The sequence below is a fragment of the Ailuropoda melanoleuca genome, chromosome 14 (genome assembly GCF_002007445.2).
Source record: "Ailuropoda melanoleuca isolate Jingjing chromosome 14, ASM200744v2, whole genome shotgun sequence".
Taxonomy (NCBI): Eukaryota; Metazoa; Chordata; class Mammalia; order Carnivora; family Ursidae; genus Ailuropoda; species Ailuropoda melanoleuca.
Window position 1 is genome coordinate 45,291,942 of NC_048231.1, and position 137,970 is coordinate 45,429,911.

Sequence of the window (137,970 nt, forward strand, 5' to 3'; positions counted from 1 at the left end):
CATTACCAAAGCCCCTCTCACCCCTTGCAATTTCTTTTGAATGTCAGGGGCAGCTTGCCTTATGAAGGTGTCATTTACCATTTGTAGATTCTCTGGAGCTTCCGGGTCTATATCCACATACTGCCGATAAGCCTTACACATCCTTTCCAAGTAGTCAGAGGGGTCCTCGTCAGGCTTCTGTCTAACCTGCAGAATTTTATTTAGGCTTCTTTGCTTTGGGACTCCATTCTTGAGCCCTTTAAGGATGCAGCTCCGGTAATGCTCCAGTTTGTTTCTATCCCTCAAGTCATTAGGGCTCCATCTAGGGTCGGTTGTGGGTATGGCCAGGTCTCCGATAGCTCTCACCGGATTGTAAGGCGCTTCCACGTGCATTTTATCAGCTTCAGCACGAGCCTGTTCTAAGATCAGGCTACGTTCCTCGGATGTGAGGAAGAAATTTAGGAGGGTTTGAATATCTGCCCAAGTTGGATTATGTGTAGCAAAAATAGAGGCAAAAAAATTCTCCATTCTGATAGGGTCATCTCGGTAAGGAGGCATGCTGATTTTCCAATTCAACAGGTCGGAGGTGGAAAACAGGGACCGCACAAAGATCAAACCGTGTGGCTGCCCGTTCCCGTGAAGTCCGCCGAACAGCCACTGACTAAAGGGCACTCTCCCTGCCTGAATGTGGGTGGCCCCCTGCTCCAACGGGGTATCCTGGCAGGTAGGAGAGGGAGAGACCACCAGCGGTCCTGCTGGATCTGGAGGGGAAGGGGATGAGGTCGGGGCCTGAGGTGCCGAATGTCGTGGGACAATGGCCCCGGCATCTCCAAGCGGACGTGGAGTGGCAGTATTTAACCGAACGGGTGATGGATCATCTATCTTAACACGAGAATCAGGTGAAATTACCTCCTTCTGGGGACTCTCCTTTGGCGCCCAAATCATACATTTTCTCTGAATTTTCTTATTCTGGTATAATAACATAAAAGATTTTACATATTGGATCTCAAACCATTTTTCTTCCCTTTTGCAAAATAAATCCAATTGCAAAATAGTATTATAATTTAACGAACCATTCTCAGGCCATCGTTCTCCCGAATCCAGGGAATATTGCGGCCAGACAGTATTACAGAAAGATATCATCTTTTTCTTCGTCATCAACTCATTGGCAAACACTTCCCAGTTCCGAAGGATGCAGCCCAAAGGGGTACACTTGGGGACTGAATTCTTATTTCCCATTTTCTCTTAGTATTTGCAGTAATTCTCAGCAGGTCACACCAAGCCGCTCTTACACAGACAAGTTTTCCAAGAAATCCAAATAGGCAAGAGAGCCTCTGTGAGTGTAACCCCTGTCTTCCTTTCTACCGAAGGGAAAATTCCTTACCCAAGGCCTCTCGGCTGAGGTCGAACACAAAGAAAAGTGTCAGCAGTCAGTCATCTGTACCGAGATTACTCACCCAAAGGATGTCTTCCGAACCCAAGACACGTTTCTCTGCCCCAAGGTAAAACTAGAAAGCACCGAAGGTTGATTCGGCAGGGCAGAGCGAGTTTGGAACCCCGTCCCCCAAACGGGGCAAACGAGACACCGGCAAAGGTACCCAGTCGGATTTAGAGTCCCTTTGCGGTTGCCAAATTTGTTGCCGAGCTGAAAAGTTTACTTGCTCGCGTGCAACGGAAAGCCAACACCCTAGCCCCAGGCTTCTGCAGAGAAAATGGTTTGTTGCAAAGCGCCCAAGCAAGAACACAGGAAACTGGCTCAAAAATGGGTCTCCCCGCCTGATTTTAGAACACGTTTCTATAATCACGGGGGTTGGAATTACATATTGATGACAGGGCGGGGAAATTGTGACTATTCATGAGGCAGGACGGAGCATGCGCAATGAGCAAACGTAGGTTTGCAGAAGCCGGTCTTCAGAAAAGAAGCTTTACATTTTCTGCTAGTCTCAGGGAAGCCTGGCAGGCGACCCTTGATCTCGGGGTTGTGAGTTCCAAGCCCACGTTGGATGTGGAGGCTACTAACAATAAAATAAAACTGAAATGTTCTATTTTCTTGCTAATGGGCATTTAGAACATTTAAAAATATTTCTTATCTATATCTATACCACATCTTCCTTATCCACTCATCAGTCGATGGACACCTGGGCTCTTTCCATAGTTTGGCTATTGTTGATAATGCTGCTATAAACATTGGGGTGCAGGTACCCCTTTGAATCTGTATTTTTGTATCCTTTGGATAAACACCTAGTACTGCAATTGCTGGGTCATAGGGTAGTTCTATTTATAACTTTTTGAGGAATCTTCATACTGTTCTCCAGAGTGGCTGCACCCCCTTGCATTCCCACCAACAGCGCAAGAGGGTTTCCCTTTCTCCGCATTCTTGTCAACATTTGTTGTTTCCTGTGTTGTTGATTTTAGCCATCCTGACAGGTGTGAGGCGGTATCTCATTGTGGTTTTGATCTGTATTCCCCTGATGCTGATGTTGAGCATCTGGTGTCTGTTAGACATCTGGATGTCTTCTTTGGGGAAATGTCTATTTATGTCTTCTGCCCATTTCCTAACTGGATTATTTGGGTTTTGGGTTTGATAAGTTCTTTATATATTTTAGATACCAACCCTTTATCAGATACGCCATCTGCAAATAACTTCTCCTGTTCTGTAGGCTGCCTTTTAGTTTTGTTTTGTTTTTAAAGATTTTATTTATTTGACAGAGAGAGAGTACACAAGCAGGGGGAGTGGGAGAGGGAGAAGCAGGCTTCCTGCGGAACCGGGAGCCCAGTGGGGGACTCGATGCGGGACTCATCCGGGAACCCTGGGATCACGACCTGAGCCCAAGGCAGACGCTTTACTGACCGAGCCATCCAGGTGCCCTCTACTGAAAGTTTTTCACATGTTGGTATTTAATTCACTTGGATTAAATTTTTTTTAAAGATTTTATTTATTTGTTTGTTTGTTTGTTTATTTATTTGAGAGAGAAAAAGAGAGCACGCTAGCACACAAGCAGGCAGAGGGAGAGGGAGAAGCAGGCTGCCCGCTGAGCAGGGAGCCTGATGCGGGGACTCGTTCCAGGACCCTGGGATCATGACCTGAGCGGAAGGTGGACGCTTAACCGACTGAGCCACCCAGGCGCCCCCGTAAAGGAAGTATCTTATTCGTAATGTTATAAACATGTCAATATTGTTGCCACTGCTCAAAATGCATTTTATTTGTTAAAGGTTTTTATTTATATAGGTAATCTCTACACCCCACATGGGGCTTGACCCTGAAATCAAGAGTTGCATGCTCTTCTGACTGAGCCAGCCAGGAGCCCCTCAAAATACATTTTAGAATAGTTCTTAATCTGGGGTGCCTGGGTGGCTCAGTCGTTAAGCGTCTGCCTACGGCTCAGGGCGTGATCCCAGCGTTCCGGGATCGAGGCCCACATCAGGCTCCTCTGCTGTGGGCCTGCTTCTTCCTCTCCTACTCCCCCTGCTTCTGTTCCCTCTCTCGCTGGCTGACTCTCTCTCTGTCAAATAAATAAATAAAATCTTAAAAAAAAAAAAAAAGAATAGTTCTTAATCTAATTAGTTCCACAGTGGGCATTGCGTTACTCTGAATATGCTCAGTTATAGGAAATCTTCACCCTCTGAACACACTTGAGTTTTGGGAAAAGCCACTGGATCTCAGACCTTGATTCTAAGGTCATATTGCTCTGTACCTGAAGTACATCCTTTAGAGGTTATCCAGGCAGGGTCTGTGGGAAGTAAACTTAGCTGTTTCTCTGAAAATGTTTTCCTTTATCTTGCTCCGTTCTTTTTTTTTTTTTTTTTTTAAAGATTTTATTTATTTATTCGACAGAGAGAGAGCCAGCGAGAGAGGGAACACAAGCAGGGGGAGTGGGAGAGGAAGAAGCAGGCTCACAGCGGAGGAGCCTGATGTGGGGCTCGATCCCATAACGCCGGGATCACGCCCTGAGCCGAAGGCAGAAGCTTAACCGCTGTGCCACCCAGGTGCCCCTATCTTGCTCCGTTCTTAAGAGATTCTGCTGTTCCAGGTTGACAATTGCTTTCCTGCAGCATTTTAAGGATTTTATTATTTTTATTTTTAAAAGATTTTATTTATTGATCTGAGAGAGGGAGAGAGAGAGTACACAGCAGGGGTGGAGAGAGAGGAAGAGGGAGAACCAGACTCCCTGCTGAGCAGGGAGCCCAACACGGGGCTTGATCCCAGGACCCTGGGATCATGACCTGAGCCGAAGGCAGACACTTAACTGACGGAGACACCCAGGCGCCCCTATTTTTTTTAATCTTTAAATTTATTTTATTTGAGAGAGAGAGTGCGCACCTGGACGAGTGGGGGGAGGGGCCGAGGCAGAGAATCTTAGCGGACTCCACACTGAGTACAGAGCCGGATGTGGGGACTGAATCACCACCCAAGCAGAAACCAAAAGTCAGACGCTTAACCAGCTGCACCACCCAGGCTTCTCTTAAGGATTTTATTTTTAAACTATCTCTACACCCAACCTGGGGCTCAAACTTGCAACCCCAAGGTCTAGTAGCTTGCTCTACCAACGGAGCCCGCTAGGGGTCCCTCTTGCAGCATTTTAGATAGGTTCCACCGTCTTCTGGATTCCTGTGGTGCTTTTGAAAAGCTGCAGTTTGTTTTCCCTGTTGTCAGCGTTTTCTCCCTCCCTCTCTCTCCCTCTCTCTCAGTCTTCTTTTTGTTTTTGGTATCCTACAGTTTCGTTTCGTTTCTTTTCTTTTCTTTTCTTTTCTTTTCTTTTCTTTTCTTTTCTTTTCTTTTCAAGATTTTATTTATTTATTTGACAGAGAGAGACACAGCCAGCGAGAGAGAGAACACAAGCAGGAGGAGTGGGAGAGGAAGAAGCAGGCTCCCAGCGGAGGAGCCTGATGTGGGCCTCGATCACAGGACGCCGGGATCACGCCCTGAGCCGAAGGCAGTCGCTTAATGTCTGAGCCACCCAGGCGCCCCTATCCTAGTTTCAATACAATATGTCTAGATGTTGATTTATTCATTTTGATCCTACTTGAGATTTGTGTGTTATGGGTTGAATTGTGTCCCCCAAAAAGATAAGTTAAAGTACCTCTGAATGTACTTTTTAACTCCCAGTACCTCTGAATGTGATTTTATTTGGAAGTAGAATCATCACAGATGTAATTTATGTGGGAAACGAAGGCGGAAGAAAAATTATTAAATTTTCTTTCTACCTACACCCACTGACAAGTCCTTGAAACAGGCAGAGTGACATTCCTCTCAGGACTCAACTGCCTCAATGTTAATACTTTGCTAAGGGCAAAAAACAATCCTAGCCCACTGCCCCCACCCCCCCCCCAACCAGGATCCTGTAAGTCCACTTTAACATATAAAAATTCCTTTAGAAATTTCCTTTATCTCTAACCCCCCCCAAGACACGTGTTGAAAGTCACCCCCCCCAAGCATATGGCCCACCGATATACATCTGAAGGGTCTCATGGCTAAGGTTTTATTAGACAGTAATAAATGAACTTTTCCCAACAATAGGTAGCCCCTCAAGGTCCTGGAAACCTTGCTTCCAAAATTCCTTAGAGATTATGCTCTCCCTAACCCCCTGCCAATTTAAGTCTATAATGGGCCACTCCTCATGACCCCAGTGCAGCTCTTTTTGCCCATGGGTCCTGTCCCTGTGCTTTAATAAAACTACCTTTTTGCCCCAAAGATGTCTCAAGAATTCTTTCTTGGCTGTTGGCTTGGAACCCTGATGTCTTTCCTACATCAGTAATTAAGATGTGGTCATACTGGAGTAGGGTGGGTTTAAACCCAAAGTAACTGGGGTCCTTACGAGAACAGAAGAGGGAGAAAGAATGAGGTGAAGACACATAGAGAGAACACCCGGTGATGACTGAGACAGAGATTGGAGTAGCAAATCCACAAGATAAGGAATGCCAAGGCATGCTGGCAGTGCCAGAAGCTGGGAGAAAGGCACGGAAAAGATTCTCCCCTGCAACCCTTCAGAAAGAGCGCTGCCCTGCCAACACATGGATCTGGAACTTCTAGCTTCTAGGATTCTAAGAGAATAAATTTCTGGGGCTCCTGGTGGCTCAGTCAGTTAAGTGCCTGCCTTGGGCTCAGGTCATGATCCCAGGGTCCTGGGATAGAGCCCCGGGTCAGGCCTGCTGCTCAGTGGGGGGTCTGCTTCTCCCTCTCCCTCTGGCCCTCCCCCTGCTCTGCTCTTGCTGGCTCAGGCTTGCTCTCTCAAATGAATAAATTAAAAATCTTAAAAAAAAAAAGTAAATTTCTGTGAATTAAGCCACATAGTCTGTTTGTACTTTGCTGCACAGGCCCTAGGAATCTAATACATTGTGTTTCCTAAATTTGAGGGTTCATGTCTTTCATTAATTTGCAAAATTCTCGGCCTCCATATCTTCAATATTACCTCTCCTCTTTCCCCCTCCTCTCTCATTCTGGAACTTCAATTGGGCCTATGTTGGACCTCATTCCATAAGCCTGTCTTTTAACTTCTCTTTCATAACCCCCCCCCCTTTTTTTTTCCTGTGTGCTACTTTCTGAATAACTTCTTAGGTCTATCTGTTAGTTCCTTAATTCTCTCTTCAGCTATTTTTATGTTCATTTACCATGTTGTTTTTTTTAATTTCTAGAAGTTCTAATTTTTTTAAAAGATATTATTTTTTAGGGGCGCCTGGGTGGCACAGTGGTTAAGCGTCTGCCTTCGGCTCAGGGCGTGATCCCGGCGTTATGGGATCGAGCCCCACATCAGGCTCCTCCACTATGAGCCTGCTTCTTCCTCTCCCACTCCCCCTGCTTGTGTTCCCCCTCTCGCTGGCTGTCTCTGTCTCTGTTGAATAAATAAATAAAATCTTTAAAAAAAAAAGATATTATTTTTTAATCTTTATTTTTTAAAGATTTTATTTATTTATTTGAGAGAGAGAGAGCACAAGCAGGGGAGCAGGAGAGGGAGAAGCAGGCTTCCCACTGAGCAGGGAGCCTGAGATGGGGCTTGATCCCAAGACTCTGGGATCATGGCCTGAGCAGAAGGCAGATGCTTAACTGACAGCACCACCCAGGTGCCCCTAAAATTTATTTATTTATTTATTTTTTAAAGATTTTATTTATTTATTCGACAGAGATAGAGACAGCCAGCGAGAGAGGGAACACAAGCAGGGGGAGTGGGAGAGGAAGAAGCAGGCTCACAGTGGAGGAGCCTGATGTGGGGCTCGATCCCGTAACGCCGGGATCACGCCCTGAGCCGAAGGCAGACGCTCAACCGCTGTGCCACCCAGGCGCCCCTAAAATTTATTTTTTTTTTAAGATTTTATTTATTTATTTGATGGAAAGAGAGACAGCCTGCGGGAGAGGGAACACAGGCAGGGGGAGTGGGAGAGGAAGAAGCAGGCTCCCAGCGGAGGAGCCTGATGCGGGGCTCGATCCCAGGACTCTGGGATCACACCCTGAGCCAAAGGCAGACGCTTAATGACTGAGCCACCCAGGCGCCCCTCCTTAAAGTTATTTTTAAGTAATCTCTACATGGGCCTTGAATGCACAACCCTGAGATCAAGAGTCACACACTCCACCAACAGAGCTGGCTGGGCTCCCCTAGAATCCCTATTTTGTTCTTTTTCAAGTCTGCCATGTCGTTTCAATAGTCTTTTATTCCTTGCTCTTGTTTTAAAGTTTATTTATTTATGGGGCGCCTGGGTGTCTCAGTCAGTTAAGTGTCTGACTGTTGATTTCAGCTCAGGCCATGATCTCAGGATTGTGAGATGGAGCCCTATCTTAAAATTCTCTCTCTCCTTCTGCCTCCTCCACCCCTGTCCCACTCCGTCTCTCAAAAAAAAATTTTTTTTTAGAAGTCTTGACTTCATTCCCCCCTCCCCCCGAGGAAAAGGTGATTTAATACCCACAAAACCCTTCCACCCTCAAGTAATTGCATTCTGGGATTTCAGCTTTTCTTCCAATTCTGAATCCTTCTGTTTTTTTCCTCTTGTGGGAGGAAAGTTAAGTAGACTTAAGGCCATCAAGAACGAAAAGAGTTGGGCAACGGCTCATCACTTGTTCGTCTTATATTTTTTACTGCCACGAAACTGCCCGTATTCTGTGTGTCCTCCAATCCAGACCCACGTTCACCGCCACTTGAAAGTGGAGGCTGTAAAGGAGACTGCATTAACTTCGGCGAGCAGGTTTCATGTCGTGCCTCCTGTTTTAGCGCTTTAAGTTCAGCACGTTTTCTTGACTTCTGACGTTCCACTTTCCTGGATTATAGGAAAGATCCGTTTACATAGTTTAAGAACGTGCCCATGCCTATACCTTAACAAGATTTTTATTTTTTTATTTTTTAAATATTTAATTTATTTATTCGACAGAGATAGAAACAGCCAGCGAGAGAGGGAACACAAGCAGGGGGAGTGGGAGAGGGAGAAGCAGGCTCTTAGCGGAGGAGCCTGATGTGGGGCTCGATCCCATAACACCGGGATCACGCCCTGAGCCGAAGGCAGACGCCCAACCGCTGTGCCACCCAGGCACCCCAACAAGATTTTTGAAAATAAAACTGTATAAAGCCTCTAGCTTATTGGTCTCTGGGGTATCTGATGTAATTCTAGAACACTGCAGCTGAGCTGCCAATCTTGGCGCTTCCTCAGCGCGACCTGGTTCCTTCATGACGCTGCTGAGGGGTCACGGTTTCGGCAGAGGTTCAAGGGAAAGGCCTTTTGAGAAATGTGCGCGTCCCTTTCATGTATCTACGAAAGCCGGACTCACCCTGTTACCTTTCTCATCCTTCACAATGTTTATCTTCGGAAGATTAGCGGTAACTGGTTTTGCTTTGTTTGTAGACTTAGCGGTTTTAGCTGGGTGTATGAAATACATTTCTGGACTTGTCCTCTTAGCTTGTTCGCGGCCGTTGGCTTCAGGACCCTTGAGTAGCGGCTCAGGCCCCGGGTGATGCCATCTACACACACAGGATCTTCAGGCTTTTTTTTTTTTTTTTTTAAGATTTATTTATTTATTTGAGAGAGAGAGAGAGTGCGTGCTGGGAGAGGGTCAGAGGGAGAGAGAACCCTCAAGCCGACTCCCCGATGAGTGCTGCGCCAGAGGCTGGGCTCCATCCCAGGACCCTGAGAGCATGACCTGAGCTGAAATCAAGAGTTGGTGGCTTAAGCCACCGAGCCAGCCAGGCGCCCCTCCTTGCTTTTGTTTTAAACCCCATCTTCTATTTTGTTAACTCTTTCAGCACACTTACTGTGTATTCTATATTTTATAATTCCAATACCTGAAGGCATTGGGGGTCCATTTCTACCTTTTGTCTTACCGTGTCTCTTTCTCAGGCTGGCTTGTTTCTCCTGGGGTCCATGACTTGGAAATGAGGTATAGAAGCATCTGGATTTTATGGGTGAGGGTCCCATGAAGCCTGGTTGGGGAATGGGGGATGCCCTCTAAAAGGATTTATCCTGGCTTCAGAAAACTGCCTTGAAAGTGCTGTCTGTCTGGGACCATGTGAAGTTAACTTGTCAGTTTTGGGTTTTCTGGCTTGTTCAAGTAGTACATTAGGAAACCCCAAACCCATGAGGGCGGCCTTGGGCTACAGGTTCTCAGGAGAGATTTGTTTGCTTCTATCAAAAGTCTAGGCCAAGACAGACAGTTTCCCCGTTGTCTGCCTCCGCCAGCGGGCAGGTTCCTGAGGCCCGGGCTCTCTGTGGGCTCCCAGTCCTGCATCCCCACAGTGCAGGCCCTACGCTCCTAGGGTACGAGAAGGACAGGGAGCCTCAGCACACTTGTAGTTTCAGTTCCCAGCCCGACCACACTGATTTTCAGCCCTCTCTTAATTCTCATCCCTGGATGGCTGCCTCATTTTTTATGAGCTCAGCTGTGTGTTTAAAAGGACGTCTTTTCTGGAATATTATTCAGCCATAAGAAAGAATGAAATCTTGCCATTTACAATGACATGGATGGAACTAGAGTGTATCACGCTAAAGGAAATAAGTCAGTCAGAGAAGGACAATTACCTCCCGATTTCACTCATATGTGGACTTCAAAAACAAAACAAATGAGCAAAAGGAAAAAGAAAAGAGAGAGAGAGAGAGGCAAACCAAGAAACAGACTCTTAACTAAAGAGAACAAACTGATGGCTACCAGAGGGGAGGTGGGTGGGTGGGGGATGGGTGAAACAGGTGATGGGGATTAAGGGGTATGATGACGACTGGGTGATGTGTGGAAGTGCTGAATCACTCTGTTGCACACCTGAAGCTGATACAGCACTGTGTTGACCAGCCAGAATTAAAATAAAAACTTTATTTTGGGGCACCTGGGTGGCTTAGGCCGTTAAGCATCTGCCTTTGGCGTGGGTCATGATCTCAGGGTCCTGGGATCGAGCCCCACGGGGCTCTCTGCTCAGCGGGGAGTCTGCTTCTCCCTCTCCCTCTGCCTCTCTCCTCTGCTCATGCTCTGTTTCTCTCTCTCAAATAAATAAAATTTTTATTAAAAAAACCCCAAAACTTAATTTATTTCATTTTTTCAAAGATTTTATTTATTTATTTGACAGAGAGAGAAAGAGCACAAGTAGGCAGAGTGGCAGGCAGAGGGAGAGGGAGAAGCAGGCTCTCCGCCTAGCAGGGAGCCCCACATGGGGCTTGATCCCAGGACCCTGAGATCATGACCTGAGCCAAAGGCCGCCACTTAACCGACTGAGCCACCCAGTCGCTCCTTATTTTATTTTTTAAAAAAGATTTTATTTACTTATTTGAGAGAGGGAGATTGTGAGAGAGAGATCATGAGCAGGGGTGAGGAGTTGAGGGAGAAGCAGGCTCCCCGCTGAGCAGGGAGCCCCCCGATGTGGGGCTCGATCCCAGGACCCTGGGACCATGACCTGAGCCGAAGGCAAATGCTTAACTGGTGGAGCCACCCAGGTGCCCTAAAATAAAAAGTTTAAAAAAATTTCTAAAAGGATGTCTGTTCTATCACATTGAATGTTTTGAGGTCATTTATAGCAGCAGGACTTTGCAGGCTCCCCTCTACCTCAGTACTGCTGTGTATTTTTTAAAGACTGTTTTGTTGGGTCACACTAGATTCTGCCTGGCTTTCCTGACCAGCTCTAAGATTCTAAGATTCTTGGCTAAAATGACGTTTTGATGCACTGCGTGCTCAGGGTCCCTGCCCTGGTCAGCACGCTGAGTTTCTGATTCTTCCTGCTAAGACTCTGGTGGGGGAGGCATGCACCTTCCTGGGCAGAAATTAGTAAAAACATGGGGCGCCTGGGTGGCTCAGTTGGTTAGGAGGCTGCCTCCGGCTCAGGTCATGATCCCAGGGTCATGGGATCGAGTCCCACATCAGGCTCCTTGCTCTGCGGGGAGCCTGCTTCTCCGTCTGTCTGCTGCTCCCCCTGCCTGTGCTCTCTCTCTGACAAATAAATAAATAAAATCTTAAAAAAAAAAGATATTAGTAAAAACATTAAAAAAATTTTTTTAAAGATTTTATTCATATATATGACAGAGAGAGAGCACAAGTGGTGTGGGGTGGGGGTGAGACAGAGGCAGAGGGAGAAGCAGATTTCCCGCTGAGCAGGAAGCCCAGTGGGGCTCCATCTCAGGACCCCAGGACCTGAGCTGAGAGCAGACGCTTAACTGACTGAGCCACCCAGGTGCCCCTGCTTATGCTTTCAAAACAGGTCCAGGAGCCAAGCATCTGGTCTCATCAGGAAGGGAAAAGTTTTCGTGCACAGTTCTCCGAAAGAGAGAGGCAGGAGTGGGGTTCTCAAGAGCAACCTGACTCGTTGAAAGAAGTGAAAGCATTTGTTCAAGAAAAGGAAGAAGGAAGGAGCAGGGTTTGGTACCCTCTCCGTGCCGGGGTGGCCAGGGAATCATCCCTGGTGTGGAGCGGCAACTGGGCTGCTGCTGGTTGTGAGAGGTAATGTTAGCTGTGGAAGCGGACGATGAGCCATCTAACCCCCCCCCCCCCCCCCNCCCCCCCCCGCATTAGCCACTCTGGATAGAGTAAAGGGGAAGCAAAATCCAGCCTGGGTGATGCCACTAGTTTTTGTTCTCTTCTCCAGGTGGGAGTGAGACAAGACTGAAGGACTCCATCAAAATCTGCTCGTTGCTGCTTCTATTCTTGCTAGGACCTGTATCCCGACCACGCTTTACATGGGCCTTGCAAATAGTGTCCATCCTCCTTGCATGGGACCAGGAGTTAATGGTTCTCTAGGATAAATAACACCGAAAGAGGGACCTGATGACAATGACTGGAGGAAGCTGTCCTTTGGGCATTCCAGACCACCTGAGCTAGACACCAATGCCAAGACCTTTCTGCTCCAAGGAATGACACCTAGGCCCTTGTCTTTGTTCTGAGTGGTTCCTGGATGCCTGAGAGGAGGTGGGCACCAGATCACCATCCCCAATAAAAACCCCAGACTCTGAACATAGGAGAGACTCCCTCCTTTCGGAGTTTCCTGGACACTCTCTCTGTTACTTGCTCTCTATCTTCAGTAAACTCTGCTCTCACCTCCTGCTGGCTCACATTTAATTTCCATCCTGTGTGAAGCCAAGGATCTTCTTGGCTGGTTCTGCAGGACCCCCACCGGGTCCTCAGACCTGCCTGCTGGCATCAGGAATAGAAAGCGCCCCCTCCCCCATATTCTCAAAGGTAAGCTTTGGAAGGGCCAAAGAAGTTGGAAGTTTGCACTGCTGTTCCTCCAAATAAGAAGGGGGAGAAAAGGGTTAATTGGTTCACAGGGCTGATGCAAAATTTTCCATTAGCCAGAGGAGGAAAACAACAACAACAACAACATTCCAATTCCAGCCTTCTTCATCCCAGCTGCAGTTCTCTTGGATTCCAGCCTGGACCTTCCCTAGAGCCTATAATGTTAAACCAGTAAATGATGGATTTGCCACCAAGGGTGTAAGCATATTTGCAATGAGGAAAACAAAAGTGGGGGGCTTTAAAAAATGGCTTTGTATTTTGTGGCTATTTGACTTTGTTAAACAACCAAAATGCAACTGAATAATGTAAAAGATCAGACTGGGCCTGGTAAATGATTCTTGGGTCTGGCAGCATCCCATTTAGCACACAGAAAGGAGCTCCGTGGAGCTGTAGTAAAGGAAAGGTTTTTTCAAGGTAGAGAGGGAGCAGAAAAGGCAATTATTACCAGAGAATCCATTGGTTTAGGCAAGATCACTCTTCTTAGGGGAATGGAATGGATTACCAGTCTTCTAGTGTGGACCAGCAAACTCCACGTTAATCGGTTAAAGGTTACCGTCCTGGGGTGCTGGGACTGCACTTAAGTTAGGTATTAAGTCTTGGTTTGCTCACACGGGGCCCCTAACATAAGTGACTCCATTCTGGGCCTGTGGTTTTCTTTCTAACAATCTAGATCTCTGGTAGAATTGATATAAAATGTTATATACTTTAATTTCATAAATGCTAGAGGGATCATCCCAGCCAGGGAAAGCTGGGGAAAACAAGGATTATGGGGCACAACTTCCTTGCTTTTTGCCGGTGGGCCAGTTAACATTTCCATTCTTTTGAGTATTTGAAAAAAATAATAAATCTCCATAGCTGCTGTCTTTTGTCTTTTGGAGCCTACGGAAAAAAGGATGATGGAGAGAACCATGGCAATCTCCACATGGAGATACACTTTTGGAGCTTTCAAAAAGTGTTCGGTTTGCTCAAGAGCTCTTGTAAAATCAGGTGTATGATCCTTTGAGGCTGGTGACTTTCCAGTCTGGTGGACGTATCTTTTTTTGGCGAGGGTGGGGGATTAATTCAGACTCGAAGTTGGACAAAGTAAATAGGGCTCAGGGAAACCTTACTTGCCATTTGGATTCGGAACCCACCCCCGCTCTCTGGAAGGAAAGCCATCAGCAGCTTTTTGGGAATCCTGAGTCACAGATCCAACCTGAATTGCCCAGAGTTGACTCTAAGTGAAATCCGATACATTCGGCTGTGACCTGATGTAGCTGGAGCTGGAGCTGTGCCCAGCTTATGCAGCCAAACCACAGAGAATTTGTTCTTCAGCCCAATGTGCCAGAGCCAAAAACCGACACTGAGCTTTTGGGTGAAAAAGATGAGCTATTCATTGGTGTGGCATCACCTAGGATTGGGAGCACGTATTTAAAAGTCCCAAACTCCCTGATGGCTTATAAGTGAGGGTTTTTAAGGGCAAAAAAATCAAGGGTTAAGAGCGTCAGGGCTGTGGGTTTCTCAGGCATTGGGTCCATTTCAAGACCGAAGAACTTGTTTGTGTTCTGGGTCCTGGTCGTTTCCTTCCCTGGTCTGGGTCAGCGAAACATTTCAGCAACATGTGTCAGAGATGCGGTCTTTGTTAACAGAGACTACCTATCTTGTCCCCTACGCTGCATTTTCATTATCTTTTTTCTTTTCTTCTTTTTAAAGATTTATTTATTTATTTGAGAGAGAGAGAGAGTACGAGCTGGGGGAGGGGCAGGGACAGAGGGAGAGGGAGAAGCTGAGCTGGGAGCCAGACAGGAGGCTCAATCCCAGGACCTGGAGATCATGACCTGAGCCGAAATCAAGAGTTGGACGTTTAACCCGCTGAACCACCCAGGTGCCTCTCAACTGAGGACATTTAAAGATCAAATTGGCTTTATTCAACAATTCATGGCGTCAATTCATGAAGCAGATAACATCCCTTCTAGCAAGTAGAAAGGAGCTCCGGCTCTCTAAAGAAAAGGAAAGGTGTTTTTTGTTGTTTTTTCGATTTTATTTATTTATTTGAGAGAGACAGAGAGCGTGAACAAGGGGAAGGGCAGAAGGAGAGAGAGAAGCAGATTCCCCGCTGAGCAGGGAGCCTGGCAAGGGGCTTGATCCCAGGACCCCGGGGTCACGACCTGCTGAGCTACCCAGGCACCCCTAGAAAGGAAACGTTTTTAAATGTGAAAAGGTGGTGGGAAAAGGAAATTTTGCCAAAAATGCATTGTTTCCAGCAAACTCACCTTCTAAAGAGGACAGAACAGGTCCATCACTCAGATTATCTTACCAGTGCTAACCATGTAGTTCCAGGTTGACTGGTTAATGGTTACATTCCTGCAGGGGTTGGAAGCTGCAATTAGGTTAGATATTAAGTCTTGGTTTGCTGATGTGAGGTTTAGCCAAGTGGTTCCATTTTGGGTCTGCTGTCTCCTTTTTTTTTTTTTTTTTAAAGATTTTATTTATTTGACAGAGAGAGACAGCCTGCGAGAGAAGGAACACAAGCAGGGGGAGTGGGAGAGGAAGAAGCAGGCTCTCAGCAGAGGAGCCTGATGTGGGGCTCGATCCCATAACGCCGGGATCACGCCCTGAGCCGAAGGCAGATGCTTCACCGAGAGCCACCCAGGCGCCCCCTGCTGTCTCCTTCTTAACAACCGTGGAAAACATCGTGGATGCACACAAAAGGGCTTATTTTCTGTTTGGACCATGTGCTGTTCTGCTGTGTATTTCAGATACAGAGATTGTGCTCCTAGCGTGTGAATCCCCCAAAAGCTGGGAGTCGGGAGAAAGCACATCACAGGGACTGCGATCCCTCTGCCCAGATGGGACTCCCGACCCCGCTCTCCCGCTATCTCACTATTGTGGCAGATGGCTTTCCCGAGGAGGGGCAGTAGGCATCAATAAGCCAATCATCTGACTCTCCGTCCCTCCCCTTGCCCCTGGTACACGCACCGTAGGAAGGCAGCTGACTTAAAAGCAGCTGTTGTCAGAAAAAGATTAATCTTTTCCAGGCTCCTCACTGGTTAAATCATCAGGACAAAAGGGGTGGGAGGTTATGTAAACCCATTTGAAATTGTCAAAACTCCAGGATTTTGTCCTCATCATTTTCTGAACGTGATGTATCTTTCTGGTTAAGTTACAAAAATGTCTTTTGTGAAAATGCTTTTGTCCCTCTTGCAAACAGTCTTTGTAGACGTGGGTCTGGATGAGAGTGGGAGATATAAAGTTTTGATTAGTAAATGGGACACCACAGTTTTGTTTTTTTATTTTATTTATTTGTTTATTTATTTGAGAAACAGCACAAGCAGGGGGAGCAGAAGAAGCAGACTCCCCGCTGAGTGGGGAGCCCGTTGTTGTGGGACTTGATCCCAGGACCCTAGGATCATGACCCGAGCTGAACGCAGACATTTAATGGATTGAGCCACCCAGGCACCCGGGACACCACAGTTTTACAAGGGAAAACATCAAAACACAGGCACCTGAGAAAGTGTGAGGGAGTTAGGGAAAGGGGGGAGGGCATTCATGATCCTTGTTCCTGGAAGCCTTCTCCTTTTCCTGAAGGAAAACTCTCCAAGCTGCTGTGGGTCCTTCAAATTCAGATGTGAGCCTATGGTCCTACAAGTAATGGACAAGTAATGACTGTGGAAGTTGGGGGTGGTCCCAGCTCCTGCACGTGCCACACAGAACACCTGCAGATGTGGCTGACACTTAGGATGGATGAATTAGTGTCACCGACAAGCAAAACGGCTAGGAACTGACCACCCTAGGCTGTCCCTTGGAAACCAGGGGCTGGACTGAATCGCGCAGACTCAGAACCCCACAGTGGGAGGCTATGTGTGGGGCTGACTGCCTAAATGCATGACCTGCTTGGGGTGCCCTAATACTAAGCTGTTTGTTTCCAGGGGGACCGTGGGCGCCCTCTGGGACTGTGCTTTTGCTCGCGTGTGTGTGTGTGTGTGTGTGTGTGTGCCCTGAGTTTAATGACAGCCCTGGAAGGCATTCAGATTCGCTTCAGTTTATGAGCCAGAGCTGTGCTGTGTTTCCATCGATCCCTTGGACTGGATAAAAAAGGCTTATACAGAAACCACCCGGCTTGCTAAGATGGTCTTGATGGTTAATGAGCTTTCTCGTGACTGGCTAAGTCCAGGACCCCAAAAAGGCATTACTGAGATCAGTACTGCATACTGGTCTCATCCAGTCGTGTGGGGTTCCACTGATAATAATTTTGCTGTGAAGACACCACAGCTAAGGACGGAGGGGTAGACTGCACAGAGAAGGTACCATAATAGTCCTGGTTGCTATTCTTGGAAAGGCCTGCTTTCAAGGTTGGCTCTCCATAGGTGTGTATTTTGAGAGGCTTCCCATAATTAACTTCAGACCATCAGGAGTGACTCACTGTGCCTAAACTATTGGCACAACCAATATGGTTTATTCTTTCCTCTTGGGAGTCTGGCATTTGGACATGTGCCAGATAGGGGATCATCCCCCAAGAAAAATCCTGGGCATGGAGCCTCCAGTCGGCAACATCTCACACGTGTTGCCACAGGTTGCTGTTGGGGCTAATTGAGCATGCCCTGTGCGATTTCAACGGGAAGGGATTCTAGAGGCTTCTACCAGCTTTGCCTCATGGGGATCTTCAACACAGAAGCTGAAAATGACCCTGCTTGCAGGCGCATCTCATCCAAAGCCTGGGAGTTTGCTTCCTTCAGACTGACTGCTGTCATGGTGTCGGAAGTTTAGAGGTAGAAGGAGGACAGGAAGTGGGAGGAGGTGCCAGTCAGGTGAAGGGTGTCACATGCAAAGGTAGAGAGATTGACACATGTCCTTATCTGCGGAGTCAAATTTAGCGCCATAGCAAATATCACTGTATCAGGCCCATATATCAAACACACACACACACACATACAACACACATACACACACACACGTATACACACACACACACGCACACACACACGTATACACATACACACATACACACACGTATACATACACACACGCACACACACGTATACACACACACTCACACGTATACATACATACACATACATACACACACGTGCACACACACGTATACACATACACACATACACACACTTGATGGAACATTGTCTGGCTGTTCAAAGTACACGTAGATGGACTCTGCGGCAATATGAAAATAAGTGCACGAAATGGCGATAAAAAGACCAGGTACAAAGATGCAAAGAAGGAAGCTAGCATCTAACTGAGGCACAGGGCTCAGTGATTTTATACAGATATTTTGAAAATTATGTCTTACAACAGACCTGAGTCTGAGTGCAGGAATGATCCCATTTGACAACAAGGGACACCAGGACTCAAAGAAGTTCATGACATGCTCCAGGTCACATAGTTAATGAGTGACAGAGTCACGATTTAAACTCAAGTTTTTTGTACTGTGCCCTCCATGCTCCCAGCATGAGTGTGTGTGTGTGTGCACACGTGCACACCCCCCGCCCACACACATGCATGTGCACGCACCACACTCCCACCCACAAATACACCCCCCAACGCCACCATATACCCTCTCAGTGCTCCCACTTTCTCCCACACCACACCCCACACATTTGAAGCCCACAGGAGCCCAGGTGTTCATGGATCAAACTTATCAGCGACCTCCAGGACAGAGGCAAGTTGTGCTTTCCTGACAGCGAGTCTCCTAATTTTGGGGATCCCTGCAATCTGGACAGGCTGAGGATTCCTCCAAACTATCAAGTTCAAGTTCAGCTTTTGCTTGACAGTTCTGCCCTCAATTAATCTCTCTGCTCACATGTTATACTGAGAGGAGGAAGAAGAAACCAGGCCACACACCTTGAACACTTTGCTTGGAAATCTCAAGTAAATATCCAAGTTCATGGTTTATAAACTCTGCCTTCCACACACCTGCAGGCCATAATTCAGTTAAGTTTCTGCCACTGTGCCCCTGGACCCCCTGGAAATCCTTGCAGACTGCCAGAATTCTTTTCCTTAGAAGGGACAGAAACTCAGTGCCAAATGGTTTAGGCAAAAGGAGGGATTTCCTGGAAAACTCAGTTGTCAGAAGGGGAGAGGTACGGCTTGCCCACAGGGGGAGCTGGGATCAGGAGCTGCTTTTCTCTCCAACTTTCCTTTTCTGTGACTAACTTACTTCCTGTCAGGCCAGCCTGCCTAGTGAGTTGCAGTTGTGACCAACGCACCGGTGGCCCCAGCTCATGGACGTAGGAAAGATGTTAGGGTTCAAAGCTGATGGCCAAGAAAGAATTCTTGAGACGTCCTTGGTGCAAAAAAGTGATTTTATTAAAGCACGGGGACAGGACCCATAGGCAGAAAGGGCTGCACTGGGGTCATGAGGAATGGCCCATTATAGACTTTCAAGTTGGCAGGGGGTTAGGGAGAGNTAATACTAAGCTGTTTGTTTCCAGGGGGACCGTGGGCGCCCTCTGGGACTGTGCTTTTGCTCGCGTGTGTGTGTGTGTGTGTGTGTGTGTGCCCTGAGTTTAATGACAGCCCTGGAAGGCATTCAGATTCGCTTCAGTTTATGAGCCAGAGCTGTGCTGTGTTTCCATCGATCCCTTGGACTGGATAAAAAAGGCTTATACAGAAACCACCCGGCTTGCTAAGATGGTCTTGATGGTTAATGAGCTTTCTCGTGACTGGCTAAGTCCAGGACCCCAAAAAGGCATTACTGAGATCAGTACTGCATACTGGTCTCATCCAGTCGTGTGGGGTTCCACTGATAATAATTTTGCTGTGAAGACACCACAGCTAAGGACGGAGGGGTAGACTGCACAGAGAAGGTACCATAATAGTCCTGGTTGCTATTCTTGGAAAGGCCTGCTTTCAAGGTTGGCTCTCCATAGGTGTGTATTTTGAGAGGCTTCCCATAATTAACTTCAGACCATCAGGAGTGACTCACTGTGCCTAAACTATTGGCACAACCAATATGGTTTATTCTTTCCTCTTGGGAGTCTGGCATTTGGACATGTGCCAGATAGGGGATCATCCCCCAAGAAAAATCCTGGGCATGGAGCCTCCAGTCGGCAACATCTCACACGTGTTGCCACAGGTTGCTGTTGGGGCTAATTGAGCATGCCCTGTGCGATTTCAACGGGAAGGGATTCTAGAGGCTTCTACCAGCTTTGCCTCATGGGGATCTTCAACACAGAAGCTGAAAATGACCCTGCTTGCAGGCGCATCTCATCCAAAGCCTGGGAGTTTGCTTCCTTCAGACTGACTGCTGTCATGGTGTCGGAAGTTTAGAGGTAGAAGGAGGACAGGAAGTGGGAGGAGGTGCCAGTCAGGTGAAGGGTGTCACATGCAAAGGTAGAGAGATTGACACATGTCCTTATCTGCGGAGTCAAATTTAGCGCCATAGCAAATATCACTGTATCAGGCCCATATATCAAACACACACACACACACATACAACACACACACACACACACACACACGTATACATACACACACGCACACACACGTATACACACACACTCACACGTATACATACATACACATACATACACACACGTGCACACACACGTATACACATACACACATACACACATACACACGTATACATACACACGCGCACACACACATATACACACACATACACACACATACACACACGTATACATACACACACGCACACACACGTATACACACATACACACACACACGTATACACACATACACACACACACACACACACACACTTGATGGAACATTGTCTGGCTGTTCAAAGTACACGTAGATGGACTCTGCGGCAATATGAAAATAAGTGCACGAAATGGCGATAAAAAGACCAGGTACAAAGATGCAAAGAAGGAAGCTAGCATCTAACTGAGGCACAGGGCTCAGTGATTTTATACAGATATTTTGAAAATTATGTCTTACAACAGACCTGAGTCTGAGTGCAGGAATGATCCCATTTGACAACAAGGGACACCAGGACTCAAAGAAGTTCATGACATGCTCCAGATCACATAGTTAATGAGTGACAGAGTCACGATTTAAACTCAAGTTTTTTGTACTGTGCCCTCCATGCTCCCAGCATGAGTGTGTGTGTGTGTGCACACGTGCACACCCCCCGCCCACACACATGCATGTGCACGCACCACACTCCCACCCACAAATACACCCCCCAACGCCACCATATACCCTCTCAGTGCTCCCACTTTCTCCCACACCACACCCCACACATTTGAAGCCCACAGGAGCCCAGGTGTTCATGGATCAAACTTATCAGCGACCTCCAGGACAGAGGCAAGTTGTGCTTTCCTGACAGCGAGTCTCCTAATTTTGGGGATCCCTGCAATCTGGACAGGCTGAGGATTCCTCCAAACTATCAAGTTCAAGTTCAGCTTTTGCTTGACAGTTCTGCCCTCAATTAATCTCTCTGCTCACATGTTATACTGAGAGGAGGAAGAAGAAACCAGGCCACACACCTTGAACACTTTGCTTGGAAATCTCAAGTAAATATCCAAGTTCATGGTTTATAAACTCTGCCTTCCACACACCTGCAGGCCATAATTCAGTTAAGTTTCTGCCACTGTGCCCCTGGACCCCCTGGAAATCCTTGCAGACTGCCAGAATTCTTTTCCTTAGAAGGGACAGAAACTCAGTGCCAAATGGTTTAGGCAAAAGGAGGGATTTCCTGGAAAACTCAGTTGTCAGAAGGGGAGAGGTACGGCTTGCCCACAGGGGGAGCTGGGATCAGGAGCTGCTTTTCTCTCCAACTTTCCTTTTCTGTGACTAACTTACTTCCTGTCAGGCCAGCCTGCCTAGTGAGTTGCAGTTGTGACCAACGCACCGGTGGCCCCAGCTCATGGACGTAGGAAAGATGTTAGGGTTCAAAGCTGATGGCCAAGAAAGAATTCTTGAGACGTCCTTGGTGCAAAAAAGTGATTTTATTAAAGCACGGGGACAGGACCCATAGGCAGAAAGGGCTGCACTGGGGTCATGAGGAATGGCCCATTATAGACTTTCAAGTTGGCAGGGGGTTAGGGAGAGCGTAAGTCTCTGAGGAATTTTGGAAGCAAGGTTTCCAGGACCTTGAGGGGGCTAGCTACTGTTGGGAAAAGGTCATGTACTGCTGTCTAATAAGACCTTAGTCGTGAGACCCTTCAGATGTATATTGGTGGGCCATATGCTTGGGGGGTGATTGTCAGCACGTATCATGGGGGGGTATAAAGATAAAGGAAGTTTCCAAAATAATTTTTATATGTTACAGTAGGCTTGCAGAATCCTGGAGGTCGGGCTAAGGTTGCCTTTTGCCCTCAGCAAAGTATTAACACCGAGGCAGTTAAGTCCCTAGAGGAATGTCACTCTGCCTATTTCAAGGACTTGTCAGTGGGCTGTAAGGGAATTAAATAATTTTTCTTCTGCCTTTGTTTCCCACATCACTCATGATGCCCACGTTTACCTCCTCTCTCCTGAATTCCAGCTTCATATATCCCAGGGAAGCCTTCTGAGCCACCTGCTCGGCCGGGTCAGAGGGATGGGTCACTCTCAAAGCCTGGGCTAGAGCTGGGTGGCCAGCCCTAGATCCTCAGAGCTGCGCCTGGGATCACATCCAGGGTAGGGTGAGGAGTGAGAAGAAGAAAGGAGAAAGGGATGTTTTGGCTTTTGGCTGTTGTCTCCCTGACCCATGATCTGGGCATTTTCCCTTCGCACACCCTCATCGACCTGCAGCTCACACTTTCTCACACCAGCTGCTCTGTTGGTGGGTAGCTCCGACTGCAGAAAGTTCTTTCCTAAATCTGATCTCCCAGCCTAGGTTCTCACCAACCTGGGACACACCTGCAAATATGCTATCTCACCGGGCGACCTCTAAGGTTCCTTCCACCTACGGGACGGAGACCGGACGGAGCATCCCAGTCATCCTCTACCCTTCCTTTTGTCCAGGAACAAAACTCTGATGTCCATTGGTTGTGGGTTTTCCAGGTCCGGGAGCCCTGCCGTTTCCAAGCCAGGGTGAAGCCCAGGACCCGCCAAGATCTCTGGCACAGGCGACCGGAAAAGCAGGCAGGCAGGTGGGCAAGGTACCAGCTTGCCCAAAGCCTTCCTCCGCGCCCCATCTCCGCTGGGATCCCCATCTTGAGACCCTTCCTCCCTGATCTCCCTCTCCGAGCGCCCCTCTCCCTAGGCTGCGCCCCCTCCCCCTCAGTCACCCCTGAAGATCTTTCCTCCCAGATCTCTCCGCGGTGCGCCCCCTCCTCCCCGCGCTCTCTGTCTCAGCAGTCCCGCCCCCCTCCCACCGTGCGCCGCCTTCCTTGCGGTCTGTCCCTTCCCACCAGCGCGCCCTCCACGCAATGCACCGGGAACTGGTGGGATATGTGGGCGGGCAGGCAGGCCACCCAGCCCCCAAATATTACCTCTGTGTGCACGAATCTCCTGATCAAAGCCTGGGATCGGCGCCGGGCGAGCCCCGCCGGGAAGGACAAAGTCTAGCGCCCGGGCAGGGTCCCCGCTGGAGCCCGGGGAGGGCGGGCTGGGATAGGCAACTATCTGGGCAGTGAGCTAATGCGCACTGGTGGAGGCCCCACGGGGGCGGAGCGCAAGATTCTATATCTCGGAGGGCCCTAGTCCTGCCACAGCTGCTGTCCTGAACCCGCTGTCCGTCCCGTTCCCGCTGCCGCCACGATGCGCCTGGAGCTCTACCTGGACCTGCTGTCCCAGCCTTGCCGCGCCGTCTACATATTCGCCAAGAAGAACGACATCCCCTTCAAGCTGTGCACCACGGAGGTGTTCAAAGGTGGGGTGGGGCCGGCTCTGCAGGTGTCCACAGCCCCCGCCTGAGCCTCAGGCTCCTGGCCCCCGCAGCTCCCTCTTCTTCCAAACAATTTCCGTCGCCCTCTTAGCCCCAGGATGAGAACGAAGGCAAAAGAAATATAGATAAAAATTAGGTTTCCATACAACCTGTAGCCCATTGACAAGCGCTTGGGGCCGGCAGAATATGACAGGTCTCAAAGAACTCACTGTCTTTTTCTTTTTTTCTTCTTTAAAGATGTATTTATTTATTTTAGAGAGAGAGTGTATAGGTGGGAGGGGGAGAGGGAGAGAGAGCCTCAGGCAGACTCCACACTCAGCATAGAACCCTCATGGGGCTCCGTCCCTGACCCTGAGATCAGGACCTGAGCCGAATCCAAGAGTCGGGTGCTCCCTAGACATCCCCACAGATGAGTTCTTTAAACTTTTTTTTTTTATGTTCAGTTAGCCGCCATACAGTATATCATTAGTTTCAGATGTGGAGTTCAGTCATTCATCAGTTGCATTTAACACCCAGTGCTCATCACATCAGGTGTCCCCCTTCATGCCCATCACCCAGGGACCCCCTCCACCCTCCCCTCCAGGAACCTTCTGTTTCTTTTCCATAGTTAAGAGTCTCTCATGGTTTGTCTCCCTCTCTGATTTCTTCCCCTTCAGTTTTCCCTCCCTTCCTTTATGATCCTCTGCACCGTTTCTTATATTCCACATACGAGTGAAACCATATGGTAATTTCTTTCTCTGCTTTACTTATTTCACTTAGCATAATCCCCTCCAGTTCCATCCACGTCGATGCAAATGGTAGGTATTCGTCCTTTCTGCTGAGTAATATTCCATTGTATATATGAACCACATCTTCTTTTTTTAAAGATTTTATTTATTTTGGGGCTCCTGGGTGGCACAGCGGTTGAGTGTCTGCCGCCCTGAGCCGAAGGCAGACGCTTAACCGCTGTGCCACCCAGGCGCCCCTGAACTGCATCTTCTTTATCCAGTCATCTGTTGAAGGGCATCTTGGCTCCTTCCACAGTTTAGCTATTGTGGACAATGCTGCTATGAACATTGGGGTGCATATGGCCCTTCTTTTCACTACAACTGTATCTTTGGGGTAAATACCCAGTAGTGCAATTGCTGGATCATAGTGTAGCTCTATTTTTAACTTTCTGAGGGACCTCCACACTGTTTTCCAAAGTGGCTGGACCAACTTGCATTCCCACCGACAGTGAAGAGTATTCCCCTTTCTCCACATCCTCTCCAACATTTATTGTTTCCTGCGTTGTTAATTTTTGCCATTCTTGCTGGTGTAAGGTGGTATCTCATTGTGGTTTTGATTTGAATTTCTGTAATGGCTGATGGTGTTGAACATTTTTCCATGTGTCTGTTAGCTGTAAGTCTTCTTTGGAGAAGTGTCTGTTCATGTCTTCTGCCCATTTTTTTTTTTTTTAGGATTTTATTTATTTATTTGACAGAGAGAGCCAGCCAGCGAGAGAGGGAACACAAGCAGGGGGAGTGGGAGAGGAAGAAGCAGGCTCCCAGCGGAGGAGCCCGATGTGGGGCTTGATCCCAGAATGCCGGAATCAGGCCCTGAGCCCAAGGCAGACGCTTAACAACAGAGCCACCCAGGTGCCCCATTCTGCCCATTTTTGACTGGATTATTTGGTTTTTTTGGGTGTTGAGTTTGAGAAGTTCTTTATAGATCTTGGATACCAGTCCTTTATCTGTAATGTCATTTGCAAATATCTTCTCCTGTTCTGTGGGCTGCCTCTTAGTTTTGTTGACTGTTTCCTTAGCTGTGCAGAAGCTTTTTATCTTAATGAAGTCCCCAACATTCATTTTTGCTTTTGTTTCCCTTGCCTTTGGGGACGTGTCATGAAAGAAGTTGCTGTGGCTGATGTCAAAGAGGTTACAGCCTATGTTCTCCTTTAGGATTTTGATGGATTCCTGTCTCACATTGAGCTCTTTCATCCATTTTGAGGTTATCTTTGTGTATGGTATAAGAGAATGGTCCAGTTTCATTCTTCTGTACGTAGCTGTCCAATTTTCCCAGCATCATTTATTGAAGAGACTGTCTTTTCCCCATTGGATATTTTTTCCTAATTTGTCAAAGATTAGTTGATCATAGAGTTGAGGGTCCATTTCTTTTCTTTTCTTTTTTTTTTTAAAATATTTTATTTATTTATTTGACAGAGAGAGAAACAGCCAGCGAGAGAGGGAACACAGGCAGGGGGAGTGGGAGAGGAAGAAGCAGGCTCCCAGCAGAGGAGCCCGATGTGGGGCTCAATCCCAGGACTCTGGGATCATACCCTGGGCCGAAGGCAGACCACCCAGGAGCCCCTGAGGGCCCATTTCTGGAGTCTCTGTTCTGTTCCATTGATCTATGTCTTAATGTTAGTCCTGTGCTAGAGGTAAAAGCAACATTAGCTTGACGATAGCCAGACCTTCAGAATCCTGTACGTCTATAGACTTTAACATATGAAAATCCTTTTGGAAACTTTGTCTCTACCCTCTCCCAACTTAAAAGGATATAACCAATCACTCCCTAAATCTCAGTGACGCTCTGCTCACGGGTCCTGTCCCGTGCTTTAATAAAAACACCTTTTTGCACCAAAAACATCTCAAGAATTATTTCTTGACTATTCACTCCCAGACCATATCCCTTCATTTTGGACCCTGATCATGGGGCCTGAGTCTTCTCATTTGGACTTTGAGCCTCTGTGTAGACTTGCTGAGTACTTACTTCCTCCTCTTCTTTTACTGTCATTCCTGGGGCTCTTCAAGGAGCATGGTCTTGTTGGAACACTTCCATGGCAATTGCTCAGGCTGCAGTCCTCTAGCCCATGGCTACTCTAAGGGGAGGAAAAAAGCTGGCGTTTTGGCTGGAAGGTAGTACCCTGGCCAGAATGGTAATAAGATCTAGAAGCTTGATGCTCTCTCTTCATTTCTATTCTTATTCAAAGTTGTCTTTCTTGGGCATGGACAGCCACCTGAGTGGCTAGCATGGCTGCCAATCTTAAGACTCCCATCTGAGGTTTCCTCCTCACTGGTCCAAGGTGATCCCCTTCACATCTCTGGTTGAGCCACTTCTGGCCATGAAACCTCATGGAGCCTGGAGCCAGCTGAAACCAGTACCCGATTGAATTAAAACCCAGCTGGGGGTGACACCTGACTTTGGCTCAGGTCATGAACTCAGGCTCCTGAGATCGAGATCCGCGGGCTCGGAGTACGGTGTGGCGTCTGAGACTCTCTCTCCCTCTCCCTCTAGAATAACTAATCTTAAAACATTTTTTTAAAAAGGTGCTTTTATTAAATCATAGGGACTATAGGGAGAAAGAACTGCACTGTGGTTGTAAGGCGCAACTGATTATATATTTTGGAATTGGGGGATGAGTAGAGATAAAGGGAGTCCCTAAAGGGATTTAAAAATTCTTTATTTTTTAAAAAGATTTTATTTATTTATTTGACAGAGATAGAGACAGCCAGCGAGAGAGGGAACACAAGCAGGGGGAGTGGGAGAGGAAGAAGCAGGCTCATAGCAGAGGAGCCTGACGTGGGGCTCGATCCCATAACGCTGGGATCACGCCCTGAGCCGAAGGCAAACGCTTAACCGCTGTGCCACCCAGGCGCCCCTAAAAATTCTTTATTTTTTTAAAAAATATTTATTTATTTATTTGAGAGGAAGAGAGAAAGAGAGAGAGCAAGAGCGGGAGAGAGCATTAGTGGGGGGAGGGACACAGAGAGAAGGGGACTCCCTGTTGAGTAGGGAGCCCAACGTGGGGCTCATGGGATCGAGGGATCCCAGGCCCCTGGGATCATGACCTGAGCTGAAGGCAGACGCCTAACCCACTGAGCCACCCAGACGCCCCTGCAAAGGGATTTAAAGACTAGCAGGATCCTGGAGGTCTGGCTCTCGTCAAGCTGAGGTTGCTTTGGGCCTCTAGCAAAGCATGACATTAAGGCAGTGGTGAGTTCTTTGAGGAAAGTCACATTCTGCCTGTCTCAGGTATTTATCAAAGGGCTGCGAATTGTAAGGAAATTTAATTTTAATCTACATTTCTTTTGCCTTTGCAGAGATTGCCCTCTGCTGTATGGCCTTGGACAGGTCGAAGGCCCTCTCTGAACCTTAGCTTTCCCCTCTGAGAAGGAGGATAATGTTACTTCTACTCTGTGGGATGGGGAGTAAATACTGAGCTAGATTTTCCTGCCTTAAAAGCCTGTATTTAGAGTCCTAAAGCCCTAAAGACCCTGGGGAGCTGGCCACCACGTGAGAGCTTAGAGGTGGGAATTGCTGAGCCTTGCCTCTTTGCCTCCTTTCCTCCCGCTCACCCCAGGCCTGGCCGAATAACTCCCTTTCACCCACCCGGAGCACCTTGCTGCGCTCCCGAAACGCTTCAGCCACCCTGGGAGGCGGTAGGGCAGGGAGGCCATCCCCGTTTGTGGTCCCAAGGCCCAGCTGTGGCCCCACACAGCTCTCCCCACAGCCCCAGCTATTCCTTTGCCCAGGCTGGACTTGGGGTTCTGGCTGCGGAAGGGAGAAGGAGGGCACAGCGGCTGTGTTTCTTGCTGTGAAGGCCTTTTTTGACTTCTTCCTCCACAGGGCAGCTCCTGAGCAAGGAGTTCTTCCAGATTAATAGACTGCGGAAGGTGCCCGTCCTCAAGGATGGTGACTTCATCTTGACTGAAAGGTGCTCTCTTTCCCTAAGCCCCCAGCCCACCTGGCCTCTGGCTGTCCTGCTGTGTGCCCTCTTAGACCCCATGTGGCAGGTGAGGGCAGAGGGAGGGTTGTGGTGAGACCTGACAGTGGGGGTTGGGGGTGACCGGGATTCTCCAGGGGCTGATGCCACATAGTGCTATACCTCTCTTGTCTTCAGCCTCCCCTTCTGGACCCCGGGGCCTCCCCACCCCTGGACTGAGGGGCATTAAAGAGGACATGGGGGCATTTGTCCTGCTGGACAGAGACCAGATTCAACACATGGAAGCTGGAAGGGCCTCTCCTGACTCCTTAGGCTACTCTCCGGAGTCTGCCAGGGCCTGAGGAGACAACTCCCGGTGAGGGCCAGCCACCAGGCAGGTGGAGGACAAGAGGTCAGGCAGCTACAGGACTGATGGCCGGAGGACCTGTCAGAGAGGACCCATGACAGATCTGAGGACATGCTTCCCCCCTCGACCTGCCAGGTCCCCAACCCATACACTTGGACATACAGGGGACTCGATGCAAGATTCCAGAGGCCCAGAGAACCTTTTCTGAGCTGAGTGGCCTCGGACAAGTCGGTTAATTACTCTGACCCTTAGCTTCCTCACACGCAGACGAGACAGCACATCTGTGCCTCCCAGGGCAGCGGCTGTGGTGTCACGGAGATAAGCCTCTTAAAGGGCAAAGTGGACGGTCTGGCTAAGTGTCCATCCTTGAGACAGCAAAGGAAGGAGACTTGGGAGGGTACAGTCAGGGGAGAGGGAGGAGGCAGCACCCAGGGAGCGGCGGATGGGAGGACAGGCCGTCAAGTACAGAGAAGCCCCAGAGCCCCACTGAGGGTTGGGAGCCACTGAGGAGAAAGGCCACGAACCAGGGTCCTCACGGCCACTGCTCCTGCCCTTATCTCTAGCTCTGCCATCCTGATTTACCTGAGCTCTAAGTACCAGACGGCGGACCACTGGTACCCATCGGACCTCCAGGCCCGGGCTCGCGTGCACGAGTATCTGGGCTGGCATGCGGACTGCATCCGTGGCACCTTTGGCGTGCCCTTGTGGACCCGGGTGAGCAGAGCCGTCCGGGGCTGTTGGCGGTGCGGGCCCTGGGAGGAGGCGGGGGCCGCAGCCTGAGCCCACCCTTTGCACATCAGGTGATGGCACCGCTCATTGGGGTCCCTGTGCCTGAGGAGAAGGTGCAGCGTAACAGGACCTCCATGGACCGGGCGCTGCAGCAGCTGGAGGACAAGTTCCTGGGGGACCGGGCCTTCCTCGCCGGCCAGCAGGTGTCACTGGCCGACCTCATGGCGCTGGAGGAGCTGCTGCAGGTGTGAGCTGGGCCCCCAGTCGGCCTCTCTGGGCAGCAACCCCCCATCCCCTCCTCTGTAGACAGAAACACTGAGGCAGGCCTAGGGAAAGCTGGGAATTTACCCAGAATCACAGAGCAAGTTGCTGTCCAAACTGGCGCTTTCGCCCTGCCCTTCTGCTTCCCTCCCGGGTATGTGTTTCGTGCTGGTGCTCTCGGGTCCTGAGGCTGGCCACACTTGCCTGGGCCTCCCATGGGGGTTGGGGAACGGCCCTGACACGTGTGTTACTGGTTCTGGCATGGCGGGCCTCAGCATCACTGTAACTCTCCCCTCCTTGTCTCTGCAGCCTGTGGCTGTTGGCTATGACCTGTTTGAGGGACGGCAGAGACTGGCAGCATGGCGTGAGCGAGTGGAGGCTTTCCTGGGTTCTGATCTGTTGCAGGAGACCCGTGGTCCCATCTTGAACATCCTGGAGCAGGCGGTCAACAAAAAAGTCCCAAATCCCCCCCCAGAAGTCTATCCGTATATGCTGCTTCGTATTTCCAGGATCCCCTGAAGAGCCTGGAAGGGGGGCTGATGGTTGGAGGCCAGGAGATTAGCAATAAAGATTCATTCTTAGTTTCTTACTTGTCCTTTTTCAGCCTTTCTATCTTGCCTCAGTCTCTTGTTTCCGACTCCTGGAGGAGCTCTGTACAGGTAGGATAGCTGATGCCCTTGGCAGTGCTGCTTCTCAGGTGTAGCAGATGTAATCAATAGAAGACTAAAATCCACCACATATAAAGAGCTCTGAAAATTCAATAGCATGAAGAAAAACAAATCAACTTCAAATCAGCAAATGTCATTGGTCTTTTTTTTTTCTTTTTTTTTTCTTTTTATTTATTTATTTGACAGAGATAGAGACAGCCAGCGAGAGAGGGAACACAAGCAAGGGGAGTGGGAGAGGAAGAAGCAGGCTCATAGCGGAGAAGCCTGATGTGGGGCTCGATCCCATAACGCTGGGATCACGCCCTGAGCCAAAGGCAGACGCTTAACCGCTGTGCCACCGAGGCGCCCCTTTTGGTCTTTTAAATATAATGAAGGCTTGGGGTGCCTGGGCAACTCAGTCGGTTAAGCCTCTGACTCTTGACTTCAGCCCAGATCATGATTTCAGGGNTTTTGGTCTTTTAAATATAATGAAGACTTGGGGTGCCTGGGCAACTCAGTCGGTTAAGCCTCTGACTCTTGACTTCAGCCCAGATCATGATTTCAGGGTCTGAGATGAAGTCCTGTGTCCAGCTCATACTCAGCACGGAGTCTGCTTGTCCCTCTCCCTCTGTTCCTCCTCCCACTTGCACGCTTGCTCTCTCTTTCTCACTCTAAGTAAATAAATAAAATCTTTTTTTTTTTTTTAAGATTTTATTTATTTGACAGAGAGAGAGAGACAGCCAGTAAGAGAGGGAACACAAGCAGGGGAAGTGGGAGAGGAAGAAGCAGGCTCGTAGCAAAGGAGCCTGACGTGGGGCTCGATCCCATAACGTCGGGATCACGCCCTGAGCCGAAGGCAGACGCCCAACCGCTGTGCCACCCAGGCGCCCCTAAATAAAATCTTAAAAAAATATAATGAAGACTCAGACACTTGGATAAGAAACCAAGAATGATCGGTTTTATCGCACTGTCATATTATATGTATGTAATAAAAGTGTGTCCCAGTGACCCTCATCACAGTTCAAAGTAACCTCACAGATAACAAGTCAATGTACAACATTGTTACCAGGGCAATAAAATGTTAAGTAATCCATTAGAATGGCAAACTACTAAAGGATATAGATAATGTTTCAAGGGCTATGGTAATGGTTTTTGAAGTCTGGGAAACATAGAAGACTTAACAAGCACTCCTGTCTTCCAGTGCAATTTCAGTGTAAGAGCAAACGGTGGGGTTATAGATTGTGCACAAGCCACCATGTGTATCAGCCGGATTTATCTGTGTGACAGAGCCCATACCAGAGACTTTAATGGAGAGAATTTAATATAAAGGATTGGTGGGGTGTCTGGGTGGTTCATTTGGTTAGGCATCCCACTCTTGATCTCGGCACAGGTCTTTTTTTTTTTCCTAAAGATTTTATTTATTTATTTGACACAGAGACAGCCAGTGAGAGAAACAGCCAGTGAGAGAGAGACAAGCAGGGGGAGTGGAAGAGGAAGAAGCCAGCTCCCAGCAGAGGAGCCTGATGTGGGGCTCGATCCCAGAACGCCAGGATCACGCCCTGAGCCGAAGGCAGATGCTTAATGACTGAGCCACCCAGGAGCCCCTTGGCTTAGGTCTTGATCTCAGGGGTCATGAGTTCAAACCCTGCATTGGGCTACATGCTGGATGGGAGCCTCCTTAATAATAATAAATAATAATAATAGTAATAATAATAATAATAACAATAATATTAAGAATTGGTCACTGGGCATCATGGAACTCCATAGGCAGAGAAAACCCAGATTATCACAGAGACTCCCCCCTCCCTCTAGGAGGCCAGAACGTTTGGGCTCCCTTCCATCTGTGCCTGACAGCCTCCCTTACACAGAGGGAAGGCAGTCACATCAGAACGTAGCCACTACCCCATGCCTCTTGCCTGTGAACCTTGGCAGTGTCTTAGGCTGCATGTGTTGCTATAACAAAAATACCAGAGGGGCGCCTGGGTGGCTCAGTCAGTTAAGCTTTGCCTTCGGCTCAGGTCATGATATCAGCATTCTGGGATCGAGCCCCGTGTCAGGCTCAGCGGGGATCCTGCTTCTCTCTCTCTCTCTGCCCCTCTCCCTGCTTGTGCTTGCTCTCTTTCTCTTTCTCTCACTCACTGTCTCTGTCTCAAATAAATAAATAAATAAAATCTTGAAAAAAAAAAAACCCTCAAAACAAAAATACCAGAGACTGGGTGGCTTAAGGGATCAACATTTATTTCTCACACTTCTGGAGGTCAGGAAGCACAAGATCAAGGTGCCAGTAGATTCAGGGTCTGATGAAAGCCTGCTTCCTGGTTCCTAAATGACTGTCTTCTCTCCAGGTCCTCAGGTGGTGGAAGGGGCTAGAGAGTTCTCTGGAGTCTCTTTATAAGGGTACTATCCCATTCCCCAGGGATTGATACCATCTCCTTGGGGGTTAGGATTTCATAGGACTTTGGAGGACAAGGGAAGACAAACCTCTAGCCCATAGCAGGAGCCCCCAAGCCTTGCCAGTGGTGAAGGGAGGGTGGGGTCCTGGCCCTGGTCCCATTCAGCCCCCTGTGTCCTGATCCCCTGCTCTAGGGCATGATCTAAAGCATGACAACTTCACTTTGGCTGAAAGGTGCCCCTCAGCCAGGCTCCAGTCCCCACCCTGGGCTCTTTAGGCGCCTGGTTTCTGCTAGTTCCAGGCTCTGGCAGCCCTGGGTGTGAGCAAAGTCACTTGCTCTTTTGCCCATTTGGCCTGTTTTCCTAACCTTTGAGAAACATCTCTGTCTATTATCTATCTATCTATCATCTATCTATCTATCTATCTATCTATCTATCTATCTATCTATCTCTATCATCTATCTATCCATCCATCCATCCATNTTTTGCCCATTTGGCCTGTTTTCCTAACCTTTGAGAAACATCTCTGTCTATTATCTATCTATCTATCATCTATCTATCTATCTATCTATCTATCTATCTATCTATCTATCTATCTATCTCTATCATCTATCTATCCATCCATCCATCCATCCATCCATCCATTCACTTATTTTTACATTAGTGCAGATAGCTGTACTGTCTAGAAGATGATTAAATAGACCTGCCCCATTATATGGCTTTGGTGAGTTTGCTTGAGGAAAAACTCACATCTGGGCTGATTCCTAAAACATACATTTCACCACTCTGCCTCTTTGGGTTCAAAGTATAGATTATTGGGGCGCCTGGCTGGCTCTGTTGGTAGAACATGCAACTCCTAATCTCAGGGTTGTAAGTTCAAGCCCCACGTTGGGTGTAGAGATCACTTAAAAATACAATCTTTTTTTTTTTTAAAGATTTTATTTATTTATTTGACAGAGATAGAGACAGCCAGTGAGAGAGGGAACACAAGCAGGGGGAGTGGGAGAGAAAGAAGCAGGCTCACAGCAGAGGAGCCTGTTGTGGGGCTCGATCCCATAACGCCGGGATCACGCCCTGAGCCGAAGGCAGACGCTTAACCGCTGTGCCACCCAGGCGCCCCAAAAATACAATCTTTTTTTAAAAGGAGTGCAGATCATTGTCATCGGGCTGTGTTCCCGTGTCCTTGCACATTTGATAATACGCACCCAGACCAGCTTGTCCTTCCTGTTTCTTCAGGTTGTCGGTCTTTCCTGCAGCTCCGTCAGCGGGGTGAGCAGGCTGAGTCCGTCTCTGTGCTCTTTCTTCAAGAGCTGCCAGGAAAGGATGGAACATCATCATCATCTGAAATCTTTTTTTTCCCTTTAATTTATTTATTTTAGAGAGAGAGAACGTGAGCACGCACACACGCACAATCACGGGGGTGGGGGTGGGGTGGTGGAGGGGCAGAGGGAGAGGCAAGCAGACTCCCCTCCCCCATCCAGTGCAGAGCCCACTCAGGGCTCCAACCCATGACCCTGAGATCAGGACCTGAATGGAAATCAAGAGTTGGACGCCCAGCTGATTGAGTCGCCCAGGCTTACCCTCGTCATCCTAAATCTTGAATCTTTACCAGCAATTACAATGGAAACATTCTTTGTACTTAGGTCGCCTTCTGCAGGAAGTGTCTGTCATAAGGCACCCGCACCATGCTTACCCAGTTCATTCAGTTGCACTCCATAAAATGAGACATGTCTCTCCAAGTAAGTATGAGCTGTTTGAGAATGTGCTCCGACGGACATGGCTTTGGAGGGAAAATAGTTAGCAGCTGGACAGGTTTGGGAAAAGTAAAGGGCTACAGCCTTACAACCAGCAATAAGCGGCCCAGCGCCATTGGTCTCCGGCCACATTGTGCTGGTGTCTGGGTCTTACTTCCAGTTACACGCGGAAGACAAGACACACACGAATCTGGAATCCAGACAGTCCAGCTGCTTAAAATCACACAACAGTCTCGCATCGGCATTAAGCCCCCAAACCGAGACACCCGTGTGGTTGTTAGCGTGGAGACTTATTTCATGATGAGCTGCAAATGCTTTGATGGGGCCACCCCCAAATGGGTTTCAAGCCGACTGGGACTGGACCTGGACAGTTTCATTGGATATTCAATTCGATGAATCCTGTCTGGAGGGCTTCTCACAGCGAAGTCACAAACAGGTTTCCAGAACAAGTTTGCGGGCCTGACTGCCCATCAGAGGGATCACTGCCATTATCTTGTGGAATCCTGGATTTGAATAAAAAATAGCAGACAGGGGGTGATGGGAGGGAGACACTGGTGTCTGGGAGATAAGTTGTTGAGAAATATTTTTTTTTTTAAAGATTTTATTTATTTATGTGACAGAGAGACAGCCAGCAAGAGAGGGAACACAGCAGGGGAGTGGGAGAGGAAGAAGCAGGCTCCCAGCAGAGGAGCCCGATGTGGGACTCGATCCCGGAACGCCGGGATCACGCCCTGAGCCGAAGGCAGACGCTCAACGACTGCGCTACCCAGGCGCCCCTGTTGAGAAATATTTTAACACGTGGCCATCTCATTAGAGAACATTTTAAGAAAAGATTTTATTTATTTTAGAGATGGGGTGAGGGGGGGAATAAGCGAGCGAGGGGAGGAGTGGAGGAAGAGGGACAAGCAAACTCTGAGCTGAGCATGGAGCCCGATGTGGGGCTTGATCCCATGACCCCGAGATCATGACTTGAGCCGAAATCAACAGTCGGACGCTTAATGGACTGAGCCACCCAGGTGCCCTGAGAACATTTTAATTTTTTTTTTTTTATTCATTGGGGCAGCTGAGTTGTACAGTATGTTTCTGATGTGCCAGGGCCTGCTCTGAGCACCTTGCTGTATGAACTCACGGAGCCTCCCCGAGCCTGGCACAGCGGCGCGTGCCTGCTTTATACAGTGCAAAGCCACCACTAAACCTGTGGGCTGTAACGTGGCCACCTGTTCCTGCTAATGGACGGGTAGTCTGTGGCTATTCCTACCAGTGCCCCGGTGTGTCACTGCTGAGCATAGCTGTGGGACACTCCCACAGATGGCATTGCCGGGTGAAGGTGTCATGTGTCTTTTTTTGGGGGGGAATGGAATGATTTTTAAAAAATATTTATTTGTTAAATTTGGTGGTTTTGTTTTGTTTTGTTTTTAGTGGACACACAGTGTTATACCAGTTTCAGGCGTGCAGCGTTGTGACTCAACAACTCTGCACATTACGCAATGTTCACAAATGTAGCCACCATCTGTCACCATCTGTCATCACAGGAAGCTATGACAGTGTCATGGACTGTATTCCCTATGCTGTACCTTCCATCCCCGTGACTTTTTCATTCTGTAATTGGAAGCGTGTACCTCCCACTCCCCTTCGCCCATTTTGCCCACCCCCCACCCCTCTTTCCCTCTGGCACCCATCAGTTTGTCCTCTGCATTTAAAGGTCTGATTCTGCACTCACATGCCCTTTTTTGCTAGATATCACCACATTGCCATCTGTGGAGGTTGTCCTAACACTTGTGGATTGCTTTTTGTTAGTGTGCCTGGGGCGCCATACCAAAACAGCCCAGACGGGGATGGAGCAGAAGGGGGCTTAAACAACAAACTTACTTTCTCACAGTTCTGGAGTCTGAAGTCCGAGACCAAGGTGTTGGCAAGGTTGGTTTCTCCTGAGGCCTCTCTCCTGGGCTGGCAGACGGCCACCTTCTCCCTGTGTGCTCCTGTGGTCTTTTCCCTGTGCATGTGAGACACCTCTATGTCTCTCTGTGGGTCCTCATCTCCCTTATTAGGACAGCAGTCAGATTGGATTAGGAGTAGGGCCCACCCTAATGTCCTCGCTTTAACTTAGCGTCTCTTTAACTGTATGTCCTAATCAGCCACATTTAGAGGTATTGGGGGTTAGGGGCTCGACATAGGAGTGCGGGGGGAGGACGCACTTGAGTTCTTGATGTGACATGCACGCATGTGCTCTGTGCTAAGAACCTTGACTGGCAGGTTGATGGCGACAGAGCAGATTCTCACACTAGTTTTCCTGGGGATTTGCATTTTTAGAATAAAACTGGGTACTTTTCAAGTGTTAGGAGCCATTTGCATTTCATCTCCTGTGATCTTTCCTTGTCGTTTGTGAAGGGTCCTCACACCTAAGAATGGTATTTGGGATATGGATGGATAAGCGTCTTTGAACCCTCCGCCCCAATTGAGGCTTACGTTGGTACAGCAGCAAAGGCCCCTGACCTCACCCAGCTGTCGTTGGCTTCCCTGAGATGTGAGTTCTGGGGGCCGTGCCAGGCCAAAGTCCTGCCACCTCGACCGTTTGCACTCCTTTTTGTAGCCCCCTGTCTGCCCTGTGGGCCTGGAGACCGGGACCGCTCCCCACAGCCCTTCTTTAGGTCTCCTCATCTCTCAGAGTTGTTGAACATGTGCCCGCCAAAGCCCTGCTCCTCTTTTCCTTTCTTCCTGCTTGTGCGCCTTTCTATTTCATGCTAGTGTGACCGAACTCAAGTTCATGTGTCCAACGCACTGCAGAGCCCATCACTGAGATGTCGAGTGTGAAGGCTGCCATACGAAGATACAGGAGACAAGCCTCAAACCTTCCCTAGTGCTGGCGAGGATGTGGAGAAAAAGGAACCCTTGTGCACTGTTGGTGGGGATGCAAACTGGGGCAGCCACTCTGCAAAACAGTATGGAGGTTCCCCAGAAAGAAAAAATGGAATCAGCATATGGTCAAGTAATTCCGTTACTGGGTATTTACCCAAAGAATATGAAAACATTAATTCAAAAAGATATATGCAACCGTCTGTTTAGTGCAGCATTATTTACAACAACCAAATTTTGGAAGCAGCCCAAGTGTCCATCGATGGACAAATAAAGATGTGTGTGTGCATACGTATGTATAATGGAATATTAGCCATAAAAAAGAATGAAATCTTGCCATTTGCAACAACATGGATGGAGCTATAGAGTATTATGCTAAGTGAAATAAGTCAGTCAGAGAAAGACAAATACCATATGATCTCACTCATATATGGAATTTAAGAAACAAAACAAATGGGGCACCTGGGTGGCTCAGTCGTTAAGCGTCTGCCTTCGGCTCAGGGCGTGATCCCGGCGATTTGGGATCGAGCCCCACATCAGGCTCCTCCGCTATGAGCCTGCTTCTTCCTCTCCCACTCCCCCTGCTTGTGTTCCCTCTCTCGCTGGCTGTCTCTCTCTGTCGAATGAATAAATAAAATCTTAAAAAAAAAAAGAAGCATTAAAAAAAAAAAAGAAACAAAACAAATGAACAAAGAAAAAAAACCCAGACTTTTAACTATAGAGAACAAACTGGTGGTCACCAGAAGGGAGGTGGGTGGGGGGATGGGTGAAACAGCTGGTGGGGATGAAGAGCGCATTTCTGATGAACACTGACTAGTGTGTGGAATTGTTGAATCACGGTGCTGTACACCTGAAACTAATATAATACTATGTGTTAACTGTACCGGAATTAAAATTAGAAAAATAGTCTATCTGAAGGAGATTAAAAAAATAGAATAGGGGTGCCTGGGTGGCTCAGTTGGTTAAGATCCAACTCTTGATTTCAGCTCAGCTCATGGTCTCAGGGTGGTGAGATATGAGCCCTCAGCCTGGCTCCAAGCTCAGTGGGGAGTCTGCTTGAGATTCTCTCCCTCTGCCCTTCTCCCAGCTTGTGCATGCATGCTCTCTCTCAAATAAATAAATAAATAAATAAATAAATAAATCTAAAAATAAAATAAAATAAATAAAAATAAAGTAAACACACACACACACACACCCCTACCCCTGCCTACATGAAGGGATAGAGTCAGGGATTTTTAAAGGCCAGCAAGGGATACCTGGGTGGCTAAGTCAGTTAAGCGTCTGCCTTTGGCTCAGGTCATGATCCCAGGGTCCTGATTTCGAGTCACCCATCGGGCTTCTTGCTCAGCGGGGAGACTGCATCTTCCTCTGCCTGCCACTCCCCCTGCTCGTGCGTGTGCTCTTTCTCTCCCTCTCACAAATAAATAAATACAATCTAAAAAAACCAAAACAAAGTCTTTTAAAAAAATAATAAAGTCCAGTGAGAGAGGGTCTGGGTAAAGGGGAGAAGAGTCATGTGACTCAAGATCAGTGCCAGGAAGTTGCTGAGTGTGGGAAGGTCAATTTCATTTTGTTGTGCTCAAAGAGGAAGTCAGTGGTCCTGGGTTCCGCTGGCTTCTTTTGGAAAACTTGAGCTCCTGCAAAACAACTAAATTAAGATTTAGTTATCACGTGTCAAGCATGAATATTATCTTACAGAAACAAGGTGACAGAGAATAAGCAGATTTTGGGCCAAGGAGTTGAGCTGCACTACCTGCCCTGTTAACTCTTTGGTGACCAGTTTCACTAGCATCCTAGTGCGGGCTAGGGAGGAGAGAACTTAGTGTCTTTAATCATCACAGAGCGTACACCCTGTTGTTGTTGTTGTTTTTAAGATTTTATTTATTTATTTGACAGAGAGAGAGAGAGCACAAGCAGAGGGAGTGGCAGGCAGAGGGAGAGGGAGAAACAGGCTCCCCGCTGAGCAGGGAGCCCCACATGGGGCTCGATCCCAGGACCCTGGGATCATGACCTGAGCTGAAGGCAGATGCTTAACTGACTGAGCTACCCAGGCGCCCCTACACCCTGTTTGATAATCAAGGGCTTCTCATCACCAACCACGTGCCTGAACACAAAACTTAGGAAATTGAACTTATGTAACGGAGACAGCGCAGGTCAAAGCACACACCACTTTCAAATTTCCCAGAGTTCCATTTGCCAACATTTGTTTTTTGTCGAGTGATTTGTTTTCTTAGAAGAGGGCCAGGGTCCCCAGTTTCTCAGGACACCCCACAGGAGGCCATGTGGCTTGTGTGGCTGCAGTTCTTGGATATGACAGTAGATGTCACTGCCAACCAATAAATGGGGCCCTTAACTTCTGACTCGGAGCCCATCTTTCCCAGGGCCTCTGCGCCCCTGCTCTACCCATGCTGCGTCATTCCGGCCGAGCCCTGAGCGGCTCCCATGTTGCATCTGTCCTGCCCTGGGGCTCCCTGGTGGGTGTCTTCCCTCTCAGGGTCTGCTCTGGTGGCCTCTGTCAGAGATTTCTCATACTTGCTTGCTTTCCTGGGCCTTCGCCATCTCCGCCAAGGGCTGGGGGTGGAGGCAGCCTGTGCCTTCTAGAGCCACACCAGTTACTTTTTCATTCACAATCAGATGGTTTTGCTCTCAAAAGACACTGCAGTAAAATATAGGAAGTAAATGAACAGTGAACAGTCATTCTGAGTTCAGTGTAGGTGACGGCTATGTCCTGGAGGGTGGCTACCGCTGAACCAGCCACACTGGGCACCATTGGTGGCGGGGGGGCAGCGGGATCCTCGGGTCACCTGCCAGGAGGACAGACGGAAGAGACTCTTGGAAGTGACCTTGAATACCGAGCTGGTCTTGGCAGAAGGAAGGGCCTGAATGGACACTGGAAACAGGAGGATCAAGGGTGTTTGGGACTCTCCAGCCCCTGGGCGGGCGAAGGGCATGCTGGCCGGCCAAGGTCATCATGGCAAGATGAGCACAGGCTCTTGAGCCGAGCTGAGGGGGGGCTGTTAGTTTTCAGGAACTGTTGTTGCCCAGGTATGCGACCGGCCAGGGGCATGGCCTGACCGCTGGACGGTGGAGTGGGGTGGGGAGAGCTGGGTGGAGGACCCTGTGAAGGGGAACCTATCAACGGCAGACACTTCTTCTGCCAGAGGCCAGCAGCCTTCTGAGGGAGATGGGAATGGCTTGGTACCAGGGTCCTCAAGGCCACTGCCCCCACCCACCGTGCCTGCAAATACCAGATGGTGGACCCCTGGGGCCATCCCTCCTGTAGGCACATGACGGCATGACTGAGTGCCTGCGCTGGCATGACGACGGTGCCCAGGGCGCCTCGGGCACGCCTGTGTGGAGCCCGGCCAGATGGGTGATAAAGGAGTGTGATGGGGCCAAGGTGCTGGAGAGTGGGGGCTGCAGACTGAGCCCACCCTCCACCCACCTGGCAGATGCTGGTTCTGCTCACCTGTATGCAGGCACCCAGGTGGAAGCTGGGCAGGAAGAGGGACAGACAAGTTCCTGAAGGCAGGGCTTTGGCCTCCGGTCCCCAGGGCTGCTGGCGGACCTCATGGTGCTGAAGGAGCTCCTGGTGCAGGCATGCACTCAGTAGGGCAGCCTCCCTCCACCGACGTGCCTGGGGGGGTGCCATCCGTTTGACAGATGGAGAACCACCCTCCCCCCACCTTTGCCTTCCCGTGGAAGGGGGTGGTGGGACCCCTCCCTGGCTTCCCTCAGGTCCTGTGGCTGCCTTGGATCTCCAGTGGGGTCAATGGCATGGTTATCCCTGCCTCCTGTGTCTGTGTCCCCAGAATCAAATCCTCAGCACCGGCCTGTCCATGACCCCTAAGGCTGTGCGTCTTGGCTGTGTTGTGTTGGGAAGGGTGGCCGTGGCAGGTGGCTTGGCAGGAGTGGACGGAGGCTTTCCTGGGTGCAGGGTTGTGCCGGGACCCACGGCCCCATCCTGAAGGTCCTGGCACAGGCTGTCAATCCCTGCGGGGGACCCCACCAGGGTTACAACATAGGTCCTGCTTGGAGGGCTGGGAGATACAGGAAAGACCCCTCTCTGGTTCCCTATCCGTCCTTCTCCCTCCATGGCCTATTGTCTGTCTCTCTCTGAGTCTCACTCTCTGTTGGATGGGTGAATGAATGAGTAAATGAGCAAACGAAGAGTTCCTCACTGTCTTCCTTCTTCTCTCTGTCTCCCCATCTTGCTTACAGGTTCCTCTCTCTCTCTTGCCCCTCTCTCTCTCCTCCCCTTTACTGCATGGCTGTGGCCCCTGTCCAATATGGTAAAGCCAGCTGGGGTTCTCTGTGCAGGGTTGGGTTACAGGTACTGGGCATTGGACCCTGGGCTCCCTGATGGGTCTGGGCATGCCGGGTCTGAGCCCAGCCTCCATCTACAGCCTGGCTGGGCCTGCCTGGCTTCCCTCCCTTCTGCCTGGGCTCCAGGATGGCTGGCTCTGGATAGCCTGGTTCCTGGGGGCTGTCCGGCCCTGGGCCTCCCTCTCCACTGGGGAAGAGTCTGAGACAGCTGTGCTGCTTCTGCAGCCGGTGGCTTCCAGAGCCCCTCCTTGGGAAGGACCTTGGGCCTCAGCGAGGGTCAGCGTTGTGCCTGTTCCCAGTCCCTCCTTCCCAGAAAGTCCTGCCACAGGCCTAGGACCCTGCCTGATCCAGTCAGAGTGGTCAAGGGGTCCTCACTGGCTGGGCTGAACAATGAACTGTCCTTGAAACCAAGGGTGGGGACAGCCCTGCCCAAGTTACATGTCCTACAAGTATGTGTTTGTGGGGCGTGGAATTTGTCCTTAAAAGTCCTGCTGTTCCTGTGACAACAGTGAGGAAGGCATCACAATTGTCTTGCATGGGTCAAGAAAGTCAGGGAGTGGCTCCGACCTCCTCAGGTCCCAGAATGAGGTGGAGGCAGCTTCCAGGGACGCCATGGCTCAGTTCCCAGGGGGCTGTTCTAGCTGTTACTGGCTCCATGAGCCACCCCCCAGCATAGGCCAGTGTGGATGCTAGGCCCCAGCTTCCAACCACCCACGGCTGTTCTCTAGGTCCATGGGGGCCCTGCCCACAGCCCAGCCCTCATCATCTCAAGACTTGGGTTCTGACAGAAAAGAAGTGCACGGGACAGTCCAGGAGAAAGGCCAAAAGGCAAATGGACAAGGCTGGGGAGTGTGGCTACACTGGGTGAGGGGCCACAGCAGGGCTGAGGGCACTTGGGCTGTGGTAGGGTGTCACACAGGGGAGCACGGGATCCGATTTGGACTGGAGAAATCCCCTGTGGTGCTGTGTGGACCAGGACAGAGGGCCTCGGGTGGACGTAGAGGGGCTGGTCAGGGAGCTGGTGACGTTGGAGGGATCAGGTCTGGGTAAGGAGGCAGGAAGACTTCAAGGGGCTGGCCTGAGCCCCAGGGGGCCCAGAGGACGACAGCCAGGAGAGAGGTGCCTTGAGGTGTCTGGGTAGCGCAGTCCGTTAAACGCCCAACTCTTGGTTTTGGCTCAGGTCCTGATCTCATGGGTCGTGGGAGGGGTCTCTGAGTTGGGCCTCTGCATTCAGTGGGAGTCTGCTTGGATACCCTCTCGCTCTGCCCCGTCCCCTGCGTGTGCGTGCACACATGCGCGCGCTCTCTCTCTCAAATAAATAAGTAGAGAGAGATGTCTTTACCAAGTCAGGATGTCAGGACGGTTACTCAGACTGGAGAGAGGAGAGGCCTGGGCTGGGGTGGGGGTGGGGTCGTGCAAGTGTGAGTGTGTGTGTGAGAGAGACAGACACACTCTGTGTGTGTGACTATGTGTGACTGTGGGAGAGTATGTGACTGTGTATGTGTGTGTGACTGTGTGTGAGTCTGTGTGTTTGTGAGTGCGTGACTCTGTGTGAGTGTGTGACTATGTGTGATTGTGTGAGACTATGTGACTGTGTATGTGTGGGTGTGTGTGTGGGTGTGTGTGTTTGTGTGAGGCATAGACGCTGTGGGAGGACAGACACAAAAGGCCTTAAAGACCAATAGTGTGTGTCTGCCAGGGAGCCTCCCACCTCAGCTAGGATTGTGAAAGCCGCCCTGGCTGTCCGGAAGCCAAGCTAAGGGGGTGGCCCAGCCAGAAGGAAGAAGCAGGCCGTGGGGGTGTCCAGGGTTTTGTAACACCCCGTAAAGGAGGAGAAAGTCCAGGCTGAGGACCCTGCTCTGGAAAACCGGTGACAAATCTCCAACAGCCCACCCCGCCTCCATTCCACAGAGGCCAGGAGGTGTGGAGGCTTGGCGGGGCGCCCAGCTAGGAGCTCAGAGGAGTAGGTTTCAGGGAGGGGAACATATTTCTTTGGGCCCCATTTTGGAGGGGCCGAACCAACCCCCGGAGGCAGACCTGAGTGGAGGGTAGGTGAGGACAGTGGGAGGTGCCACCATGCCGCTGGAGCTGTTTCTGGACCTGTACTCGCCCCCCTGCCGTGCCATCTACATTTTTGCCATGAAGAATGGCATTCCCTTTGAGCTGCGGTCTGTGGAGCTAGGACGGGGTGAGCCTTGACTAGGCTGGGCTCCATGGAGGGGGTGTCCAGGGGCCAGGACTTGCTGAGTCACTCATCCTCTCCACCCCTCAGGGGAGCACCTGAAGCCTGAATTCCTGAAAGTGAACCCCCTGGGGAAGGTACCTGCCCTCAAAGATGGGGACTTCCTGCTGGCAGAGAGGTAATGGGGTCCTCTGTGGAAGCTTCTGGGTTGGGGGAGGTGGAGGGAGAAAGGCAGAAGGCTGATGACCCCTCACTGGGAGATTTTTCCAGACGGCTATGGCTCCCCCTCCCTACTTCCTGCTCACCCAGCTTGGAGGCAGCCGGCTGGACTAGGGGCCTGCTTTGGAGCTAAAGCTGGTAGCTTCAGCCTGGGGAAAGGGCATAGGTCCCTCAGTCAGGCCTAGACAACCTGGAGCCGGCTGGGGAAGATCCAAGCTTAAGGCCAGCCCTCCCCAGACGTCCCAAACCTGGCCTTTCAGTCACAGGAGCCAGGAGCCCGGCGGCCTCAGATTTGCACTGGGCTCTGAATCCCAGGTCCCCCCATCCTTGCTCTCTGCAATGGAAAAGTCACAGAACTTCGTGCCCCGTGTTTCTCCTCCGTAAAACAGGGAGAGTAATGTAACCCCCTCCCAGGACTTGCCTAGAATAGAAACTGGTCACCAAGTACCGGGAGCCCAGGGGGGATCAAGAAAGGAGTTCTGGGGAGCATTGGCCTGGGAGGGAACTTGGAGACCCCTCGGGCAGGGCGTCCATGGCCGGTCTGCCTTCCTCCCGCTCAGTAGGACCCTGATGCCAGAGAGCGGGGCCTGGAGGCAGCGGGCTGGCTGGGGTAGTAGTAGGGAGGGGAGGTGGAAATGTGGGCCCGTGGCGGAGCGCTTGAGGAATGGAGCAGTTGGGTGGGGAAAAGAAGACTTTTGGTGGCGATGTGAGAATGGGGGCGTCCTCCCCTGGAGGTGGCGCTGGAGAGAGATCCAGTCAACTCATCCTGTTGGCGAGAGATGAGGTTGCCTAGCACTGAGGGCTGGGGAGACCTCCAACACCCCGTTTGCAGCGTGGCCATCCTTTTATACTTGAGCCGCAAGTACCACGCGGCGGCCCACTGGTACCCGCCCGAGCTGCAGGCCTGCGCGCGTGTGGACGAGTACCTGGCGTGGCAGCACACCGCCGTCCAGCTGCCTGCTACCAACATCTACCTATGTAAGGTGAGACTCCCTGCCCTAGGGTGCAGGCTCGGGCAGGAGCCGGAGCGCCCCGTGCTGGAGAGGACCCGCTGGCACATACACAACCTCCCAACCACTGTCCCAGCTAGACAGCAGTAATCTAGCACAGCACTTTTCCCCAGAGTCTGAATGTCACCTCAGAATCCTTCTGATTACTGTGCCCCGGGGTATCACTGACGGATGGTGGCCAGGAGGGGTGGCGAGGTGGCTGAGGACGTTTGGAGGAGCCCCGGATAAGCCGCCTCGATTCTCCCCTGCCCAGTCCCTCCTGCCCTATTTCTCGGAGCAGTCCGTGGACCCCGTGTGCCTAGATCGGCTGTTGGGGAAGCTGAAACCAGCTCTGCAGCACCTGGATCGGGAGGTCCTGGCCGCCAAGCCCTTCCTGGCCACTGAGGAGCTCTCCCTGGCAGATCTGATGGCATTCACAGAGCTGATGCAGGTGTGCTTCTCTTGCCTTCTCACGCTCTGGGGGGACTCTGGGCCCAAGGCTGAGTCCCCTGCTCCAGCTACCTTGTCTCCCCAGCCCACTGCTGTTGGCTGCGATGTCTTCCAAGACTGGCCCCGGCTGGCAGCATGGCAAGCCCGAGTGGAGGCTGCTCTGGGCCCTGAGCTCGTCCGGGATGCCCACAGGCTTGTGCTACAGCCTCGGGACCCCCGGGACGCCCAGCGGGACCCCAAGCTGGCCCAGGAGCTGGTGCAGAGACTGCTGGAGCGGCTCAGCTGAGGGGGGTGTGGCCGGGCCCGCTCCCCTGCACTCTCCTGTCCCAATAAACATGCCGTGTGCCCTCCGCTTGCCTCTAGCCTCACTCGGCCTTGGGAGGTGGGGTCTCCCCACTTCTGAGCAGAATCTAGAGGGACAAGAGATGTCCCGCGATGACGCAGCCTAGAGTGAGCAGCACTCAGGCCTCTCCATGTGCGTGCAGTTACCTTCCTGAGTTGCCAGGTGCTCCGTTCCCCTGGCCACTGCCAGTCCCAAGCCAGGCCAGAAGTTTCTGGGCTTCTCTGCATGACGCAGCCTGCCTGGCTGACCCCTGACACCCCCTGTGACATTGTCCCTGGTGCCCTGACTGCTCCCAGGCTCCTCTTTCTTTTTCTCCCAACACTTTTCTAGCTACAGTTCAGGCTAGACTGACCTACGCATACCCCTAAGCCCTGCTTCTGAAAGCCTCCGCGTTAGTTCTCATTGCCCTGTTCTCGTTCTGGACTGCAGAGCCCCTTGGGTCACATTCTGCACCAAAGTTCTGGCCCTGAGAATTCTCGTGTGTAGGTCCTTCTCAGAAATGGGCCACAGGCACAGACATGCACCAAGAGGGAGGGGAAGGGCAGGGCTGCAGGTGGCCCCCACCTTCTGCCCCTGAGCTAGGGACCTTCCCTAGTCTACTCCTAAGTCTCCCCAGAATCCTTGGTGCTGTGAGAATTCCGGGCTTCCTGGCCTCATGACAACACCAAATGAAACAAGAAGTTCCAGAACGCGGGGTCCTGGGCCTGGGTTGGAGACGGCTGAAGGGCACAGGGTCAGGGCCGGGCTCAGGCTGCATACAGGCTCAGGTTCAGAGCCTGGTGGCTGTGGCTGGTGGGGGTGCCCAACGTGTGTCTCAGGATGGTTCTGGAGCTCTATCTGGACCTGCTGTCAGCATCTTGCCGCGCTGTCTATATCTTCGCTAGGAAGAACAGCATCCCCTTCGACTTCCAGTTTGTGGATCTGCTAAAGGGTAGGCACCCCCTGCTGCCGGGCATAGGTCTGGCCCAGAAGGGAGGCAGGGCACAAGATCAGGGTGTCTCTAAGTGGAGACGCAGAGGAGACTCCCCCCCCATCAAAGTCCACAGGGCAAGAAATGTTTTCAAGGGAATTGTAGGCTGCCCATCCTTCCCACACATTCTACCTGCTATAATGAACAGGCTCTTATAAGGTAAAGTGGAAGGCAGCTGCTGAGCATCCCCCAGTCTCCCTTCCAGTGCCCTTGGCTTTTCCTTGTGGGAGGGTAGCATCTTGTTAGCCGCAGCACCTCTGGACAGTTGGCAAGGCTGTAGAAATGTGTGGTCATTCAAATCACACCCGTCCTCCCCACCATGTTCACCCCTGCTCAGGGTGACACAGACCCTGAGTGAGTTGCAGGACACTGGTTTCCAACATTACCCCAAGCATGGAAGGGATTCTTAAAACCTGAGGTTGCAGAGGCAGAAGTCTCTAGAACATAGAGGAGGAGAACGGGTGCTCTGAAATGAGGTGTGAGTCCAGCCCCAGAAATGTTTCCAGGCTGATGCAGCTGGCTGAGGAAGGGTTAAAACTCCCAATTGATTGGGATACCTGGCTGGCTCAGTTGGTAGAGTGTGTGGACTTTTGATCTCAGGGTTGTGAGTTCAGGCTCATGTTGAGGGGAGAGCTTACTTGAAAAAAAAAAAAGTAAAAACTGAGTTCAAGTCCATGTTGAGCAGCGCTTACCTTTTTTCTTTTTCTTTTCTTTTTTTTTTTTTTTAAAGATTCTATTTATTTGAGAGAGAGCGAGCAAGTGGAAGACCAAGAGCAAGGGTGAGGGGCAGAGGGAGAGGGAGACGCAGACTCCCTGCTGAGCAGCGAGCCTGATGTGGGGCTCGATCCCAGGACCCTGGGATCATGACCCGAGCCAAAGGCTAACACTTAACTGACTGAGCCACCCGGGTGCCCCGAGTAAAGCTTACTTGAAAAACAAAACAATACAAAACAAGTGTCCTCAAAAGGTTGAAAGTAGGGGCGCCTGAGTGCCTCAGTCCTTGAGCNGGCAGTCCGTGGACCCCGTGCGCCTAGATCGGCTGTTGGGGAAGCTGAAACCAGCTCTGCAGCACCTGGATCAGGAGGTCCTGGCCGCCAAGCCCTTCCTGGCCACTGAGGAGCTCTCCCTGGCAGATCTGATGGAATTCACGGAGCTGATGCAGGTGTGCTTCTCTTGCCTTCTCACGCTCTGGGGGGACTCTGGGCCCAAGGCTGAGTCCCCTGCTCCAGCTACCTTGTCTCCCCAGCCCACTGCTGTTGGCTGCGATGTCTTCCAAGACTGGCCCCGGCTGGCAGCATGGCAAGCCCGAGTGGAGGCTGCTCTGGGCCCTGAGCTCGTCCGGGATGCCCACAGGCTTGTGCTACAGCCTCGGGACCCCCGGGACGCCCAGCGGGACCCCAAGCTGGCCCAGGAGCTGGTGCAGAGACTGCTGGAGCGGCTCAGCTGAGGGGGGTGTGGCCGGGCCCGCTCCCCTGCACTCTCCTGTCCCAATAAACATGCCGTGTGCCCTCCGCTTGCCTCTAGCCTCACTCGGCCTTGGGAGGTGGGGTCTCCCCACTTCTGAGCAGAATCTAGAGGGACAAGAGATGTCCCGCGATGACGCAGCCTAGAGTGAGCAGCACTCAGGCCTCTCCATGTGCGTGCAGTTACCTTCCTGAGTTGCCAGGTGCTCCGTTCTCCTGGCCACTGCCAGTCCCAAGCCAGGCCAGAAGTTTCTGGGCTTCTCTGCATGACGCAGCCTGCCTGGCTGACCCCTGACACCCCCTGTGACATTGTCCCTGGTGCCCTGACTGCTCCCAGGCTCCTCTTTCTTTTTCTCCCAACACTTTTCTAGCTACAGTTCAGGCTAGACTGACCTACGCATACCCCTAAGCCCTGCTTCTGAAAGCCTCCGCGTTAGTTCTCATTGCCCTGTTCTCATTCTGGACTGCAGAGCCCCTTGGGTCACATTCTGCACCAAAGTTCTGGCCCTGAGAATTCTCGTGTGTAGGTCCTTCTCAGAAATGGGCCACAGGCACAGACATGCACCAAGAGGGAGGGGAAGGGCAGGGCTGCAGGTGGCCCCCACCTTCTGCCCCTGAGCTAGGGACCTTCCCTAGTCTACTCCTAAGTCTCCCCAGAATCCTTGGTGCTGTGAGAATTCCGGGCTTCCTGGCCTCATGACAACACCAAATGAAACAAGAAGTTCCAGAACGCGGGGTCCTGGGCCTGGGTTGGAGACGGCTGAAGGGCACAGGGTCAGGGCCGGGCTCAGGCTGCATACAGGCTCAGGTTCAGAGCCTGGTGGCTGTGGCTGGTGGGGGTGCCCAACGTGTGTCTCAGGATGGTTCTGGAGCTCTATCTGGACCTGCTGTCAGCATCTTGCCGCGCTGTCTATATCTTCGCTAGGAAGAACAGCATCCCCTTCGACTTCCAGTTTGTGGATCTGCTAAAGGGTAGGCACCCCCTGCTGCCGGGCATAGGTCTGGCCCAGAAGGGAGGCAGGGCACAAGATCAGGGTGTCTCTAAGTGGAGACGCAGAGGAGACTCCCCCCCCATCAAAGTCCACAGGGCAAGAAATGTTTTCAAGGGAATTGTAGGCTGCCCATCCTTCCCACACATTCTACCTGCTATAATGAACAGGCTCTTATAAGGTAAAGTGGAAGGCAGCTGCTGAGCATCCCCCAGTCTCCCTTCCAGTGCCCTTGGCTTTTCCTTGTGGGAGGGTAGCATCTTGTTAGCTGCAGCANCGCAGCACCTCTGGACAGTTGGCAAGGCTGTAGAAATGTGTGGTCATTCAAATCACACCCGTCCTCCCCACCATGTTCACCCCTGCTCAGGGTGACACAGACCCTGAGTGAGTTGCAGGACACTGGTTTCCAACATTACCCCAAGCATGGAAGGGATTCTTAAAACCTGAGGTTGCAGAGGCNCAGCACTGGTTTCCAACATTACCCCAAGCATGGAAGGGATTCTTAAAACCTGAGGTTGGAGAGGCAGAAGTCTCTAGAACATAGAGGAGGAGAACGGGTGCTCTGAAATGAGGTGTGAGTCCAGCCCCAGAAATGTTTCCAGGCTGATGCAGCTGGCTGAGGAAGGGTTAAAACTCCCAATTGATTGGGATACCTGGCTGGCTCAGTTGGTAGAGTGTGTGGACTTTTGATCTCAGGGTTGTGAGTTCAGGCTCATGTTGAGGGGAGAGCTTACTTGAAAAAAAAAAANTGGAGAGCTTACTTGAAAAAAAAAAAAAGTAAAAACTGAGTTCAAGTCCACGTTGAGCAGCGCTTACCTTTTTTCTTTTTCTTTTCTTTTTTTTTTTTAAAGATTCTATTTATTTGAGAGAGAGCGAGCAAGTGGAAGACCAAGAGCAAGGGTGAGGGGCAGAGGGAGAGGGAGACGCAGACTCCCTGCTGAGCAGCGAGCCTGATGTGGGGCTCGATCCCAGGACCCTGGGATCATGACCCGAGCCAAAGGCTAACACTTAACTGACTGAGCCACCCGGGTGCCCCGAGTAAAGCTTACTTGAAAAACAAAACAATACAAAACAAGTGTCCTCAAAAGGTTGAAAGTAGGGGCGCCTGAGTGCCTCAGTCCTTGAGCGTCTGCCTCAGTCCTTGAGTGTCTGCCTTCGGCTCAGGGCGTGACCCCAGGGTCCTGGGATCGAGCCCCGCATTGGACTCCCTGCTCCACTGGGAACCGCCTTCTTCCTCTCCCACTCCCCCTGCTTGTGTTCTCTCTCTCGCTGGCTGTCTCTCTCTCTGTCCAATAAATAAATAAAATCTTTAAAAAAAATTTTTTGTTATGTTATGTTAGTCACCATACAGTATATCCTTAGTTTTTGATGCAGTGTTCCATGATTCATTGTTTGTGTATAGCACCCAGGGCACCATGCAATATGTGCCCTCCTTAATAACCATCACTGGCTACCCCAATCCCCCCCCGAAGCCCTCAGTTTGTTTCCCAGAGTCCATAGTCTTCCGTGGTTCATTCCCCCTTCCATTTACCCCCCTTCATTCTTCCCTTCCTTCTCCTACCGATCTCCCTGCTATTTCTTATGTTCCATAAATGAGTGAAACCATATGATAATTGTCTTTCTCTGCTTGACTTATTTCACTTAGCATAATCTCCTCCAGTCCCGTCCATGTTGCTGCAAATGTTGGGTAATCGTTCTCTCTGATGGCTGAGTAAAAATAAAATCTTAAAAAAAAAAAAGTTGAAAATAGAGCTACCCTATGACCCAGCCATTGCACTACTAGGTATTTACCCCAAAGATACAAATGTAGTGATCCGAAGGGGCACTCACACCCCAATGTTCATAGCAGCAATGCCCACAATAGCCAAACTATGGAAAGAGCCCAGATGTCCACTGACAGATGAATGGATGAAGAAGATGAGGTGTATATATAATACAATGGACTACTACTCAGCCGTCAAAAAATGAAATCTAGCCGTTGACTACGACATGGCTGGAACTAGAGGGTATTATGCTAAGCAAAATAAGTCAATCAGAGAAAGACAATTATACGATCTCACTCATACGTGGAATTTAAGAAACAAACAGAGGATCATAGGGAAGAGAGGGAAAAATAAAATGAAATCAGAGAGGGAGACAAACCATACGAGACTCAATCATAGGAAACAAACAGGGTTGCTGGAGGGGAGGGGGACGAGGAATGGGGTAACTGGATGATGGACATTAAGGAGGGCATGTAATGTAATGAGCACTGGGTGTTATATAAGACTGATTAATCACTGAACTCTACCTCTGAAACTAATAATATATCATATGTTATTTAATTGAATTTAAATTTAAAAAATTAAAAAAATTAATGACATTGAAAAACAAAACAAAATAAAACACATCAACAAAACAAAACTTTCCATAAATTGATTGCATATGAGAGGCTGCCTTTTGGATTCCAGCTGTGTGCTGGGGCCCCTCGCTGCCCTGCCCCTTATAGAGGGGGCTATAGAGGGTGAGATCGAGGCTTCTAGGGCTTCTGCTGATTCATGGGCTGTGGCTTCAGGCCCAGAGTTGGGAGTGTGGGCTGGCGGCCTCCAACTTCTGTGAGCCAACAGGTTGTCCTGGGATGGGGACAGGAGTCTTGATCCTAATCCCTGTTCTGACACTGACTTGCCCTTTGACCTGAAGTGAGCCATGGTATTCCTCTGGGTTTGTTTCCCCTTCTAGAGAAGATGGGGAGGAAGGCATTTCTGCCTCTGGGAGACCTGGTTCTCTCTTCCCTGGAGTCCCGGCACCCTCAGACCTTTACCTTTCCTGCCCCTCTCAGGTCACCACCATAGCAAGGAATACATAGAGATCAACCCTATGAAAAAGCTACCCAGCCTCAAAGATGGAAAATTTATCTTATCTGAAAGGTAAGTCTTCCCCGGCCCCTCCACCCCCACCACCAGTCTCTGCTCCTCCCGGGAGATCCATGTGGAACCGACCTGCTGGTGCTTACCTTTCATCTACTATGAACAATTTTGTATGTGCAACCAAAGTAGAATGCATACGAACTAGTGAGGAGTATAGCGACCGCCACGTGGTCCCCATCACCCAATTCCAACAGTGGTCCACTCGGGGAGCCCATTTTTTCATCACCTGTAACCCACTCTATTCCCCTGACTGCCAGCCACCCCATCATTTCATCCATAGATGTTTAGGAATATACTTTTCAGAAATAAGGGCTCTTTAAAAAAAAAAAAAGCATCAGGGGCGTCTGAGTGGCTCAGTTAAGCATCTGCTTCTTGATTTCAGCTCAGGTCATGATGTCAAGGTTGTGAGATCGAGCCCTACCTTGGGCTCCCTGATGAGTTTGGAGCCTGCTTAGGATTCTCTCTCTCCCTCCCCTCTGCCCACCACCCCCACCTCACATGCACACACTCTCTCTCTGTCTCTCTCAAATAAATAAATCTTTTTTTTTTTTAAGATTTTATTTATTTATTAGACAGCCAGCGAGAGAGGGAACACAAGCAGGGGGAGTGGGAGAGGAAGAAGCAGTCTCCCAGAGGAGAAGCCTGATGTGGGGCTCGATCCCAGGACCCTGGGATCAGGCCCTGAGCTGAAGGCAGGCGCCTAACAACTGCGCCACCCAGGCGCCCCTCAAATAAATAAATCTTAAAAAAAAAAAAAAGCATCAATGCCATGAGGACACCCTGTAAAATTAACAAGAATCCCTGGATTTCAACTAATACCCTGTTTGTATTCAAAAGTCTCTGAGGATCTCACAAATGGTTTCTTTGTAGCTTGTGCATTTGAATCTGGCTCCAAGTAAACGGCCAAGTATTGCAGCTGGTGATCTGCCTCCTGGGTCCCTTTTCATCTGCAGCCCTCTCCATAACCCACCTTTTTTGCCTTTGGATTTTTTTTTTTTTTTAAGGCTTATTTATTTGAGAAAGAGAGAGAGCTCAAGCAGGGTGAGGGGCAGAGGGAGAAGCAGAGTCCCCGCTGAGCAGGGAGCCCGATGTGGGGCTCGATCCCGGGACTCTGAGATCATGACCTGAGCTGAAGGCAGACGCTTAACTGACTGAGCCCGCCAGGCACCCCTTGCCTTTGCATTTCTGTTGTGGTTGAAGAAACCGAGTCCTTTGTCCTGTGGAGTTTCCCACAGTCTGAGTTTTGCCAATCACATTCTCGTGGTGTCCTGTTTACGAGGTTTTTCTGTCCTTTCATTTCCTGTAAACTGGTCGTTGGAAGTAGAAGTTTGGTATGATTCAGGGTTGACTGTGTTTTAGGCTGCTTCCGAAGCGGTGTCGTAAGTTTAAAGTACATCTTCCAAGTGGACCACAGGACCTTGGGGGGCCCCAGGGCATGGATTATTTTCCTAGAACTGCTGTGGCAAGCTACTAATGACTGAATGACTTGAAACAATAGAAATGTATTTCTTTACAGTTCTGGAGGTTAGAGGTCAAAATCGAGGTGTTGGTAGGGCCGTGCTCCCTCTGAAGCTGGGGAAGCTTTGTTGCAGGCCTCTGTCTTAGGTTCTGGCAGCTTCAGGAATTCCTTGGCTGGGAGACGGCCATCTTGCCTTCCGTCTGTGCATGTCTCTGTGTCCAAATTTCCCCATTTCATAAGAACACAAGTCATATTGGATTAGAGTCCACCCTGAGACCTCATTTTATTTTTACTTTTATATTTTTAAGTATCTCTACACCCAGCGTGGGGCTTGAACTCACAATCCTGAGGTCAAGAGTCATATGTGCTTCTCACTGAGCCAGCCAGGCACCCCTTTAAGACCTCATTTTAACTTGATTACCTCTGTAAAGACCCAATTTCCAAATCAGGCTCCATTCTGAGGTCCTGGACATTAGGATTTCAACACATCTTTGGGGGACACAATTTAACCCATAACAGTCTGTCCCCTGGGCCCCCCAAATTCATGTCCTTCCCATATGCAAAATATATTCACCTCATTCCAAAAACTCCAAAAGTCTAAATCACTCTGGCATCAACTCTTAGCCCAAAATGCCAGCGTCTACATTATCCAAATCAGGTCTGGGTGAGATTCAGGGTGTGATTCATCCTGGGGCAAAGCTCCGCTCTTCCTGTGAACTTGGGACACCAGATGTCAAGTTGTCCTGCTTCTCAAATACAATGGGGAGGGGCGCCTGGCGGGCTCAGTCAGTGGAGCACATGACTCTTGATCTCAGGGTCTTGAGTTCAAGCCCCACATTGGGTGTTGTAGACATTACTTAAAAATAATAGAAAAAAATATAATGGGGGGGGGGACACGCACAGGATGGATATTCCCGTTCCCTAACAGAGAAATAGGAAGGGAAAAAAAAATCTCATGCATCCCAAGCAAGTCTGAAACCTAGCAGGGTAAATTGCTTTACATTTTAAGGCATGAAAATCATCCTTGTTGGCTCCATGCTCTGTCCCTTGGGCCTGTTAGGGTGGTGGCCTCACCCTCTGGAACCAGGGAGACCGAGGCTTGGCCCCCACCTGCACTGCCCTGCTGCAGGCCCGCTGGTGGCAGGGCAGCCCTACTGGCGCCAGTGACCCTCACCTCCCCACGCGTCCAGCCAGGGGAATCTGGGCCCAGCCCAGGTGGGCAGAATCTCCCCTGCCCATCCTCCTGTCCATCTGTCTGGAAAAGGATCAGGCCCTCCTTCTCAGGGTATCTGATGTTCCCAGGGAAGGACGTGCATGGGCCTAGTCTGAGCCACCCTCTTGCCTGTGGGCCCCTCACTGGCCGGGGCACTGGGACCCCTGACTGCCAGCGCCACCCACCCCCCTGCAGAATCATTGGATTAAAGATGACAGAGCAGGTCCGTGACAGAAAAGTTGGTGAGAGAGTGATAGGCAGACAGAAGGCCAGGTGCCCACTCCAGGGTCTTCCCAGGAACTGTGATGCTAACTGGGTGCCTGCCCCCCAAGAGATGGGGCTCCTCCTGGCACAGCAAGCTCTGGTCCACTACGGCGGCAAGAGGAGTTCAAGAATTTTCTGGTGTGGATGGGCCCCACTTGGCCCTGGTGTTCCCAGTGCAGGAGCCAGGAAGGCTGATGCCGAGAATGAGCATTGGGGCCCCAGCCTCAAGGTGCAGGACAGAGACACAGAGTGTAGCAGTGGGGGCTGCGGGCTCAGGCAGAATGTCACAGGCTGTCCAGAATAGTCATGACCCAGGATTGGCCACCAAGGGTGGTGTTCCCAGAGGTCACTAAATGGGGTGAGGCATTGGGCCATGGGGCAAGCGTCAGCCTGTCCCTTAGGCTTTTTGCGGAGGCTAGGGACCATCCTCTCGTCTCTGCTGCCAATTCATTCTCCTCCCCACCTGACTCTATCCGTTCCCTCCACCCCCCTGGTCTGCCTGGCCAAGGTCACACACTATGCCAGGTGGTCAGGAACAGTGGCGGGGCTTGGGCTCAGGCTCGGGCTCAGGCGTGGGGCCCAGCTGCTGGGGTCAAACCCCGATCCTGTCACTCATGAGCTCTGTGTCTTTGGCAAGTCAGTTGTATCTCTGAGCCTCAGTTTCCTCAAATGTAAGCATACTGGTACCCACCTTACAGGGTTATTGTGAGATCCCCTGAGATAATTCAGGATTTAGGATTTCTGTCCTTGATATTTTCCCCCTTCTTATAGAGTTGGGCCTCTGGGGCCTCCCTCCTCCCTCCCGGGCTGCTCCTTCCCTTCCTCTCCCCGCACTCATCTCTGCTCCCTTCTCATCTGCTGACTCTGCCCAGGCGGTGTTGGGGGGGACGGGGGAGCAGGGTGGGTGGGGCAGGCACCTGCTCCTTGGACTTTGATGTCTATCGGACTCCAGCTCAGGACTCTCTAGGGCCCCAGATATCCCAGACACCTCAGACGCCTGTGTCCACCCTGCGTTCCTCCCTTCCTGCCCCCTGCCAGCCAAGAGCAAGACCATCCCCTCCAAATGGTGCCTTCAGTCTGTACCCTCCCCATACCCCCGTGGCCTCTGCCCTCTTCATAACCCCTCCACCCAGTACCAGAAGGATCTTTTTTTCTTTCTTTTGAGATGTAATTGCCATACAGCATTATATTAGTTTCAGGTGTACAACATCATGGCTTGATTTATGTATATATTGTGAAATATCACCACGGTAAGTTGCAGTTGATGTCCAACACCACATAGAGTTGTACATTTTTTCCCCTTATGATAAGAACTTTTAAGATCTACTCTCTTAGCAACTTTCTTTTTTTTTTTTTTAAGATTTTATTTATTTATTCGACAGAGATAGAGACAGCCAGCAAGAGAGGGAACACAAGCAGGGGGAGTGGGAGAGGAAGAAGCAGGCTCATAGCACAAGAGCCTGATGTGGGGCTCGATCCCATAACGCCGGGATCACACTCTGAGCTGAAGGCAGACGCTTAACCGCTGTGCCACCCAGGCGCCCCAGCAACTTTCAATACAGTCTTATTAACTTTGGTCGCAATTACATCCCTGTGGCTTATCTTATAGCTGCGAGTCTGAACCTTTTGACTCCCTTCATTTCGCCCCCTCCCCCCATTCTCCCCACCCCCCACCTCCTGCAACCACCAATGTGTTCTCTGTATTTATGGCTTTGTTTTTGTTTGTTTGTTTGTTTTTTAGATTCCACATATAAATGAGATCACACTGTATTTTTCTCTGTGTGGCCTATTTCATTTAGCATAATGTCCTTAAGTTCCATCCATGTTGTCACAAATGGCAGGATTTCCTTCTTTTTTATGAGTGAATATCCCATTGTATGTTTACACCACATGTCTTTATGCATTCATTCATCAACAGACACTAAGTTGTTTCCATGTCTTGGCTCTTGTAAATAATGCTGCGATGAACATGGGGGTACAGATGTCTTTTTGTTACAGTGTTACGGTTTCCTTCAGATAAATATCCAGAAATGGGATTGCTGGATCCTACAGTAGTTCTATGTGGGAACCTCCATATTGTTTCCACAGTGGCTGCACCAGTTTGCATTCCCACCAACAGTGCAGAAGGGTTCCCGTCTCTCCACATCCTTGCCAACACCCGTTATTTCTTGTTCTTTGATGACAGCTCCATGGGCATGAGGTGCCAGCTCACTGTGGTTTGTCTGCATGTCCCTGATGATGAGTGATGCTGAACATCTTTTCACGTGTCTGTTGGCCGTGTGGAGGTCTTCTCTGGAAAAATGTCTCCTCGGGCTCTTTGCCCATTTTTGGTTGGATTATTTGTTTTCTTGCTCTTGAGTTGTAGGACAGAGGGATCTTTCTAAAATTCAAGGTGGATTTTCTCATCTTCCTGCTTAAGTAACCATGACCTTGACGATTAAGTCCATATCCTCCTGCATCTCCAAGGGCCTCCCTGGGTGGCCTCCACAGTATCTCTGGATGACTCTGACCGTTCTCCCCACCCTTCTTCCGGACACACTTTTTCCTTTTCTCCAAATTTCTACCTCTTACCCCTGAATTCCCATACATGTTGTTCCCCATCAAGACTGCCCTTCCTGTTGCCATCCACCAACTCCCACTTACCCTGCTGGCCTCCCTCTTGCACTCATTGACTGGCAGACTGACTGCTTTTCTTGGCACCCTTTGAGCTCGTCCTTCCCCTGGAAGAATGTCAGTGCCTAGAGCCCATCTCCGGCTGGAGGTCCTGCATCGGACCCAGGCCACACTGGGGTGGTGGGTGTAACAGGATTGGGAAAGAAGGCAAGAGCAGTGCCCCCGGCTTTCCCTTTCTACAGTGTGGCCATCCTTTTCTACCTGTGCCGCAAGTACAGCACACCCTCGCACTGGTACCCACCAGACCTGCACACACGTGCCCGCGTGGATGAGTTCATGGCCTGGCAGCACACTGCCATTCAGCTGCCCATGAGCAAGATCCTCTGGGTCAAGGTGAGCGGGCCCGGGACTGGGCTGACCTCCAGTGAGTTCAAGCAGGGCTCCCTCCCTTCCTGAGCCTCATTGCCTTGGCTCCCTCTCCTGCCTGCCTTACAAAGCTGATGGGAGCGTGGAACGAACGATTGGGTATGAAAAAACCTTGTAAAAACAGGGGGAAGGGCACCCAGGAGCGGTTGATAGTACTCAAGCTGGGATAGGATTCAAGAAATTTCATTCTGAATTAGAAAACCTCAGAGTCAAAGGGCCCCTAGAGACCACCAAATCTGAAGAGGACCAATAGCCCGTATGTGTACCCTTACTTCTTATCTCATGCCTGTGACAGACATCACTAAACAATCACAGGATTACTTCCTGCTGGGATCTCAAGATCCCCCGAACAATGGCCCTAGGTGACCTCTACCAACCAGAACCACTAAAAGAGGTGAACCTACTTTAGGTCCTTAGTTCTGTCCACCACCCCTCAGCAGCTGAAGACCGGAGGGTCAGATGGGACAAGAGTGCAGCCTTCTCTTCCCTCCCCTCCCCACCCTGGCCAGATGCTGATCCCAATGATCACAGGGGAGGAGGTTCCAGCCGAGAAGACAGAGCAGACACTGCTGGAGGTGAAGAACAACATGCAGCTCTTTGAGGAGAAGTTTCTGCAGGACAAGCTGTTCATCACTGGGGACCACATCTCACTGGCCGACCTGGTGGCCCTGGTGGAGATGATGCAGGTGTGGAGTGGGGTGTTGGGGGCACAGACCCTGGGCACAGGTGAGACTCCTCTGTGACCACTGGGGCCATAGCTGGAGGATAGGTTGCTGAAGGAGGAGACATGGAGGACTGTGGGAGCCAGGGCTGGGGTGCCTGGACTCCCCCCAGGGGTAACAGGAAGCACAGATTTTGAACTAAGGAAGACCACAATTATCCATGCTTCACAATGATTTTTCAGCATGGAGAGGGGCTGGAGGGCAGGCCTGGGAGAAGGAGAAGAACCCAACATTTCTCAGTGAGTCAGCCAGGATCCTGGATGCCTCCTTCTCCCGTTGGACTCCCCAGGAAGTGTACAGAGGCCTGCAAAGTGTCCTTCCAGCCCAGTGCTTCTTTTCTAGAGCTCCAGACTTATAGCTATACACAGCAGCTCCCATGGCTCTGGGTCTGAGGGACATCCACTGTGCATTTGGGGGGCATATCTGGGTGTGGGACATTTGTGTGGTTTCTACATGCAGGGGAGGGTGGCCAGTTCTGACCTAGCTGGTGTGCAAGATGGCCAGTTTAGATCCTGGGCAATGTCTTGAGAGGCCAACATAATCTCTGGCCAGTATGCATAGTGTCCATTTTAGTCCCTGGTCAGGGTGCAGGGCAGACCATCACCAGGAAAAACCACTTCAGTTTTTCTGCCCCAGATGGTGCATTTCCCTACATTTCACACCCTACCCTTTACATTTCACCCACACCCACCCCGTTTTGGGGCCCACGAGCTTCTTGGGTGCATGTTTTTTAGACTACCTGCTGGTTCTACCATTCCAGGCCCTGTGCCTGATCACAAAGCTCAATGTAGAGGAAAAAGAATGGAATTCTTCCCACCCTCATCTGAGAACAAGGAATTTCCTGGTAGAAGGCAGAACCCACAGAAAGTTTCATGCTGGAGAAGTGGGAGCCATCTGGGCCAGGTGTCACCTCAGAGAGGGATTCAGGAGCCTTGGAGCAAGTCCAGTGGCCAAGAACCCTGGAGATTCCGATCTTCCAATGCTCACGCCACATCTGTCACATAACATCTGACCTCTTGCCCAGGCCTGGGAGTGGGGTGGGTCACAGACTCACTCTTTGTGGAAGGCAGATGGGGAGAGCCCCTGAGGCTGTAGGAAGGGACCTAGGTGGTGCTGGTCCCTCCCCTTCCCACCCCCACCCCCTCCTTCCTCTTTGTCAATCTACAGCCCATGGGAAGCAAGTATAACGTCTTCCTCAATAGCTCCAAGATAGCTGAGTGGCGCATGAGGGTGGAGCTGGCTATTGGCTCTGGCCTCTTCTGGGAGGCCCATGACCGGCTGATGAAGTTGGCAGAGTGGGACTGTTCAACGTTGGATCCAATGGTCAAGGAGAAGATCTGCAAGTTGCTGCAGAAGTTCAAGTAGAAGCAGCCCATCCTGCCAGGCTGGCTCAGCCCTTTTGAGCTTCCTTCCTTAGAGGAGATGTTGAAAACAACTCCATTTCTTTGCTTAATAAAGTACTATAACAACCACCATGGCTGCTGAGCCTGGGACAGTTGGTGTGAGCATAGGGTATGTATGGTGGGGGAGAGGGTGGTGGTCATAGGTCCTCCCAGTTTCCAAAAAGAGTTTAAAAACTAAAAGTTAAATACGGTTAAGGGCACCCTGCTGGCTCAGTTGGTAGAGCATGCAACTCTTGATCTCAGGGTCGTGAGTTTGAGCCCCACATTGGGTATAGGGCTTACTTAAAAAAAATCAACTGGGGGCGCTTGTGTGGCTCAGTCAGTTAAGGAACCCACTCTTGATTTTGGCTCAGGTCATGATCTCAGGGTTGTGAGATTGAGTCCTGTGTCAGGCTCCATGCTCAGTGCAGAGTCTGCTTGAGATTCTCTCTTTCTCCCTCTCCCTTCCCCTCTGCCTCTCCCTCCACTCATATGCGTGTGCATTCACATGCACTCTCTCTCAAATAAATGAATAAATAAATAAATGTTAAAAAATCAACTGGATTTAATACAACTTAAAAAATAAATATGATTAAATTATCAATAATAATTGTTGATGAATTCAATATTCCATTCTCGATAATGGATGAAACAAGACAGAAGATCATCAAGGAAATAGAGGACTTGAATGATGCTGTAAACCAATGGACATACCAGATAGATACACAGAACACTCCACCCAATGACCACAGAATACACATTCTTTGTTTTTCTTTTGAAATTTATTATTTTTTTTAAGTAATCTTTACACCCAATGTGGAGCTCAAACTCACAACCCCAAGATCAAGAGTTGCATGCTCTTCCGACTGAACCAGCCAGGTGCCCCAGAATACACATTCTTCTCAAGTGCACATGGAATATTCTCCAGGATAGATCATAGGTCAGGTCATAAAATAAATCTCAATGAATTTAAACAGATAGAAGTCATATCATGTACGTTCTTGGAACATAATGGGGTGAAATTAGAAAATAACAAAAAACTAGAAAGTTCACAAATATCTGGAAATTAAACAGTATATTCTTCAACAGTCACAGAGAAGTTAGAAAATACCTCTAACACATGAAAACAAAAACACAGGGGCGCTTGGGTGGCTCAGTCAGTTACGGTCTGCCTTCGGCCCAGGTCATGATCCCAGGGTCCTGGGATTGAACCCACAGGGAGCCCCTCCCCACCATGCTCCCTCCCTCTGCCCCCAGCCCCCATGCTGTCTTTGTTTGCCCCTCTCCCTTCTCGTGCACTCTCATGCTCTCAAATAAATAATAAAATCTTTAAAAAAATCTTAAAAAAAACACAAAAACTAACACTAAGCCTTCATAACCTCTTCCAAAAAAAAAAAAAAAAAAAAAGGAAGAGGAAACATTTCCCATCTGATTCTATTGTTACCTGTGCGGAGAACCGTTCCAAACTCAGGTTTTGCTTCTGGCAGCATGAAAATTTAAAAAAAAAAGGAAAATCAATACTTTAGAGACAAGTGATGGTGGGAAAGGAGAGGTTGCTTTATTCAGGAAGCCAGAAACCTGAGAAGATGGTGGACAAACATCTCAAAGATCATCTTCCCCATCCAGGTGAAGCCAGAGGGTTTTAAATGGAAAGGCAAGGGAAGAGGAAGTGTGGTTACATGGAGGAGAGGCAGGTGCCTAGGTGGCTAGTCCTATGTGGACATGACCCTGAACAGACTTGCTGGTATCACTGGCAGCTGTTTTTGAATGTGGTCAGGCATTATCTTTTGGGACAGTTTGGTCCTTCACTCCTCATGGCCAGTGGTCTGCAAGTCTCTAGGAAAGTTCTGCTACAGACCAAGGGACTTAGGTCAGCAAACAAGGAGTGCATAAGCTTGAAGACTGGTTGGAGTGCTATTACACTAGGAAGCCAGTATGACCCTGAGATCAAAGCCAAGAAAAAAGAGCACAAGAAAATAAAATTACATGGCAACACCCCTTAAAAATGCACGGGCAAAAATTCGCAACAAAATACCAGCAAATCACATCCACAGCATATTAAAAGGACTACATATCATGACCAGGAATGCCAGAATGGTTCAACATAAGAAAATCAATCAATATAACACACAAGGCTAATAGAATAAAGAACAAAAATCCCATGATTATCTTAATAGATGCAGAAAAAGCACTTGATGAAATCCAACACCCTTTCAGGATAGAATTACTCAACAAAAAAGAATAGAAGGGGGAACTTCCTCAATTTGAAAAAGGGCATCTACGAAAAACTCACAGCTAACACCATACTTAGTGGTGAAAGACTGAAAGTTGCCCCCACCCCCAGCAGGAACGTAAAAGGATGTTCAAGGTCACCAGAGGGACAGACCAGACCAAGTACCCTCCCTCGGAGATCTACATGGGAATTAAAACTATCTGATAGCATAGTGACAGTGCAATTCTGCCCCACTCCTGGGTTTCTTTATTTGTTTTCCTAGCTTTATTGAGGAATAATTGACAAATAAAAATTGTATGTATATTAAGTGTACCGTGTGATGTTTCGATATACACGTACATTGTGGAATGATGACCACAATCAAGCTAAGTAACACATCCACCATCTCACATAGTAACCATTTTGTCATTGTCGTTGAGAACAAAGAGGAAGTATTCTGTTAGCAAATATCAAGTGTACCATACAGTATTGTTAACTATAGTTGCCATGCTGTACATTAGATCTCTTAACCCATTCGTCTTGCATATCTGAAACTTTGTACCCTTTGATCAATAGCTCCCGATTCCCCCATCCCCTGGTAACCATCTAGTCTCTGCTTCTGAGAGTTCCTTTTTTTTTTTTTTTTGGATTCCACATACAAGTGAGATTATGCAGTATTCATCTATCTGCGTCTGGTTTATTTCACTTAGCATAATGACTTCCAGGTTCATCCCTGTTGTTTCAAATGACAAGATGACCTTTTTTTTTTTTTTAAAGATTTTTTAATATATTTGACAGAGAGAGACACAGTGAGAGAGGGAACACAAGTAGGGAGAGTGGGAGAGGGAGAAGCAGGTTTCCCGCTAAGCAGGGAGCCTGAGGCAGGGCTTGATCCCAGGACCCTGGGATCATGACCTGAGCCGAAGGCAGACGCTTAAGGATTAAGCCACCCCGCGCCTGACCTTTTTTTTTTTTTTAAGATTTTATTTTATTTTAAGTAATCTCTACACCAACGTGGGACTCGAATTTACAATCCTAAAATTGAGAGTTGCATGCTCTACTGATAGAGGCAGCCAGGCACCCCAAGATTACCTTCTTTTAAAGGCTGAATAATAATCTGTGTGTGTGTGTGTGTGTATGTATTTGTGTATACATATTCCAATAACACTATATTTATCTATAATGGAATATCTATATATCTATAATGGAATATCTATCTATATCTATGTTTCCTAACCTCACTAAAATGGAGTCTAGAGGCTAGAAGGGGGACCTCTCATGCCAGAGCACTTGATGTCAGTTACAGGAAGACTTGTCAGTTACAAACCCCAACAGGAAAAGATGTCCAGTGCTTCTCCTACAAGAAATCCATTACCCAGGGGTGCCTGGCTGGATCAGTCAGTTAAGCGTCTGCCTTTGGCTCAGGTCATGACCCTGGGGTCCTGGGATTGAGCCCAAGTCTTCATCGGGCACCCTGCTCAGTGGGGAGCCTGATTCTCCCTCTCCTCCCTGCTTGTGCTCTCGCTATCTCTGTCTCTCTTTCTCAAATAAATAAATAAAATATTTAAAAAAATCCATTACCCCAGTAACACAGTCAGTGAGAAACCCTTACCACCCTGAATTCTTGTTTCTCTCCAATGGACTTTCGTTCAAAACAACCCCTCCCAACTTTTTACTTCTTAATAAAATACTGTTCCTCCCTATCATTTGTGGGATTTGCCTGTAGTTTTTGCCCAGGCTTGCATGTTCTGAATTGCAATTCTCTGCTATTCCTGAATTAACTTATTTTTGCTACTAAAATAACTTCTATTTTGAAGGTCAACAATTTCTAACAAGTTCATGGTCAAGGCTGTTGCTGCGGCTGCTCTAAGGACCACAATGTGAGTAGCAAGTACCGAGGTCACATGAACTCTTCAATGGGAAAAAACTGGTTTTTTTTAAACATCTTTTCCCATTGAAGATGTTTAAATGCACCTATGTCCTTGCCAAAAATGGTAGAAGTTTAAGTGTCAAGAGGGTGAGATGCCACTGGGGAAGGGCTGGCCCTAGGAGAGGGACTGCAGAGTAGCTTCTAGTCAGGTGCTCCTGTCACTGCCCGGAGCAGTGCCCTGTCTGGCTTTCTGAGCTCTTTGGACCCCTTGGACAGGACTGGCTACAAATGAAAGTGGTGGGCCCCTTGATCAAAGATTATTAAGAACTTGAAGAGGGCAATAGCAAAGCAGTAAAGCCACTGTGGGGCCCATCTAAATGCAGGGGGCTGGGTGGTTGCACAGGTTGCACACCTATGAAGCCTTGGAAGGTCTGGTGGACAGATTCCAAACTGACTCCCCGGGGTGCCTGGGTGGCTCAGTTGGTTAAGTGTCTGCCTTCGGCTCAGGTCCTGAAATTGAGTCCCACATCGATCTCCCTACTCAGCGGGGATCCTGTTTCTTCCTCTCCTTCTACTGCTCCCCTTACTTGTGCTCTCTCTCTCTCCCCGGCAAATAAATAAAATCTTAAAAAAAAAAAAAAACTGACCTCCCAATGACCTTATGTGGTATTCACATCTTTATATAATCCCTTCCCCTCAACTGTGTCCAGGGTCTGTGACTTGCTTCTAAGCCACAGAATGTGACAAAGGTGATGGAATGTCACTTCTGAGATTATGTGTTGTTATACGAGACTCCATCTTGCTAGCAGACTGATTTTAGAGACTCTCTCTCGCCTGCTGGCTTTGAAGAAGTAAGCAACTATGTTAGGAGGTCCCTGTGGCAAGGAGCTGAGAGTGGCCAGCAAGAAGCCAGGGCCCTCAGTCCTACCACGGCAAGGAAACGAATTTGGCCAAAATCCTGAGTGAACTTGGAAGTGGATCCTTCCCCATTTGAGCCTTAGCTGAGGACCCAGTCCTGGCTGACCCTTGGATTGCATGCAGCCTTGCTGAGGATCCAGTGAACCCATGCCCATACCCATGATCCGCAAAAAGCATAAGATAATAAATGTGTGTTGTTTTAAGCCATTAAGTTCGTGGTAACTTGTTACGTAGCAATAATTAATGAATACAGATGGTCTTTCTGACTCTCCAAAGCTTTCAGTTGGAAGATGCTTTGCAGGGGGCCTGGCTTGCTTTGTTCTCACTCTGTCTCCCAGGCTTGCTGGGAGGCTGCACTTCGGGAGTGCTCTGAGCATTGGTTGGGAGCATTCTGTCTAGCGGGCCTTCATCTCTTTTTCTATAAAACAGTAAATCCATCAATCTCTTGTGAGTTGGGTTATGTGAGTCAGATCCTAAAAAACATGGAAGGTTTTGAGCCTTCAAGATGGAGGCTGAGCCCTAGACGGGATCCTGTCCAGCTCCTCCTGGGGTGCTGACTGGGGTCAGCTGGAAGTGGGGATCAATCACCTTGCCTCCTCTGAGTGTCTAGCCTCCTTTTCATACTTCAACATCTGAAATCTGAAGTTCTCATCCCTCCTTAAATTTTTTTTTTTCAGTTGAAAACCATTATTACCAACATTTACTTTCTTTGCAAAGAGCTTTCTTACTGTGTAGAAAATGTTATGTTCTTGTGGATGCATTTTCAGTTGGACTTGTGTTAGGAAATGACCGGCCAGGTGGCATGCTCTGGGGGATTCTGGGGTGATAAGGAGCAGGCCTGAGACTGAGGCTCAGTAGGTGAGTCCAGGGGGTGATGACCTGTGAGGGCCCTGTAGGGCTCTAGCCTCCCCGTTATTTTATCTAACTATCTATCTGTCTACCTATTTATTATTGAGATATAATTGATATACCACTGTGGAAGTTTAAGGTGCACAATGTGTTGATATGATACATTTATATATTGTAATATGAGCTAACACTCTGTTATGTCATCTCATTATCATTTCTTTTTTTGTAAGGAGAATAATTAAGATCTAGTCTCTTAGCAACTTGGAAATTGTAATGCAGTTGTTGTCTGTATTGTTGTTTTTTTTTTTAAAGATTTTATTTATTTATTCAACAGAGATAGAGACAGCCAGCGAGAGAGGGAACAGAAGCAGGGGGAGTGGGGAGAGGAAGAAGCAGGCTCATAGCGGAAGAGCCTGATGTGGGGCTCGATCCCATAACGCCGGGATCACGCCCTGAGCTGAAGGCAGACGCTCAACCGCTGTGCCACCCAGGCGCCCCTGTTGTCTGTATTGTTGACAACTAATGTCGTTGACTAATAATCATTATGTCGTGATAACTCTCCACAACGTATTTATCTCCTAGTTGCAAGTTTGTACCCTTACACAGTTTTCCAGTTTCCCCACCGCCCAGCCCCTGGTAACCGCCATTCTACTTTGCCTCTATGAGTTTGGCTTTTTTTAGATTTCACAAATAAGTGTGATCACACCGTATTTGTTTTTCTTTCTTTGACTCATCTCACTCAGCATAGTGCCCTCAAGGTCCATTCAGGTTGTCACAAGTTGCAGGATTTCCTTCTTTCTCTTGGCTGCATAGTACCCCACTGTGTATACGCCATGTGATCTTTATCTGTTCATCCCTTGACGCACACTTACTTGTTTCCATGTCTTGGCTACTGTGAATAATGCTGCAATCGATGTGGGGGTGCAACTATCTCTTTCATATCTGGTTTCCATTTCCTTTGGCTATATGCCCAGAAGCGGGATTGGTGGGTCTCTCCCCACCATTTTAAAGACGGAGAAACTGAGGCCCAGAGCCTGGAAGAAACACATTCAGGGAATGTGGTGCATCGTGCTGGCAGGAGCAGGAAGACCGAGGCTGCCAAATCAGAGGGAGTGCAATCTGAGGGAACCACAAAATGCTACACAGAGCCCTGAGGCTGTGCCCCTTGCGGACATCAGGCTCTCTGGAGTGTTCTTAGGAACAGGGACTCTGGAGCCAGGCTTTCTGGGTCCATAATCACCCCTTGTCTCAATCTCGACATCTCTAAAATGGAGATGACAGGAAATTCTGACAGCGACAACGTGGATGAACCTTGAAGACACCGTGGTAAATGAAATAAGATAGTCACAAGGGGCTGGGGACCCTCGGCGGGACCCTTGGAGGGGCGACCATAGTGTCACCACCCCGCCCGCTGGGCCCTGCGCTCTCGGTCCCAGCCCCTCAGACACACCCCTGGCCGCTCCAGCGATTGGACCAAAGTGCCGGGGTGCCGGGAGCCACCCAATGCGGAGCCGAGGCTGGTGGGGCGTGGCCCCAGGACCGAGTGCGTTCCTGGCTGCGCTCGTGTTTGCGGAGTCCCCGGGTGTCCGGAGTCAGGTCTTCCCGCCTGCGCCATGGGCCTGGAGCTTTACCTGGACCTGCTGTCCCAGCCCTGCCGCGCCGTCTACATCTTTGCCAAGAAGAACCGCATTCCCTTCGAGCTGCGCCCGGTGGACCTGCTCAAAGGTGGGCCCAGGCTTGGGTTTGGGAACCAAGAGTTGGGGGGGGGACGGGGGGGCCAAATACTGCTTAAGAGGACGCCTGGCGCCGACCCCTTCTTGGGGCCATTGCTGAAAAAGATGAGCCACCGCGGAGATCCGAGAGTCGGGCAATCCCCCAAAATCTGCTCGGTCCCGCGGGATAGACGATGGGGCTCGGCGGAGGCCGAATGAAGGGGTGGGGAGCTCGAGAAAAAAGAGAGACCTAGTGAACAAAATCAGGGTGTACCTGGACATAGGGAGACAGGACCTCCAGAAAAGAGATGGGTGCAGGAGGTGGGGGGTTACCGGGCCGAGCACAGAGACTGGGGCAGAGCCGAGGCCCTCCTTTGTGGCCCCCAACTGCTGAAACTTGGCCACAGCAGTCACTAGGGTCCCGACTTTCCAGCCCTGCAGTATGCATCGGCCGGGTCTGCATTGGGGGGGGTCCCCCTCTGTCCCTCCTTCTTCTCCATCGCCTTCTCCTGCTTTACCTTGTCCTCTGCCTTCTCGCTGGGTACATACTCCCAGTGGGTATGCTGGGAGCCTGAGGGGGACTGCAGGGGAGGCTGCCCGAGCTTGGTGAGCCCTGCACTCTGAGCTGGAGGGTTTGTTTCTCTGGCATGCTCCCAAGGCTCCAAGGACACAGCTGGCAGTTAGGGGGTAAGAGGAAAGCAGAACCGAGGTATTGCCCAGTGGGCAAGTAGGGTAACTCTGCCACCCCTCCATCACTTCTCTACCACGGTTGGACCCTTGCCTGCCTCTGCCTTTGTCCTGGCCTGTCCCTCTGCCTGAATCGTCATCTTCTCCCAGTCTTCTGGGGGGATTTCCCATGGGTACCTCTGCAGAGTACAGGGGAGAGGGCATGGGGACAAAGGAACATCCCAGCCAGGCTGTTAAATAAAGGGAGCAGAGCAGTGTGTTTCACTAGGAGAGCAGGGCCTCTGTGTCTGGTGAAGGCATAGTCTGAAGGGAGGGAAAAGGGAGGATGCGTTTATGGGATGGGTGTGTTTGAAGCTCGAGTGTTAAGGCAATCGTGTATGGCTTCGAGGTGTTTCCACCTGATCCTGGGGTAATGGGGAGCCACTGAAGGCTGTTGAGCAGAGTGGAGATAAGCTTAAATGCTCTTCAAAACCATCTGCAGGAGTAGGAGCCACCCCCACAAACTCAAGCAGAGGCCAGGGTCCCAGGGGACATGAAGCTGCCATAGGAGGGACAAAAATGTGACAGTTTCAGCCCCAGCAGAGCCTAAAGGCAGGGCCAGCCCTGTGTGCCAGTGGCCAGGGCAGGGTGAACAAGGGGACACAGAGGAGCTGGTAGAAGTTGTTTGCAAGTAAGTAGATAACAGAAAAAAAGCCACTTCTCTGTGTTTGGTGACCTTACCTTAGAGTCCACGGGGAAAGGGGCACTGTAAGAAATCAGAGCTCCGTTTGGGTGACCAGCCACCCTGCTCTGGGAGCCTGGGGCACCCTGAATGTGAACCTGTGAGGCTGGGGATGGTACAAAGGTGGTGGGTGGGGTGTGTGTGAAGGCCTAGCTGAAGCATCATATTGTGCACCTTGGGCTGTGGGTGGAGCTTGTGCCCAATGGGACTTGGCATGGGCTGTTGCGGTCCATTTTACAATCCGGCAGAGCAGTGTCCCGCTCCTCCCAAAGCGGCCCTCGCTAGCCTTTGCCATGTAGGAGAGCACTGGGGGGCTGGAGAAGAGACATGAAATTGGGGCCCTGGTATGGTAGCGAGTGGGCACAGGCCATGCAGCGCTCAGTGTTTGCTCCCTCGCCCTTCATGATGGGTTCTCTGCAGGCCAGCACCTCAGTGATGCCTTCGCCCAGGTGAACCCCCTGAAGAAGGTGCCTGCTTTGAAGGATGGAGACTTCACCTTGGCTGAGAGGTAACTGGGGCCCTGGGGCTGCTACCAGAACTCGCTGGAACTGTCTTGTCCTAACCCTCTATTTTATTTTATTTATTTATTTATGTTAAAGAGAGAGAGAGAGAGAGAGAGCAGCATGAGGGGCACAGGGAGAGGGAGAGAGAATCCACAAGCAGACTCCTCACTGAGCTCAGAGCCCTACATGGGGCTAGATCCCAGGACTCTGAGATCATGACCTGAGCCAAAACCAAGAGTCGGCTGCTTAACCGACTGAGCCGCCCAGGTGCCCCCTAGCCCTCTATTTTAGAGACAAAAAACTAAACTCCCCAGCGGTGAAGGGCCCTTAGCCCAACATCCCATAGGGAGTCAGGGCTGGAACCCGGATCCCTGCCTGCCCGCTGGTCCAGTTCACAAGGATGCTTGGACTAGTAAGCCTCTATTTTCCTTCTGTACCCATCCTGTGGTTGTTGGTGAGAGTAGCCGAGGGCAGGGGTGCAGGGCAGGGCAGGGCCAGCGCTCTGGCTCAAGGTGGCCCATGGACATCTGGGCTACCCAGTGGCTCCAAGTCTGGGCTGCAGCCTCCCTGGGTGGGCCTTGCCCATGGGAGGACCACAAGATGTGCGGCTATTTTACATCACAACGGGTCCCAAGAAGTGGAAACCTCTTTAGGGAAGGTCAAACCTTTTCCCAGTTCTGCCCCCTTTGTCACCTACATCACCCCTCCCATAGGAAGGAGAACTCGAAGCTTTAGAACTTATCTCTGGAATCGTGAGATGGATGCATCCCCCCCCCAAAATTCCCGACATTATGCCAGTGTCATTTTTTTCTTTCTGCTGATCCCTACTGTCCTGGGTCCCTGTGTCACCCGGGGTTTAGCAGCTGCAGTGCCTGCTAGGGACATCGTATGGTTTCTGCATTTTCCTGTGTCTTTTCTCACAGTCAGGAGGTCTGTGACTCCCATGGACCTGCAGCCCTCCCCAGAGGTGGTTTGAACAATTAGCTGGGAGGAAAAGGAGCTCCAGGGTATCCTGTACAGACAAGTGAGTTGTTAAGTCGGGGCATGAATACAGGATTCCCAATATGAAACAGAGGTTTTCTGCCCTTGCTGGCTGGGGTGTGCAACTCTTGGGGTAACCCAAGTTCTTGAAGGCCTTCCTATGGCCCCAAATTCATGCATCCTCAGGGCCCTTCCAGGTCCATTCCTGTCCGAACACCATGGCAGCCCTCATAACCTAGGGCAGGAGGAGAGCTCCAGGGGCCTGGTCTGTTCTGTTCCATGATCCTGCAGCAGCCCCAGTGTTTCCTACAGCGCGCTTTAGGGAAAACAGAGGGATGACAGGAAACCCTTTTAAAGCAATCAGGCCATCTGAGGCTGGTCTGGATGCCAGAGGATGAGAATGGATGCAGACTGGAAAGAACTGAGCTTTAAAGCTCAGCTTTGATGGTGTTGCCTCCAGGAAGCCCTCTGGCCCGCTGATCAGACTGTCTCTGAACACTTGGCAGGATACTCTGCTGTGGGCTTTTGCCTGGTGGTAGGATGAGTGTGGGTGTTAGCCTCAGAAAGACTCTCAGCCCTGCCACCAAAGGCTCTGTGCCCTGGGCAAGTCCCTTTCCTATTCTAAGCCTGGCTTCCTTCTTCGGAAAATGAGGCAAATGCCTTGGCACACTGTCAGGAAGATTAAAGAAGGGACTCTGATTAAGCCCCTAGCACAGTGTCCTTCCTCCACCCTCATGTCATCTCTCCCCTGCAGTGTGGCCATCCTGCTCTACCTGACGCACAAGTACAAAGTCCCTGACCACTGGTACCCCCAGGATGTGCAGGCCTGTGCCCTTGTGGATGAGTACCTGGCATGGCAGCACACGACCCTGCGGAGAAGCTGCCTCCGGGCCCTGTGGCATAAGGTGAGGCCCTGAGGGCACTGCCCCAAAAGGGCTAAAGCACCATTGCATTCTCTTCCATTTGGAGAGTCTCTATTGACCTAACTTTGACTCTGCTAATTCTTTCTTCTGTTGTACCCACGTTGCAATTAAACCCATCTAATACAATCTTTATTTGAGACATGTATTTTTCAGTTCTAGAAATTTCCATTTGGTTCTTTTTTAAGTTTCCATTTCTGTGCTGAAATTCACCATCTGTTTACCCATTTAGTCCATCTTTTCTTCTAAATTCTTTAACATATTTATAATAGTTACTTAAAAGTCTTCGTCAGCTAATTTTCATACCTTGGTCCCCTGTGGGTCTATTTCTATTGGCCATTTTTGTATCCTCCTGATTATGGGTCACATTTTCTTCTTCTTTTGCATGTCTTATTGTGTGCTAGACATTATGATTAAAAAAAGGTAGAGGGGCACCTGGGTGGCTCAGTCATGATCCCGAGGTCCTGGGATCAAGACCCACATTGGGCTCCTTGCTGAGCAGGGGGAGCCTGCTTCTCCCCCTCCCTCTGACTGCCACTCCCCCTGCTTGTGCTCTGTCTTTCTCTCTCTGTGTCAAATAGATAAATAAAATCTTAAAAAAAAAAGAGTCACATGCTCTTCCATCTGAGCCAGCCAGGTGCCCCTGTATGATTTCAGTTATATGAAATCCCTATTTGGTTCATAAAGACAAAAAAGTAGAAGGATGTCTGCCAGGGGTCAGGGGAGGAGGGAATGGGAAGTTGTTGTTTAATGGGGACAGAGTTTCAGTTTAGGATGATGAATGAGTTCTGGAGATGGATGGTGGTGTTACCTGACCCCTGAATCTAGGTTCCTGAGTCTCAATGTCACAGAAATGAACATTGAACTTGAGAGAAAGAAAACAGGTGGAGTTTATTAGAGATAGCTTGTATAAGAGGGAGCTGACAAGAAAGAGGAGTGCTGCTACCCTCCCGGTAGTGTTTGAGGCTTATAAAGGCACTTTTCTGGGGCGCCTGGGTGGCTCAGTCGTTAAGCGTATGCCTTTGGCTCAGGGCGTGATCCCAGCGTTCTGGGATCCAGCCCCATGTCAAGCTCATCCGCTGGGAGCCTGCTTCTTCCTCTCCCACTCCCCCTGCTTGTATTCCCTCTCTCGCTAGCTGTCTGTCAAATAAATAAATAAAATCTTAAAAAAAAAAAAAGGCACTTTTCCAAAGGGTGAGGGGCTGGGAACGGGGAAGTGTCCTTCAGTCCCACGGTCATTATCTTGTGGGCGTCACTTTTTAGTGGACACAAGACAATCACAAGATGCTTTTCTTCATGGTTGACATTCTTTTAGGGCTCCTAAAAAATAGAAATAGTTGTGCAAGCAGACTTTAAATTGTTACTTCTAATTTTGCCCAGATAACCATTACTCCCTCACGGCTCTTATCTCTCATTCATTCTCTTTCCCAGAGGGAGATATTTGTCTCTAAGCCTGTGGAAATATTTAGCCCTTGTCTCAGACCAGTTCAGGAATTAAGTCCCTCTTGTTTCCCTATACTATCTCAGCGGTGATGGTTGTACAACAGTGTGAATGTGCTTAGTGCCATGGAACTGTACACGTAAAAATGGTTAAGATGGGACATTTTATGTTACGTGTTTCTTACCATAATTAAAAGTTAATAAAATTATTGTAACATGTTATTAATAGAAAAATCATTAATGCACTATTTTGCATTCTTTTCTTGTACTAAGTCCTCAGAATACAATGTGTATTTTCCATGTGCAGCACATTTCAGCTAGGACTGGCCATTTCAGCTAGTGGCTAGTGGCTACCTTATCAGACATCAGAGGTTTAGGCTTTTTTTCTTTTTCTTTTATTGTTCTTTCTTTTCTTTTCTATTTTTAAAAGTTCTATAACTCTTTGATGACTTTAAAGAAAGATAAGACTTATTTTCTTCCCACCATTGTTATGATGGGAGCTATGGTTTTTGTGACGTTGATGTCCTAATCAGAAGTGGGATTCCTCATTTTTTAAAGTGTATGCCTGACTGTGGGTCATGGGCTTTATTTCTCTGTCTCCTGTCATTTCTTATATAAAACAGAAACAGAGGACAAAAGTTCAAAAGACCTCTTCGTTGCCCTCACTCCTTTCTGAGAGGCCATTCTGCTCTGGGATCTGGTGGGAGTCCTTCCAGTTCACGGTTTTATACATTATTACACTTAGGTGTCGTCATAAGCAAAATAAAGTTTTGCTTGAGTGTTTAAAATTTTATGTAAATGCTCTCATATCACTCTGCAATGTGAAGTTTTCTGTATTGCCATGAGTGGATCTAATTTATCCATTTTAACTACTCTATAGTAATTCATTATATAAGTAAATCAGAATGTATTTATTTAGCCTATTATGATCTTTTATATTTAAAGAGGAACAAAACCACTCTTTAAAACCCTAAGAATTTTGGGGCGCCTGGGTGGCTCAGCCGTTAAGCCTCTGCCTTCGGCTCAGGTCGTGATCCCAGGGTCCTGGGATCAAGCCCTGCATCGGGCTCCTTGCTCAGCAGGAAGCCTGCTTCTCCCTCTCCCACTCCCCCTGCTTGTGTTCCCGCTCTTGCTGTCTCTCTCTGTCAAATAAATAAATAAAATCTTTAAAAAAAAGTAAAAAAATAAAACCCTAAGAATTTTGGATCAATCAAATCAGAACAGAAGGGAAATGCTGACAATCTCTTGCAGGGGCAAGGTCGATAAAAAATGAGGGAGGAGGGCTAGGTGGGGTTCTGCAGACTGAGAGCCCACTATGCCCCTCCTGAAGGAGTGGCTTCTCCCCAACATCAACCTTAGATACTGAGCAGGGATACCCTGTGGCCAGCACCCTTTACATGAAAAAGAAGCTGGAGGGACGCCTGGGTGGCTCAATATGTTAAGTGTCTGCCTTTGGCTCAGGTCATGATCCCAGGGTCCTGGGATCGAGCCCTGCGTTGGGCTCCCTGCTCAGAGGGGAGTCTGCTTCTCCCTCTGCCCTTCCACCTACTTGTGCTTTCTCTCTCTCTCTCTCTCTCTCAAATAAATAAATAAAATCTTAAAAAAGAATGAAAGAAAAAGAAGCTGGAAACCTGGACTCTTATATGAAATGCCCCCATTTTTAAATATTAGCAACTGATCCATATTTTTATTTTTATTCTTATTATTTTTTTTAGAGGGAGAGAGAGAATCTTAAGCAGGCTTCATGCCCAGTGTGCAGCCTGTTGGGCTCAATCCCACGATCCTGAGATCACGACCTGAGTTGAAATCAAGAGTTGGATCCAGGAGCCCCCTGATCCCTATTTTTAAAAACTCTGTAGCCAAAAGAATGTCCTTAGCTCAGGGCTGGCCTCCAGGGCACCAGTGGGCAACTGCTGATTCTGTCTACCTTGTATGGGGGAGGAAACTGAAGCCAAGGCATGTACAATCTTAGTCCTGTTAACCTGAGTCCCAGGCTCCCCCAAACAACTCCACCAAATGAAGCATGAAGCATTCTTCCCTTGCTCCCCATCCACTGTATCTCCTGACAGCTTTGCCAACCACGAGGCTGTTGATGGCTTCCCCCTAAAACACCCTCCTCCCAGAATCCTGGGCATCACTCTGTCCTGGCCCTCCTCCTTAGTTCCTGATAGCTCGTTGTCAGAAAATGTCTGTTCTACTCTTGGCTTAGTCTTTTCTTGGCTGTGCTATCTCGGGCAACTGACTGTCCCTCTCCGGGCCCCACTTTTCCATTTATAAGAGGAGTCATGTACTAATATTCCTATATTATAGATGAGGAAATTGAGGCTTGGAGGGTTTGGATATTTTGCTTTAGGTCACACGCTTTGTAAGTGGCAGAGTGGAAACCTTACAAGCTCATCCTCCTAATTATTTACACAGTAAGAAGTACTGACTTTACATTGAGGGGCAGAGAGGTTATAACACAGACTGTCCCTAGGGTAGCCGCCTACTTCCAAAGTATAAAACCCATTGTTCAGGTCCCCTCTAAGCCATTCTCAAAGGAGTTTGAGTCCTTCTATCAAATGCCCCCAAAGCTCAGCCATCGGAGATCACAGAACCAGGAATATTTCTGGGAAAGGTGGTCCTTTGGGAATTTCCCTGCAGACCTGTCCCTGCCTTAGAAGAAAGGTGCATGGAACCAGAAAGCAGCTCGATCTGGGGTGGGGGAGGCACACTTGCCTTCCTGCCCCAGAGGCTGGGCGGGCCCCTAGCCTTCTACTTTGCTCCCCACCTACCAGGTGATGTTCCCTATTTTCCTGGGTGAACCAGTATCTCCTGAGATACTGGCAGCCACGCTGGCTGAGCTGGATGTGACCGTGCAGTTGCTTGAGGACAATTTCCTACAGAACAAGGCCTTTCTCACCGGGCCTCACATCTCACTGGCTGATTTGGTGGCCATCACAGAGCTGATGCATGTGAATGCTATGGACAGGGTGGCCTGCTAGGCAGGGAGGGCCCTGGGTAGTCGCTGAAGTCTTGCTCACGCTGCCGCCACCTGGCCATGAGCCAGGCTTATGTGTGGAAGCCCCTTCTGGAGCTCTTGGATCCCCAAACCAGGCAGATGCTGCCATCCTTGACCTTACCCATCCACCCCCATCCTGTTGCCTTTCTCCCTGCAGCCTGTGGGCGCTGGCTGCCAGGTCTTCGAAGGTCGACCCAAGCTGGCTGCACGGCACCAGCGTGTGGAGGCCGCAGTGGGGGAGGATCTCTTCCAGGAGGCCCATGAGGTCATCCTGAAGGCCAAGGACTCTCCACCTGCAGACCCCACCATAAAGCAGAAGCTGATGCCTCTGGTGCTGGCCATGATCCAGTGAGCCAGGAAGCCCAGTGCCTGCACTTGCCCTTGGCAGTTCACAAAGCACCTTCATTTCCAGTGTCCCAGGGGAGGGCAGGAGTGATTTGCCTGAGTCCCACTGCACCTGTGCTGCCCAGGTCAGGTCCCTACACCCACACCATCTTGCACAGCTGCCTAAAAGCCACAATGAGAATGGAATAGCCAGATCTTATCTCCTTTAATCACTGCATCTCATTTTCAGTTTGGGAAATAAACCCGGGCTAAGCCTGAAATACGCTTCTAACTTGGACATGTGATTTGTTTTGCCTTCTGTCTTGGCCCTGGTCGTGGTCTGTATCCATAAGACAACCCACATTCAGAGGCCCTATGGGTCAGCTACCCCATGATGGTTGCCAAGAGTGAAATTAACAAATGCCGTCTACTCTTCTAATTCTTGGAGAAAGTGATTTATCAGACAGCATAGGGATCAGCAGGCATCCCATATGTGGTGACTATAGGCATGACGATCAATCAGTTGGCTGGGCCAACCTCCCAGACATGGCCCTTTGGCATCAAGTACCGTAGCTCAGGCGTCCTGCATCTGTTCTGCTGAATTGGTCAGGAGGGGCAGATCCAAACAGCAGCTCTCCTGGTCAGGAGTCAGTCATGCAGGCCTTAAAGGCCAGGCCTGTGATCCGTAGACCATAAATAGGCATAGTGTGCTCAGACTGCATTGCTTTACTACTTTTTTTTTTTTAAGATTTAATTTATTTATTCAACAGAGATAGAGACAGCCAGCGAGAGAGGGAACACAAGCAGGGGGAGTGGGAGAGGAAGAAGCAGGCTCATAGCAGAAGAGCCTGATGTGGGGCTCGATCCCATAACACCGGGATCACACCCTGAGCCGAAGGCAGATGCTTAACCGCTGTGCCACCCAGGCGCCCCTGCATTGCTTTACTTCTTTATGTTTTATTTTAAGGAGGCTCCACACCCACTGTGGGGCTTGAACTCATGACCCCGAGATTAAGGGTTGCATGCTCTACTGACTGAGCCAGCCCAGACACCCCACCAGACTGTATTTTAAAATAATATTCTGGCTCTCTTGGCTGGGGGGGAGGTCTTGGACTTGAGGGTAGCCAAAGAGGAAGCAGGGAAATTGGATATTATAGTAATCCTGCCAAAGGTAATTTGTGCAGGAGGGCAGGGCAATGAAAGGAATGGAGAACATGGCCCCTCCCAGCCTGGAGAGGGCTTCAGGACTAGCCCAGAAAGGCAGTCTCCTGAGGGGATAGGTCTTACTTAAATTTTCCGGTAACGTCCTCTTGCCAAGGTGTTTTCTCTGAATCTTGGCTTTGGGGGCAGGGTCCTCTTACCCCAGGAGCCTCTCTTAGCGAATGGGGGTTCATAGGCACAGACCTCAGGGGCCAGACGGTGTCAGTTGGAGGGACTTGGCCCTGCAAAGGAAGTGGGGAAGTTTCAGGCCCCTCTTCAAACCTCTGGATAGGCCTGCCTTTTGCTAGAAGGATTAGCTGGAGTGTAAAGAGTTTGACCCCAGGGATTAGGGAGGCGTGGCTCATTCCTTCCCTGGAGTGTGCGCCCGGCCTCTGCAGGGAGCTGGGGTCCAGAAACCTCCCCAGCCTCCATCCTGGGCCCTCTGCCTCACTTTGTGTTCCTGGGGACTCAGAAGCCCCTCCTCTTTCAGTCCCCTCCTTGAGTTTTGGGAGGTGGCTTGGGCCAACTGAAGGCAAGCGAGCCCTTTCGATCCTAAAGTCTGTGCTGGACGCGTCCTTGGCGTCCCGTTCCCATTACCATCCTCCACTGCACCTTTGACAAAGGTAGGACATTGAGGTCTGGGGAAGAGGTCAGTCAGAGGCCGAATGTCTCAACACCCTCTCCACCTAGAGAACTGTAGCCAGGATTCCAGGGACGGGAAAGAGGGAGAGTTGGGGCGCCGCTGATTGGCCCAAAGCGCTCCAGAGCCATCCAATGGGCGGGGGAGGGTGTGGCGGGGCTCACACGCCCCCAGCCCAACCCCTCTCCCCCGGGTGGCGCTCCGCTGTAGGCTCGGTGGCCCGGCCGTTTCTGCCAGCCGTTCGTGTTCCCAGTCTCATACCCTGGGCGCGACCCCGGGGACGGTCCGCTGCTCCCGCCATGGGCCTGGAGCTCTACTTGGACCTGCTGTCCCAGCCTTGCCGCGCCGTCTACATCTTCGCCAAGAAGAACGGCATTCCCTTCGAGCTGCGGCCGGTGGAGCTGCTCAAAGGTGGGCTGGACAGGGAGGCGGGCCCTGCGGTCCGGGCGCCTGGGTGCGGACAGAGCCCCCGGCGCTGCAGCCAGGCTGGAAGAGACGCTCTCCGGGACGGAAACTGTGTGATCAGTTATCGGTTGTGCCTTTTTCAAGAGCCCCGATCTTTGCCTAATGAATATGAAACATTTTCCAAAATACAGATTGAGAGGGGGCAGAGCAGAGAGAGAGCAGTGGGGGGCGTGGGAGGCGGGAAGGGCGGGGGCCGTGGGGAAGTAGGGTGAGTGCCCCAGGAGCTCCACACCCGGGCTTGGAGAAAACAAGGAAAGTGCCTCATCATTTCCGAACTGGAGTAGCCTGCATCTCTTGAATTTCTACAGCTGCCAGAAGGAGAAGGCTGTTTCACCTGGATCTGGTTTCCTCTTTACTTCCACCTATCCCTGCTTACGTCCCCTCCACATTTACCTCATCCAGTGGAGGGGCAGGGCTGTAATTGCACAGTGGGACAATTCCACAGCGGGCCTCCCTTTGTGCAGGCCAGGAGGGAGATCTCTTCTTGGCTGACCCTGCCCACCTTCTGTCTTTGGTGCCCCCAGCTTGGGCCACCAACTGCTACGCTGCCACCTTGCTCCACCTTTCCAGCCCTTCTTGGGATAGGGGCTGGACACAGAGGCATTTTCTGGAGGGAGGATGGGTAGGGGTGATTCTCTTCACCCAGGAGAAGGGCCAAGAGGCCCATAGGTGTGGGCCTATGGCCAGGTTGGAGCCTGGTTCCATGGAGGCCCTCTGACTCCACACACAGTCATTATGTATCCTCCAGCACTGGCCCAGCTCAAGGAATGCAGAAGTGAGTCAGACCTGCGAACCCCCATTGGGGTAGGAGCTTTTAGGGTTTGGCATGGGACAGCAAGAAGAGCTGAGCTGCTAGAGGCTGGGTGACTGAAGAGGGCAGGAGCTCGTGGAGAGAATGAGGCTGGACTGAGGGCTGGGGGCAGGTCACCCAGCCAGCATAGGGAGATGGATGGTAGGGGCAAGCCTAGAGCCCAGGGAGGAGACTGGAGTGTCAGACATATGGATGGAATTGGCTGGGGCTAGGGGTGGGGGTGACTTATAGCTGCAGGGACTCGCCCTCCCTTCATGGCCAAGCTGAGATGCTTCTTGGCCCAGGTTCCCAGGGAGGTGGACTCAGGAAGGGTGGGCCTCTGGTGGGGTTAGGGTCTGTGATCTGGTGACCAGCAGAGTGGTCTCCTTCCTTTTGCCCACCTGATGTTGGGGTGGGGGTTGGGGAGAGGCCTCGAGGGGGGGTGGCTCAGAGTTCTCCTCCCCCGCCTCACTGGTCTCTCCCACAGGCCAGCACCACAGCGATGCTTTTGCCCAGGTGAATCGCCTGAAGAAGGTGCCAGCCTTGAAGGATGGAGACTTCACTTTGGCTGAGAGGTATCAGGTCCCCAGGCTGCTACCCAGGCCCTGTGAGGCCAGTCAGCCATCGGTACATCTACTGTTGATGGTTTGGATCACGGCTTGTGTGCCCTGAGCACCTGTGCCAGCCCCAGCAGGCAGAGGAGCCAGAGGCTGGGGGGGCTATTGAAGTCACGGCATCCCCCTCCCTCCCTTCCCCCCCTCCGGGGTATTGTACAAAGGAGGAAACTGAAGCCAGGAGAGGCGAGGGCCTTACGCAAGGTCACAAGGCCCAGCCTGTTTGCAGGCCTCCTCTCTGCCAACCGAGCCCCCAGATGGAAGGAGAGCGGAGAGCTAACTATCGAGGAGTAGCTGTACCATGCTCTTTAGAGCCAGCACTTCTGCAAATCTTGGGGGCAAGTACTATTGCCCTGGGAGTCAAGAGAGCACCCAGAGAGCTTCACTGGCTATTTGCTGAGCACCCACCCGGGCCAGGAACCATCTAGGCTGTGGGGCCAAAGCAGTGAACAGTTCTAAGCCCTTGGCCTCATGGAGCTTATATTCTAGAAGAGGGGGGCTGCTAATCTCTGTAACGTGTAACCCATCAGGTGGTGATGAGTGCTATGGAGAAAAGAAATAGGGTAAGGGGGGGTGTGATTTTGAGTAGGAGGTTGCGTGAAGGGCCCCTTGAGGAGGAGGCATCTGAGCAGAGACCTACAGGAACAGAGGTGCAAGGCATTTGGTAAGAGTGTTCTGGCTGGAGGGAATAGCAAAGCCAAAGGCTATGAAGTGGGACAATGCTTGGGGGGACAGGTTGAAGAGGCAAGGCATCCAGCATGGCTGGGGTGAGGGAGGGGAGTAAGCAGAGGGTGAGGTCGGAGAGTAGCATGTGGGGCCAGGAGGACTTTGGCTTTTATTATAGGTAAGATGGGGCCATTGCAGGAGTTTAAGCAGAGGAGAGCTGAGACCCAACTTAGGTTTTAAAGCATCCCTCTGGGGTGAGAAGGTACTGTGCTAATCCAGGAGAGAAGTACTGGGGCCCCAGACCAAGGTGGTGGTACAGGGGGATGTAGTGGTCAAGCCCAGCAGTGTGCTGAGGAGCTGGAGGTTGGCGGGAGAGATGAGAGCCCAGGCCAGCTTCTAGGCTGGTGGCTAAATAGGCATATCTTTTACTGAGGCCGCCTAGTACCTCTGTGGTAGAGCCAGATGCACATTCCACTTGGCTTCAGAACCTCCGGTCGTTGGACAGTCCAACATCCATGGAGGCATGGTGCTCCAGCCAGACATGGCGGAGGGAGTGGGGAGGGGAGGAGGTCAGAGAAGGCTCCTCGGGGAGGAGGCTGGAGGCTTTGGGCAGGTAGAGAGGAGATGGGATAGGGTGGGAAGCAGTGACCCATTCACCTGGGAGGCCTTGTCCCAGCCCCAGGGAGCGTGACGGGACAGCTGGCCTTGCTCTTGTCACGACCATGCATTCGATATGGTGGGGAGTGCTATCTGAGTTGCTCTTGTCTTTCAGGAACCATGTTGGGGCCCCCTTCCTCCTGGAAGCTTTCTCTGAGTACCCCATCACTGTCGTTCTGAAATCTCAAGACATTTTGTTTTTCACTTGGTGCCCTTAGTTCAGATGATACGATGACCCAGTGTCGAGCTGTGTGACCCTAGGCAGTACATTCCTACTCTGCATCATGGTGTGGAGAGAGTGAAATGCTCCGTGTAAATGGAAAGTGACTGGTACATGTTCCTCACCCCCTCCGTGTCCCCCAGTGTGGCCATCCTGTTGTATCTGAGTCGCAAGTATGAGGTCCCCGACCACTGGTACCCCCAGGACCTGCAGGCTTGTGCCCGTGTGGACGAGTACCTAGCTTGGCAGCACACAGCCCTGCGGAATAGCTGCACCCGAGCCATGTGGCAGAAGGTGAGCTATGGCAGGACGGGGACCCTTCTAGGATGCTCAAGGGACAGTGCTTTCTGTTTAAAAAATTCTGTGCGGAGGCGCCTGGGTGGCGCAGTTGTTAAGCGTCTGCCTTTGCCTCAGGGCGTGATCCCTGCGTTCTGGAATCAAGCCCCACATCAGGCTGCTCCGCTAGGAGCCTGCTTCTTCCTCTCCCACTCCCCCTGCTTCTGTTCCCTCTCTCACTGGCTGTCTCTCTCTGTCAAATAAATAAATAAATAAATAAAATCTTTAATAAAAAAAAAAAAATTCGGTGCAGGCGCCTGGGTGGCTCAGTCGGTTAAGTGTCTGCCTTTGGCTCAGGTGGGGTGCTTCTCCCTCTCCCTCTGCCCCTCCCCCTTCTCTCCTTCTCTCTCTCTCTCTCTCGCTCAATTTATCTCTCTCAAATAAATAAATAAAATCTTAAAAAAAAATTCCATTCAGACCTGAGGCGTTAGAACACCAAATTCTAGAATGCAGAGACTCCCTAGTGCAACCAACTTGTTTCCCAAAGGGGAAACCAAGGCAGAGCCAGGGAGTGACTTCCCCCAATATGCCCTGATTCCTGAGCTGCTGGGAATCAATCCTTTTGCAGGCTCCAGACTGTGGAAACATTACCTTTGGGAAGAGAAAAAAACCCAAATGCTCTGGCTACATGACATACTTTTCAGATAGAGAAGTGTTAAGTGAAAAATCTCAAACTAGGAAGAAATGAGAAGACATTTCAATAATGTTGCTCTGATTTCTGGGTATTCAAGGATTTCTAAGCCTAAAAACACTTAAAGACTTAAAGAAAAGCCTAATAGATTTTACACATGCAATGACATTTTGTGTAAGGAGGAAAGGATTAAACTTAAAACAAGCAAAAAACTGGCAAAGACTTGTTAGAAGTTACATTTTGGGCACCTGGGTGGCTTAGTCAAGTGTCAGCCTCTTGCTTTCAGCTCAGGTCATGATCTCGGGGTGGTGGGATCAAGCCCTGGGTCAGGCTTTGCACTGAGCATGGAGTCTGCTTGTCCCTCCCCCTCTGCTCCTCCCACTGCTTGTGCTCTCTCTCTCTCTCTCTCTCTCTCTCTCTCTCTCAAATAAATAAATAAATAAAACCTTAAAAAAAAAAAGGCAATGGAAAAGGGGTGCCTGGGTGGCTCAGTCAGTTAAGCGTCAGCCTTTGGCTCAGGTCATGATCTCAGGGTCCTGGGATCGAGCCTTGTGCCAGACTCTCTGCTTAGTGGGAAGTCTGCTTCTTCCTCTTCCTCTCCCTCTGTGCTCTCTCTCTCTCTCTCAAATAAATAAAATATATATATTATTTTAAAAAGAGTCATTTGAGAGAGAGAGAGAGCACGTGCGCATGCACATGTGTGCTCATGAGCTGGGTGGGGGGCGCCGAGAGGGAGGGGCAGAGGGAGAGAATCTCATGTAGACTCCCTCCTGAGTGGGCAGCCTGACTGACTGGGCTCCCTCTCACCACCCTGAGATCGTGACCTGAGCCCAAATCAAGAGTTGGATGCTTAACTGAGCCACCCAGGTGCCCCTGAAAGAAGTAACGTTCTTAATATTTAAGTTGCTCTCAGAAAGCCATCAAACAAAGACACAGGAGAAAAGTGGGCACAGGAAACCCCTGGAGATTTACTTGAAGGACAGAGAGAAATGGTCATTAAGTGGATGAAAATACATTTAACCTAAGTAAGAATCAAGTAAATGCACATTAAAACAGCACACGTGTACCATTTTTACCCATGAAACGAACGGCTGTTTCTGAGATGTGTGCTCTGAATCGTTATTTGTAGGGAATTGCAAGGGGCTTGGCACGCAGCGGCTGCCCTGTGCGTTTGAGGGAGCATGACATGGGCGTGCTCATACTCTGCATATAGAATAGCACTGTTCTGAAGGGCCTTTGGGCAAAACTCAGGTTTCTATAACCTTAGAGGTGCCTTCCTTGAGCCTCTCAGGGCTGGAAGTGGAGCCCCTTCAAGCTGGTAGGGGCAGGGGCCTGGTGGGTTTGAAGGCAGAATGGAGAGAAGTCAAATAGAGTGAGTACAGACCGTAGCTACTCAAAGTGTGCTCCAGGGACCGGGAGCATTGGACCCCCTGGGAACTTGGAAATACGGTCTCAGGTACCACCCAGGCATACAGATTAGGAAGGTGCACTTTAAGCAGATCCCAGAGGGTTTCACATGCATCATCCCATTTGAGAAGCCTGGGGTGGAGGAGGAGGTGGGGAGTGGGGAGAGGGTGACTGCTGCACTGAGGAGGGGCCTTGTGTCGTGGTTTTCATGGTGAGGGTAGTGGGGAGCCACGGAAGGCTTTATGCAGGGGGTGATATGGCCAGACTGGGACTGCAGAAGTTCCCCGCACTGGCTGCCTTACATGAGGACCTAAGGAGGGGACCTAAGGAGGGGTAGAGGCTGTCCATGTTGGAGTAGAAGATGATGCCTGGGTGGAAGGAGTGGGTCGGAGTGAGGAGAAATTTGAAGGCCTGGTGATAGATTCGAAGAGAGCAGGAACTAGGCTAGGCTTTGGGCAGACCCTGAGCCCTCTCTCTGCCTGCCTATCCACCAGATGATGTTCCCAGTGTTCCTGGGTGAACAGGTGCCCCCCGAGACCTTGGCATCCACTCTGGCTGAGCTGGACAGGTGCCTGCAGCTGCTTGAGGACAAGTTCCTGAAGGACCAGGACTTCGTTGCTGGACCTCACATCTCAGTGGCTGACTTGGTGGCCATCACAGAGCTGATGCATGTGAGTGCCATAGGGTAGGGTGGTCCAATGGACAATGGGGTGTCCTGGGAGGGAGCAAATGTACCAGCTCACACTGCCCTTTCTGGCTGTTGGACCCTGGGCAAGTCACTTCCTTCTCTGAGCCTCAGTGTTCTCATCTGTAAAATGGGGCTTCAGACCCTATCCTACAGCAATATTGAGAAGCTTCCCAGCGTCTCCCGGGAGAGAACCTCCAGCCTGTTACACGTGTGGCCAAGGAGGGAAAATCCGCCCTGGGGAATTCCTCAATCAGGTCATCCTGCCTTATGCTTGACCATGCCTACGCCCTCCACTTGGCTTCCTCTCCCCATAGCCTGTCAGTGCTGGCTGCCAAGTTTTCAAAAGCCGACCCAAGCTGGCTGCATGGCGCCAACGTGTGGAGGCCGAGGTGGGGAAAGATCTCTTTCAGGAGGCCCATGCAGCTGTCATGAAGGTCAAGGACTTGCCTCCAGCTGACCCCGCCATAAAGGAGAAGCTGAAGTCCTCCGTGCAGGTTTTGTTGCAGTGAGTGGAAGGCCAGGCCTACAGAGATGGTAGAGACTCTGTTGTCAAAATGAAGAGGTGGAGTGGCCCCTCCTAGGCTGTGAGCAAGACACACTCTCCAGTCTCCGGTCCCCCGTTCCCTCCAGGCATCAGGTCTTCGTTCCTTCTTTTGTCTGTCTCCACACTTCACTCCCACCTCTTCCACTCTGACTTCATGTGACCCCTGGAAAGAGCTTAGTAAACACATATTTGATCTTGTCCCTCCTGTGTTTGAAACTTTCCATGGTGCTGAACTGCTTTGAGGTTAAAGTAGGAATCACTGAATTTTGCCTTAAAGGCCTTGCCCACCGCTCCAGGGCACCCCCTTCTGTTTGCACACAGTAGCCCATCATTTTTAGACCCCCTCTCCCAGCTCCCACCTCCACCTCCTGGCCTTGGCTCAGGCTGTTTCCATTGCTAATAGGGCCCCTCCTCATCTTTGCCCAGTGCCCCTTCTGGTCTTTAGGCATTTGTCACTGTTTAGCTTCTTCAGGGAGGCTTCCCTGACTTCCCTAGGCCCAGGCCAGGTCAGATGATACCTCCCCCCCCCCGGGGCTCCTCAGCCCCAGTGCTTCCCTCCCTCAGCTCTGGAACAAAGCTGGTTCAACACCCCGTGGGCTGAGCACGTGTCACAGATAGGGGTTGAGCTGGTGAAGAGATGTCTGAATCAGGCATGGCCTTGGTCTCTTAGGTCTCTGTCCTCCCTCTGGGGTGATGCTGTCTTCCACAGGGGTTGGGTGCCGGGCTGGTTCATGAACCTCCAAGTCCCAGATTAGTTCCTGGCCCTCTGGGTGCTGCTGAGAGGCCTTGCTCTCCCAAGCCTACTCAGAACCCCAGCCACTGTTTTATCTGTGCCCCACCCTGGGTCCCAGATTTGCCACCTGTCCCTGCCCTTTCTCCTCAAGATTGTTACAATCTACCTGTCTTGTGTCCTAGACCCTCCGATATCTTAGTCATCCTATAAACTGCTAATGGGACAAGGTCATGAACAGGGCCTCTCGGCCTGCCTGCCTTCTCATGGAGGCTTCTTTTTTTTTTTTCTTTTTTTTAAAGATTTTATTTTTAAGTAATCTCTACACCCAACTATGGGGCTTGAACCTGCAACCCTGAGATCAAGAGTTGCAAGCTCTACCAGCTGAGCCAGCCAGGTGCCCCAAGGCTCCTCTAATATGCACACTCATAAAGAATTTTAGAAGTGTAATCAAAATTATTCATATACACCCACACAATTTCAATTGTGTTTTCATTTACAAGTCAAACAACTTTGCAATACTGATGAGAGTACCATGTTTAGCCACATGAACAAGATTTCCATTTTTTAAAAAAAAGATTTTATTTATTTATTTGACAGAGAGAGAGACAGCCAGCGAGAGAGGGAACACAAGTAGGGGGAGTGGGAGAGGAAAAAGCAGGCTCCCAGAGGAGCATGGAGCCCGATGTGGGGCTCGATCCCAGGACCCTGGGACCACGCCCTGAGCTGAAGGCTGATACTTAATGACTGAGCCACCCAGGCGCCCCACGGATTTCCATTTTTTTAAAAAAAATATTTATTTATGAGAGAGAGAGAAAGAGCTCATACAAGCGGGGTGCAGGGCAGAGGGAAAGGGAGAAGCAGACTACTTAAGGAAGTCTGACACCAGGCTAGATATCATGACTTGAGCCGAAGGCAGACCCTTAACTGACTGAGCCACCCAGGCACCCCCAGATTTCCATGTTTTAAGTGACACATTTTGTTTTGACTATAAAAATATAGGGTACTGTAAACATGGCTGGTAATTTGATTAGGACCTGGCTTTCACCCCTTGATGGACAGTACTTCAGTATGAGACAAGGTTGCCACAGATGCAAGAGGCCACAACGGCAGATGTCTGTCGGGGCCAGGTAGGGATGCAGTGAGCCAGAGGTTCTCCGTCCAGCTTCACCTGAACTCCCAAGTGTCACCTGGCTCCTGGTCAAGAGAAGTGCAGATTCCCACATATAACGTGAAGTCGCCTTACTTGGAAATGGTAGCAACACAGTAAAAAAAATTAGGATTAAAAACAAAAAATTAGGTTGGAGCCTGGGAAAGGCCCCTGCAGGTGTGTGTGTTTTGGGTGTGTTCAAACCCCCATTTTGTGAAACGGAATAAAGGAAACCTCATTTACAATAAAGAAGGGAGGCCAGAAGGAGGAGCTCTCACACATACTACTCCTTGCTGCTCTTTGCAACCCCAACCGGAAGAACCCTACCTTGCATTCCCCAGGGAAAGAAGACTATATACTACCAGCAGGGGAAAGAAAGATACCCCCCAACCCCTCTGCCCCGTCAAGCCAGTGAGATACTGTCACAACTCAGCCACTGAAAAACGACTACACTCTTAATTCCCAGCTTATTCCCGCGGACTTTTTGTTTATAACAGTCCTCCCCAACTCCTCCCTTTCCTCTGTTAAGAAACGTTTCTCTTCTTTATTGGTTGGACTTGCCTATGGTTTTGCCTTAGACTGCATGTCCCAAATTGCAAATCTCTGCCATCATCGAATAAACCCATTTTTACTGGTAAAATAACTGGCCATTTTATCTTCAGGATTAACAATCTAAATATGGGCTAGGAAGCGGAGGACTGCACCATCCAGGAGCCCAGGGAGTCAGAAAACCCCCGGCCAGGGTGTCGGGAGCCGGTAGAGGCCGGGGACACTGTGAGCCAGACGCCGGCTCAGCCAGTGTCCTTGGGGGAGGGTCAGACCCCTCACTTTCCCCGTCTCCCCGGGAGGCCTTAGGACTTCCGGAAATCTGCGCCAGTAGAGGCGGGGTGTAGACTATGCAGCCAATCGGGGGCGCTGCTGCCTGCCCAACCAATAAGGAGCCTGATTTCCGTGGCGCCCCGCCCCTGCTGCCTAGTCCGCGACCCTTAGGATCAGCGACCTGCACTTTCTGGGTGCTTTCTCTGCTGCTGTGGCTCTCCTGTTCCTTTACGCCAGACATGCCGTTCGTCGAGCTGGACACGAATTTGCCCGCCGGCCGTGTGCCCGCGGGACTGGAGAAGCGGCTCTGCGCGGCCACTGCAGCCATCCTGAGCAAACCTGAGGACGTGAGCGTGGGCCGGGGAGCACCGGGCGGGAGGAGGCTGCTGGACCCGGGGTCGGGGTCTGTTCACGCCCCGGCTTCCCCACCGCGACCCGAGCTCTTCGTCGCAGGGATTCCCCGCCCGCCAGGCCCTAGCCTCCCACTCTCCCCACCCCTCATGTCTGCTCCGTGCTGCCTTCCCTGGCCCTGACACCGACGTGACCGCCAAGGACCCCGCCCCGAGCCTCTAGCTCTGACCCCAGGGGCCCGCGCTTGTCGGCTCTCGTCCTCCCGGGTCCTCAGCGCGAACTCGGCCTGCACCGGCTTCAGGTGAAACTTTCGTGTTCCCCGCAGCGCGTGAACGTAACGGTGCGACCAGGTCTGGCCATGGCGATGAACGGCACCACCGAGCCCTGCGCGCAGCTGCTCATCTCCTCCATCGCTGTGGTAGGCACAGCCGAGGACAACCGTGGCCACAGCGCCCGCTTCTTCGAGTTCCTCACCAAGGAGCTGAACCTGGGCCAGGATCGGTGCGTTGGGGCAGGGAGTGGATGGGGGCAGTGATCCCATCCCAGAGCTCCTAATAAGGTTGGGGGGAAAATGCATTCTTCGCCCTGCTCAAGAAGGGCCTAGTGCCCCGGGCCTCGGATGGTGGGTCCAGCCTCAGAATGGTAGTGGAATTGAATGAATCCCTGACTCTGCCATGGTCCTCTTGACACCTGGGCAAGGCGTGGCCTTCCAAACCTCACTGTTTCCATCTGTGATGTGGGAAGGCTCTCCTTTAACTGCTCCCTGGGGGAACTGCCAGAGTCCTGTGGGGTAGCCGTGCACTCTGTCTGCCTTGGCACTCGGTAAGGTAGAATGTTATTAACCTGACAAAGCTATGGCCATTTATCATTTGCCTTTAGTCTTCTCCACATCTTAGAAAACCAAGAATAATTTTCTAGGAGAACTTCTCCAGGCTGGTTGGGAGGAATTCTGGGTATGTCCTGAGGCTGTGTGACCTTTGGGCTTGTAGCCAACTAGGTCCCAGGTGAGGCTCCCAGGAGGCTCAGGGAGTAGTGGAAAGAACACTGGCTTGGATGTCTGGAGACCTGGGTTCTGGGTCCAGCACAGCTGGGGGATGCCTGACAAATCTGGAAATGAACCATCTCTGGTTTGTAGGCTTCTCTTCTGTGAATAGAGGGGAATGTATTAAATGATCACCCAAGAAGACGGAGCAGCCCCCCAACCTGGGACTCTGTGTCAGGGTTAAAGTTTCTTTCTGGGTGAAAAATATTCCTGAGCCAAGCCATGCCTATGACGAACTAAGAGCATGAGAAGCTTGAAAGAACCTTCCAGAATGGATCCTTTGTTGGCCCAGGAAGGCTGGTGAGGAATGGTTTCTCCCGGGAGTGCTCAGACCTGGTCCTCAGGTTGGGGTGAGGTAATAATTAGAAGAACAATATGTAACATGTGAATGCTTAGCATGTGCCAGGTTATCTCTAGATAACTTCCATGCATCGTCCTATTTGATCCATGCAAGCTCTGTCCCTCTGTTCACACCACCTTGTGCAGACATGCCATCCCTGTGAGGTTTACAGATGGGAAAACTAAAGCTGTCAACACCAGCCCTTCCCCTGCTACCCTTCAGGCTACCCCAAGTATCTTTTCTTCACCGGGAACTTCCCATCACTTCTGTGAGAGGGGCATGTTTGTTCATTGCATAGACATAAGTGGGGGTCACCTTGTGCCTGGTTTTGAGCTAGGCTTTGAGAAAACAAAGGTGGCTGGGACACTGCACGTGCTCCCGGGGAGCCTGCAGTTTGGAAGTGGGAGGGCTGCCCCTCTGAGTGCCCAGACAGAGCATACAGGGACCATAGAGGCTGCTGTGTTGAGTGTCTGGGGGCAGCCACCATTCTGCCCCTGACTGGCCCACAGTGGGAGATCATTAATGGGATGAGGCAGGCTTGCAAAATGCCTGCTAGGCTAATAAGGCAGGCTGGTCTGGGAGCCCATGGTAGGGGTGCCCAGCTAGGCATCTTGGAATATAGGGCTTTAGCCAAGGAGCTGATGACATCATTTTTTTTTTTTTTTTCTCTCTTGAAGGATAATTATCCGCTTTTTCCCCCTGGAGCCCTGGCAGATTGGCAAGAAAGGGACAGTCATGACTTTCCTATGATTGGCACAGAGGGCATCCAGGGCATGCATCTGTGAGCTGTTCTCCACTTCCAGAGAGGCCTCCTGGCAGAGTAAGGGTCTGGTGGATACCAGCTTCTGGCACTCTGTCATGCACATGTGCCTGTTACCTCACAGTCCTTTTCTTCCCCATCCTTATGTCAAATAAATGAAGAGAGCTTCGTCTTTCAAACATGACTTCTTTATCTCCCTTTACCCCTCCCTGGCATTCTGGGTCACCCTGGGCAGCAGGGTTGGTTTATGAGGTGGGAACTTTAGGGAATCTGAGAGGTGGGACGTTTCCTGTCTTCCAGGCCACCATCTCAGGTATTGTATGTAGGCTGCTCAAATCCAAGGGTGGAAGGTGCAGCCTGGAGGCCCTGCTCGCCATGCCCATGTGCAGGCTGGCGGGGCTGGCAGCTGGTTCAGGCTGGGTCTTCCTGCAGATTTTGCAGACCAGTTAGATGTTCCTGTCCTCAGCTTGGGCTGGCCCATGCAGCCTGTGCCCATAGGATGCTGTGCCCAGCAGGAGAGCAGGACAGCTGGGCTCTGGGGACCTTCTGGGGCATTTCCAAACTCCATTTTCTCCCGTGAGTCTTGCTGAGAATCCTCTCTAGCTGTGCACCCTGTAAAAGCCGTGTCCTGGACTAGCAACCCTGGAAATCCAATGTCTGCCACTAGAAACGGAATGAGAGCAGTTGCCATCTAAATACTATATCATGCTTTCACATTTCAGGGGATATACGGACTGGGTGGGGGGAGCCCAAAGGGTGTCCTTTTCAGTTTCCTTCCAGATGTTCGATGCAGAGTTTACATACCATGACCCTTAGGCACAGTGGTGAGCACTGTGTTTACCTGCAGAGTTGAAAATCCCATGATTCTTGTCTTAGCACACCTGTGAAGTACCAAATTGAGATTTTTAGCCTGCCCCGTCAACATGGTAAAGTTAGTTTCTAGTGGGGTGTTCTTGTGCTTGTGGTGTTTGTACCTGACCACTACTGTGGACTCATTAAAACCGAGAGCTTGGAGTTCCTTCCTTTGGCTCCCTGTCCCAATTGTTCCTGCACTCATTCCTTCTGCCAGCATGGGTGTCCTGCCTCCCAGAGGGGCTCAGGGAACATTTGTGGGTTGAATCTGAATGAATGGTTGAAGTGCCCAAGGAGGGGTTCAGGCCTAACCCTAGACAGGACCATAATGCAGCAGCCTCCTATCTGGTCCCACCTTAAATGTCTTATCCCTACTGTAGTGAGACTAATGTCATCCGGTTGCTGTGGGCATCTGACCCCTCCCCCTCTCCACATTATCCCCACTGTGGCCCTGAGCTTTGCCCCCTGGTGATACTGTGCTGCCTGAGGATCCTGTATGGTCTGCACTGCTTCTCACCTCCAAAAGCTTGCCACACACTCCCTGCTGTGTGGACCACCCTTCCCATCTTTTTGTTGTTGTTGTTTAAGATTTTATTTATCCATTTGACAGGGAGAGAGAGATTGAGAGAGGGCACAAGCAGGGGGAGCAGCAGGCAGAGGGAGAAGGAGAAGCAGGCTCCTCACTGAGCAGGAAGCCCAACGCGGGACTGGATTCCAGGACTCTGGGATCAGGACCTGAGCCAAAGGCAGACACTTAACCAACAGCCACACAAGCATCCCATGACTCCATTATTTTTGCAGCTCCTGGAATATCACTAAAGCTTTATTGTTCTGAACTGACGCTATGAGTTCTTCCCCATGATTTTATGGTCTTTATATAAGGTCAAATAAAAAGCCATAATATTCATTCCTATTTAAATCATTTTTGTTGGACTCAAGCAACTATGAATTTCAACTACACTGAAGCCTTTCCCTTAAAGGCTTAGCTCCCAAGGCTTTATCCCAGCCCGAGGCCGTTTCCGGAAAACTTTCAATGCTGACTCCACCTTTCAGGTTTGGAATTCTGTCACTCCCTCCTCAGCCCGCTCATTTACCCGCCTTGATTTTTTGTGATTTTTGTTTTATCTTTGTATCTGTGCCTTTGGGGCTTCAAATCCTTTTCAGAAAGAGGTGAGGCACGGAGTATATAAAGAACGCTCCTCCTCTCCTGGTCCCAAGTGCTCCCTAAGTTTCCATTGCCTTCAGAGCACCTGTCCCAGGCTGTAACAAATAATAACACCGCCCGTCATTGAGCGACTGCTCAGGGCCAGGCACCAAACTCGGCTTTCCCAAATATTACAAGTGGTGGGGAACAGAGGTCGCAACCTCAAGTGGGCGCTCGGAGCCCACAACAGCTCGAGTGCCCAAATGCAGAGATCAGGAAGGTTTACACTTGCGCGCCCAGCTGCACGCGTTCCCCGGGCTCCTAGAGAACTTGCCCTGCGGACCATCGGCGCGTGCGCCCTCGCTGATTGGCTAGCGGAGCCGGTACCGAAACCAATGGGAGCGCGCCTTATTGTTAGGCGCGCAGCCGGCCGGCGCGGGGGTCGAGGCAGGCGGGTCGTTGCCGTGGAGACGCCTGGTGAGTACCGGGGTGGCGCTTTCGGGGCATCCCCCGGGTGGGGGCGCGGCTCTGCTGACCTGGGGAGAAAGAGCAGGGGCGCGGGCTTGAGGGGTGAAGGGCGCGGGGCCGAGGCCGGTGCGGACAGAGGGAAGGGGGGGGGCGCCCCCGGTAGCCTGAGTGCCGCATTCAGGGAAACCGAGGCTGGAGAGCCGGAGCGGCGGGGCCGGGGCTCTTGGCTTCCTCGCGGGCCTCTTCACGGCTCTTGCCGTCACCCTGGGGTCCCTAGGACGGGCTCGAGCCTCGGGAGTGGTTCTCGGTGACAGCAGCAGGAGCCACCATTGATTCTGTGTCTGTCGGGTGCTGAGCCCGGTGCTAACCCTTTACTTCACTTAACGTCCTTTCCACTTCACCTTCACAGCAGCCCTGCTAGGTGAGTGCTGTTATTAGCGCCATTTATACGGGTGGAAACTGAGGCCCAGACGAAGTGAAGGGTCTTGTCCAGAGTCAGCCAACTAGCTAATGAGTCTGCCCAACTCTAGACTGAAAAAAAAATATTTTTTAAAGATTTTTTTTTAGGTAATTTCTACACCCAGTGTGGGGCTTGAATTTATAACCTAGAGATGAAGAGTTGCATGCTGTACCGACTGAGGCAGCCAGGAGCTCCTAAACTGAAAATCTTGAGTGCACTGCCCCGAGGAAGGGGGGGGCGGAGGGGAGAGGGGAGGAGGACGAGGAGGACGATGACGACGACGACCCCGGGTAGACAGAGCCTACTGACACACTCAGGTGTCCGCACAAGTGATTTTGGAGCCCCTGAACGCTTTGGGGCCTGGGTTACTATGGGTTGGTCTGTGGGTCATAACTGTGGGACTTAGGGTTTCATGCAACTAAAGTTCCTTCTATGGGATCCATGACTGTGGTTAGAACTCAGATATCCTTTGAGTGGTCTCCTTTAGAAGTCGGCAAACTTATATTGTAAGTGTAATAATACTTATAATATTAATATGATTATAATATCATAGTATGTTGTGAATAGAATAAGCATGTTTATATTAGTATTTTAGGCTTAGGGGCCCTACTCTGTCTACTCAGTTCTGGCATTGTACAGTGGATACAGGCAGAGACAATAGGTAGGCGAGTGGCAGTGTTCCAATAAAATTTTATTTATGGACACTGAAATTTGAATCTTATGTAATTTTTATATAATTTCCATGTGTGACAATTTTTTTCATCCATTTAAAAATGTTAAAACCAGGGTGCCTGGGTGACTCAGTTGGTTAAGTGTCTGCCTTTGGCTCAGGTCATGATCCCAGGGTCCTGGGATTGAGCCCTGAGTCGGGCTCCCTGCTCAGCCTGCTTCTCCCTCTCCTCTTGGCTTGTGCTCTGTGTGTCTCTCTCTCTCAAATAAATAAACAAAATCTTAAAAAAAAAAAAATCAAAAGCATTCTTTGCTCCTACGCTGTGCAAAAACGGTAGGCTGGTAGCTTGCTGACCCCTAATCTAGCCCCAAACCTGATAGGATAGAGGAAACTGAGATTCAGAGAGGGGTCTCTCATGCCAGGGTAACCACACAGCCAGGAAGTACCACAGCTCTGCCTAAAATCTAAGCTTCCTGACTCAGAGATCAGAGCCTGTCAGGAAACACCACCGCTTGTATCACTGACTGGGTCAGGTGCTGAGGTGCTTCAAGTGTGCTGTTCTTTATCGTGTGTTCTTAAGGCCATGGAAACCATGGTCTAAAGGGTTTAGAAATTTGTGACATTAAACTCCTGAATGTGCTATTCTAGGATAATATGATTGCTGGGCTGGGAGTCTGAGAAATGAATATATATTTTTTTCTTTATTCAATAGCTGCTTTTTTTGGGGGGGGAGGCTCCTTTTAGTGGGTGTCTGGGGTTTATGGTGAATAATACAGACATGGTCCCCATCCTCACGTTACTTAGAGATGATGAATACATAATTTCAAGTGCTCAAGTGGCTATTTTTTTTTTTTTAAAGATTTTATTTATTTATTCGACAGAGATAGAGGCAGCCAGCGAGAGAGGGAACACAAGTAGGGGGAGTGGGAGAGGAAGAAGCAGGCTCATAGCGAAAGAGCCTGATGTGGGGCTCGATCCCACAACGCCGGGATCACGCCCTGAGCCGAAGGCAGACGCTTAACCGCTGTGCCACCCAGGCGCCCCGCAAGTGGCTATTTTTTTTAAACTGTTTATTTTAAACTAATTCTAGATTTAGAGAAAAGTTGCAACAATAAAACAGAGTTTCCTCATGTCCCTCACCCTGCTTCTCCTAATGTTTTTTTTTTTTTTTAAGATTTTTATTTATTTGAGAGAGAGAGAGAGAGAGAACATGAGAGGAGCGAGGGTCAGAGGGAGAAGCAAAGCAGACTCCCTGCCGAGCAGGAAGCCCGATGTGGGACTTGATCCTAGGACTCCAGGATCATGACCTGAGCTAAAGGCAGTCACTTAACCAACTGAGCCACCCAGGTGCCCCTTGCTTCTTCTAATGTTGACATCTTATAGAATCATAATGCAACTATCAAGAACAGGAAACTAATATTGATACAATATTATTAACTCAATTGTAAACCTAGTTTGAATTTGACCAGTTTCGCACAATGTTCTAGTATCCACTCTGATTCTAACTTACCATATTGCATTTAGTTATTGCTCCTTAGTCTTTTTAGTCTTTAATGATCACATAGTTTTTTCTTAGCCTTATATTTTTTCAAGAGTACTGATCAGTTATTTTGTCTAATATCCCTCAACTTGGATTTGTCTAATGTTTTCTCATAATTCATGTGAGGTTATGCATTTTTGGCCAGAATAACACAAACATTGTGTTGTCCTCAGTGTATCATATCAAAGAGTTCAAGATGCTGATATGTCTTGTTACTGGTGATGTTTATCTTCATTGCTTGGTTTAGTTGGTGTCTGCGAGGTTTCTATACTATAAAGTTACTATCTTTCTCTTTAGTAAGCATCTTGGGGGAAATACTTTGGAAGGATGGGAATTCTGGTTCTCACAAATTTATGCCCACTGACTTAGTTAGCATCCATCCGTGGGTCTCTGTGGTGTTTGCCTCAAGGTAATTACCTATTTCTCTCTCTCCTTCTACATTTATTAATTCAAATTCAATTAAAGGAAGAGCTATCCCTTCTCTCATTTATTTATATTAGTATGGGCCCCATAGATACTCATTTTATTCAATGGGTTAAAATCTAATGTTGCCATTATTTTGTTGTTCACTGTTCTGGCTTTCTTTGTTCCGGATCTCCTTCAGGTTAGCTGCTGTGTCCTCTTGACAAATCCTTATCATTTTTTTGGAGCATTAACTTATTTTCTGGCACCATAAGATGCTCCAAACTCATCTTGTGTTCTCTCTGCCCCAAACCTGGAATTCCAGTTCGTGTTGTCTTTAGCCTTACGGTATACAATCAAGATACAATTCTCCACAGTTACTTAGGTCAGTTCCTTTCTCCCTCGTACCCTACAGTGTGCTTATGTAATTGTAGTACAGTAGGTTCACTGTTAACATTTATATTCCATTTTGGGCTCCCCCTAGATCTCAGTTGGTTTTAATTATTTTTTGACTGGTAAACATGACTGTGGTTTTAAGAGTAAGAACTGTAACAAAGGTATACTCAGGGAAGTGTCACTCCCTCCCCCACCCCTGCCACCTTGTTCCTGTTCTCCCTTACCTTTCACCCCTTTCCCACTCATCCCCGGCACCTAACTGATCTCTTTGGTGTCTGGATTATCCTTTCTTTTGCACAAATGAATAAGTGGTTGTATATTTTCTTATATCCTCTTCTTTTGTATATGAAAAATGGCGTGCTATAGATAATTGTGTTTGTTTTTTTTTCTTTTTTTTTTTAATAATTAGACTTTAATACTCCACTTTTTTAAAAAAAGATTTTATTTATTTATTCGACAGATACAGAGACAGCCAGCGAGAGAGGGAACACAATCAGGGGGAGTGGGAGAGGAAGAAGCAGGCTCATAGCGGAGGAGCCCGATGTGGGGCTCGATCCCATAACGCCGGGATCACGCCCTGAGCCAAAGCCAGACGCTTAACTACTGTGCCACCCACGCGCCCCTACTTTTTTTTTTTTTTAAGATTTTATTTATTTATTGGACAGAGAGAGACACAGTGAGAGAGGGAACACCCGCAGGGGGAGAGGGAGAAGCAGGCTTCCCGCTGACCAGGGAGCCTGATGCCAGGCTGGATCCCAGGACCCTGGGATCATGACCTGAGCCGAAGGCAGAGGCTTAACGGCTGAGCCACCCAGGCGCCCGTTTTTTCCACTTAAAAATATGTCTTGAAGTTCACCTCATAGAGATCTTTTTCATGTTTTTTTTTAAAGATTTTATTTATTTGGGGCGCCTGGGCGGTGCAGTTGTTAAGCGTCTGCCTTTGGCTCAGGGCGTGATCCCGGGGTCCTGGGATCGAGCCCCACATCAGGCTCCTCTGCTAGGAGCCTGCCTCTTCCTCTCCCACTCCCCCTGCTTGTGTTCCCTCTCTCGCTGTCTCTCTCTCTCTGTCAAATAAATAAATATATATTTTTTAAAGATTTTATTTATTTATTTGACAGAGAGAGACAGCCAGCGAGAGAGGGAACACAAGCAGGGGGAATGGAAGAGGGAGAAGCAGGCTTCCTGCCAAGCAGGAAGCCCAATGTGGAGCTCTATCCCAGGACCCCAGGATCATGACCTGAGCTGAAGGCAGACGCTAATGACTGAGCCACCCAGGCGCCCCAGATCTTTTTCATTTTTTAAAAGTTTTATTGAGATAAAAATTTATACAGAATTTGCCTATTCATTGAGATAAAATTTACATACAATTCAGTGGTTTTTAATATTCACAGAGGTTTGTGCCGTCACCACAATCAATTTTAGAACATTTTTATCACGCCAGAAAGAAACCCTGTACCCGTTAGCCATCACTTCTCATTGCCTCTTCCCCTAGCCCTAGGCAGTTACTAATACTTTCTGTCTGTATAGATTTGCCTGTTCTGGACATTTCACGTGAATGGGATCATGCAGTATATGGCCTGTGACTGGCTGCTTTAAGTTAGCATGATGTTTTCATGGTTCATCCTGTTGTCAGTAGTCTATTACTTTTTATGGCTGAATGATATTCTCTTGTATGGATATACCACATTTTATTTATCCAGTTATCAGTCGATGGACATTTGGATTGTTTCTACTTTTTGGTTACTGTGAATAGTGCTGCTATAAACATTTCCTCATCAATTTTTCAGCTGCATATTACTTCACTGTGTGGATGTACCATAGTTTATTCATCAGCTATGCTTTTGATAGCCATTTAAGTTGTTTCCAGTCTCTTGGAATTGCAAACAATGCTGGAATGATAACCCTGTGCATATGTATTTCATATTGTTGGAGGTACCTCTTTAGGATTGATTCCTAGAAGTAGAATTGCTGGGATGAAACGTAAGAGCATTTGTAATTTTGTTAGCTGTTGTCAAGTTCCCCTCCAGATTGGTTGTGCTAGTTTGCATTCCCATCAACAATGTATGAAAATAGTGCCTGTTTCTTGACAACCTCCAACAGAGTGTGCTGTTAATTTTTGTGAATTTTAATTTTTGCAAGTGTGATAATGATAGTGCAATAGAACTAGTGTCTCAGTGCTATTTTAATTTGCATTTCTCTAATTGAGTGAGTATGAACATTTTTTCATATGCTTGAGAGCCAGTTGTATGTCTGTTTTTGTGAATTGTCTATTCAAATAGTTTTCCCATTTTTCTATCAAGTTTTTTTTCTTTGCTTGTGGTATAATACACGTAATGTGAAATGTAATTTTTAGGTACATCCACACTGTTGTGCAGCCATCACTACCATACATCTTCCAGAACTTTTATTTCCATCTTCCCAAACTAAAACTCTGTACTTTTTAAACACTCCCCATTCTTCCCTTCCCCCGGCCCTTGGCAACCACCATTTTACTTTCTGTCTCTGTGAATTTGACTGCTTAGATACCTTGTATAAGTGGAATCATACACTGTCATTCTGTGCTGGCTTTTTTCACTTAGCATGTCTTCAAGGTTCATACATGTTGTAGCATGTGTCAGAATGTCTTTCCTTTTTAAGGCTGAATAATATTCCATTGTGTGTATAGACCACATTTTTTTAAAAGTAGGCTCCACGCCCAGTGTGGAGCCCAACGTGGGGCTTGATCTCATGACCCCAAGATCAAGACCTGAGGTGAGATTAAGTCGGATGCTTAGCTGACTGAGACATCCAGAAGGCCCCTTGTTTATCCATTCATCTGTGAGTGGACACTTATTTGGGTTGCTTCTACCTTTGGGCTATTGTGAATAATGTTGTCTCCCTCAGTTTTTAAGAGCTCTTTATCTGTTTGTTTACAGTATATGTTGCAAATATTTTCTCCCAATTTATCAGTTGACTTTTGACTTTTTTTCTAATTAAAAAGTTTTTTTCTGGGGCGCCTGGGTGGCACAGCGGTTAAGCGTCTGCCTTCGGCTCAGGGCGTGATCCCGGCGTTATGGGATCGAGCCCCACATCGGGCTCCTCTGCTGTGAGCCTGCTTCTTCCTCTCCCACTCCCCCTGCTTGTGTTCCCTCTCTCGCTGGCTGTCTCTATCTCTGTCAAATAAATAAATAAAATCTTAAAAAAAAAAAAGTTTTTTTCTAATTAAAAATTTTTTCAATTTTATTGAGGTGTAATTGACGTACAGCACTATACAAGTTTAAGGTATATAACATAATGACTCGACTTACATGTGTTGTAAAATAATTATCACGATTAGTTTTGCTAACATCTGTCATTTCATGTAGATACAAAAAAAAAAGAAAAATGTTTTTCCCTTGTGATAAGAACTCTTACGATTTACTCTGTTAACTTTCAAATATATCATATAGCAGTGTTAACTGTAATTATCATGTACATTATATTCCTAATACTTACTTATAACTGGAAGTTTGTACCTTTTGGCCACAATCATCCAATTCTCTCCCCCACCCCTTCCCCACCTCCTGCCTCTGCTAACCACAAATCTGATATCTTCTCCTATGAATTTGGGTTGTTTTGTTTTTATTTGTTTGTTTGGACGCTTACATTGTTTCCATGTCTTGGCTATTGTAAACAGTGCTGCTAAGAACATGGGTATGCAGATATCTCTCAGACATAGTCTTTCCATTTCCTTCAGATGCATTCCTAGAAGTGGAATTGCTGGATCATATAGTAATTCTATTTTTATTTTTTGAGGAACCTCCATTATTTTCCATAGGAGCTGTACGAATTTACAATCCCACCAACAATACACATGGGTCCCTTTTCTCCACATTCTCACTGGCATTTGTTATCTCTTGTCTTTTTGGTGATAGCCTTTTCTTTTCTTTTCTTTTCTTTCTTTCTTTCTTTCTTTCTTTCTTTCTTTCTTTCTTTCTTTCTTTCTTTTTTCTTTATTTTAAAGATTTTATTTATTTATTTGACAGAGAGAGACAGTGAGAGAGGGAACACAAGCAAGGGGAGTGTGACAGGGAGAAGCAGGCTTCCTGCTGAGCAGGGAGCAGAGAGCCCAATGCTGGGCTCAATCCCAGGACCCTGGGATCATGACCTGAGCCGAAGGCAGACGCTTAATGACTGAGCCACCCAGGCGTCCCTGGTGATAGCCTTTCTAACAGGTTCATGAGATGATAACTCATTGTGGTTTTGATTTGCATTTCTCTTATAATTAGTGGTGCGCGCCTCTTCATGGACCTGTTGGCCATTATTTTATTTTCTTTGGAAAAATGTATAATCAGGTGCTTTGCCCATTTTTAAATTGGATTATTTGGGTTGTGTTTTTTTTTTCGCTATTGAATTGTATGAGTTCTTTATATATTTTGGATGTAAACCCTGATCAGATATATGGTTTGCAAATATTTTTCCTATTCTGCAAGTTGTCTTTTCATTTTGTTGATTGTTTCTTTTCCTGTGCGGAAGCTTTTTAGTTTATTGTAGTCCCACTTGCTTATTTTTGCTTTTGTTCCTTGTGCTGATGTTTTTGTCATGCAAAATTCAAAACATTTTTATGAAGTTAAATTTATAATCTTTTTTTTTCCTGCCTCTGGATTTTAGGTCATGAGAAAGTCTTTCCATATACAGAGTTTAAGAGGAATTCATCCATGTTTTTTTCTAGTATTTGTCTGGTTCCTTTTGTTTTCATTTAGATGCCTAATCCATTTGGAGTTTATTTATGTATGTGGTGTGAGTTAAGGATCTAATTTTATCTTTTTCCAAATGGCTACCAATTTTTCCCGGCAACTCTTGTTACAATGTTCATTTTGGCTCCAGTGATTTGAGATGCCACCCTTTGTCATATTTTACATTTTCATATGTACTCGAGTCTAATTCTGGACATGGTCTCTCTATCTATGCGTGTGCTAGTACCACAGTTTTAAGTACTTAGCTTTATATAGTATGCTTCAATGTGTGGTGGGGCTCATCCCCTCTTGTAGCTTTTCTTCTTCACTGTTTTCCTAGAGATTTTTGCATTTTGTTTTTCCATATGAACTTTAGTATCAACTTGTCTAGTATCTTGTTGGTATTTTTATTTGCATTGCATTCATTTTATAAATTAACTTAGGGAGAACTGACATCTTTATAATGTTGAATCCTCTCCAGGAACAGAGGATGTCTTTCCATTTGTTCAACTTTACTTTTGTATCTTTTGGTAATATTTTAAAATTTTCCTTGCGTAGGTTGCACATTTCTTGTTAACTTTATTTCTAAATATTTAATCATCTTTGTTGCTGTTTCTAACAGGACTTTTCTCTATCATAATTTTTTGTTTATTTTTTGTTTATGTGAACGCTGTTGACTTGCGTATTGTTAATTTTGTATCATGCTACTTCATTGAGTTCTTTTAAGTTTTATCATTGATTTTGGGGTTTTTCAGGTATTCTGTTATATTGTATGAAATTAATGATTTTTTACTTCTTCTTTACTCATTCTTATACCTCTAATTGGTTTCCCTTTTCTAATGGCATTGCCAATACACTAAGTATAGTGATGGATAGTAGCAGACACAAGGGCATCCTTGCTTTGTTCCTGATATTAGTGGAAATGCTTCTAATGTTTCTCTATTAAATAAGATTTTAGCTTTAGGACTAAGGTATATAAGAAAGTATTACTTAATTCCTATTTTTTTGAGTGCTTTTTATCATGATGGGGTGTTGAATTTCGTCAAAGGCTTTCTTTTCTGTGGGGATAATCATACAATTTCCCCCCCGTTAGATGATTTTGTTGAATTTTCACAGGTATGAGTATTTGTGTTTTCATTGTTAGTATTTCTTTTTTTTTACATTTTTAATTATGTTATGTTAGTCACCAAACAGTACATCCCTAGTTTTTGATGTAATGTTCCATGCTTGTTTGCGTATAACACCCAGTGCTCCATGCAATACGTGCCCTCCTTAATACCCATCACTGGCCTATCCCAATCCCCCACCCCCTCCTCATGGTTAGTATTTCTTTACATTTCTCCAATTTTAGCTGCATTTCCTGAAGTTGTTAGTAGGAGGTACTTAAATTTTTAAATAGAAGCACCTGTCTTCTGGTGGTGGTGGTGGTGGTGATGGCAGTGGTAGTGTTAGTAAATTCTAGTTTTAATGTATTGTGATCAGAGATTTTAAAAAATATTTTTATAGAAGATGTTTTCTTTGTGACTTAATGTATGCTTGATTGTTTTGTGAATATGGTGTAAGCTCCGGAGAATGTGTAGTCTCTATTAGCAGAGTATAGAGTGGTATGCATCTGTAAGTTTTCCTGTAATCATTTTGTTGTTTAGATCTTCTGTCTCCTTATTTTTTTCTCCATTTGACCTGTCTTATACTGACAGTGGTGAGTGAAAGTCTCTTGTTATTGGTGTGTTTTTATTTATGTGTTATTATTTATGTGTCCTTGCATCTCCTTTGCTTGCTATATTATTTGGTGTATATTCTTTTTTTTTTTTTTTAAGATTTTATTTGTTTATTTTAGAGAGTGAGCATGAGAGTGTGGGTGGGGGGAGGAGTGGAGGGAGAAGGAGAGACTCTCAGGCAGACTCAGTGCTGAGTGTAGAGTCCGACAAGGGGCTTTGATCTCAAGACCCTGAGATCATGACCTGAGCTGAAATCAAGAGTTGGGACTCTCAACTGACTGAGCCACCCGGGTGTCAACTTGTCTATAACTACAGAAAACTCTGCTGTGATTTTGGTTGGAATTGGATTAAATCTATATATCCCTTTGGGAAGAATTGACGTCTTTACTAGGTTGAGTCTTTCAGTCGAAGAATATGATATGTCTTTCCATTTATTTAGGTCTTCTTTGAATTTTTTTTTTTAAAGATTTTATTTATTTATTTGACACAGAGAGAGAGCCAGAGAGAGAGGGAACACAAGCAGGGGGAGTGGGAGAGGAAGAAGCAGGCTCATAGCGGAGGAGCCTGATGTGGGGCTCGATCCCATAACGCCGGGATCACGCCCTGAGCCGAAGGCAGACGCTTAACCACTGTGCCACCCAGGCGCCCCTGAATTTTTTCATCATTGTTTTCCAAGTTTCAGAATATAGACTCTGTATGTATTTTTTTGGATTTATGCCTAAGTAGTTAATTTTTTTGGAACTATTATAAATGACATATTTTTTTTTCAATTTTGAACTCCAGTTGTTGCTAGTATATAGAAATACAGTCACTTTTTTGGGTGTTGACCTTTACCCTGTGGCTTTGCAATACTCATCTAGGGCTTTATTTTGTAGGTTCTTTGGGATTGTCTATGTAGGCAATTATGTCATTTGTGAATATGAGCAGTTTCATTTCTTCTTTTCTAATCTCTTTGTTTTTATTTCTTTTTCTTCCTTTATTTTAGTGGCTAGGACTTCGAGTACACTGTTGAATAGGAGTGATGAGAGTGGACAGCCTTGCCTTGTTCCTTATCTAGGGGGGAAAGCCTTCAGTCTTTTACGGTTAATTATGATGTTAGCTGTAGGGGGGCCTGGGTGGCTCAAGTTGGTTAAGCATCCGATTTTTGATTTCGAGTTGGGTCATGATCTCAAGGTTGTGAGATTGAGCCCTGCATCAGGCTCCGCACTCAGCATGGAGTCTGCTTGAGATTCTCTCCCTCTCCTTCTGCCCCTCCACTTGCTCTCTCTCACTCTCTCTCCCTCTCTCTGTCTGTCTGTCTGCCTGTCTCTCTCGATAAATAAATAAATAAATAAATAAATAAATAAATAAATAAAATCTTAAAAAAATTATGATGTTGGCTGTAGCTTTTTTTGGTAAATGCCTTTTATCAGATTGAGGAAATTTCCTTTTATTACTGGTTTTCTTTTTTCTTTTTTTTTAGATTTATTTATTTATTTTAGAGAAAGAGTGTGTGCACAAGTGGGAGGTGCAGAGAGAGAGGGAGAGATATTCTCAAGCAGACTTTGTGCTGAGCGTGGATCCCGATGCCAGGCTCGATTGATCTCACGACCCTGAGATCATGACCTGAGCTGAAACCAAGAGTCAGACGCTTAACCGACTGCATCACCCAGGTGCCCCTATTCCTGTTTGTTTCCTTCCTTCCTTCCTTCCTTCCTTCCTTCCTTCCTTCCTTCCTTTCTCTCTCTCTTTCTTTTTTTTTTTTTTTTAAATTTTATTTATTTATTTGACAGAGATAGAGACAGCCAGCGAGAGAGGGAACACAAGCAGGGGGAGTGAGAGAGGAAGAAGCAGGCTCATAGAGGAGGAGCCTGATGTGGGGCTCGATCCCATAAGGCTGGGATCACGCCCTGAGCCGAAGGCAGACGCTTAACCGCTGTGCCACCCAGGCGCCCCTCTTTCTTTCTTTCAAGATTTTATTTATTTATTTGACAGAGAGAGACAGCAAGAGAGGGAACACAAGCAGGGGGCGTGCGAGAGGGAGAAGCAGGCTTCCCGCTGAGCAGGGAGCCCGATGTGGGGGTTGATCCCAGGACCCTAGGATGATGACCTGAGCTGAAGGCAGATGCTTAGTGGCTCAGCCACCGAGGCGCCCCTCCATTCCTGTTTTCTAAAAGTCTTCATGTTTCTATTATTAATGGAGAACGTGGTGTGTGACGGTCATGTACAGTGGGGCCACAGCAGAGGGGCCGGGGTCGGGGAAGCTCCTTGATGAAGTCCCATTTGAGTTGAGATGGGAGTGTGTCTCTTCACTTGGGAATGTCATAGTTCACAGTGTCACCAAAGCCATCAGCGAGCTGTTCCTCTGCATGGCTTCTGCAACTTGGCTTGTCATACAAGGGGTATCCTGTGAATGACAGATGCGGTCTTAGAGAAAGATTTGACTGAGAAATTAAATATGTATCCCACTAAAATAGACAAGCTGCCTCGATACCACTCATCTGCTTGTTTATCCCTTCCTTCCTGGATCACCTGTTTTGAGCCAGACATGGAGGTGCAAAGATGAGTAAGACAGGACTATTTAGGAGCTTACAGGCTGGTGGGTGGGAGAGACCCAGGGTAATTCCAGGGCAGGGGTGAGAGTATGTAGAGGAAATTTAGAAAGAACCTGTTCTTGCTGTATTTTTTTTTAAATTTTTAAAAGATTTTATTTATTTATTCGACAGAGATAGAGACAGCCAGTGAGAGAGAGACCACAAGCAGGGGGAGTGGGAGAGGAAGAAGCAGGCTCATAGCAGAGGAGCCTGATGTGGGGCTCGATCCCACAACACCGGGATCACGCCCTGAGCCGAAGGCAGACGCTTAACCACTGTGCCACCCAGGCGCCCCTGTTCTTGCTGTATTAAGTGAGTGCAAGATTTTCAGATTTGAAAAGCTGTTTTATTTCTATGTCTTAGGTAAAAATTCTTAAATGTATTGATATTTAAAAATCCAGGGTCAGTTTTAAGATAGTTATTGCTATGTACTATTTTGGCAAAAGTAAAGGGGATAATACAGTCCATGTTAGTCCCTATAGTCCTCTCAGTGTGTATTAGAGTACAGTATTCTGGCTCATTCTTTATTTTGCTGCTGGGAATTGAGGGAGCTGAGGAAGAGTGGTAATGATAGGATAGAATTGAGGGCCTGTGGCAGAGGGGGTCCTGGTCTCATGGGACTAAGGTACATGATGAGTCGTTGGGGGGATCATTTTTTAGGTTCCTCTTCAAATGTTGTGTGGACACTTACAAGTACGCCTCAGTTCTAGTATGTATCTGTGTCCAGCCCTCCCGACTGCCAGCCTTATGAGATAAGCATTATCATACCCATTTTGCAGATTAGGCTGTGGCTTAAGGGGCCTGGCTGACCTGCCCAAAGTCGCAATGCTAAAGAGGGACAAAAATATGACTCTAAGCCCAGTACTCTTTCCAGAGGCTGTTTTAAGTTTAAGTGAGATAACACAAATGTGCCTTGTAAGTGTCTGGGGTGGACTATGGTGGGAGAGGAGTGGAAGGTACTATATTTTTATATTACATTAAAGCTAGCACAGGAGCCCTTTTCAGTGGGGACAATTAGCTTGAGTTAACATGGAACAGTTTCTAAAGAATTAGGAAGCCTGGAAGTTCTATTTTCTCTTCAGCACCGTGGGCTCTGTGAGTGTCTTCTGGCCCTGATCATAGTGCCCAGGGAGGTTTTGTTTCAAGGAATCTAGGGGCTTTCTTTATGGGGGCAGGTGAAGCAGAGGGGTAGACAGGGACTTGGGCAGCAAGTGGGCCAGAAACCTCTCTCTTGACTTGGAGCTCACTGTTTTTTCCCTCCGACTTAGCTGTTCATCTTTCATTCAGTCTGTCCTGAGGAGGTATTTCCTGTCAACTCTGAAACGGGACCTGTGCCCATTCTGCTCCTGGGTGACACAGAAGCCCCAGGGGAAGGCACTGGCCCATCTAGCACAATCCCAGTGGTTGTTGGGTGCCTTCCTGCAAGGTGCTGCTGAGGCAGGAACAGGTAAGCTCTCCTTCAGGAGTAGGTCGCCCGGGCATGATGGCTGTATGGGTGTTCTCCCACCTATCGATGTGTGTCCTGCTGCTGCCACACAGAGACCTGATCTCTCAGTCATCCCTGGGTCCTCCTCTTATTTTTCTCTCCGTGAGGATTCGGGTGGCATCTGGGAAGACTTGCTGTGACCTGGGGCTAGCACCTGCCCTGTGGAGAGCCGGTTGGGAGGCCCATGCTTAGGTATCAGTGCCACCCTACGATTTCTCTCCTGCACTCTTTACCCCTATGTATAATTGTGTGCCCCTGCTTTCAGTTCTTTTGGGTATATGCCCAGAAGTGGAAATGCTGGGTTATAAGGTAACCTGATGTTGAAAGTTTTTGAGGAACCACGATACTGTTTTCCACAGCAGTGCATGAGGGTTCCAGTTTCTCTACATCCTTGCCAGTGCTTGTTATTGTCTCTGTGTGTATGTTCTTTTTTCTTTTTCTAAAGATATATTTATTTATCTGAGAGAAAGTGGGGGGGAGGGCAGAGGGAGAGAGAAACTCAAGCAGACTCTGTGCTGAGTGAGGAGCCTGACGCAGGGCTCGAGCTCACGACCCTGAGATCAGACCTGAGCTGAAACGAAGAGTTGGATGTTTAACTGACTATGCCACCCAGGCGTCTCCTATGTATATCTGTTTTGTTTTTTCTTTTTTTGCAGACAAAGCTTTTAAAAATTTTTAAAAATTTAAATGCAATTAATTTTTTAAAAAGATTTTTTTATTTATTTTTTAATTTAAGAGAGAGAGTGAGCACGAGTGGTGGGGAGGGGCAGAAGGACAAGCAGACTCCCTACTGAGCAGGGAGCCCGATGCGGGGTTTGATCCCAGGACCCTGAGATCATGACCTGAGCTGAAGGTAGCTGCTTAACTGACTGAGGCACCCAGGCATCCCATAAATTCAGTTAATTAACATATTGTGTATTATTTGTTTCAGAGATACAGTTCAGTGATTCATCAGTCTTATATAACACCCAGTGCTCATTACAGCACGTGCCCTCCTTAATGTCCATCATCCAGTTACCCCATCCCCCAACCCCCTCCCCTCCAGCAACCCTCAGTTTGTTTCCTATGATTAAGACAGTCTTATGGTTTGTCTCCCTCTCTGATTTCGTCGTTTTATTTTTCCCTCCTTTCCCCTATGATCCTCTGTTTTGTTTCCTATATTCCACATATGAGTGAGATCATATGATAATTGTCTTTCTCTGATTGACTTATTTCGCTTAGTATTATACCCTCTAGTTCCATCCACGTCATTGTAAATGGCAAGATTTCAGTTTTTTGATGGCTGAGTAATATTCCAGTGTGTGTGTGTGTATCACATCTTCTTTATTCGTTCATCTATCAATGTGTATTTTTTAAATGATAGTCTAGATCCAGAGTTTTAATGATATAGTTTCTACTTTTCCCTCTCTTTCCTTTTTTCTTATTGTATGGTGGTCACAGTGTCCATCATGGTATAGCTTATGGTGAAGCAGAAGTTTCCAGACTGGGCAGCAACATTCTTTTTTCTTAGATGTAGAACCCAGGAGATAAAATAGCTATTAGCCTAGGGGAGGTTTGAGTCTTCCTTGTCTGTGAAAAGACTGTACTTCCTTTCTTCTAAGAATCCTTGGAGAACTCAGAGCCCATGGTGGAAGCCTTGCTAGAAATCATTGCTGCAGTGATGTTGGCAACAGTAGCAGTCAATTCATGTTATCTGGGTGGAGCATGCATTCAGTCTGTATGCCAAGGCTTACTCCCACTGCCTGCTGGGCCCTTCCAGAGCCTTCTGTCAGCCTCTCAGATGGGACTTTTTCTGACTCCTCTTCCTGCGATATCTGGCTTGTTTGGGGGGTGCCACCTCCCTGTCCCGACCCCTCAGGCCAGAATCTTTGATGTTATCCAGAACGCCTCTGCTCCCTCCAGCCTACCAGGTCCCGAGTCCTATGAGTCTGCCCCCTGGAGTGTGTCCCTTCTGTCTACCCCCCTATCCAGGGTCCTGGCATCTCTTTGTTTAATAACAGCATGTAATTCACATACCATATAGTTCACTTATGTGGGGTGTGTAAGTCAGTGGTTTTCAGTGTATTCACAGAGTTGTGGAAATATCACCACAACCAATTTTAGAACATTTTCATCACCCTAGAAACCTACCTATTAGTAGTACCTGTTAGTTGTCACTCCCCAGTTGTCCCTCTCCCACAGCCCACTATCTACTTTCTATAGATTTGCCTATTCTGTACATTGCATATAAATGGAATCAGACAATACGTGGCCTTTTGTGACTGGCTTCTTTCATTTAGCATCAAGGTTCATCCATGTTGTAGCATGTGTCCATACTTTAGTCTGTTTTATGACTGAAGAATAATCCATTGTATCAACATACCACATTTTATTTATCCATTCGTTAGTTGACAGACTTTTCGCTGTTTCCACCTTGAAGCTGTTATGAATAATGCTGCTATGAACATTCTTGAACCAGGTTTGGTGTGGACATATGTTTTCATTTCTCTTGAGTAGATACCTAGGAGTGGAATTTCTGGGTCACACGGTAACTCCGTGTTTAACATTTCGAGCAGCTACCAGACCGGTTTCCACAGCAGCTGCACACTTTGCCTTCGTGTCAGTAACATATGAAGTTCTAATTTCTCCATATCCTCACCAATCCCGTCTTTCTTTGCAGACTTCATACTGGTCTGCCTACCTCTAATATTTTTTCCCTTATATTTCTAAAATTTTGTTTTCCCGAACACTTCCGATGGCTCCCCTGTTGCCTGCAGGATGACATTCCCAGTTCCCTGGCCTGGCACCCTTCCATCCCCCATTCCTGTCTCTGCTCTAAGGCCTGGCCACGGGCTGTGTTGGCACCTGTGTGTATCCACATTTCCCCATCACACCACACACCCCCTTCCTCTTTGTTTCACCATTCCCTACTGGAGCGCTGTCTATTTCCCAGGGCTTACCATGAGGGCTGCCTCCCTCACTGTCCTGGATCCCTTCAAGTGAATTGTTTTCCACTCATAGATGTTGCCTTGTTTCTCTTCATTTCATTCAGTTATTGAAAAAAATAACTTTATAGGTCTCTTTCCTCTGCTGAGCAGTAAGCCCTGGGGGCAGGAGTTGGTCTGACTCTTCAGTGCCTGGTGTCTTGCCTGGCTGGGGCAGAAGCTCTGGCCACGGGACCTGGGTGACAGATCACACATCCGTCCTGAGGCAGTTGCTCACTGGTCTACGTGCTTAGAGCTGGGTAGGCCCCTGGATTTGTGGTGGGCCCCTGGAACTGTGACATTCTGGCTTTTCCTGGGCCCTCTCTCAGTCTCTCCTGTTTCCTGTCTAGGAGATTGTGGCCCAGCACAGCCCCTGCCAGTGATGGGAAGCGGTGCTCAGTGGCAGCGCTGAAGCTCTCTGACTATGGTAAGGACTGGTGCTTGCCTATTTGCTGGTCAGTGTTCTTTTGTTGCTTCACTCCTGGGGGGAGGGGCCTTTTCCTGGGTGACACTGAGTATGGGGCAGCCTTCTTCCTGGGAGAGCTGTTGGTGCAGTTGAGGGTAAGGATGTTTGGCCTTCTGTTGGAGTGGCTGGCCGGGCCTCTGCACAGTTGCGAGAAAGGTACAAAGTTAACATGTTTTGTTATTCTGAATATATTCTGAATAACATGTCTGTTATTCTGATGTCTAGGTCTTCTGTTGTGTCTGGCATTGCTGGGGTGTGGGTGTTCCTTTTGCAGTGGATAGTACCTAGGACACGCTCCCCGAGTAGCTTGTTATGGTCCCTCTGGACATGTTCTGGTTTTTGTTTTTGTCCTCAATGATCCTTTTTTGTTCATTACATTCTGAGGAGGCCATAGCTGTTCGAGTTACAAGATTAGGTGCTGGAGCAGAGTTGTATTCGTTGTGGGTTGTTAAAGAGACAAGTGACGTCTCAAAAGCAACTTTTTTCTTCCCTCATATCCCTGTTTTTAGATTCGAATTGCAGCCTTAAATGCCAGCTCTACGATTGAGGATGATCACGAAGGAAGCTTTAAAAGTCACAAAACGCAGACCAAGGAGGCCCAGGTATGTAATCCGTGGTCTTCCTCTGCGGGTAGACCCTGCTTTTCATTTCTGTAGATGGTACCTCATTTTAAATGCATTCATAGGACTTAATGGGATTTTAGCTCTCCATCTCATGTCACACCTGCTTCGCTTGGGCGTGGTCACACTGAAGAGAAATTCTGTATTCTGTGACCAGTGTTTGGGCCGGTTCACCGCTGGGCCCACTTGTCCAGTGGGGACTAACTTTCTCTGCAGCCCATTCTTTGTGCACACTTCAGGAGTTGGCACAGCCAGGGGATGGCAGCATGTTAAAGATAGGTGGTGCTTTGAGATTTCCTGGTGCATTGCCCTCACGTGCCAGTGTGAGGAGGCCCTTGAGGGGAGCTGTCTTGAGGGAGTCTCACTGAAGGTCGGTGAGGGGCCAGGTTCAACTTGAGCTCTCTAGATTCTTGGTCTTTCCTCTCTTCCATGAGGCCTCACATCACTTCTACTTCAGCCTGGCTCATTCCTTCCCTCCATCCATCTCTGCACTTGAGTCCTGTCATAGTATAGCAGTGGTTTGCTTCTTGTTCCCATCTTTGTTTTCCCTGGAATAAACATGTGTCTCCCCTTTCACAGGAGAAATGCAGGCAGTCTGGAGCCCTCTCAAAAGTCTACTAGTCAGCTGTCCCTGGTCCTCAAGGGATGTCATTGGGGCTCAGCCTGCCAGTGCCCCCTCCATCCTAGAGGAGGTTGTCACCCTCCCTGGGCAATGATCAGGCTAGGGCAGAGTGGCAGGTAGAAAGCAATAGAAACCATCCATATTCTCTAGGAATCTCTGGATTATTCTGGCTGGTATGGCTACTCACCCAGCTTTACCCAGAGAAGGCCAGCTGAGTTCATAAGCTTGCCATTGCTCTGATCCTGTGTTTTTTGCTGTTGCTTAGACTCACTTGAGCCTATGTTGCTCATGTCTCCTCGGGGACTCTTGAGGGGTTCTTCTCCCGGTGATGAGCTCCTGGGAGATTGGAGTGTTAGGACTATTTCCAGTACAGCTGTCGGTTATCATGGCCTTGACTATAGGCCCCCTTCATACACTTTTGGGTTAAAAAAGACAAACCTTTGTAATCTCTTGTCTTGGTTCACAGGAAGCAGAGGCTTTTGCCTTGTATCACAAGGCCCTGGATCTCCAGAAACATGACCGGTTTGAGGAGTCAGCCAAGGCCTACCATGAGCTCCTGGAGGCGCGCCTGCTGCGAGAGGTGAGGCACCACAGGCCAGGCAGTGGGCTTGCCCTCTGCCCTCCCCTTCTTAGCTGGGCGACCTTGGACATGTTACTTCCTCTCTGCCCCTCAGCTTTCCCACCTGCAGAGTGTCAGCCTTGTTGGATTGCCGTGAGGGTTGAGGGAATCTAGTGAAGCATGTAGAGTGGTTCTTTGTGCATAATAGAGCTCTGTGTCAGCTATTTTGTTACATTCTCTTTACAACTACTCTGCCGAGAATGTGGGGACCACTGTCCCCATTTACAGTTGTGGAAATGGAGGCTTAGTGAGGTGTTGATAGCTTAGAGCCACCCAAATAGTGAAGCATTAGAACCAGGATTGGAACCCATGGTTTTCTGATCCTTAGCGATCCTGTTGGCAACGCATTTTGGCAAATGCCATTTAGGTGATAGCTCATGAGCTCAGGAAGCCTTGTAGGTGCTCCATGGGCTTTTGAAAAACATAGTCAGAGAAAAGGGCTGGGAGAGCAACACAGAGCCACGTTGAGGGCATAGGGTATGGCAGAGAGGGGCAGGCAGTACAGGACCTGGTGATCCAGCATGGGGGCCATGCTGGTGGCAAGTGAGTTAAACCTGAGTTGGGTGGGTCATGGAGATGTTGCCTAGAGTTTGAGAATGAGTCTTAACTTGAAATTGATTTAGGAAGAATTATGTTTCATTAGAGGAAAGGCTTTTGTTGTCAAGTACCCAAACACCAAACACAGAGACATGCAATAAGGAAGCAGACAGACTCCATGCAGTCCTTCAGTTGAGCTGTCTCCTGCACCTCGAAGAAGGCAGACACTTATATCTGAAGTCCCCACCCCTGGATGGTTTTTACCACAGATGAGACAGTACGCTGAGTTCTCAGTGTTGGTTACAGGAGTCCATCCCCTCCCTCACTCGTGGATGTCAGGATTCTCCGGTGCTGGTTATAGTGTCTTGGAATTAGGGTTCTGGGAATTGTGACGCACCCCTTCCGCATTAGTAGGAAGTGAGTGAGGGCCCAGAGACGAGAAAGAGCTCACTTTACTGAGCTCCAGCCACCCAGGGGCTGGGTGTGTTTCAGGAGGGGGTCTTCCCTCAGACCGTTGTGGAGCGGGCCTCAGAGGTGTGAGCGGGTGAGCAGAGCAAAGTCGGACGGGTGCTGGTTGGCCTTGTAGTCATAGGCGTGTCCACCTCTCCATCACTTTCAGCCTTGAAAGACTGCGGTAGCACTCTCCCCCTTGGCTTATAAAAGTAAAACATGTCATCGTAAACAGGTGAAAAGTACAGAAAATGTATAGAAAAGTTTCTTTTCACATTCATCTGCATTGGTATACTTAATATTAAACTACATTATGTAGTTATAGTCTCACAAACACTTGGCATTAACAGGTCCTGGAACGCAGCTGACTCCTAGGAAGTGGATAGCTTCCCTGGGGAGGCTTGTTGGGGTGAGCACTCTGTCTCCCAGGGGTGTCAGCACGTCTGTCATGGAAGGTGGAGAACGGCACTGAATCCAGCTGTTTAGGTGCAGGTTAGCTATGAGAGCTTCTGCTTTTGTGTGTGGAGGCACACTGACTAGTCTCCCAGGTAGACTCACACAGCCTCTGTTGAGGGGTTTACACCGGATTTTGGTTTTTTTTTTTTTTTAAAGATTTTATTTATTTGACAGAGAGAGAGACAGCCAGCGAGAGAGGGAACACAAGGAGGGGGAGGGGGAGAGGAAGAAGCAGGCTCATAGCGGAGGAGCCTGACGTGGGGCTCGATCCCATAACACCGGGATCACGCCCTGAGCCAAAGGCAGACGCTTAACCGCTGTGCCACCCAGGCGCCCCTACACCGGATTTTGAACAGTTCTGTACCTGGGGCGGCGAAGGTACCTGGTGTCCAGCTGTGGTCAGCCTGTTGTTGGGGATCTTTCTGCAGGATAAGCCAGACGGCAGGAGAAGATGATGAATGAGGTTTGATTTGAGCTTTTTAGGCTTGTTGGGATTCCTTAGGAGTGCTAGGTAGATTTCCTGGATTAGTCAAGGGGTGCTTCCTGAAGGTTGCATGTCCTCAGGTCTTACTTGTTCTGACCATGAAGAAGAATGTCATGTGAGTGTGACCTGTCCCAGGCCAAGGCTGAGATAAGGAGCCGCACCTGGAAAGAATTTCTTTGTGCCACCGGGTTTTTCTGTTAGAAAATGTTTTACTTTGTCCCGTGGTTAGAGCAGTAGTTTTCCTCATCAGTGGTGTCTTAGAAGTTGTAGGGTTTTCTGAGAGTTTTCATAAAAGCTGTAGTGAAATAGCTTTTTGTATAAAACATGTTTATAATCTATGCTCTTTTGGCTTGCACTTTTGATATTTAGGGTAGGATTTCCTGCCCTTGTAATAAAGAGGTCCTCAGGGCACTAACTTTTTAGTTAAAGTGACTTGTCCGCAGTTACGTGATGAGTTACAGAGTTGGGAGCGCAGCCTCCTGATTCCTAATCCGGTGCTCATCTCGCTGCGGGATGTGTAGGGATGTGTAAGTTGGCTGCCTGGCCACCTCCAGACCCCACCACTGCCCCCAGGTGGCCTCCTCCTGCCCTGTCCTCCCCCTTCAGGCCTGCTGTAGGGCAGCTGCAGGCTCCAGGCTTGACCTCTCAGGCATGGCCGTAGCGATGGGGAGGGTTCCCTCTGTCTCTTTTGGTGCCGAGACTCTCTGCAAACTGCCTTGTGGTGATCTAGCTTTCCTTCTCTGTCTGCTCAGAGCTGGAGGGGTCCTCCAAGAACATCTAGTGTAGGGCTTTCATTTTCCGATGGAGGGTAGTACCAGACTGGGCCAAGGGCCTGTAGCAGAGGCCAGCTGGGAAGCCAGGTGTCCTGCTGACTGCCTGCTGAGGCTTCAGGGCATAGGTGTCACTCTTGACCTTTGTTTTTGTTCACAGGCAGTTCCGTCTGGTGATGAGAAAGAAGGGTTGAAGCACCCTGGGCTGATGCTGAAATATTCCACATATAAAAACTTGGCCCAGCTGGCAGCCCAGCGAGAGGACCTGGAGACCGCTATGGAATTCTACTTGGAGGTGCGGTTTTGGTAATGCTTATTAGCCCCTTGGGGTTTTTGAAAGCTCTTGGTGGAGAGGGTGAGGTTGTGGTCTTGTTGGCTAAAAAGAAGAATTTGTAGTGGTGCATCACCACGCTGTGGTCCCTGAGACCCGCATCAGTGGATAGCAGTGCGTTCAGAGAGAGCAGGGGCCTGCATGTGTGTTGGTCCTCTGCCACTCAGGGCACGTGTGGCCGCGGCGAGTTGCTTACTGTCTCCGGGCCTCCAGGTCTACAGCAGTATAGTGAGCATGGTAAGAAAGAGGGCGGTTGTGGAAATGGAATGAATTGATACAGAGAACCCAGCCTGACCCCTGGCACCCTGTACCTGCTCATAACAGTATTGCCGTGATCTCTGTGTTAGCGTCACTGTCTCTGTGGGCGCCTCTGAGGTGCCAGACACCGTGCAAACTCCTTTCCACACATGCGCTAACCGTACGTCATCTTGCAGGAAAGGTGTCTTTATCTTCATTTTAGTGATGAGGGGACTGAGGCTCGGGATCATGCTGCCAGTTAGTACAGGAGCAGGGGTGTGAACTGAGGTCTGTCTCTAGAGCCCATAATCTTTCTAGAATCCCACAATTTAAAATTAAATAAAAATTTTCAAGTCCCACAAAAATACCCCACAAATCCCGTTTTCTTTTAATGGTACTTTCACTTCCTTTATCTGTCAGATAGGTAAGGAGTACAGATGTTCAGAGTGACTATGTCACGAAGATGTTCTGAATTTGATAAATTGGTTCATGTAACGTGTTTGCCATTTTTCTGGGCGGCTTGGGTGGCTGGGTTGGTGCTCTGCCTCTCCTGTCACCATGGGCGCCCGCTCAGTGAGAGAGCCGACTGAGCGTATGCACCCTCTGTGCTGCTTCCAGGCAGTCATGCTGGACTCCACGGATGTCAACCTCTGGTATAAAATCGGACATGTGGCCTTGAGGCTCATCCGGGTCCCCCTGGCTCGCCATGCTTTTGAGGAAGGGCTGCGGTGCAATCCTGACCACTGGCCCTGCTTGGACAACCTCATCACTGTCCTGTACACCCTCAGCGATTACACAAGTGAGTCGAGCTTTGATGACTTTCTCCCTTGCGCTCATGTTTTGCGGACAGAGGAGGGAGGGCAGCTTGGGTAAGTTGGAGGCCAGGTTAACACTGAAGGGCTTTCTGCCTGACTGTCAGGAAGGGAGATGGCTTTGCATTCCTCCTTGAGTGAGTCTTTCTCACTCAATTGAGAATTCTCGAGTGCATTGTAGTGATAGGTAGCATGCTCTCTGAGTGGTTTTCCCTTTGCTTATCTCATTTCATCCCTGCATTGACCCATCCTGCGCCAGAGCCTGTTTCTATAACTCACTGACAGATGGCCTAGCAGTTGCAGCTTGACTCCTTCTGGTGCTGGAGACCTCACTACCTCATGAGGGGGTCCATTCCTTTGTAGAGCAGCAGGGCTACTGCAAGGGTCTCTGCCTGATGGAGCCCGAGTCTGCCCTGCAGTTGCTTAAGCTCCTTGGCTCTAGCCTCGCTGTCTGCTCTGTAGAGAACACCTCTGTCCCTCGTGTGGGCTGGTCTTGAGGCAGGCACACTGATTAGGTGTTCCAGGAGCCAGCCTCCTCTGGGTGTCCTCCGAGGCCAGAGAGGAAGGAGGCTCTCCAGGAGTGCTCGGAGCAGGTCTGAGCTCATTGGGAGCCCAGGGCTCTGTCCGTTGACTATGTATGCTGCAGGCTGGTCCAGTGTGTGAAGGTGCTCTGTACCTGGCTGGGCCCAGTTACTCTTTTTAGGACAGACATGCCAACGAGCACTTGCTATCACTTTCAAGGTTCAGGCCTGGAAGACTGACTGGTTTTCCTTCCCTTTTTTAAAGACAGATAGTGTGGAGTGTTTAGAGAGGCACTAGGCCCTGCTCACCCTTCCCCACATCTGGTTCTCCACAACTACTTTTTAACTGAAAGCGCGTGAGCGTGCACACGCACGCACACACACGCACACGCACACACACGGAGTAAAGTGCGCAGCATGTATATGTGAAACATGTCAAGACGCAGAACATTTTCAGAGCCCCAGAAGGCACGCTGCTTTGGCTTCCATTCCAGTCGTTACCATCCTGGAGGCGATCTTGATTTCTTCCTTTTGTCGCCAGAGAGGAGCTCTGCTTGTTGTCGAGGCTTCTCTAGGTGGCATCAGGTGGCGGTGTGTAATCCTCTCGGCCTGGCTCCCTGGGCTGTGGTCTTCTGTCTGTGAGTGTACCCAGGCCATCACTTGGGCCACTTTACTGCTGTGTTGTCTGTTACCAGCGTCTACACAATTGACCGTTCTGTGCTTGCGGGTCGTTTACAGAGTTGAGTTCGTGCCTACCACTGCTGTGAATGTCCTTGTGTGCGTCTTCTGCCGGACACGGCTCTTGTTCTCTTGTTTGCCCCAATTTTCACGCCAACCAGCAGAATGAAATAGTGCTGGTGAGGTACCCTTTGGACTCTCACGGCTCCTTCTTCGAGAGGTGTTTAGACTTCTCTTGGAAGGTTTTCTGGCAGCTGGGGTGCTACCTGAGGTGGACAGTCTTGTGTTCTGCCTTTCTTTCCCCAGCCACGGGGTTTATTTCTTTGTACCCCTCTCTCATGGTAGGAGAAGTTGTACCTGGTAAACTTTAGTCCTCGGGGGAAAACAGGCCTGGGGGGCTGAATGGCTACTCTGTCTGGGAGAGCCCTGCCCTGATAGGCCTGACACGCATTTATTGATTCCTGTACATGTGTGTGTGTTTAACTATAGACTCCATGCCCAGTGTGGAGCCCAACGCGAGGCTTGAACTCACGACACAGATCAAGACTTGAGCCGAAACCAAGAGTCAGATGCTTCTAGGCGCCCCAGACCTGACACTCATTTAACCCCAAAGTAGAAGCAGCACGTTAATTCCCAGCATGTTAAATCGACCCCCAGTGGCATTTATCCACTTGCGATGAGTAGGCAGGGGTGCTTGGGGTTGGTGCCTGCTGACCACCTCTTGTTCCCTTGGCACTTCCCAGGGCTTCCCTCCGTGGGAGCGCGGTGTAGTACAGCTAGTGTGGTGAGCTCTACTCTAGCCAAGGCACCTGCTGAGAGCCAGCATCACCAAATGCTCAGGGCCTCCCTGGTTTTCTCTCTGGGCGTCTCTGATGGCTGCTCTCGTGTCCCGCTGTGGTCCCAGAGAAACTGTGTTCTTGTTTGTGTGGGGCAGGAACCTCAGGGCCATCTATGCAGCCATTCAGTCAGCAGCTTGCTAGGCTGTGCTGGGACCACCCAGGCGCTCCCTGTTCATAGGTTGCACAGCCTTCGTGTGCCTTGCGGGAGGCAGTGTGGTACCTGTGGAGCTTTGTGACCGGGCTCTGCTCTCTCCTTCCATGACACTCTAGGAGGACACCACTTCCTTCCATCTCTCAGAGCTCCCGTGCCCACATCTCTACTTCTGCTCTACCTTTCCTTCCACCTCACCCCTGGCTCCTTCTTTGTCTGGTTATTCTTGACGGCAGTGCTTGCAGTCCATCTACACTCAGACTCTGAACTGAGCAGGGCACGGCAGTGCTCCCAGTGCCCAGTTGGAGCAGAGCTGACACTTACCTGCATTGTCCTGTTTCCCTGTGTATTCGCAGATGAGGCCTGGTGGCACCGGGCCTGCCGGGGACTGATTTATGGCAGTCGCATCTGTCAGGGGCTAGTCCCACTTACAAATATCAAAGACTTTCCTAGTTCACATCGCAGCTTTGCTTCAGGACTCCTCGCCATCCCGTTTTTTCTCTTGTGTTGCTTTGCCTGTTACCGTCTCCACTCCTGGAGGAGCTGGAGAAGGATAGGCTTTCCAGATCGTTGATTTGAGAAGGCTCATTGACATGAATGATGTACGTGCCTTTAATTGCAGGCAATAACTTTTTTTGGTAAGAACAGTTTAAAAAAAAGAAAAAGAGAAGGAGGAAAATTGGAAAATGCAGATAAGCAAAAGGAGCAGAAACCGGTTTTATGTGTACAAATGGAGTCACACTGTGTGGTCCATTTGGTTTCCTGCCTGTTCCCCATGCCGTCTTGTGGCCTTTCTCTGGCCAGTGAGCACACCCCTCAACCATCTGTATAGCTGCTGCTCAGCAACCCAGTGTGTGGACTGGGGAAGCTTTCCTTAACCAGGCTCCCCTGGTGGTACTGAGCGCTTTCCTGATTTTTTGAAGGCTCTTTTCCACTTAGCCAATAGCTAATCACTGTGGGCTTGTAGGTTTTTGCACCAATTCTCAGAAGTGGATCGTTGGGCTGAGGGTCTGTGTGTAACACCCACGGCTCTCTGGAAAGGTCGTCCTGCAGTTTGTCCTTGCCCATCAGCATTTGGCTTTGCCTCATCTGCTGTGGGTACTAGTATTTTCAGTATCTTTCCTGATTGAATCAGGTAAAGTGGTATCTCGTTATTGTTTGCCAACATTTCTTTGATTCCAGAGTAGGGATGTTTTCTTGGTGTTAACTGGCCAGAGGTTGGGGTGCACACTCAGAAATCATATTGTTTCTTTCCTTACTAGCATGTCTGTACTTCATCTGCAAAGCTTTGGAGAAGGACTGCCGGTACAGCAAAGGACTGGTTCTCAAGGAAAAGATCTTTGAAGAACAGCCTTGTCTCCGGAACGACTCCCTCCGAATGTTCCTTAAATGGTGGGTCTTGCCTCTTCCTGTGCTGGTTCTGCACTCCCCCCTCCCCCAACAGTGTGTGGCTGCTGGAGGGCAGGAGGCGTGTATACCTCCTTTCAGGTCCTCACTTCCTGGCAGTTGAGCCCCTTCATCCCCCACTGCACCCCCTCACCTGGCTTTGATCTTGCTTTGCCTATTACTCGCCTGTGTGCCTAATCATGGCGGTGCCTCCTTGGCTATCTGCTGCCTGCCTTTCCCACTGCCCTGCCGGCTCTTGGCATTCACCAGCTCTCCTCTGGATTCTTGTGGTAGCCTGCTGTTCACCTCGTCTGCCCTCCACCTGCTTTTTCTGTTTCCAGGGCTTTGCTCCCAAGTGCTTCCCAAGTTCAGTCTCCCAGATATGACCTCGATACCCCTGCCTTGCCTCCAGGACAAAGCTCATGCTCAGAGCATCACCCAGGAAGTCCTTTACAGTCTGACCCCCTTAGTTCTCCTTGCCTCCTATTTCTCCCTGCCCTAGGTCCCTGACAGATTCCAGGCCTGGCCCCTGTGCCCCTGCTTCCTCATGCCCTCACCTGCAAGGCCAACTTCCCACCTCTCCACCTGTCGTGCCGTTGCTCCTTCTTCTGTTCCAGCTCCCAGGTGGCCTCTGGGCAGCTTTCCAAACTCTGGCTGCCTCCCTCCCTCAACCCTCCAAATGAACGAGTCCTCCATCCTCTGGTCCTTGGCCCCTGCAGATCAGCTGGTGCGGGGTTAGTGGTTATTTATCTCTGTGTCTATCCCTCATAAGGCTGTGTCAGAGTTCATCACGGTGGGGTACTTGCTCTGGTGAGGGAGGGGGCACCTGCAGCTGCTGTTAGGAGTGGGGAGACAACTGTATGTATGGCTGGGGGGGGAGGGGAGGGGACATCCCTAGGTATGGGTCTGGGGAGTGAGGGTGGGGACACCTATATGTATGGCTGGAGGTGTAGTGAGCAGAGGACATCTGCAGGTAGGGCCTTGGGAGTGATGAGGACACCCACTTGTATTGCTGTTGGGGGGAAGTGAGGGGACACCTGAAGGTAGGGCTGAGGATATCAGGTGACTGGAGATGAGGATGGAGGGAGATGCTCTTTTGTGCTCCTTTTATTCCATATTACAGGCCGGGGGATCCAAAATAGGAAAGAAAGCATTATTTTAAAATAAAACAAATGACACCATGTCCTCCTGCGACCGCTATGGACAAGGCAGCAGGTGGAGGCTCTCCTGGCTGTCCCCCCTGTGTGGAGTGGCCGAAGAGCACCTGTAAGCACCTGCTCCCCCTTTGTCTTCGTTTGGTGCTGTGCTGGCAGAGGCCTGCTTTAGTTAGTCTCTTGTCTTGCTTCTGGGGAGCGGTGCCAGATTCAACTGGGGGTGCCCTGGTTGGCCTCCAGCCCTCGTTGCTCCTCCTCACTGGGTCTAGTCAGCTTTGCCCACATCCCATTATCAGCCCAGCTGTCCCCACGTGTCACGGGTGGCCAGCAAATTCCAGGTTTCCCACAGACTGGCCACATGTCCCTGAGCAGTCCCTGTCCCTCCCAGCCTCAGTTTCTCTGATGGCAAAATAGGGTGAGACCTACTTCGTAGGAGGGAGAATTAAAGGAACAGGAAGGACAAGAGGAGTGGAACACGGAGGGAACAGCACTCCTGAGGGAGGCCCCAGAACAGGTCAAGCGTCCCTGAGTTTGCATGTCCATCGGGGAGGTGCAGAGATACAGATCAGTTGGGAGAAGGGGACAGTGATCTAGGGAGGGCTGCCTGGAAGAGCCAGATTGCTAGTCCCTAAGTGCCGAGCCAGGTAGGGCTGAGTGTCCGTTCTGTAGGGACCCATGTGCCCACCTCTGCCTGCCCACCCCTAATCTACTCATGTCCAAGCGGGGGGATAGCTGACAAGCTGGAGCTCTGGACAGCCTTAGGGCTGAGCTTCAGGGACCAGAGTGATGGGAGAGTGGCTCTCACCGAAGCAGAGCGCGTGGCTCCCCCGCCCCCAATAACTCACCAGCTTGTCTTGTCCTGGCAAAGCTTTCTGGGGAAAAGGTCACCTTTTCAGCTGAGGCTGAGCTGGAGGTGGGAGGATGGCAGCACCAGTTGTGGGGGAGTGAGAACTGAGGGAGGCACCTCCAGGAGTGACTCCACCTGCCAGGTCAAGAAACACCTCCTGTGTGCCCCTCAAGGAGCAGGCTGTGCTCCCCCGTCCCCTAGGCCTCAGGACAGGGACACCCTATCTGGTGGACCCAGACTCCTGGGAGTGGGGAGTCTGGCCCCAAAAGCGTCTGGTCCCAACCAAAATCAGGAGCAAGGCTCTGCTGCATGCCAGAGCATGGTGTGGATGTGACAGCAGCCTGGGCCCATGTCACAGATGAAAAAACTGAGGCCCAGGAAGGTCTCCCTGGGAGTAAGGAGTGAGGACGGGCAACACACCAGATACGTGGTGAGTCCCTTTCTCTCCTTTGTCCAGGCCTGCCTCCTGGGGAAGCTGCTGAGATGCCTGGGGCCCTGGGGGTGGGAGTGGGTTGCTGGGCAGCCAACTGCACTTCTATGTTCCTTTTCTCTTGGGGGGTTTCAGTGACTAAAAATCAGGCAGATCCTGGAACAGAAAAAGGACACTAAGTAAAAGCTAGAGAAATAGGGATAAAGTATGGGCTTTGGCTGATAATCATGTATCAACATTGGTTCATCAATTACAAATACTAATGTAAGATGTTAACAATAGATAAAACTGGGTGTGTGATATATGGGAACTCCCTGTACTATCTTCTCAATTTCTCTATAAATATAAAACTGTTCTAAAATAAAGTTTAGATAGATAGATAGATAGATAGATAGATAGATAGATAGATAGATGATAGATCTGTTAGCAAAAATCTGGGATATACAGAATTGAGCAGTGGGATCACACTCCCTCAAGTGGTGACCCAGACTGTGGCTCAGATGGCTTGTATGTGCCCATTTTTCACCCTATGGGGCCTAGTCCCATAGCACCCTCCTCTGTCCCCCTCTCACTGACACCTGCCCTGCCTGGAACATCCTCTGGATTGTGCTTCCTGGCAGTGGGAGGCCCCATGGGTATAATCCATCCACCTGTCCATCCCACACTGTTGGACGTGGTAGTGAGTTCTGAGTTCGTCTGGTTCTTACTCTGCAGAGGTACCCTGCTCAGGCCCCTTTCCTGGTGGGCTGAGGTCAGCCCCTCCTCCATGGGTGACCCTATGTGGAAATGGCAGAAGGAAGGGTTGGCCCCCTCTGAGCTCCCAGGAGGTGGGGGCAGTGGACTCAGACCCAGCTGGCTCTCTCCTGCAAGGCTGTGATGGTGTCTCCCAGACTCTCTGGCCTCCTTCCATTTCTTCTGTGGAAAGTGGAGTGTGCTAGGGGACCCCCAGGCCTGAGGGTCAGACAGGCTGGGTTCAAACCCCCACACTATAGCCAGCTGAGTGATCTTGGTAGAACAGACACCATTTATCTCCCTTGAAGCAGTAGGGGAGGTGGCTGCTGGATGGTGGTCCTCAGCCAACTGTGCCTTCTCAAGGAGGGGCTGAGAGGGGCTCTGCTCATTGGGCTGGGGGGCCCAAATTTGCCCCGGTGATACCTGTGAGCTCATGTCTGAGAGTGATGGAGCAAGAGGAGGTGGGGTTGGGGGAAGGCCTAGTTCTTTGAATGATCTGCCATGTTCCAGGCCCTAGGACGGACCACATCGGAGGCCCCTAGAGTCAGACCCAGCCTCCTCCTTTCCAGGTATATCCTGGGCCCGGGTCAGGCCCACTGGAGGCTCATGCAGTGGAGAACAGTCAATGAGCCAGTTTCAGTTTGTCCAGGCTCCTATAACAAAATACCACTGGTTTAGAAACAGCATACATTTATTGATCACAGTTCTGGAGGCTGAAGTCTGAAATTTAGGAGTCAGCACTGTCGGGGGAGGGCCCTCTTCTGGGTCATAGGCTTCCTGTGTCCTCCGGTGGCAGAAGGGGCAAGGGACCTCTTTGGAGCTTCTTTCATAAGGTCACTAATCCCATCTATGAGGGCTCCACCGTCTTTGCTTAAGCACCTCCCAAAGGCCCCACCCCCTAGTACCATCATCTTTGGGGTTAAAATTTCAACATATGAATTTGGGGGACATATATTTAGATTGCAGCAGAGCCTAATGGGCAGAGGCTCCAAGCAACAGAGCCCAGGGCTCAGCCTCAGGTTGAGAAGTGGGGCAGCTGACATACCCTTTTTCTCTTTAGGAAGTCTGGAGGCTTCACCTGGGGCCCGCCTGGGAGCCTGGAGCCCTGACCCAGCCCTGAGGCACCCGTGTCCACTTAAACACCCATTTTTGGAGCCAAGACACTAGTGGGCAGTGCCTGGAAGCAGCTGTGGTCTCCTGTCTGCTAGGATTGGGCCCAGTGGTGTCACTGGACACCCTGAGCTTGCGTTTTGGATACTGGTCATGAGGGAACTCTGTACCACAAAGGGACATCCCACCACCCCCAGTTCCTTCCAGAAATGAGAGTCTGCTCCCAGGAGGTTAAGGTAAAACATGGAGCGTCACCTAGCTGTTGAGCTGGGACAACATCTAGAAAAGCTGCCCAGCTCCTGCTGTCCCCTGTCACACAGCCCTGGCCTGCACAATGAGGTTTGTCCATGTCCATACCCCTTGCCAAGGATGGTGGGTGCAAAGCCCAGGCCTAGGGGAGCTAGCCCAGGGTACAGCCAGCTCTCCCACCTTTCTCTGGCTTCCTTCTCTCCATCTGTAAACTCCTGGGGAAGTGCCTGGTTGGGCCAGCCTGCCTGGGGTTGGGGACAAGAGGAAGGTCTATGACTAGTCACCCTCACCAGAGTTCCAGGATTAGAGCAAAGGGCCAGAGTCTCCCCAAATAAATGGGGCATCCTGTTCCTGGGCCCACACATCTGTGGACATTTGTTAAAGGGTGGACGGCCACTTCCATATGCAGGAGAGGAAACTGAGGCTTGAAGTCCTCCCGGATGTGCCTGAATGCTGCACTGAGTGGCAGTGAATCCCAAATGGCCGCCTCTCCCTCTGCCACGCCAGAGTGGGTGGGAGGGAGTGGCTGCAACCAGCAAATTCTGCTGTAGATTTTTCTAGTTGCAGGAGTTAGAGGAGATGATTAAAGGTGGATTGCGGGGAGATAAAAAGTATGAGTGATGCACAGGACGTAGAGAAAGTGAGAGAGCCTCAAAGACCCTGCTATGCTCTCGATGGGGGTGACTCAGAGACAGGCTTCACACAGGGAATTTGGAGAAGCAGAGGGACGAGATTGGTCCTGGATCAGAGGCCCCCCCGGAGCCCAGCCCCCTGCCAGCCCCAGGTCTTCCTGTACTGTGGGCATGGAGGAAGGGGCAGCATCTCCTCAGGCCTGTGTCCCAGAGCCTCGGGGACCCTTTGGGACCAGGCAGTCAACAGCGCACTGTACAGATGGTAAATTGGGCTGGGGGATGGGGAGGGCACATCCAGAGTTACAGAGTCACCATCGTGTGGCATGCTGCCTCCTCCACGTGCCAAGCAGCAGGCCAAGCTGCAGATAGACCAAGGGGAGCAAGGTCTCACCAGGGCTCAGCATGTTTCAGGATCCCCATGAGAACCAACTTTGAAGAAGGTCCCTGTAAGAGCATGCCTGTTCCCGGGTGGGCCAGTCCGCCACCCACACTAGAGCAAGAGGTAGCGGGTGCCCTCCCCCTGTCAGGGCCGGGCCTCTAGCTAGACAGAGAGAGGGGACAGCACCTGCAACCATTCCAGCTACCCCTGCCCCAGGCCGGCCCACCAGGAGAGGAGGGAAGCCTTGAAGTGCCAGGCCTTTGAATCGCTGTCTCCATGGCAACGCGTGGGCACAAAGGGCCGGGCCAACAAGCAGGCCGAGGCTGTGCAAAGCTAGAAGGAGGAAGGGAATCTTTTGTTTATGGGGAGGGTGCGTCGGGGAGCTGGGCTGTGCCCACACCCATAGCGAGGCCAACATCTTGTGGTTGTGCTTTCTGGCCCGTAGCAGGCCCCTGACCTAGCACCCTCCAGCACCGCTGAGATACTCTGCCTGGTTAGGAGGATAGAATGTGGGGAAATGGAGGGCAAAGCCAGGGGCAAGAGTCCAGCATGCACCCAGCCCCAGAGGTCCCCCGGGGGCAAGGGAGCCCTTCTCTCCACTGTACCCCAATCTCTATAGGGCACACGTGCTAGGGCAGGTGCATGCCAGGTGTTAGGGCAGGTACAGGCAGTGAGGAAATACAACCAAATGGGATGCTGCAGAGACAGAGCTTGGGGGGTGGGGGGGGCTGTTTTACTAGGCTTTCTCAGAAGAGACCAGAAAGAGGCAGCCAAGAGCAGAAGTAGTAGTGCAAGGGCCCTGAGTCAGGACAGAGCTGCCAGTGAGAGGGGGCAGGCCCACCCACTGCAGCTTCTCCTTCCCCCACACCTGGCCACGGGCTCCATGCCTCGGGCACCAGAGGCCTTGAGAACCAGGTGCCTTGGGTCCTGACCACTTCAGGTGCAGCTGCCACCCACTCTTGGGGTCTAGGGGCCAGCCCCACCTTCTCCTCAGTTTCTCTGAGCCCCCAAGTTGCAGGAAACTGCGCACGGGGTGCCGTGAGGGGAAGTTCTGACCCCAGAGACCCGGGCTGCAGAGCAGAAACCACTATCATGCCGCAGAGATGTTCATTTAAAAAAATATCTGAGCCAGATTGAAGAGAGAGAGAGAAAGAAAGAGAGAGAGAGGGAGAGAGAAAGTGAGAGAGAGAGAGAGAGAGAGAGAGAGAGGAAGAGAGATGAGTGTCATAGCCCCATAGTTGCTCCTCCCAGACCCACCCACAACAGTCCCATTTCCTTTCCTTGTAAATGTCTCAACTGGGGCATTATCTTGTGAAATTGAAGGAACCACACTGGAAATTCAAAACCAACCATACTGTGAGCCACACACACATTTTCTGGTTTGAGCTGAGGAGGGATGTGGGAGGGGGCCCACCCCCGTGGTCTTCAGAGTTTATTGGGAAGCCAAATCATGGAGCTTGAGAGAGGCTTGTGGGAAATGCTGTGTCCCCTCCACCTGAGACCTGGCCTCAGGATTCTGAGAAGTTGCAAGTCTTTGGGGAGCCTGGAGCCTGGAGCCCGAGACCTGTGTGGCCGGCCTAAGTTTTTGGTACCTTCTACAGTGCTCCCCCCAACTCCTGACTCCCTGAGCACAAGCCCCAGGGCAGTTTACTTGGAGCTGTTTCCTTCTATCACATCTGGAGACAACACTTTGCCACTCCCACCTTTGCCCTGAGCTAGGCTGCCTCCCTTCCTGTGGGTCAGTTTGGTCTCTCATGCGTTTGACTTTGGAGTCTGAACCATGCGCGGGGGAGGGAGAGCTCCAGGGGACCAGGCAGGACCAAGGGGAAAGGGAGAGGAGAAGCTAGCAGACAGGCCAGGGGACACGGGTTCAGCGAGCACAGATCTGCACTCAGTGGGAGGAAGGTGGCCAAGGTGGAGTGGGCAGCTAGCCCAGAGCCCCTTCTACCCATGGGCACTGTGTCTGGAAGAGCCCCTGGCCCCTTCATTCCAAAGATGGTACCCTCCAGCTCAGGGAGCCTGGAGGATGTCCCCCAAATCACACTGCCAGTGGCAACAAATGGTGTGTCCCGGCTGTAGCCACTGCCCACCACTGCAGGGCTCCAGCCCAGACAAGCCCAACTCCTCCTGATGCTCAGAAAAAAAGGCTTGTGGCTACCAAGTGCTTCCCCCCTCCCCCAGTTCCCATCCACCCTTCTCCCGTCCCCACTGGAGGCTTTCTCTTGCCAGACCACAGATATGGTGGGGGGGACTGTCACTGTCAATGCCACCCAGGGCTCACCACACCCCTGTTGGCCTTTGGGTGGCCAAACTCTCCCTTGGACAGCCGCAGGCCCCCCACACCTTCTCTCGCAGAGGTGCTGCTGACGGGCTGCCAGGGTGGGCGGTCTTGCCTCCTCTCCACCCTCCCAGAAGCCACGCTGCCTGGAGATGCTCTCAGCTGCTGGGAGACTGTGGCCACTGCCCTGCACCAGGCAGAGTCCCCTGTTGCCATGGGCGGTGGAGGACGACCCACTGCTGGGGACAGTGGAGATGGGGGGGCCAGGAAACCCAGTGACAGGATAAGAGGCCCAAGGCTGGCACCAGGGCTAGAGGGGGACAACAGGGTTACCTTACCTCTTCCAGAGAGCAGAGCCAGGTCGGAGGCCTCTGTCTGCACGCAGAGCCTGTAGTGGGGGCTCTATTCAATTTCTTGTATGTGAGAAGTTGTTTCTATTACTCATCGAACCCTTTCATTACAAAATGCTCTTGTCCTTGAAAACACTGTGCTTTGGAAGGAGCAAGGTGAAGTGGGTTAGATCTACTCCCTGTGGAGAAGGCTTGAGGTGACCACCCAGCCGAGCCCTCACTCTACGGGGCTGGCATCACCAGGCTCAGGGGCCTGGACTGGGCCCCAAGGTGCACCTCTAGGCTCATTTACCACCATGGGCTGTTACCTACTCTGCAAATGTTTGCCGAGGGGCCCCATGTGGGGTAGGGGGTGTCAATCCCAACACCCTGAGGAGGGAGGCAGGCTTCAGAATTTGTACGCGTTCTTAGAGGGAGCTCCTAGGTTTTTCAAACTCATCAGAGACCCAGCCAAGGCCATTGCTCCATTGACCTGCCCGGCCACCAAGTGCCGCACACAGGGCACACCAGGCCTGGCCTGTCTTCCTGGTGCTCCCCATGTGGGGTAGGAGGCCGAAGACTCTTGATGTGGGCCCAGGAGGGTAGACAAAGGGTGCTGTGGGGCTGCGGGCCCTTGAGGACAAGGATGTGGACCCTGGTGGGGCAATGGGAACGGCCAGGGGGTGTGGAGGGGCAGCCTTCCCTGGGCAATGGAGCAGGATGGGGGGACAGTAAGGGTCCCTCCAGAGTCTGGACCCGAGGATCTGGATTGAGGGCATTCTCCTCTTCTATGCAGTGACTTCCAGATAAATATCCCTGTTGGTTGGCACTGGGCCCTTAGGGGCCAATGGGCACTTCTGGGGCTCGTTGTGGGCCAATGTGATTGTCTTGGGGTGGGCACCACCCAGCCCGCCCCTCGCTTGCTTCCTCCGGAGGCAGAGGACCTCACAAAGAGCTGCAGGGAGCCAATTATCCCCAAGGCAAGCTGGCTGCAGATAATTGGGAAGACAGGCTTTTAACGAGGCAGGCCCATGGAACCGAGTCCTCCCAAACTGGGACTCGGGGATTCAGTGGCTCGCTGTGCCCCATGGCTAATTGGGAGCCCTGGTGTACCACTGTCAGCCTAGGGAGGTGTCATTTTCTTGGCAACTGAGGTGTGGAGGAGCAGATTGCCCAGGGACTCTGGGAGTGAAGTCGGTACCCCCATACTCTCCTTTCTTCCCTCCAGAAGCCTCCACTCTGTTCTTTGTCAGAGAACTACAGTGATCCTTAAACCAGAGCTCACCATGGCCTAGAACAGCCCCTTGTCTGTGCAGGGGATGTTTGCATTTCACCCTGCAGACCATGGGGCCAGCCGCCACACTCCCTGCTAGGCCTCCTTACTCCTAATTGGGAAACAGAAAAGGAAAAACCAAAACACAAGCTTCCTATTCAAACAGATGGAACCCTCATCCCCTGCCCTAACATGATTCCCCTGCCCTAACATGATTCCCCTGAACTGTCACAACACCCCCATGCCCCCAGGAAGGGAGAAGACCAGCACGGTGAATCCCAGGATGGGTGGGGGAACAGTACATATGGGAACCTCTGACTGCAAAACCCGGGGCTCCAGGGTGGGGTGCAGTGCCCCAGCTCCCTCTACCTCTTGGGGGGGGCATGGCTCTCCTAGGGCAAATCCAGTCACCTCTGACTTGAGAGGGATGTGAGAAATAAATAATGAGCGACCAGCACTCAGCAAAGACCCTGGCCAGAGTGGGGGGGAGAGTGGACATGGAGCCAGTTAGGTCTTTGGGCATACTCCAGACAGGGACAATAAGGGCAAAGGTATTGCGGTTGGAGCTCACTTGCCATGCTGCTGAGGGAAGAAGCTTTGGCCTGCAGTAGGGGTGAGGTGGGGGTGGATGGTGATGATACAACCACAGTGAGCCTTTGGCTCCAAGGAAGAGAAAACTCACTGCAAACTGAGTGGGATGGTGAAAGAAACTTGTGGGCTTATGTAACTGGGAGGATTTGCAGAGGGTGAGCTTCAGGTGTTGCTTGATCAGGGCTTAGCTCTGCTCTTTGGGTTCCCCTCTGCTGTGTTGCCCAACTCGTCCCAGTAGCCCATAGTCTGTATCTCTCACCTAGCCATCCAGTAGCCACCTTGGGCTCCATTCTCATTGCACCAACCTGGACCATCACCGTACCCAGGGCAGGACACAGTGGCTTGGCTACCCTGGTTTCTCCTGATCTGGACCAACTGCTGTGACAAGGACAAGTCTGTGCTGATGAGCTGAGCCAGCCAGGCTCTGGTCCTCATAACAGGAAAGGGTCAGGCCCAGCTATGTCACAACTGCTGTAGGCAGGGTAGTGGTGGTGCTGATGTGGCTGGGAAGGGGGCAGCTGGGGGCAGGTGGCCCTGGGAGTTTTCTCAGGCATAGGTGGGGGCAGGAGGACAGTTAGAAGCTTCTGTCCAGAACAGAGGCCAACCAAGTGTGGAGGGGGGGAGGGAGGAGAAGAGGGGTTGATTGAAGGAGAATGGGGGGGGACAATGTCTCTAGGGCCAGTAGTGCTGTTTAGTGGCTGGGGAGGACAGGGCCAGGGCTAGTTTTAGAAGAGTCAGGTGTGGGGCCAACTGAGCCCAGAGGTGGGTCTTTCGAGTGGCCAGACTAGAGATAGGACTGTGGACCTCACTAGTAATGGTGGTGGCTCCTAGTTAAAGCCAAGACACTGGATGTGTTCACTACCAAAAGAAGGTGGACATTGAAGGGCAGGGCCTGGGACCGAGGCAGGGCCAGCAGTGGAAGCAGGAAGGAGAAGGAGAAGGACTTGAGGGTATTAACAGCAAATTCTGGAACACCATCTCTGAGGCTGAGGGATCTGACAGAGCAGATCCTGGGCTGATGGGAAGGAGCTATGGAAGGTCCTGGAACCAGGAGCCTCAAAAGGGTGAGTTACCCATCACTGGAAGGTGAGAAGGGACCGATCGTCAGCTGAGGCAGCTAAGCTCTGCCTCCCTCAAGATGCTGGGCAGGAGGGAGACTCACGCGGGCCCAGCCCGTGCTTACCTCTGTTGGGACGCCCCCTGGCAGAAGTTGGACCCGTGGAGGCTGTCTTGCTACGTAAGTTGGGCCCCTGCCTATGGAGGAGAACCTAGTGTCTGTCTACAAATACCGCTGTTGGTGCCACCGGCTCACCTGCCAAGCAGAGGTCTCTGTGCTGTGGAAACTACGTGCTTCGGGACGTGTGGTGCAGTGGCAACGCAGATGTACTGTATGGCCCCGGGGACGCTTCCGTCATGAGCCCACCTGAAACATGCTGGAGCCTCACCCCATCCTCTGGGACTTAGGAGTGCAGGAGGGAAACCCTGAGTGGGGCTCCAGGGTTGGCCGGGACAGGGTCCAGGAAGGTGATCCGCACGTGTGTGTGTGTGTGTGTGTGTGTGTGTGTGTGTGTGTGATGGAGGAAAGAGGCAGTAGAGGAAAGATACCAAGAGCCTTGTGTGGGGGGCAGGCAGCAGAATGACCTAAAGGGGAGGTAGTCCCCAGGCTAACAGTTTGCCTGGGAGGGGAAAGGGAAAGGTGAGCCTTGACATCCCCCGGCAGCTCTGGGTCAGGGTCTAGGTGTCCTGGAGGAAGGACAAAGTCCCAGGGGGCAGGGGGCCCTGTCAGGATGGCTCCATAACCCTCTGCTGCCCTCTGCCGGCCGGCTCTGTCATTGTGGGCCTGGACTCTGCCCACTGTGGGCCTGGATCCTTGGAGCTGGAGCCCAGGCCATGCTAGGGGCCGGCTTGGGGTTGAACTGCTGGGGTCTGAGGGGGTTGGGAACCTGTGCTAACTCTGTACCCAGCCTCACTCCCGCCAGGAGCTCCTGATGGATTCTCTCTGGCAGACAACAGGGGCCGACCTGGCATGTGCAGCAGGAGGACCTCTTTGTGGCCAGAGCCCCGGGACAGGAAACATCACCTTGTGTGCCCTGCACTACGCCTTCTCATTCTTGGTCCTTGAGCCGGGGTCTAAGGGAGGCTAAGGTCACGGCCTCCTGCCTTCTGCCCTCAACTGCACCCTGAACTTGGGCCAAGATCCCCCAGCCCCTTCCCACCACAGGGCTCGCCACCCAGACCCACTGTGTGAAGGGCAGCATATCGAGGGGAGAATGTTTGTGTGCCCAGAGCTCTACGCGTGAAAAAATGAAATCCATCAATCTTAATGGTGTTTGGTTCATAATTTTAAAAGGCCCGTGGGCTGTTCCAGATGTCCAGTGACTTCGATGCTGACCCTGGTGCCCCGTAGTCGTGCACACTCAGTGGGTGGCAGCTGTGGTCACAAGGTAGTTACTACTGGTCTCCATCTGTGTCTTTGGGGCTTGGAGGCTCTCGGCAGCCAGATGCTGAGCCGAGGCTGGGTCTCTACCTGTGGGCATGGCGGTGGGGTCTTGAAGGGCTCAGGGGAAAAGCATTGGAACTCAGACAGAACCCATTTGCTGAGAAGCTCTTGGTGCCCCAGGACCTCCCTCGCTTTTCATATATTTATCAGCCCCAAGTCTCCTGCTCTTCAGGACATCGCCCAGAACCTGCCCTGCTCTTTGAGGGGTGGCATGTCATAGGCCCCCCATTGCTACTGTTCCTGATCCCACCCACCCTTGCTGGGTGCAGGCTAGTCCGATGGCAGAGCACATCCCCAGAAGGCTGCTGGGTGGGAGGCAGTGCTGAAAGTGTCTCTCAGCTTTCCTGGGGCCTCTGCACCCACCGAGCTACTACGAGCTGGCACAGGGTTGTCTGGTCCCTTGAGAATTCATCCCAAAGCAGCCCTCCCATGGTGGCTTGTCCTGGGCAGCAGGCAGGCCCCTGTGAGGACAAGGATGCTGTGAAAACAGCAGGAGCACAGGAGCTAGGAGCTGGGAGCTGGGAGCCAGGAGGCTTGGGAAGTTCCAGAAAGGACGGTGCGTGTGCACACACGAGCTCATGCATGATGTGGGGTGAGTGTGCTGAGTGGGCACATGCAGGTGTGCGTGCATCTGTGCATGTAGTTGCACGATGTGTATGCACACATGTATGTCATGACTGCAAAGAAAGAGATTGGTGAGAGATACACCCGAATTTCAACTCTGGCTTCTCACCCTGGGTGCTGGGGTCTCAGAGGATGCTGTTGTGTCCATTGCCTTTCCATGTATTTATCAAGATGTCTACAAAAAGTTACCTGCTAGCTCTATAATCATTAAGGAAATGAGCTTTTTCAAAACATCAGGTGGTGTTCAAAGCAAGCCGAGGCCTCTGAGAGGCTGACGGTGAGGCCTGGGTGATCCAGAGCCAGGTTCCTGGAAACTGGGGTGGAGATTAAGGCAGAAGTGGGGTGACACCGAGGGTGGGGGGACCCTGCAGAGCTCTGTTTTAGAACCATGTGTTTGGGTATTACATTTCTCCACCAGCTACCCCTCAACCTCTGGGCTGCCAGTCTCTGCCAGGGCTCCTCCTGGCTGACCTCCTCATGGCCTGGAGGTGGGACCTCCCCACTGTACCTCACAGCCCCACTCTGCCCTAAGGCACCCACCCCAGTCCTCCAGAACCACCCCTGGGCCCTGGGGCTTGCCTGGGCTGGGCACCGTCACTTCCCAGGCTCAGTTCCCCGAGAGGACATGGGACCACGGTTTCCTACTTCCCCTTCAGCCTCACCAGCTGGCAGCCTCTGGGCTGGCAGGGCACACAATTCTCCTCCCCCCTGCCTCCCCCTGACCCCCTGCTTTCCCCCCGCCGCATGTGTGTTTAAACATTAATCAGAGGAGGGGGAGGCCTAACTGCACTGCTCTCTATGATAACAGAGTCTGACCCAGACTGCCAGGGGGCTGGGTCGTTTATGCATTCGTGCTGTTTGCAGCCTTTTCGGGAGAGTGGAAGTATGCACAGGTAGATGTCAGCCGTGTGCTCTGCCGGGGACAAGGAGGCCAAGGTCAGCATGGCTCAGACCTGGAGGTACAGTGTGTACCAAACATCAAAGCGTGGCTGGAGCGAGGAATGAAAATCAATGTTGGGCTGAGAGACTAACCGGGGCTTCAGAAGCACTCGTGCAGGGATAGGAGCAGGGATGGGGGTGCGGATGCTCAGGGGGTGCCAGACCAGCCGGGGCTCCACATGCCCTGAGGACCTTTCCACTTACTCTGGGCACCTGCACAAGCGGCAGCCAGTGAACAGCCCTGGGGGAGCCCATCCTCCTGCTGGGAGTGGCCGGGCTCCTGGCCACATGGAGCAGGAGTGCAGACTGGGCACTGGGGCGCTTCCCAGAGAGCAGCCAGAGGCCTTGAACAGCATCCAGAGACATCCTGGACAGAGCCAGCCAATCAATATCAGATAAGGTATGGAGAGCCTGGGTTGAAGGGCACTGGCTAGGGGTCTGCCTGGTGGCCCACATCTCCAACTGGCCCAAATGATCATGCATTAAAAACCAAGCTGTACGGTTATTTTGTGGTGTCATTACTTTTGTAAAACAAGGGTCATCCCTAGTCTTGCCTTCCTTAGTTTGTGTGTTCTTGCCCCCTTCCCACTGCCCTTGTGGGCACACAACTTCACCTGTAAGGGTGTTCCTTCCCTGTGTATCAGTGGCACGTGCCCATGTGGCTAACACCCAAACAGATGCTCACGTTATTATCATGAGGATGTCCCATGGTGTTCCCAGCCCTTCAACCCCAGTGGTGACATTTATTTTATTTTTTTAAAAGATTTTATTTATCCCTTTGAGGGAGAAAGAGAGAAAGAGAGAGCACAAGTGGGGGAGCAGAGGCAGAGGCCGAGGGAGAAGCAGACTCCCCACCGAGCAGGGAGCCCAACGCAGGGCTCTATCACAGGACCCCGAGATCATGACCCAAGCTGAAGGCAGACACTTAACTGACTGAGCCACCCAGACACCTCCAGTGGTGACATTTAGCGATGTCCTGAACCATCTTTATCAGGGGGTGCAGGGAGAGGCCCTGGTGCCCACCCCAGCCAGGACCCAGTGGGTCCTGCTCTGCCCCTGCCTCTGAGCGACCTTCAGCAAGACGTGGGCTGAAATGCCCCCCATGCAGCCTGTGGAGCCGGCCCTACAGGAGGCCTGAAGGCCCTGGGAGGCACTGGGGCAGCAGGCGGGGCCAGAGCCCTCAGCCATGCTGTGTGCAACTCCCTTCCATCCCTACTCTATCCAGGGGACCCATGTCAGGGACCCTGGTGAAAGTTCTGATGCACCTACTGGGGAGGCAGAGCAGGGAGCCCTTACCTGCCCCTATGCCCAGAGCACCGCGAGAGGCTGTGGTTTGGCACCCTTAGTTTGGGAGCTGGGACCGATGGTGACTGCTGGGGGTGAGTTCATCCGTGCATGACCGGAGGGAGATGAAGGGCGTGGCAAAGGGTCAGAAATCAAAAGCAGAGACTGTGAGCCATCCCCCAGGGCACTCGGCTGTCTAGAGGGGCAGCTCAGGTTGAGTTTGGCTGGTAGCGGAGAGGTACCAGTTTCTCCATCTTCAAGTTTTACTGTGACCCTCTGAGGCCCCAGCTCTCCCTCACCAAGAGAGTCCTCCTTGTCTCAACTCAGCTGTCGCCTCCTCTGGGAAGCCCTCCAGTTCCTGTACGGGTACCCAGGAAACACAGCCAGCACCGAGGCCCTGGCTACCAGCCAGTTTGGCCTACACAGCCAGACTGGGCCCTGGGGACCGTGGACAAGCTTATCCCTGTACACCAGGAGCCATCCACCTTGGGAGGACAGACTGCCATAGACAGGGAGCAGGACACTCTACCTATGAAGGCAGCTGGCTGGGCGAGGGCCATTTCCACCAGTGTCCGAAGCTATGAAAGACTGGTCATGTGATCCAGACTCAGGCCAGCCCCTCATGAGTGGCTAGGACTTCAGCCAGAAGCCACAGTTTTGCCTTTTCTTTCTATGGCTGTTATTTAAGCACATTATATATATTTTATCACAGAAGTCATGCATGCTTGTTGGGATAAAAAAGCTCAAAGCAGACAGAGGTACGTGAAGTAATAACTGGCCTTTTCTGTCCCACCACACTTCCCAGGAGACCCTGTTGGGTCTGCAGCCCATGCTGAGGCCCACCAGAGCAGCTCGTTGCAGGTGTCTTTTTGTGTCCTGCCCCATGGCTTTGGGGAGAGGCCACACGGGTCCCCTGGGCTCTACTCCCTGAGGAAGTCTCCACCTGAGCTGGGGTCACCATCACCAGGCTGGAGCAGAGAGGGGGTGGCTGGCCCAGTATTACCAAGCATCCTGGCTCCTGGTCAACCCTACAGGACACAGGTGGCATGTCTGTGACATCCTGCCCAGATCTGAGGTCTCTCTCTGTGTGTGGGGCCCCTCAGAAAGGTCTGCAGGGAGGCCAAAGTCAAGCTTCTCAGGATGGCTTTGTCTCCAAGACTTGGCCCAGAACCTGTCAGCCCCTCCAAAGGTCCAGGTCCTTGGTGACCTGCCACCATCCCTCAGGCAAACAGCCACCACACAGGAAAGCTGTGGTGGGGCTCTGCCACATTCATGTCCTCAGGACTAGTGCCAGCAGTAAGTATCATCTTCCGTGTGGGGCCCCCGACCTGTAACCTGTTCATCTTCAAGCCCTGTGTTGACCTCTCCAAGGCAGCAGCCAGCTTTCCCCTGAAGCTCCGGCCAGCTTGCAGAAGACCCGGTCTCCTGAGGCTTCCCTGCACCTCTCAGGTGTCCCACACAGGTGGCAAGGGCACAGCTCTGGTTTGTCAGGTGCTTAGTGGGTGCCAGGCCTGTGCTAAACACCTGTAGGGCCCATTGAATCTTGGCAATGACCCCAAGGGTTGGGTACTGTTACTATTCTCATTTCCCCATAGAAGTCCCAGACTCTCTCTGGTCTTGGATGTCATCTGTGGCCCGGCTCTGCCATCCATGTGCTCCTGGTGCAGGGCTGTGCCCAGGACCTAATGGGAGCTGGGGTGGCCGCTGCTGTAATCGTGTTATCCCAGTCTTCATGTGGCACACCCCTATCTGGTCCTGTTACAGGCATCATGAGCCCTGAGCCCGCCACCTTTCTCATATGCAGAACTCGATTTCATTCACCACAAAGATGCACATGTTTATCCAGCCTCAACCCTGTCATTTGTGCTTCCCTTCTGTTACCAGGGGCTGAGGGTCCCTCCAACTTGGCCCCCTTTCCAGGCCTGTGCCCATGCAGGGCTCCCACATTCCTGCTTCCCCAGCCACCGCTCGCCAGGGATCCAGTGGGAGGTGGCAGGCTCTGTGGACCTAGCACACACCTGACAATTGGAAAAGGTGGAAGAAGTCTCTGGGGACAGCCACCTTGGCTTCAAAGCCTGCTGTGGGCCCTTGGGCAGGTGGTTCCTCCTCTCTGAGCCTCAGTCTCCCCTGCATAAAATGGCAGTAATTGTAGCTCCTATGGGGCAGGTTGTGATTGCCACACTTGTCAGCATATGGAGTACACGCTGGTTTTACAAGGAATCTCGTGGGGGAGGGATCTAAGTGCCTTTTCTCCCACGTGCATTGAAAATGACCATACAAAGTGGCTGGTGTGGTGAAGTGTGACTGCATTTATATAAACATGGTACAAAGGATCTAGCAGACAATCTTAACTTCAGGAAATACAATCATGTTTTACTAGCTCTGAAAACAATGAATAACATCCCTTAGCTAAATAAAGCTGGAGCAGAATCTGTGAATGCTGGCGTGGAGTGGATAAGGGGATAATGTGCCGATGAGGGAATTTGCACAACAGGGGAGCAAATACTGGCCCGTGTTTGGTGTAGGCCGATAATGGGAAAACAAGCCCCAAATTAAACAAATGTGAATGAATTCCTCTGTGAGGAGACAGAGCAAATGTATCAGTAAAAATGGCTACAGAGCAAGTGGCAAAATGCAATAAATCAGAATGAATTCTGACGCGGGGGCCACGATTTGGGTAGACGGATCTTTCAGGAAATATGGGTAAGAGGCACACGGCAAAATAATATCATTGACAGAGTTCCAATGTCAAGTTCATGGCTGAAGTGAAAACAAATATTTCACCAAGTATCCATATGAGACAGGACACAGGAGGAATTCAGAGGGAGGGCTGTCTGGGAAGAGCGATGGCACATGACTACAGTAAAAGGGGGTCTGTAAGTGTCCTGAGATGTCTGGGCAGGCTGCCTGCTAAGGTCTGTCCCCTGGCTGCTTCCTCCCCGGGAACCCCTGGCCCTGCTGACTGACCCAGCCTTGGGGAGGGCGGTGACCAGCCTGTGACTGCCACATGACCAAATCCACTGAAGTCTGGCCCTCTTGGATCCACCACAGTCTTCTGAGCTGGAGGACA

General features: G+C 50.2%; 7 protein-coding genes and 1 pseudogene across 18 annotated transcripts; 7 read left to right on the forward strand and 1 right to left on the reverse strand.

Annotated features, from left to right (window-relative positions):
- The first annotated feature begins 23,096 nt into the window (after positions 1-23,096).
- Positions 23,097-30,084, forward strand: GSTT2B (glutathione S-transferase theta 2B). Its single transcript, XM_002925051.4, has 5 exons — positions 23,097-23,420; positions 28,023-28,110; positions 29,029-29,179; positions 29,266-29,439; positions 29,765-30,084. Exons 1-5 carry the CDS (start codon positions 23,309-23,311, stop codon positions 29,972-29,974), a joined length of 735 nt encoding a protein of 244 aa, XP_002925097.1. The 5' UTR covers positions 23,097-23,308; the 3' UTR covers positions 29,975-30,084.
- Positions 30,085-34,031: 3,947 nt separating this feature from the next.
- On the reverse strand, positions 34,032-34,583 carry LOC109490535 (annotated as a pseudogene).
- Positions 34,584-43,158: 8,575 nt separating this feature from the next.
- LOC100480698 (glutathione S-transferase theta-1) lies at positions 43,159-48,219 on the forward strand. 8 transcript variants are annotated; one of them, XM_034642483.1, is made up of 6 exons: positions 43,160-43,614; positions 43,699-43,786; positions 44,660-44,810; positions 45,091-45,112; positions 47,587-47,741; positions 47,809-48,219. In XM_034642483.1, the coding sequence occupies exons 1-6, from the start codon at positions 43,503-43,505 to the stop codon at positions 48,187-48,189; spliced, it is 909 nt and encodes a 302-aa protein (XP_034498374.1). In that variant the 5' UTR covers positions 43,160-43,502; the 3' UTR covers positions 48,190-48,219. The 8 variants fall into 8 exon arrangements, with proteins under 8 accessions (XP_034498376.1, XP_034498374.1, XP_034498375.1 ...); XM_034642488.1 differs by having other exon boundaries at positions 43,169-43,614; positions 47,826-48,091; XM_034642485.1 differs by lacking the exons at positions 45,091-45,112; positions 47,587-47,741; positions 47,809-48,219 and adding exons at positions 45,118-45,267; positions 45,335-46,421 and having other exon boundaries at positions 43,159-43,614.
- Positions 48,195-60,106, forward strand: LOC100476410 (glutathione S-transferase theta-4). The gene is made up of 5 exons (XM_002925052.4): positions 48,195-49,014; positions 51,850-51,937; positions 57,729-57,879; positions 58,422-58,598; positions 59,802-60,106. The coding sequence occupies exons 1-5, from the start codon at positions 48,903-48,905 to the stop codon at positions 59,997-59,999; spliced, it is 726 nt and encodes a 241-aa protein (XP_002925098.1). The 5' UTR covers positions 48,195-48,902; the 3' UTR covers positions 60,000-60,106.
- Positions 60,107-67,394: 7,288 nt separating this feature from the next.
- LOC100476661 (glutathione S-transferase theta-1) lies at positions 67,395-76,448 on the forward strand. Its single transcript, NM_001348020.1, has 5 exons — positions 67,395-67,590; positions 69,406-69,493; positions 71,224-71,374; positions 75,607-75,783; positions 75,988-76,448. Exons 1-5 carry the CDS (start codon positions 67,479-67,481, stop codon positions 76,180-76,182), a joined length of 723 nt encoding a protein of 240 aa, NP_001334949.1. The 5' UTR covers positions 67,395-67,478; the 3' UTR covers positions 76,183-76,448.
- Positions 76,449-78,193: 1,745 nt separating this feature from the next.
- Positions 78,194-86,397, forward strand: LOC100480947 (glutathione S-transferase theta-1-like). Of its 2 annotated transcripts, none has more exons than NM_001348021.1 (5): positions 78,194-78,405; positions 79,737-79,824; positions 81,550-81,700; positions 84,275-84,451; positions 84,783-85,212. In NM_001348021.1, exons 1-5 carry the CDS (start codon positions 78,294-78,296, stop codon positions 84,975-84,977), a joined length of 723 nt encoding a protein of 240 aa, NP_001334950.1. In that variant the 5' UTR covers positions 78,194-78,293; the 3' UTR covers positions 84,978-85,212. The 2 variants fall into 2 exon arrangements, with proteins under 2 accessions (NP_001334950.1, XP_034497831.1); XM_034641940.1 differs by having other exon boundaries at positions 78,205-78,405; positions 84,608-86,397.
- Positions 86,398-87,846: 1,449 nt separating this feature from the next.
- DDT (D-dopachrome tautomerase) lies at positions 87,847-90,388 on the forward strand. Its single transcript, XM_011232082.3, has 3 exons — positions 87,847-88,058; positions 88,388-88,563; positions 90,122-90,388. The coding sequence occupies exons 1-3, from the start codon at positions 87,951-87,953 to the stop codon at positions 90,192-90,194; spliced, it is 357 nt and encodes a 118-aa protein (XP_011230384.3). The 5' UTR covers positions 87,847-87,950; the 3' UTR covers positions 90,195-90,388.
- A 2,177-nt stretch (positions 90,389-92,565) lies between these two features.
- Positions 92,566-120,062, forward strand: LOC117796071 (calcineurin-binding protein cabin-1-like). 4 transcript variants are annotated; one of them, XM_034642960.1, is made up of 7 exons: positions 92,566-92,677; positions 109,921-109,997; positions 110,546-110,638; positions 111,745-111,858; positions 114,755-114,889; positions 115,781-115,961; positions 119,426-120,059. In XM_034642960.1, exons 2-7 carry the CDS (start codon positions 109,995-109,997, stop codon positions 119,671-119,673), a joined length of 774 nt encoding a protein of 257 aa, XP_034498851.1. In that variant the 5' UTR covers positions 92,566-92,677; positions 109,921-109,994; the 3' UTR covers positions 119,674-120,059. The 4 variants fall into 4 exon arrangements, with proteins under 4 accessions (XP_034498851.1, XP_034498853.1, XP_034498854.1 ...); XM_034642962.1 differs by having other exon boundaries at positions 92,611-92,677; positions 109,924-109,997; positions 119,426-120,061; XM_034642963.1 differs by lacking the exon at positions 92,566-92,677 and adding an exon at positions 92,807-93,089 and having other exon boundaries at positions 119,426-120,062.
- The last annotated feature ends 17,908 nt before the right edge of the window (positions 120,063-137,970 follow it).

Excerpts from the sequence above, each read along its gene's own strand:
- LOC117796071 (XM_034642960.1), top strand. Across the intron at positions 110,639-111,744 it reads CGCAGACCAAGGAGGCCCAG|GAAGCAGAGGCTTTTGCCTT; the intron begins GTATGTAATCCG and ends CTTGGTTCACAG. Across the intron at positions 115,962-119,425 it reads CACCCTCAGCGATTACACAA|CATGTCTGTACTTCATCTGC; the intron begins GTGAGTCGAGCT and ends TTTCCTTACTAG.
- GSTT2B (XM_002925051.4), top strand. The coding sequence starts at position 23,309 with ATGCGCCTGGAGCTCTACCTGGACCTGCTGTCCCAGCCTTGCCGCGCC. Across the intron at positions 23,421-28,022 it reads CACCACGGAGGTGTTCAAAG|GGCAGCTCCTGAGCAAGGAG; the intron begins GTGGGGTGGGGC and ends CTTCCTCCACAG. Across the intron at positions 29,180-29,265 it reads GCGTGCCCTTGTGGACCCGG|GTGATGGCACCGCTCATTGG; the intron begins GTGAGCAGAGCC and ends TTTGCACATCAG.
- LOC100476661 (NM_001348020.1), top strand. The coding sequence starts at position 67,479 with ATGGGCCTGGAGCTTTACCTGGACCTGCTGTCCCAGCCCTGCCGCGCC. Across the intron at positions 69,494-71,223 it reads GACTTCACCTTGGCTGAGAG|TGTGGCCATCCTGCTCTACC; the intron begins GTAACTGGGGCC and ends TCTCCCCTGCAG. Across the intron at positions 75,784-75,987 it reads CCATCACAGAGCTGATGCAT|CCTGTGGGCGCTGGCTGCCA; the intron begins GTGAATGCTATG and ends TTCTCCCTGCAG.
- LOC100476410 (XM_002925052.4), top strand. The coding sequence starts at position 48,903 with ATGGTTCTGGAGCTCTATCTGGACCTGCTGTCAGCATCTTGCCGCGCT. Across the intron at positions 49,015-51,849 it reads GTTTGTGGATCTGCTAAAGG|GTCACCACCATAGCAAGGAA; the intron begins GTAGGCACCCCC and ends TGCCCCTCTCAG. Across the intron at positions 51,938-57,728 it reads AAATTTATCTTATCTGAAAG|TGTGGCCATCCTTTTCTACC; the intron begins GTAAGTCTTCCC and ends CCCTTTCTACAG.
- DDT (XM_011232082.3), top strand. The coding sequence starts at position 87,951 with ATGCCGTTCGTCGAGCTGGACACGAATTTGCCCGCCGGCCGTGTGCCC. Across the intron at positions 88,059-88,387 it reads TCCTGAGCAAACCTGAGGAC|CGCGTGAACGTAACGGTGCG; the intron begins GTGAGCGTGGGC and ends TGTTCCCCGCAG. Across the intron at positions 88,564-90,121 it reads CTGAACCTGGGCCAGGATCG|GATAATTATCCGCTTTTTCC; the intron begins GTGCGTTGGGGC and ends TCTCTCTTGAAG.
- LOC100480698 (XM_034642483.1), top strand. The coding sequence starts at position 43,503 with ATGCCGCTGGAGCTGTTTCTGGACCTGTACTCGCCCCCCTGCCGTGCC. Across the intron at positions 43,615-43,698 it reads GTCTGTGGAGCTAGGACGGG|GGGAGCACCTGAAGCCTGAA; the intron begins GTGAGCCTTGAC and ends TCCACCCCTCAG. Across the intron at positions 47,742-47,808 it reads AATTCACGGAGCTGATGCAG|CTACCTTGTCTCCCCAGCCC; the intron begins GTGTGCTTCTCT and ends CCCCTGCTCCAG.
- LOC100480947 (XM_034641940.1), top strand. The coding sequence starts at position 78,294 with ATGGGCCTGGAGCTCTACTTGGACCTGCTGTCCCAGCCTTGCCGCGCC. Across the intron at positions 78,406-79,736 it reads GCCGGTGGAGCTGCTCAAAG|GCCAGCACCACAGCGATGCT; the intron begins GTGGGCTGGACA and ends TCTCTCCCACAG. Across the intron at positions 84,452-84,607 it reads CCATCACAGAGCTGATGCAT|ACCCTATCCTACAGCAATAT; the intron begins GTGAGTGCCATA and ends ATGGGGCTTCAG.